The sequence below is a fragment of the Taudactylus pleione genome, unplaced genomic scaffold (assembly GCF_031769625.1).
Source record: "Taudactylus pleione unplaced genomic scaffold, aTauple2 ptg000017l, whole genome shotgun sequence".
NCBI lineage: Eukaryota > Metazoa > Chordata > Amphibia > Anura > Myobatrachidae > Taudactylus > Taudactylus pleione.
Window position 1 is genome coordinate 6,571,735 of NW_028284419.1, and position 144,179 is coordinate 6,715,913.

A 144,179-nucleotide genomic window follows, 5' to 3' on the forward strand; every position below is an offset into this window, starting at 1 on the left:
CCTAGTCACATCGCGACTTAGATGCATTTTCAGCATTAAAAGACAGAGAAAAAGGTTTCTGGGTGCCATAGGCAACATTTTGACCACCGCCCCTGCTTCCACAAATTCATAATATGCTACATATTAGTGACTCCAATTTATAATATGCCACACAGCAGTTTCAAAAATTCATAATATACTATATAGAAATGTCCCAAATAATATGCCACACCGCAGATTCCCCAAATCATACTGGGCCTCATAACACAGCCCCCAAATCATAATATACCACACATCTGTGCCACAAATCATTATATGCCACACAGCTGTATCCCCACTTCATAATTATGCTACACATCAATGGGCCACTGCTGCTATCTCTACCGTACAGCAAGTGAGAGTGCAGTTTTGGGGCTGGGGGAATTCCTACGTCAGCCTTGGTCATCAGTAGTTCCAGCAAGTACTGATAGAGACAACCTTCATTTTTTTTGTGGACTCGAAGGCTGGTGCTCCTCGGCAACTGCCTAAAGCTGCCTAACGGCCATGACGGCGCTGCAAGGGTCTCACAGGACCAGACACACCGAAAGGTGCTGTTTGGCATGACTGCAGCAAAGATGAGTGTGGACACATCTGTACTTGTACAACAGCATCTCCACAGTGGCGTAACTTCATCCCAGGTGCCCGGAGGCAAGATAAATGTTGGTGCCCCCCCAAATTAAAATGTACCACCCCCCAGCACCTATGCCAGCCCCAGCTGCTGCCCCCCTATGCAGTTCCCCCAGTAGTGGTCCCCCTGTGCAGTGCCAACTATGTAGTGCCCCCAGTAATGGTCCCCCTATGCAGTACCCCAAGAAATGGTCCCCCTATGCAGTACCTAGAGTAGTGGTCCCCCTTTGCAGTGCCTCAGTAGTAAGCCACCTGTAGTGCTCCCAGTAGTAAGCCCCCTGTAGTAAGCCCCCAGTAGTAAACTCCCTGTAGTGCCCCCAGTAGTAAGCCCCCAGTACTGCCCCCTGTAGAAATCCCCCAGTAATGCCCCCAGCTAGATCCCCTTCCGTAGATTGATCATAACGCCATCAGCAGTGTCCAACGCCATTCCCTACAGTCCAAGTGGGCATAGAGGGGGAATATAACCATGTGGCGAGCGTAGCGAGCCACCATGCCCGAAGCGTTGCGAGCGGTTAACTTTCTTTTTTTGGTGCACTGTGTGAGCAGGAAACTACACTTCCGCCCTCAGTGCACGCCACTTACAGATACAATAACTGAAGTGGAACTAGTGTTTACCCTTTCCATCCCCGGGGCCCGCTCCTCGGAACTATGGGAGTGATGTCATGACGTCACTCCTATAGGGCATTGCGGGACACGGAAGCGGAGCTCAGGAGTGAGCTCCGTTCCTCCAGCTACCACAGGGGGGAAAGCAGAAGCCGGGCGTCCGCTGGTAACACACTCAGTGGGCGCCCAGCAAATAATGGGTGCGATCGCACCCCCCGTATTGACACCGCTGGAGGTGGAGCGCCGATCAGAGGCGCTCCATCTCCATAGCAATGCCCGGAACGGCCCGGTAGACAATGGACCCAGGTGCCCCCTTAAGGGCTGGAGCCCAGCGGCAAATGACTCCATTGTCTCCGGAAGTTCCGCCACTGCATCTCCATCTTTGGCATGCACAGTATATCATTAGGTTTGAACTGAATTGTGTACACAGCATTACATGTTACTCAGTATTCAAAAGCTTATCAATAATGATATTGATTGAAGTAATGTAAGGCCTTGTGAGATAGGGAAGACTTTGGTGCAGCTGATCGTGTATTGCACCATATGGAACTAATTTATGTGCTTTCAAGATTAGCTGCATAGCTCAACATGTCTTATTACATATATTGCTAAAGGTTATTGCAAAAGGGATGGATTTGCTCCAGTCACAATAACGGCCCGTAATACTAAAATGTCAACTTGAACTGATTCAGTTACATTTTCTACACTACAAAATCCAAGCAGATATCTGAAATAAACAAAATCACCAATTTTATTTATATATCTTTATATTTTTCAGTTTATATATAAGATTTTACAGTAAAACCATACTATAAAATAAAATAGAGCATGTACATTTCTAGTTACATATCAGTAGATACATATTATAATGTAAGTTTGATAAACATGACAAAATACATTTGTAAAAATTAAAACCCTTCATTTTTCACAGTATTCCACAAATATATTTCTTGTCACATGGTCCTGCCAATGTGCCACGTGTCCAGTGCTAGGTATCACCCTGCCCAACTGCAGGGTATAAATAAAAAAAAAAAAAATAGGACGTCTTTTAGGGAAGGTGATGAGGAAGAGTTCCTGGCATAATCAGGAATGAACTAAAGGGCATTGGATCATATTTTAGCACTTGCAAGTCTACACAGTAATAAAAATTTGAAATTGCTTGGTTATAGTCCAGGACACAAAATTATACAAAGCTCCGTGTTTATGCACATACATTTACTGCAAGTAGGTATCAGTACGGTGTGAAATGCATACACAACTGATCTCCGCTACCAGATTACTGCACCAGGGATACAAAATGGTGCAATAAAGGTTGCCGACACAATTTAGCAATGGAGGTCAGAGCCAATTAATACCCTATGGGGTGCCCTAGGCAAGATACTAGTATACCCCCCATGCCAAAATTACTTTCCATGTCATTCTCTGGAGGCTTTATTTACATACAGCCACAATTTCCTCCTCATAGCCGACATTATGACTCATATACACCTATACACGTATAGTCCTCCAGACAGCCGGCACTGAGCACAATCATGTCTCTCCACATATACATAATCATACAACTCTGTTACTCTTAACAAACCCACACACACACACACACACACACACACAATTCCTCCCACAGACAAATCAGAAATGGCCCCATAATTAACATTCCGACATTAGATTTAAAAGGGGAAAACACCTTTCCCAGCATGCACTAGCAGCAGGAGAACTAGAAGCCCTGGAATACCAGGCATGCAGAAGATTGTAGTTTCACATCAAATGCAGGGAATCAGATTGCATAATACTGACAGACTACAAATTACTTTACTATGAATGGCAGGGAAGGAATGGATGCATGCAATGCCCCCTTCACAAGCAGTGCAGCATGAGGTGGGACATACCGCCTAACTGTTTTCAGACTGTCCTGCTCTCTACCACCTGTTCTTGCAGCTTTGACTACTGTACCTGTTGCTGCTGTGTCTTATGTTCAGTAGCTACTTATCTGGATCCTGGAATGTTTGGTCCCTGTTTGAAATGTGATAGGCACTATTCACCACTAGGGATCTAAGCAATGAGTTACCACTCTAGTCCATCCTCTTCCAAACCAGACTTGACATTTAACCAATCGCACCCACATTTAATAGTTATGTCTTTCCTCCTAACAAGAACAAGCCCTGACATTGTCAATGTAATAACCAGGCTCAGCCTCTATGTCATACTTGCCTATATTTGAAAAAGCTTTTCAGGGAGATTGTGAAAGCAACACCTACTGTAAGAGCGAGGTGGTAAAGTGGGCGTGTATTGCTACATCTGAGAGGCGTGCCATAATAATGACTTACATGCAAATGTAAATGAGCCCCGTTAGCAGTTAGTTAGATCTACTTGTTGGTAAAAATACACTGGTACTTTTCAGAAAATGCAAGTAGCCATAGGGATCATTGTGCCTTATAGTCAATGCAGGGAAATGATCCCATTTCAATGTATTTATCTCTATTTTTTTTATATAACAGCTTCATAATGGGGGTAAAGTGCAATAAGGGAGATTTGGCAAGTATGCTCTATGTCATGTAGTTCTTTCTATATAGCAAGACATAAATTAAGAACAAAATCAATTACGGGTCGAGTCTCCCATATCCAAAATGCTTGGGACCAAGGGTATTTTGGATATCGGAATATTCTGTATTTTGGAATATTTGCATATCATAATGAATGTTTTAGGAATATGGCCCAAATATAAACACAGAATGCATTTATGTTCTATATACACCTAATACACACAGCCTGCAGGTCATTTTATACAATATTTTCAGTAATGTTGTGGCTCAAACAAAGATTGTGTACATACATGAAATTTATTAGTTTCATATACACCTTATACATACAGCCTATAGGTCATTTTATACTTTATTTTTAATCATTTGAGCCTTAAATGTACATTGAACCATCAAAAATCAAAGGTTTCACTATCTCAGTCATGCTAAAAATATTCCGTATTTCGGAATATTTGGATATGGGAGACTCAACCTGTACCTGCAAAATAAAAAGGAAATCAGAAAAAAAAAAATACTATTTTCCCAAGGTGTATTAAAAAGTAGTACACACATACTGGGCAGTTTTATTTTTACTCTGCAATTTAGAGTAGGACTAACACATGTACTTCTCACTATTTTAACAATTTAATTCTGGGTACACACTAAATGATGTGTACCCAGCCCGACATCGACAGCAACGGGACTCAGCGGGGGAGCCGGCATCGGCAAGTGCATATGCAGGGAGCGACGGCGGGGGCCATTCTGCATGTAGGGCTGGCAGAGATTGTCGCTGATGACCCGAGTGAGCGCACATAGGCCCTGATACAGAGCCGCTCGCAAGCGGCCCGATGTTTCTGCACTACGCATGCGACACGTCCGGCGTGTGCGTGCCCCGCTGAGCAACTGAAGTTTAGTCGCTACGGGGCTCGCAACAATACGGGGTGGTTGTCGATGGTAAGTGACAGCTCGCCCCGTTTTGTGGACGGTCGGAGGGGTGGCTGGACAAATGCGGGCGTTCCCTTAGGAACGCCTGGCATTTGTAAGGATGTCAGTAGTAGACTACCTGCTCCATTAGAGCAGGTAGTCCACTCGGCCTTGCGGCAGCCTAGACCCTACTGTAAGGTCTCATCGCAAGGCCGATGGTCGCAATTATTGCGATGGTCTCCTTGGCCGCTCGCACAAGCTGTGGGTGGTCTCCCACAGCTTTGCGAGCAGCCGGAGACCAAAAAAAACCACCCACAATCCCTGCGAGCGGGCAGCGACAGCGAGCGGCTCTGAATCAGGGCCATAGTCAGTGACATAGTGGGTACACATTAGATGATCGGACGATATATTGTCTAGTGTGTACCCAGCCTTATTCTGTCTGCACAATTTCAATTTGCTTCTCCTGCAGCTCAACACGGTTTTCCCAAGGTGAAAAACTCCACCTTCTAGATGGATTTACTCACCTCTCTAACAGGACCCCAAATGTCCACATGTTGCTTTCCAGAAGAGATCTGCTAAAATAATTTAGGACCCCATGAACCGCACTATTAGAGGTCTTTTGTTCACCCTACATATTTTAGATGTCAACTGCATTGTAATAAACATATCACCCAGCTAGAATTATAATTAATAAAGTTGGACATTTTCTGTACTCTATCTCCCACCATAGTTGGTATTACCAGGGTTTTATTCGTGGCATGTTAGCATGTGGTGCATTTTGCACCACCACATTTATAAAAACCTATCAGTTTAGCGGGTAGAGAAAGAAAAAAAAGAGAACTCTCATCTTTGTGGGGGCACACTTACACACTTTAGTGAGATATAACTTTTATTAGTACATTAAAATAGTTTTAGAAAGATGGGTGTCTACCAGCGATATGTCTGTGAATGACGTCATTCACAGACATAACACGTCGGCTGTGCAGCACAGCCGATGGCCGAAGTATCTGCAGATATATCGGTACATTGTGCTGTGAGTACGGGCACTTTGCCGACCATCTGCACTCTTGCTACAGAGGCCGCCGGTGACTGACATCACAACTGTGTGGGCACATGTAAATACCTGCCCAGTTGTGACATTGGTAAGTGTGTATGCACTAACCAATCATCCTAGTGTGTACCCAGCTTAAGTATGAGGATTGGGAAATGGAAAAAGTGACCTGTCAATGGCTCTCAGAAATAAACTTTTCAAATTTTATACATAGCCTATTGTACAGTACTTCTGCATATCTTATTATTAACCTGATGTAAATGCCTTTTATTTCAGTGGTTGTGATTTAGTTACAGATTTTATACACATATTACGGTTCTGACCTAAACTCTTCTCATTTACCAGGCTGCACCTCTGACTCAAAAAAACAGCACAACCGGGTGCTCAGAGTGAAAAAACAAGTAAGAACAATGGATGTATGATATATATCTCACAGCTGCTACCCAATATTAGCCTGTAATTAAGCCAATAGGTTATATAGAAATGGATAAGGTGAATCAACATATGGTTCACCTATAGGGAGCGCTTAAATGTGGATTACAAAATCAGGCATATTCAATATCACAATTTATTAAGATCAATTAAGATACATATAAAAGCAATTATGAGGCTAAATAAATTGTCTCACACAATACATTACATTTGTGACATGTAATAAACATAGTAGTAAATCACTTCATTTGAATGTCAGCTCAGAGTGATATTGTATCCAGAAAAGGGGTTTAGAAACCTCAGAATCAGTATACCATTGCTGGCATAAATAAAGTCATAATAGCTCCTCTTGAGAATGAAGATAATAAATAAATGTTCCACTCCAGTGGTAGCAATTAGTACGAGCCACAGTCTATGCTGATGAACAATCAGTAGCAGCAAATAGAAAAGATGGTATTTATGTAGACAATAAATCCCGGTATAATTACCCAGCTCACTCTTGATTTAAAAGATGTTTAGAAGAGAAGTGCCGGTCCTGAAATAGAGTGGATCCCGCTCGTGGGATGTTACCTTATGAGCGTGTGTCATTCAGTGCAGTCTCACTGCGCGCTGAAGAAAGCTCTTGGTTAGAAGCTGGAAAGGTCTCACTGCTGCAGTGGTTCAACTTCAAAGCAGGAGGTGTAGCAATCAATAAGATAGTTGTGTAGACTGGATTCAAAGTATCAGTATTTCCTTGACGCGTTTCTCTGTCATGTGACAGTTTCCTCAAAAGGGCAGTATAACAGAGTCTCTGTTGTGGTGCCTTATATACCACTCCTTTCTGTTTAAGCCAATAATATTGCTAATCATTTAAATTAGAGCAGATGTGTCTTAAAGCCATATTTACCACATTTGTTTAACCAATTCAATCACATTTCATACATTTGTTAAAAGCAAAAAGTTTTCAATGAATTAAAAATATATTAAACATATAGCTGAATGTTCATTATAAAAATCTACATATAATCATACTTATCGTGACAGAGATGTGTCACCACCAAATTAGGTATATACACAATAAATCTATCAAATAATTCAATAGGAACATGTAAGAGCCCTGTGGTTCAACAGGTTAGGGCATCATGCAGACATCCTGGGTTCAAATCCCAGTCTGGTGTAAAAAGAAAACATGTTATTTTATTTTAGATTAATACAAAAAACAAAAACTCTTAATTCAGTATATCATATAGAGAGCATATGTACAGTGCTCACATATCCAGATATTATTTCAACAAATTTTCATATATTTATACCGCAATGGAACATACATATATGTATTATACAGAACAAATATAAAGGCCATTCAGTCATACGGTCGTGACACAATGCACCATCTATGAATGACCCAATATATGGACTGTTTATATACAAAAATAGCACAGATCTATAGATACTAAATTCAATTAGATGTTATTCATCTCAATATTTTCATTTAGACCTCCTGGTATAAGGGTCCCTAGAGCAAAGATCCAGAAGGCTTCTCTTATTGGTAGTTGGTTAAACCTATCCCCTCCCCTACGTGTGGATGGGATATGTTCTATCCCTTGTAATGAAAAAGAACATTAATGTTACCATCATGTTCATATACCACATGGCAAGGAACGCTATGTAATACATTTTTGTTCAGAACATTCCTTCTATGCTCTAAAAATCTGATATTCATTGTTCTAATGGTACAACCTACATATTGTTTGCCACATACACAGGAGATAAGGTAAACTATATAGGTGGATTGACAGTTTATAAAACTTTCAATTGTGAATTTAACCCTCAATAACAAGGAGCAAAATTCATTTCCTTTTTGCTTGACAAAGTTACAAGTTTTGCATGATGGTTTACCACATTTATAACAACCATCAGGTATTTTTGGTAGCCAACTCCCTATAATAGATTTTGTATTATCATTTTTATTCTCCTCTTTCTTTCTCTCAAAGAAGCTGGGAGATAGATGGTTTCTTACATTTTTAGCCTTTTTAAAAATAACCAAAGGATCTTTATCCAAATGTGGAGCTAATATCTTGTCCATTTTGAGTATGGAATAGTTTTTCTTTATAATTTTCCTTATTTTATTAGAACAGACATTAAAGTTAGAGACAAATGACAAACCGAACCGAAAATCTGAAACCCCCATTTTGTTTTTTGTATTTTTAGACAGAATATCTGATCTGTTTATAACTTCTACTGATCTGAAAGCATTATTTAATATATTTTCTGGATAGCCTTGCTCTCGTAAGGCTATAGTAAGATCCGTAGATTGCGCAGAAAAATCGAAATCGTCTGTACAGTTCCGTTTTCTTCTTAAATATTGTCCCCTAGGGATGTTGCTTTTCCATTTTAAATGATGACAACTGGAAAAATGTAAATCATTTTTGCAATCCACATCCTTTCTATATGTCTTAGTACAAATATGATTGTCCCTGATCGAGAGGGCAATGTCCAGGTAGTTGATATGTGAAGGGTGAGCACTATGTGTAAAAGAAAGCCCAAAAGTGTAAGAATTAAGAAAAGATACAAAAGATGATGCAGATTCTAAATCTCCATCCCAAATAATAAATAAATCATCTATATATCTACCATATAGCACCAAGTTCGCCCCGAATGGACCTCCCACACACATATTGCTCCTCAAAGAGCCCCATATATAAATTGGCAAAACTTAAGTATGAGGATTGGGAAATGGAAAAAGTGACCTGTCAATGGCTCTCAGAAATAAACTTTCCAAATTTTATACAGAGCCTATTATACAGTACTTCTGCATATCTTATTATTACTGATGTAAATGCCTTTTATTTCAGTGGTTGTGATTTAGTTACAGATTTTACACACATCACGGTTCTGACCTAAACTCTTCTCATTTGCCAGGCTGCACCTCTGACTCATTTAACTCCATGAGTGCAGATGATGAGTGGGATTCTTCCTCCAAAAATGGGGCCCCCTCATTTGATGTGGTAGGTTTTCTTTTTATTTTGTTTTGTATTCTTGTTGTGTTATCATATCATTCCTACACAATGGGGGTAAGTTACTAAACTGCGGGTTATTAGAAGTGGAGATGTTGCCTATTGCTATTTTACATTTACCTGGCACCTTCTAGAAGATAATAGTTAGAATCTGATTGATTGCTATGGGCAACATCTCCACATCTAAAAACCCACACTTTTATAAATATACCCCATTGTATGTGCTTATAGTTTAAGATGGCTAAAACTATCAAACAAATGTAAGTGATCATCAATTTCAAGTGCAGATTTTATGAACACATACATGTAGAATCCTGCTCTTTGCTGTTTTGGAAAGTAGATTAAGGTCAAAGCAACAACCACAAAGAATATTGCTGTGTGTTTAGTTTTTTATTTAAAAAACAAAAAAGATAAAAATTTTTTATATATATAGAAAATAAAATCTAAATAAAACAAAACGCTATTGCTAATTAACACTTTTGGCATAACAATCTTGCCACTAGATCAGTGTTGGCTAACCTTGACATTCCAGCTGTTGTGGAACTATATATCCCAGCATGCCCTGCCACAGTTTTAGCATGCCCTAATAGCAAAACTGTAGCAGTGCATGCTGGGTTAAATAGTTCCATAACAGCTGGAGTGTCAAGGTTAGCCAACACTGCACTAGATGGTAGGGCCCTGTGTAGTATATGGATGGAGCGATGATGACACAATGCAATTGGTGATGTCATAGTGCTGTATGACTAAGGAAAACAATCATCCATGTAGTGCTCAGTCACAGAAAGTTTATCGGCTGATAAGCAGTGACACAAAGCGATGGACAAATTTACTTTGTTTTCCAAAGCGTTCCCTCGGACTCCAAGGACTATCACCCCAAAGCAAGGAACTGGCGCTCTGCCTGTCGTGCCAGCACCCACTGACCAGCTCAAAGGTAAACTATGCAGCCATCCATTATATATATATATATATATATATATATACATAAATATATATATACATATAGATATATATATATATATATATATATATATATATATAGCGGTTATTTGCATCATTCTTCTCCCTGCATTTTCTAGCCAGCCGATAATCGATTTTGATTGATAATTCGGATTGTAGCCTCTTTTGGGCCACACTGCTATAAAATAAACTGCAATATTACAATAGGGGAAATGTAATGAAGAGTGATTTGTGAAAACCACAGATTTTCTGCGATTTTTGCTGTATGACTTAAAGCAGCAATGCTATAAGGTATTATTATTCTTAATATAAAACCAGATAAGCAAAACTGGAGATAGAACTGTAAATATATATCACTGTATGATTCAGGAAATGTTTACGATAAAGCAGAGAAAATAACCTACTATTTTCTTTGTTAGTTACAAAGGGGTCTATTTACTAAGCAGTGTTAGGAGTGAAATGAGATAAGGTGCCAGCCAATCAGCTCCTAACTGCCATGTCACAGGCTGTGTTTGAAAAATGACAGTTGGGAGCTGATTGACTGGTACCTTATCTCTTTTCTCTTTGTCTCCTAACACTGCTTAGTAAATAGACCACAAAGTTTGCTGCTTATGTTCTGTAAATCTGTGTATGTAATTATTGCCACTTTGATAAAGGAATAACGAAGCTGCAATGCAATTGCCAACCTGCATAATTTTTATTCTTTACCCTCTTACAGGTAGGCACGGTTCCAGCAATGGGAGACAGAATATTCCCTGGTGGCGTTACTTATGCTGTTGCCTTTCTTCAAGTCATTCCACCAAATCAGGCTCCAGCATAGAGACTCTGTCTAATAATACAAAGAACAAGAAGAGTTCTCGGTCTGACAGACAGTTAGTGATAAAAAGACTATTAGAGGAGGAAACATCCAAAAGGCAGCAAATGTTTGAGCAAAACATCACAACTGCTACAGACATGGTCACTCTCAGCACCTGGGACATCCTTAGGGTGTCTGCCTATATGGTGCCAAAGGGGAATGGATATGGCTGTGCTGCCTGCTGTCAGCAGTTCCCTACCCTCCCATCCCTAGTGCAGCACATCCACACTGGCCGTACACAGGGCTACAGCTGCAATCTATTCCACCGAAAGTTTAAGACCTTCTGGGAGAACTCTGAAGAGGTATCCAGCCATGGTACATCTAGGGCACTGGTCAGAGGAGAGAAGAAGCAGCGTGACACAGGAGAAAGCAAGACACCAATGCAGTATACAATACTGACCATAACCATTTATCTCAGTACAGTATACATGGGAAAATAAAATATAATTTACTGTATTTACACGATATTGATCTGGCAGGAGTGGTATATGTTTTACATTGTATATAGTAAAGGATATAGCATATTTTCACAGGTACATTTATATATAACTGGGTGTACAGCATGTATATACCAGCCATGTGAATGAGAGTAATAAATGTGACAGGTTCAGAAGGAATAAAGACAAATGGTCTTGTATATATTATAAAAGGGCACTGAGGCTTCAGATCATTGATACCATCTTTATGCTCTCAATCCATGTACATTATTATTACATATCACAGCTTGTACTCTGTCCATACACTGGTATATCTAGTCACTTGGCTTGAGAGCTGAACATAATCAGATTTTTTATTCACACATATACACAAAGTCATTTGGGTCCAGATGACAGAAAGGCTAGCGTGAAGTCTGTTTTTTAAACAGACAAATGCGCCCTGCCCTTATTTGGAGCGCCACACTGACCTCCGTACATAAGCCAAAATTGGAGGCGGTCATTTGTATACTGTCTTGAAGAACAGAGAACCAGATTATCTTATTAGAAATTCCAGGAAGGACGTCCGGTTGGCGAGGACAGGAACCATACTTTAATGTGCTGGCCCTGGATAGGGTGAGTGAATCCCCAATTGTATGAAAAGGGGAGAAAGTGCAGATTAAGAATTGGCATTAAAAGAGCAGTGATGAAGGAAACAAGTTAACAAGTTAAAATCTATCCACAACACAGATCTCAAGATAGCGCTGGAACCATTCCATTTCTTCTTAATACTAAAATGTCAACTTGAACTGATTCAGTTACATTTTCTACACTACAAAATCCAAGCAGTTATCTGAAATAAATAAACACAATCACCAAGTTTATTTATATATCTTTATATTTTTTAGTTTATATATGAAAGATTTTACAGTAAAGCCTTACTATAAAATAAAAATAGAGCATGTACATTTCTAGTTACATATCAGTAGATACATATTATAGTGTAAGTTTGATAAACATGACAAAATACATTTGTAAAAATTAAAACCGTTTATTTTTCACAGTATTCCACAAATATATTTCTTGTCACATGGTCCTGCCAATGTGCCACGTGTCCAGTGCTAGGTATCACCCTGCCCAACTGCAGGTTACAATTCTAAAATAAATAGGATGCCTTTTAGGTAAGGTGATGAGGAAGAGTTCCTGGCATAATCAAGAATGAACTAAAGGACATTGGATGATATTTTAGCACTTGCAAGTCTACACAGTAATAAAAAAGTGAAATTGCTTGGTTATGGTTCAGTACACAAAATGATATAAGCTCCATGTTTATGCACACACATTTACTGCAAGTAGGTATCAGTACGGTGTGAAATGCACACACAACTGATCTCCACCCAGTGGCGGGCAGGGCCGGGGGGCAGGGTGCCATGTGCCCCCCGGGCTGCAGCGTCATGCGGGCCGCGGGCTGTCTGTGTCATTGTGAGACAGACGGCACCGCGTGTGTAGCGCTGACTGGACGGAGTTCGGTCAGCGCTACACAAGTGACAATCTCACAGCCGCCAGCACCAGCAGCTGTGTGTTTGTGTTGATCAGCAGCCAATGAGAGTCTGACAGACTCTCATTAGCTGCTGCTGCACCCACTGCAGGAGCTGCTCCATCTTCTGGCTCCCGCAGTGGGCAATAGGAGAGGCGTCATGATGTCATGACACCTCTCCCATAAAGCAGAGTGGCCCGGCCTGGGCAGGATAGACGGCGTGAGCGGGGATTGAGGTAAGCATTTTTTTTTTTAATACTTGTGTCGACTGGGGGGGGCTGGCACTACAAGGGGGGAACCACTACTGGGGGCACTACAAGGGGGGGACTACTACTACTGGGGGTACTACAAAGGGGGAACCACTACTGGGGGCACTACAAGGGGGGAACTACTACTACTGGGGGCACTACAAGGGGGAACCACTACTGGAGGCAATACAAGGGGAAAACTACTACTACTGGGGGCAATACAAGGGGGGGACTCCTACTACTGGGGGCACTACAAGGGGGGGACTACTACTACTGGGGGCACTACAAGTGGGGGGACAACTACTACTGGAGGCACTACAAAGGGGGAACCACTAGGGGCACTAGAAGAGGGAGGGACTACTACTGGGGACACTACAAGAGGGAGACCACTACTGGGGGCACTACAAGGGGGAGATCACTACTGGGGGCACTACAAGGGGGAGAGCACAACTGGGGGCACTACAAGGGGGGACCACTACTGTGGATTGTTACTGGGGGTACTTCAAGAGGGGGACTACTACTGGGGGCTCTACAAGGGGGGACTACTACTGGGGGCACTACAAGGGACTATTACTACTAGGGGCACTACAAGCGGGGACTACTACTACTAGGGGCACTACAAGGGTAGGGGACAACTACTAGGGACACTACATATGGGGAGGGGACTACCACTGGGGGCACAGCATCAAGGGACCACTGCTGGGGGCTCTATAAAAAGGACAATACTGAGGGTACTGCATAGGGGGGAGACTACAACTGGGGCCACTATTTAAGGGGCACTGCATAAGGGTTACCACTATTGGGGCCACTGCATGAGGGGTGGACTGCTACTGGGGGCACTATATAAGGGGCACTGCATAGGGGGTACCACTACTGGGGGCACTATATAAGGGGCTTACTACTGGGGGCACAAGGGGCACTGCACAGGGGGGACCACTACTGGCGGCACTATTGGAGGCCTGCATAAGGGGGCACTGCTTATGGGCACGACGGGGCTGACCCTAATCTTTATTTTTACTTTACATTAATCCCATATGGACCTGCCTCCTCCCTGGAACATTGAGGGGGGGTGCCGTAGCACGCACATTCGGGCACCCTGGCTACACGCTACTCCTTTGCCAGGGCCGCCTGCATGCATTTGCCCCCCAGGCTAAAAGTTGCCAGCCAGCCCCTGTCTCCACCACCAGATTACTGCACCAGGGATAAAAAGGTCAGAGACGAGCAATACCCTATGGTGTGCCCTAAGCCAGATACTAGTATGCCCCCCCATGCCAAAATTACTTTCCATGGCATTCTCTTGAGGCTTTATTTACATACAGTCACATTTTCCTCCTCATAGCCAACATTATGACTCATATACACCTATACACGTATAGTCCTCCAGACAGCCAGCACTGCGCACAAGCATGTCTCTCCACATATACATAATCATACAACTCTGTTACTCTTAACAAGCCCACACACACACACACAATTCCTCCCACAGACAACTCAGAAATGGCCCCATAACTAACATTCCGACATTAGATATAAAGGGGAGAAACCCCTTCCCAGCATGCACTAGCAGCAGGAGAACTAGAAGCCCTGGAATACCAGGCATGCAGAAGCTTGTAGTTTCACATCAAATGGAGGGAATCAGATTTCATAATACTGACAGACTACAAATTGCTTCCTTATGAATGGCAGGGAAGGAATGGATGCATGCAATGCCCCCTTCACAAGCAGTGCAGCATGAGGTGGGACATACCGCCTAACTGCTTGCAGACTGTCCTGCTCTCTACCACCTGTTCTTACAGCTTTGACTACTGTACCTGTTGCTGCTGTGTCTTATGTTCAGTAGCTACTTATCTGGATCCTGGAATGTTGGGTCCCTGTTTGAAATGTGATAGGCACTATTCACCACCTGGGATCTAAGCAACGAGTTAACACTCTAGTCAGGGCTGGCGCTAGGGTTTGAAGCGCCCAGCGCCGTTCTGTGTTGCCGCCCCTTCCCTCCTCCACTCCCTCCCACTGTGTGTATATCATCAACCTAGCACCAACATAGTCCACTCGGCCTTGCGGGAGCCTAGACCCTACCGTAGGGTCTCGTTGCAAGGCTGATGGTCGCGATTATTGCAATGGTGTGTGGTCTCCCACAGCTTTGCGAGCGGCCGAATGCCAAAAAAAGACTGCCCACAATCCCTGCGAGTGGCTCTGAATCAGGGCCATAGTCAGTGACATAGTGGGTACACATTAGATGATCGGACGATATATTGTCTAGTGTGTACCCAGCCTTATTCTGTCTGCACAATTTCAATTTGCTTCTCTTGCAGCTCAACATGGTTTTCCCAAGGTGTAAAACTCCACCTTCTAGCTGGATTTACTCACCTCTCTAACAGGACCCCAAATGTCCACTTGTTGCTTTTCAGAAGAGAACTGCTAAAATAATTTAGGACCCCATGAACCGCACTTTTAGAGGTCTTGTTGTTCACCCTACATATTTTAGATGGCAACTGCATTGTAATAATCATATTACCCAGCTAGTATTACAAATAATAAAGTTGGACATTTTCTGTACTCTATCTCCCACCATAGTTGGTATTACCAGGGTTTTATTCGTGGCATGTTAGCATGTGGTGCATTTTGCACCGCCACATTTATAAAAACCTATCAGTTTAGAGGGTAGAGAAAGAAATAAAGGGAACTCTCATCTTTCTGGGGGCACAATTACACACGTTAGTGAGATATAACTTTTATTAGTACATTAAAATAGTTTTAGAAAGATTGGTGTCTACAACATCATTCACAGACATATCACGTCGGCTGTGCAGCACAGCCGATGGCCGAAGTATCTGCAGATATATCAGTACATTGTGCTGTGAGTACGGGCGCTTTGCCGACCACCTGTACTCTTACTACAGAGGCCGCCGGTGACTGGCATCACAACTGGGCAGGCACATGTAAATACCTGCCCAGGTGTGACATTGGTAAGTGTGTATGCACTTACCAATCATCCTAGTGTGTACCCAGCTTAAGTATGGGGTTTGGGAAACAGAAAAAGTGACCTGTCAATGGCTCTCTTAAGAAATAAACTTTCCAAATTTTAGACAGAGCCTATTATACAGTACTTCTGCATATCTTATTATTACTGATGTAAATGCCTTTTATTTCAGTGGTTGTTATTTAGTTACAGATTTTACACACATATCATGGTTCTGACCTAAACTCTTCTCATTTGCCAGGCTGCACCTCTGACTCATTTAACTCCTTTACTAAGTTTACTAAACTGCGGGTTATTAGAAGTGGAGATGTTGCCTATAACTACTTTACATTTACCTGTCACTTTTTAGAAGATAATAGTTAGAATCTAATTGGTTGCTATGGGCAACATCTCCACTTCTAAAAACCCACACTATTATAAATATACCCCATTGTATGTGTTTATAGTTTAACAGGGGTATTCAATATGGGAGCGATAAGTCAGTTTTTGCGTTAATATCGGAGGTATGACGTCATTATCGCAGGTTTGACTTTTACACTGTATTCAATATCAAAGACTTATCGCAGTTTTGAAAAGTCGAAGTTAAAAAATGGGGATAACTTTTCACCATTGAACAGATGTCGAAAAAAAGTGCAGAATTGGGGTTTAGGGGTGCAGGCTTAAAAAAAAATAGCCTGCACCCTTCAGAATAACCCCTTGAAACGATGTGTGTCAAAAAAAAAAAAATCGGGACACCCCAAAAAAATCACTTTGAATTTGGGGGCCAAAAAAAAAAAATGTTGGGGAACAAAGTTAAAAAGTAGCGAACTTGACTCTGGGGGGGTCCCCAAGTATGCCCCAGGTGTTTTTTTCATTGCAGCTCCTTGCGCAAGTGGGTTTTTCATGATTTTTTCAAGTCTGTTTAGCAACTTTAAAATATGCTGACCCCCATTTTCAAGTACCCCAAATTTGCTCGGCATAGTTATTTTTCCCCCAAAAAAATTCTAAATGCTCTTCTGCACCACTTTCTTCAAAGTCGCATTTATGCACTTGCCGCGGCTATTAGAAACCGCGACTTCCTTCAAGAGTTAAAAATGGGGGTACCCATAGTGATCCCCCATGTCTAGACATCTTTAGGGGGGTCCCTAGAATATTTCCCGAAAATTCCTGTTTTTGTTAACCTGTTAAAAAAATGTGTAAAAATTTAGAAAAAAAATGACATAAGGTCTCCCCCAAAAGCCAAACCAGCCCCAGGCTAGCCAGCCAGTGGTGGTTTCTAAAAATACGGGGAACAAAATGTGTAGGGTTCCACCGTATTTTAGAAACCAACACCAGGCTGCAGGGACTAGTGCTGGTTTTAAATATAGGGGGCAAAAACGACGTGGGGTACCCCCTATATTTAAGACCAGCACCAGACCCAACCGACCGGGGTGTAATGCCACAGCCCGGAGACCCAATCACCGGGGCTCCAGGTCCAAAGCATTACACCCCAAGTCGGTCAGCGCAAGCCCATGATCTCGGGGGAGTCGAGGACCCCCCAAAAAAGGGTCCCCCCTCTCCCGAGCACCACAGGCTTACGCTGAAGCCTGGGGCTCATCCCCATATGACGATTTCAAATTGAATACGGGGATACGCGGGAGCGCGCCCGATACTTTAACGCAGAAGAAAACACATAAACTTCGCCAGTGAAGTTAACGTTTCATATTGAATACCCCTCTAAGATGGCTAAAACTATCAAACAAATGTAAGTGATCATCAATTTCAAGTGCAGATTTTATGAACACCTACATGTAGAATCCTGCTCTTTGCTGTTTTGGAAAGTAGATTAAGGTCAAAGCAACAACCACAAAGAATATTGCTGTGTGTTTAGTTTTTTATTTTAAATAAAAAAAGACAAAAAATTATTGTATATAGAAAATAAAATCTAAATAAAACAATGTTATTGCTAATTAATACTTTTGTCATAACAATCTTCCCACTAGATGGTAGGGCCCTGTATAGTATGGATGGAGCGATGATGACACAATGCAATTGGTGATGTCATAGTGCTGTATGACTAAGGAAAACAACCATCCATGTAGTGCTCAGTCACAGAAAGTTTATCGGCTGATAAGCAGTGACACAAAGCGATGGACAAATTTACTTTGTTTTCCAAAGCGTTCCCTCGGACTCCGAGGACTATCACCCCAAAGCAAGGAACTGGCGCTCTGCCTGTGGTGCTACCACCCACTGACCAGCTCAAAGGTAAACTATGCAGCCATCCATAATTATTATATATATATATATATATATATTATATAATTATATATACACACACACACACATATATATACATACACACTTTATCTAAAATCTGTCTTCAAAAGGTTCGAAAAGATTAAGCAGAGGTTCCCAAACATGGTCCTCAAAGCTCCCCAACAGTTAATGTTTGACCACAGGTGACTTAATTAGTACCTCAGTTAATTTGATTTAGCCACCTGTGCTCAACCATGCACCTCTCTAAAACCTGAACTGTTGGGGAGCCTTGAGGACCACATTTGGGTACCTCTGGATTAAAGGATAAGGATGGGTCTTCTGTTGTTTTTGGCGAGAAAAAAACAAAAAAAAGAAAATCTGTTGATTTCTTAGGCATTGAGAGCAATACTGCACTTTATATTTAAAATAAAATATAATTTAATATAAAACATTCCCCCCCTCCCCATTCATACATTACATTGGTGAGCAATCAGTTTAAAATTACAGTTAAAAAAAATGAGCCAGTCTCCTAACAGCTTAGTAAATAGACCACAAAGTTTGCTGCTTATCTTCTGTAAATCTTTGTATGTAATTATTGCCACTTTGATAAAGGAATAACGAAGCTGCAATGCAATTGCCAACCTGCATAATTTTTATTCTCTACCCTCTCACAGGTAGGCACGGTTCCAGCAATGGGAGACAGAATATTCCCTGGTGGCGTTACTTATGCTGTTGTCTTTCTTCAAGTCATTCCACCAAATCAGGCTCCAGCATAGAGACTCTGTCTAATAATACAAAGAACAAGAAGAGTTCTCGGTCTGACAGACAGTTAGTGATAAAAAGACTATTAGAGGAGGAAACATCCAAAAGGCAGCAAATGTTAGAGCAAAACATCACAACTGCTACAGACATGGTCACTCTCAGCACCTGGGACATCCTTAGGGTGTCTGCCTATATGGTGCCAAAGGGGAATGGATATGGCTGTGCTGCCTGCTGTCAGCAGTTCCCTACCCTCCCATCCCTAGTGCAGCACATCCACACTGGCCGTACACAGGGCTACAGCTGCAATCTATTCCACCGAAAGTTTAAGACCTTCTGGGAGAACTCTGAAGAGGTATCCAGCCATGGTACAACTAGGGCACTGGTCAGAGGAGAGAAGAAGCAGCGTGACACAGGAGAAAGCAAGACACCAATGCAGTATACAATACTGACCATAACCATTTATCTCAGTACAGTATACATGGGAAAATAAAATAATTTACTGTATTTATACAATATTGATCTGGCAGGAGTGGTATATGTATTATACTGTATATAGTATAGGATATAGCATATTTTCACAGGTACATTTATATATAACTGAGTGTACGGTATGTATATACCATCCAAGTGAATGAAAGTAACAAATGTGACAGGTTCAGAAGGAGAGAAGACAAATGGTCTTGTATACATTATAAAAGGGCACTGAGGCTTCAGATCATTGATACCATCTTTATGCTCTCAAACCATGTACATTATTATTACATATCACAGCTTGTACACTGTCCATACACTGGTATATCTAGTCACTTGGCTTGAGAGCTGAACATAATCAGATTTTTTATTCACACATATACACAAAGTCATTTGGGCCCAGATGACAGAAAGGTTAGCGTGAAGTCTGTTTTAAGCAGGGAACTGCGCACTGCCCGTTTTTTAAACAGACAAATGTGCCCTGCCCTTATTTGGAGCACCACACTGACCTCCGGACCTAATCCAAAATTGGAGGCGGCCATTTGTATACTGTCTTGAAGAATAGAGAACCAGATTAACGTATTAGAAATTCCAGGAAGGACGTCCGGTTGGCGAGGAGAGAGACCATACTTTAATGTGCTGGCCCTGGATAGGGTGAGTGAATCCCCAATTGTATGAAAAGAGGAAAAAGCACAGATTAAGAACTGGCATTAATAGAGCAGTGATGAAGGTGTCCTCCTTCATAGGTTTATATAGTAAGTGGTGAAGCAGGCGGATATACCTTAAATAAAAAAACAAACTTATATGTATCAGAAACAGAAGGAAACAAAGTTGCTGTCACCTTGACATTATCTACGAATCTGTAAATGTAAATTAAGAATCTTGTGCAATGAAGCAAAGCAAAGATGGTGATGCTTTTAAACATTAGAATAGTTTTCTTATTATAAAGGAAAAGTACATATTTTAAGACGTTGCCATCCATCCAATAAATAACCACTGTTTTTAATAACACATAGGAAATCTGTATTTAAATATGAACTTATTATTATGGACAATATTAACAGCCAGATTAGCATATAAAGTCAGGACTGTATTATAAGAAATATATAGTAAATTGAAACCTCTTCACTTAGTATGTGCCATATTACATGTAAAGGGCAATATAAAAATTAAGATAAAAGTAAATAATATATTGAATGAGACTTAATATGGTAAAAAAAAATATACAATATTGTCTGGTGTACATAGAAAATTAGTTCTTGGAAAAAAGAAGCTGAGAATATTTTATCTAGAAATCTATATCTGAACACTAGAGAAAGCTATAATGACGTGGGCAGGTGGTACACCGTGTACCACCTGCACCCTGAGACCTCTACTGTGCATCGGGAACACAGGTAACATTCCACACAAATAAATGATCGATTATTAACATTCTATGTGATTTACAAGAAAGATGAACTAAATGATCTACATTTCAAAATTAACATAAAATACTTCATTAAGACTCTCTGGTTTTAACATCTGCAACTTGTGGATCCAAAAGGATGATCTCAGGCACGGTTTATTGTATCTATCGCCCCCCCCCCCGTTTGTTTTTAACAGTCCAGGTTTTAAGGATATCTATGCTTGACCACAGGTAACATAATTAGTGCCTCTGTAAATTTAATTTAATCATTTGTGCTCATCCATGGATATCTCTAAGACCTGAACTGTTGGGGAGCCTTGAGGACCACATTTGAGAACCTCTGTCTTAAGGGCATTTCTTAGATGTTCCAGAAACCTATATTTTAGTCTACAGTACGTGTGGTGTGACTAGTGTGTTGGACACCACACTTACATTCCAGTACAATATGCCTGGTGTGAGTGAGTTGCCAGGTCCTGTGCAAATCTGCTGGTGCCGGGCATTTTTTGCCTTATATGCATCTAAGTCTCAATGCGATGCGACTAGGATGCACCAGGAGACTGGATTAATTTGATATGTGACACTTGTATATCTGTGTGCAACTGAATCTGTAAACGTAATTAGGCGTGGAAAAAAGCTGTGGCTGCTGCATCATTGCACTGTGCATGCCGATTCCGAGACTCATCTACAAGTGTCACATAGCAAGGTAATCAACACATTCTCCTGGTGTATCCTAGTCATATCGCATTGCGACTTAGATTAATTTTCGACATTAAAAGACCCAGAAAAAGATGCCCACGCTAGAAGAGTCTCACAGAACCAGGAGCTGTGAAAGGGGCTGTTTGGCACGACTGCAGCAAAGTTGTGTGTGGACACATCTGTACTTGTACATCAGCATCTCCATCTTTGGCATGTACAGTATATCACTGTTTTTGAGCTGAATTATGTACACAGCAGTATACGTTACACTAACTCAATCAGAACCAGCCAACATCATTAGTGATAAGCTGTTGAATACTGAGTAAGGCCTGGTCAGATAGGGAAGAGTTTGGGGCAGCTTAACATGTATTGCCCCACATGGAACTAATATTTCCTGTTTTTATGTGCTTTCAAGATTAGCTGTATAGCCTAAAATGTCTTATTTAATGTATTGCTAAAGGTTATTGCAAAAGGGATAGATTTGCTCCCAGTCACAATAACGGCCCTTAATACTAAAATAGAGATGTGTATGACTAGCTCCAAATTCCCTGTAAGATCCAATAGATCAAGATGTGCAGCTGGGAACGTCAGGGACCTTTCAACAGTGCCCCCAGAGAGTAATTGTGAAGAAATGGAATGGTTCCAGCGCTATCTTGAGATCTGTGTTGTAGATAGATTTTAACTTGTTCCCGAAATATGTAAAAAAAAAAATATGAAACTAATATTGTGTGATATTGTTAAATGGAATATTTTATATTCAATGAAATTGAAAATGTACTCACCATTTGTAGGTGGTATATGAGCGTTGGACCAATTTCCACAGTGATCCTACAGTGGTTGCAAAATACAACGTTGATCAAATGTGTTCTTGGATCACTCAGGAACAGTGTCAGTCATTCGGAATAAATAAACCACCTGAGGAAGCAGACAGAGGCTCTGTGAAATGCGTTGCTAGGTAACCATTCATTGGTTCTCTTCACTCCGTCATTAATTCTTTTAGTATATTTTATTTCTTTTTTTTTTTTAATATAGAATTTTTCATCGTGTATCTTATATGTCCTTTTAGATTATTGATGTAAATTAGGTTACACCAATTATGGACCAATAAATGTATTTTTTATAAAAAGTACAGCAATTTGATTTTTCATAAATTAGTCTTTTGGATCCAAGGACCATAAATCTCATATAACCAACGGACATCGGTTGTTAAAAATAAATGTCCAAGACTTATATCATACACCACAGAAGGTGAATAGACTACAGAATTTTGTAGGACTTCTTTTGCGTTTACTGATTTGCACTATAGAGGCATGTTACGTTTTTTTTCTTCCTAATGACTGACACCGTTCCTGAGTGATCCAAGAACACATCGAATCAAAGTATATCGCAACTACCGTAGTACCACGGTGGAAATTGGTCCAACGCTCATATACCACCTACAAATGGTGAGTGCATTTTCAATTTCATTGAATACAAAATATTCCATTTAAAAATATCACACAATATTAATTTTATATTTTTTTACATATTTCGGAATACACCAGGAACAAGATAAAATCTATCCACAACACAGATCTCAAGATAGCGCTGGAACCATTCCATTTCTTCTTAATACTAAAATGTCAACTTGAACTGATTCAGTTACATTTTCTACAGTACAAAATCCAAGCAGATATCTGAAAAAAACACATCATCACCAAGTTTATTTATATATCTTTATATTTTTCAGTTTATATATGAAAGATTATACAGTAAAACCTTAATATAAAATAAAAATAGAGCATGTACAGTTCTAGTTACAAATCAGTAGATACATTTTATATTGTTTGATAAACATGACAAAATACATTTGTAAAAATTAAAACCCTTCATTTTTCACAGTATTCCACAAATATATTTCTTGTCACATGGTCCTGCCAATGTGCCACGTGTCCAGTGCTAGGTATCACCCTGCCCAACTGCAAGGTACAATTCTAAAAAAAATAGGACGTCTTTTAGGGAAGGTGATGAAGAGTTTCTGGCATAATCAGCAATGAACTAAAGGGCACTGGATCATATTTTAGCACTAGCAAGTCTACACAGTAATAAAAATGTGAAATTGCTTGGTTATAGTCCAGGACACAAAATGATACAAAGCACCGTGTTTATGCACACACATTTAATGCAAGTAGGTATCAGTATGGTGTGAAATGCATACACAACTGATCTCCGCCACCAGATTACTGCACCAGGGATACAAAATAGTGCAATAAAGGTTGCCGACACAATTTAGCAATGGAGGTCAGAGACTATTAATACCCTATGGGGCGCCCTAGGCAAGATACTATGCCCCCCCATGCCAAAATTACTTTCCATGGCATTCTCTGGAGGCTTTATTTACATACAGTCACATTTTCCTCCTCATAGCCAACATTATGACTCATATACACCTATACACGTATAGTGCTCCAGACAGCTGGCACTGAGCGCAATCATGTATCTCCATATATACATAATCATACAACTCTGTTACTTTTAACAGCACACACACACACACACAATTCCTCCCACAGACAAATTAGAAATGGCCCCATAACTAATATTCCGACATTAGATATAAAGGGGAGAACACCCTTCCCAGCATGCACTAGCAGCAGAAGAACTAGAAGCCCTGGAATACCAGACATGCAGAAGCTTGTAGTTTCACATCAAATTGAGGGAACCAGATTTCATAATACTGACAAACTACTAATTGTTTCCCTATGAATGGCAGGGAAGGAATGGATGCATGCAATGCCCCCTTCACAAGCAGTGCAGCTTGAGGTGTGACATACCGCCTAACTGTTTGCAGACTGTCCTGATCTCTACCACCTGTTCTTGCAGCTTTGACTACTGTACCTGTTGCTGCTGTGTCTTATGTTCAGTAGCTACTTATCTGGATCCTGGAATGTTGGGTCCCTGTTTGTAATGTGACAGACACTATTCACAATCTGGGATCTAAGCAACAAGCTACCACTCTAGTCCACCCTCTTCCAAACCAGACTTGACATTAAACCAATAGCACACACTTTTAATAATTATGTATGTTCTCCTAACAAGAACAAGCCTTGACATGGTCAATGTAATAACCAGGCTCAGCCTCTATGTCATGTAGTACTTCCGATATAGCAAGACACAAAGCAAGAACAAATCAATTACCTGCAAAATAAAAATGAAATCATGCACAAAATGTATTTTAAAACAAATAATCAATTAACATATAGCTAATGCGTACGTGTAAGGATCTACTAATCCACAAATAAAACAGATAAACCTGAGAAGAGAATACGATGGCTCTGGCTATATATGTTACCTTTAAGGAAAAAAAAAATACTCTTTTCCCAAAGAGTTTTAAAAATGAGTGCACACATACTGGGCTGTTTTATTTTTACACTGTAATTTAGAGCAGGATAAGCACATGCTCTCCTCCCAATTTTAGTCTGTCTGCACAATTTCAATTTGCTTCCCCTGCAACATAACAGTTTTTCCACCTTCCAGCTGGGATTTACTCACCTCTCTAAACAGGGCCCCAAATGCCCACTTGTTGTTTTTCTGCAGAGAACTGCAAGAACAAGACAATTTAGGACCCCTCACCAAATGACACTGTGCTAGGTTTTCTTTAGCGCTGCACTAATTCCTCTATTCCTGGCTGGCTGAATACAGAAAGGCCAACAGGAACCTATAAGTCAGGGTCATGTCACCCCAAGCATAGCAGGTGCAGCTTTCATATGCCTAAGCACTTAAGCATTTCCAGATTAAGGGGTCTATTTACTAAGCAGTGTTAGGAGACAGAGTGAAAAGTGATAAGGTGCCAGCCAATCAGCTCCTGTCATTTTTCAAACACAGCCTGTGAGATGGCAGTTAGAAGCTGATTGGCTGGTACCTTATCACTCTGTCTCCTAACACTACTTAATAAATAGACCCCTCAATCCTGTGACATCACCAAGGTCCCTCTTGTTTGCCAGTACTAATACAGGGGCTATGGCCCTGATGCAGAGTTGTGCACTATGTCGGTGTTTTCGCAGATGAGCAATTATCGTCCGCATAGGTCAAGGTACATTACCGTAGTCACTGGCAGTGAATATTTGCAGTGTGACTGACAGGGAGCAATTGGGGGAGATAACAGGGCGTGTCAGCTAAAATGTGGGTGTATTGTAACAGTCTCGCAGTAAACAAGGCTTGGGCGACTCAGTTCCCTCCGCCATTCTGCATGAACATAGAGTTACACAGGACGATAACATCAAATGATCTGCTGCGTCTTTGTTTGCAGATGCTTGGATTTGCAAAGATGCCAGTGGGCGTATCAATATATATCCTGGTGGCTGCGACATTGGCATATTTTCACACAGCAGCTGCGTACAGGATCTCAGCTGCGGTAGCAGTAGCGTACATCTCTGAATCAGGCCATATAACAAGTATGCACCACTCCTTTGGCACTGACCCACAAAAATACTCTGTAATAAAATAAAAGGACTAAAACCACTCTAAAAGCATTTTCTTAATTACACATATACAGACAATAATGGATTACATAAGTAATTCCCCTTTTACTTAAATAACCTAAATAAATTGAAGTGAAATTGGCTATCTCCAAAGCTGAAGTGGCATTCACTCATTTATAATTAAATGCTTTCAGATCATTTCACAATACATACACCTGTTTGTAAGAGGTCCCACAGTTGGCTAGTGCATTAAGAAACAAAAGCTTCATCATGAAGCTCAAAGAAAAAACGTTAAAAGGAAATCCAAGAGAAGAGATAATTGACAAAAAACGAAACTAGGGGAAGGATATAAAAACATTTCAGAGGCTTTGTATCCCTTGGAGAATGGCTAATGCCGCGCATCCACTACCCGACCCAGGCAAGACAGTACGATTACGACATCGTATATGTACAGTCGTTCCCTATCCTACACTGAACGATCAGTCGTTCAGTGTAGGCACCCTCCATCATCCCCGAACATGGTCAATCTGTCATTATCGGCAGACTGACCAGCATGTTCAGGCGATGATTGATGAGCACGCATCGCTGGTCGTTTACAACATTTGCATGCCCGATTAACGAGCGATTGAACGATAATGATGTCGTTATCGTTAAATCGCTCTGTTTAATCGGGTAGTGGAAACCCGCCTTAAGTCTATCATAAAGAAACAGACTATGGCATGACTGCAAATTTGAATGGGAGAAACTGTACAATGGTCAGCAAAACGGCCAAACACCTGACAAATCTGTGATATGTGCGACTGGTGCAAAGCAAAAAGCATTCATACTTCTTATATTGCCAAACTCATAGCTAGGAAATGTATTTGGTGCAAGCCTAACGCTGCAAATCACCCATGCATGATGCATTGTGGCAGGAGCATAATACTATGGGGACTCTTCGTCAATATAGAGAGCAAAATGGATGGAGCAAGATGAGGACAAATGTTGAGGGGAAAACCTGCTGCAGCCTGCATTGCATCTAAGCCTTGGGAGAAGACCTAAACCCCACAGGACAATAACTGGGACCATACAGCAAAATCCGCAGGAGTACCGTGCACACCCCATTGAGAATCTGTGGAAGAACAGCTAAAAGTGCTTTTAGCAAGTATTACAATAAAGGGCGCTAATAGAAGAAAAAGATTTAGAGCTTTGTTTTATATTCCAGGGTATTTTGTTTCATCATCGGTCAGAAGTCCAGAACAACTCCATTTGGATTCTATAATGTAAGTGAATAAAATGTGCAAATTGCCAAAGGGGATAAATACTTTTTTCTTACAGTCACATTAGGTCATATGAACTGAGTCTAACAGAAGCAGCTCTTTTAGATCCAGTTTACTCTGAATCAATTATACCCTTTTCAGACTTAAGATCTGGGTATTATACATTATATATATATATAAAAAATATATATCCAGTATCATGGCCAGCACTCCAAAACAATAGGCATACAGCCAGGGTGCACTTCCAGAGGCCCTCTGCAGACTCCTCTCCTCCAATGTATACAAAGGAATGGCAGCTCTCCGTGTTACCAGACGATGTGCTGTGATCTTTTCTAAGTCCACAGAGTGCTGCCATTCTTTTGTGTATATATAGTGCAGATAGGCTGGCACTCCACATCAATGCAGTAAATTGCTTGCCTTTTGCCCTCCTACATGTTTACTCGGAACATCCATACATATAGCACAGAAAAAGAGAGGCGGCACTCACAGGTCTTGTAGATAAAATAATCAGGGGTCTATGTACTAAGCAGTGATAAGTGACAGAGTGAAAAGTGATAAGTCTGTGATAAGGTGCCGGCCAATCAGCTCCCAACTGTAATTTTTCAAACACAGCTTGTGAGATGACAGTTGGGAGCTGATTGGCTGGCACTTATCACAGACATCACTTTTCACTGCTTAGTACATAGACCCGAGTCTGAAACGTTGAACAAGGCAGACAAAGTTGTCAGACTGATTCTTTCATCTACAAGACCTGTGAGTGCCGGCTCTCTTTTTCTGTGATTATATATAAACTACTCACAGCACTATCACTCCTTAATATAAAAAAAAGTACACATATTTAGCATTTCTGTAATCAGAAGCTAGCCAATCATATTTTGGAGGTCACATAGGGCCGAATTCAATTACCTGCTGTACTTAAAGCGGCTTGTAACTCATGGGTTGAGTGACCAAGGCTATTCAATTACAGCCTGTGGTAAATAGGACTTTCGGGTCTTAACGCGGCTGCTTGCGAGCCGTTAACCCACAATTCTTAGCACTTAACCAGGAATCTATGGGTTACCGCTCGAGAAAACAGGCTGCTGAATGAATAGCTCTGGGCTGCAACTGTGCAGCAAGTCCCGTGGCTAATTGGTAACTTACCCCTTAGAGATAACATGTACTAAGCCTTGGAAAGAGAAAAGGTAGAGAGAGAGAGATAAAGTACCAACCAATCAGCTCATGTCATTTCTCAAACACAGCCTGTAAACTGACAGTTAGGAGGTGATTGGTTGGTACTTGATTTCTCTACACTTAATATGACTCCAAGGCTTAGTACATCTACCCCATTTGTAATGATACTACTACAGTAATTGAATACAAATTTAGCAGAATTAGAATAAACACAAAAGTGCTATTTTTCTCTATTTATCCTCTTTACCGGACTTAGGGCCATATTCAATTCGAGGCGAAAAGTCAGAGGTCAGCCTTTTCGCCATCATCACCGTTTTAGGGCGTGTGCCCGCTTATCCCCGTATTCAATTAGGAATCAGCGAAAACGGGACCAGGTGGAAAGGTAAGTATCGAAAAGTCCTGTCAGTTTTTGGGGAAATCATGCTGTCACCCCCCAAAAGATGATCTGACATTGGGGATCACTATGGATACCCCCGATTTGGCCTGCTGAAGGTAGTCAGGGTTTTTAAATAGCCCAATGTAGAAAGAAATGAGGCCTTCAGCCTCACCAGAGAGCGCTGTTCGATTGATTGAGATTCAATTAATATTTTATTAAAAATAATTCATATATCCACATCCAAAAATTGCCGGCAATAATATATAAAAACAGTAAAAACAATATATATTATCATGCAGTTCAACTTCTCTTATTGGTTAGTGCGGTTAGTAAGCACTTATGAAGTAATATTAGTATTCAAGTTCATGCATGCTATAATAAGCAGCTATTTGCAATCTCATGCAGTTCACCATATGCCTGGTTAAAATCCCCTCCGATTTCACTTCACAGACAATATAACTGGTTATATCTCATGCTAACTAACCGCACTAACCAACAAGAGAATTTGAACTGCATGATACATAATTTTTTTGTGTTTGGACTATTTAAACCAATTAATTGTCTATATTTAAAAAGCCACTTGGTTATTCTGTGTTGTGGATACTAATCAGCTCCAAAAGGAATATTGTCAGCTGTTGGCTCTAACAAATCTTGCCTACTAAACTGCAGGCTATCTAGGCGCTTATTGGGATACTATTTGTTCCAGGTCGTTGTTAAAAAACTAAGGTTTCTGTAAACGTCTATTATTGGAATAGAGTATATTCAATCACACAGATCAATGTATGTTTTAAATGTGGGATAGATACCATATTGTTTTTACTGTTTTTATGTATTATTGCCGGCAATTTTTGGATGTGGATATATGAATTATTTTAATAAAATTTTATATATTAATTGAATATATTAATTGAATCTTAATCAATCGAAAAGCGCTCTCTGGTGAGGCTGAAGGCCTCATTTCTTTCTACATTGTGTTATTAAAGGGCACAACACCCTTTTGAGAGCGGAAGTTCTATTGTAGTTATACTGTCACCTAGTAGATTAGCGCCCTTAGTTCTCTTTTTTCTTTTTAAATAGCCGCGGCAGGTGCATAAATGCGCCTGTGAAGAAGTGGGGAAGAATAGCATTTATCTTTTTTTTTTTAAAATAACTAATCCACTCAAATTTGGGGTACATGAAAATGGGTGTAAGCATATTTTTAAGTCCCTTAATTGATTTTTTAAAAAATTCTTCAAAAATCGACCTGCCGCAACCACCCGCATTCTAGAAAACACCTTCCGCATACTTGGGGACCCCCACTGAGGCTATTTCACCAGTTTTTAAGTTTGTTCCCCAACATTTTTTTTTTTTTACCCCAAAATTAAAGTACCTTTTTTGGGGTGTCGTAATGAATTTTTTTAAAAACATTTTTACACAGATTACATTAAGGGGACATTCAAAGGCTGCAGGCTATTTTTTTTATTCTGCACCCCAAAACCCCAATTCTGCACTTTTTTTTGCCACCTAAACAGTGGTGAAAACTTATCCCCGTTTTTTTACAAAGACTTTTCGCAACTGTGAAAAGTCTTTGAAATTGAATATGGGGATAAGTGAAAATGGCGAAAATGACATTATCGCCGATAACACTCTTTTCGCTCCAAATTGAATATGGCCCTTAAATAGAAAACTAGGTGTTTCAATATGCCATGAATGGAAGCCATATTTGTTTCTTTGCCTCAATTGTGTTTTCAATTTACTAAAACAGGGTGGGGAATTGTTTCAGCTGGGGGTCCACTTAGTAGGTTGTGGTAATCTGTAAAGTGCTCCACAGGCGGTATTCTGCCCACCTCACTTTTAGTACCGGTTCTCACTGTCCAGCCAGATCTCTTCCACTTCCATGTAATTAACACTAATCTCTACAATTCAAGACCAAGCTGTATGCACTTAAATTCCTTTCACATCAGCCATTATCATGACAGGACAGTCGTTTCAACCCCTTTATCCCCCAACAGACACACACCAGTAATTGTCCCTTTATAACTGGACACTCAAATGTTCTCCCACATTGCTGTACAAGTCGCTGCACCCTTCAATCCCATTACCCCACTCATTTATGCACTAGTTACTGTGCTAACTCAGAAAAGCTCATCAAAATCCTAAAGCAGTAGGACAAAACACTACAAATATGGTCAACAGAACTAAGCTTATTGGCTCTATTGTACCTACAGTACGTTTTCCACATTGGGGGCTATTGCCAAGAACACACCACTATTACTTGATTCCTGTTTGGTGGATTGCATGGGTAGAAAAATGAGGAAAGAGAAGGAGCTTTCATTTATGCCACTTACAACTATTGCCAGAAGGGGATAAGAACTGAATGTATTTGATTGGTGCATTTCCCAGCTCATCTTCCCAAACTTGCCATTCCAGGCAGTGCATGGAGGAGGAGTCTGGAGCTCGCAGCTCAGTTGTGGTGGGGGAGTTCTGTGGTGGTGGAAGTCTTGGGCGGCCCTTTCCATCCAATTGGTGGGTGCCCCCCACTGTAGTAAAGCAATTTATTTCAAGGTTGTCAAACAAATACAACCCAAACCTGAAAATTGGCCAAATGAGGTAAGAAGGAAAGAAGATTTGAAGTAATGTTAACATGAATTACACTAGTGAAAGGGTAGTAGGTGCTTTGAATGTATGTAGAGTCACAGAAAATAATGTAAACATTTTTGACATAAGGCAATATTAAAAGGCAATTATAATAATCAAGAACATTAAATGGGCAAACCAAATGGGCCTGATAGTACGTCTATTTTTGAACTTCATTCCACTAAGAGTGGAAGCTGTATTACTGCTTGCAGTATCTAGATAAGATGAAATATCTGTAGATTAAAATGAAAAAAAAAAAGTGTCCTGCAACTAGGGATGTGCGCCGGACCTTTTTTGCCGGATTTGGATTTGGTTCTAATTCGTCGTCCGGCTTTGGATTTGGATTTGGATTTGCCAAACTGCGGTGACTGGCTTTGGATTTGGATTTGGATTTGGATTTTTTTACAAAAATTGACAAAAAAAGCTAAAATCACATAAATTGGTCTTTTTTTTCTTCCTAGAGTATTATTAACCTCAATAACATTAATTTCCAGTCAATTTAGACCATATCACAGCTTATAATATTGTTTTCAACATTATTGGCCAAAGGTTGCAGTGAGCTGACTGGTTACTAAGCGACAAAGCAGCGGCACAACGACACAGACACCACAGTATAAAGCACATCTATGACACATTGCCACACAGCAGTGGCAGAAATGAAAAGTAGTGCACCCACCCAGTGGGGTACGGCCAGCAGAGTCACAGTACTTGTTTACAAAGTGGGCTACGGCCCTAGGAGTCACAGTGCACAATCTTATTCGCATTACACCGCACATAGGGCCTGATTCACATTACACCATAAAGTAGTGTCTCTTATTTATGTTACGACACACAGTAGTGCCCCTTTTACACAATGCCCACAGTAGTCACCCTTTTACATAATGCCCACAGTAGCGGTGTCCCTTACACAATGTCCTCCAGCAGTGGTGCCCCCTATGCAGTCCCCTTAGTAGTAGGGTCCACTATGCAGTGCCCCCAGTAGAATGCCCCCCAGTAGTATGCCCCCCATTAGCAGGCCCCCCCAGTAGTATGCCCCCCATTAGCATGCCACCCAGTAGTATGCCCCCCATTAGCAGGCCCCCCCAGTAGTATGCCCCCCATTAGCATGCCACCCAGTAGTATGCCCCCCCAGTAGTATGGCCCCCCCAGTAGTAGGCTGCCCCAGTAGCAGCCCCCCCCAGTAGTAGCCCCCCCTGTAGTATGGGCCCCACCTGTAGTATGGCCCCCCTGTAGTAGGCTGCCCCAGTAGCAGCCCCCCCCAGTAGTAGTAAGCCCCCCCAGTAGTATGGCCCCCCCCAGTAGCAGGCCCCTCAGTAGTATGGCCCCCCCAGTAGCAGACCCCCCCAGTAGTATTGCCCCCCCAGTAACAGGCCCCTCTGTAGTATGGCCCCCCCAGTAGTATAGCCCCCCCCAGTAGCAGACCCCCCCAGTAGTGCAGACCCCCCCAGTAGTATGGCCCCCCCGCACCCCCAGTAGCGCCCCCGGCCCTTGCACAAATAAAAAAAATAAAAATAAAAACTTACCTGTATCCCCGCTCCCGCGCCGTCCGCTCTGTCACACGCTGAGGAGGGGGCCGGAAGATGGAGCTCATGTGTGAGCTCCTGCCGGCTCCCTCCGTGCAGCAGCCAATGAGAGTCTGTGTGACTCTCATTGGCTGCTGTAACAAAAACACAGCTGCCGCTGGCGGCTGTGTGTCTGTGTCTGTGTAGGGCAGAGCGCTATCACAGCGCTCTGCCCTACACGCGAGGAGACCTGATGTCGGATTCTCTAGTGAGAATCCGACATCAGGCGGCCGCCGTTCGGCCCCGAACGGGGATCCGAGTCAGGCGTGAACACCCGAACAGGGTTCGGGTGGACTCGGATCCCCAATGTTCGGAGCGGTTCGGATTCCACAGAATCCGAACCGCTCATCTCTACCTGTAACCAAGTTATTATAAAATGGCAGAATATTTGCTTAATGTAACCAAAAACAAACTTTTAAATAAAACACCTTTCAGTCATTCAGAATGTATAAATGCAGTGGAATATATACACATTAGACACATGAAAGTCCCCAAATGACTAACATTATATTCTGCATTTACTTTACTCTGTGTATAATATATACATGTTCTTGCATAGCTTGTTTCTTCATAAAGGACCATACAAAAAAATTATACAAGCTGATACAGCATGAAAAGGAGCAGAAGTCTATGTTTGAATCTATGATATGTAAAATTGTATGTGTCTGTAACATAGCAAAACATTGTTCTCGGTTACCCACCATGTTCGGCTCTAAAAGACCAGACTGTATATTTCATTAATGGCACTCAAACACTTGTTTGCCTTTGTGAAATATAAATAATAAAGGGATGAATGTATAAAGATGTTCTAACTACCGGACTGTACTGTATGGTGTGTTCTGCAACCTTGCTAGAGTCATCACAGAAATAACACAGAGGTTTTTCCACATAACCCCTCTATAATACACAAATTATACATGTGTAAGCAGTGAGTTCTGATGTCATTGCTTATAATTGGGGAGTTCTGATGTCATCACTACTACTCATGTTCACCAGGGAGGAAGAATGCATCCCATGTAATCTTGCGAGCAGGTCCCTCTTACCATTTTATCGGTCTGTCTTGTTATATTACAATGTTTGTCCCCAGTTGTAAAGAGCTACGGCGTATGCTAGTGCTATATAAATAAATAATCACCAGTGTAATATTAGAAATCACATTAAATGTCCTTGACATTTGTAAATACTCGGCCCACGAGTAGCTCTATGGTCATAGCATGCTAATCACAACTATGCCAAAGTGGGTGACATGACGGACAATCATTGTAGTAGAAAAATACAAATTTACTTAAACCGGTCAACTGTAGAAAGACACACTTAGTTTTTGGACCTGAAATGTTTGGTGTTTTACATCCTTTCCAACAATCTACATGTCCTATTTGTTCCTCTAAGAGATGGGAAACGATCATGGACAAAGGGTTGGCTGTGAGCGATGATTGAGGTGTTGCCCATCACTGCTGTAACACATGGATAGACTGATGTATTGCCCATCACTGTAACACATGGATAAGGGTAATACAATGCAAGGCTACAAGGAGATGCTAGTGATGTGCTTGAACAACATAACATACTGTATATAGCCCATGTTGACATAATTACTTACATTCTCTATACAACATTTTGGACTGCAGATCACACAGACCAGCTTTAATTACATGTTCCAGTGATGAGCCAATGTTTATTAGGTAGAGTTTTTTGGCCAAGAACTCCAGTCAGCATTATTAGCATCCCCTTCTATTAGGTCTTCCTGGCTGAGGCAGGCCCTCCCCACCCTTTTATCAGGATAGTGAGAAGGTTCTCTGAGGTTTGTGTCTGACATCTTCTTGTGGATAAGGTCAGGGACTGAGAGAGAAAGCTCAGAAAAGACCTCGGTTTGGTGCTCGGCATGTTCAGAAACGTGAGCCTCTGCTTTCCCATTGGGTAATGAATCTGCAGGATTTTGGAAAGTATTTTCTTCAACAGCAATTTCAGCAGCGGTATCGTTTGCCCGATCTAAGCCAGCTTCGGTGGAAATGGCTTGCTTTTCTGGACTACTCAATACAGGGTTGGGAGAGATCATCATATCTTGGGTGGTGGTAAGAGCTCGGGAGATGCGTTTTTTCACCACTGGTGGAGGAGGTTCAATACGGGGGAAGCTCTCAAACTTTGATCTACAATAAATAATACAAAATCACTTATTATATAGACTCGTAAAATTCCACTTAAATAGCCAACAATCAATCTGGTACTAAAGCATTCCCATTACAGTTACAATGTTTACCAACAGTTAGACCTCCCATGTAAAATAGTTTATTTGTCTTCCAGGCAATTTAAGAAAGCCAAGTCTGCTGAGCAGCTTGAGTATAATTGCTACTGGTTTCAACTAATATACTGATTTGATTTCATATGCTTGGCTCTAGTATGCTGCAGAAGGTTACAGGTCACTTAGCTATACTGGGCTTGTAACCCAGGAAACCAATGAGGATTTCAAAACAATAATTAGCTGATATATCTTTAAGATTTAGCAGTGAGTAGGGTGTAGCAGTGAGTAAGATGTAGCAATAATATATAGCAGTGAGTAAGGTGTAGCAGTAAGTAAGGTGTACTAGTTAGATATAGCAATGAGTAAGGTGTAGTAGTGAATAAGGTGTAGCAGTAAGTAAGATGTACTAGTAATGTGTAGCAGTTAGTAAAGTGTAGCAGTAAGATGTAGCTGTGAGTAAGGTAAAGCAGAAAGGTGTAGCAGTGAGTAAGGTGTAGCAGTAAGTAAGATGTACTAGTAATGTGTAGCAGTTAGTAAAGTGTAGCAGCAAGATGTAGTAGTGAGTAAGATGTAGCAGTGAGTAAGGTAAAGCAGAAAGGTGTAGTAGTGTGTAAGGTGTACTAGTAAGATATAGCAATGAGTAAGGGGTAGAAGTAAGATGTAGCAGTAATAAGGTGTAGCAGTAAGATACAGTAGTCAGTAAATAAACAGATAACACATGTTAAATGGTGTAACCAGATGCTATAAAGGCCTTCCACTCTGTTGAGTGGAATTATCTTTGGGAGATCCTGGTGAGATTTGGCATATTCATATAATTGCAAAAATGCAAAGAAGAAAAAAGGGGAATCAGTTTTAAATGGGTGCACTCATGTCCCCAATAGAGATTAATAATTATTTTAAAATCACTTTTTTATTATTAGGTATTCATTAAAATACAGATATCTTAAACCCCATGTTATAATGAAAATGCTGGTTATTGCTTAATATTCCAGATTTTGATATCAATGATTTCTATATACCCTTAAATTGGGTCAGATGTAGCGAAATATAAAAACAACGGATAGTAAGAAAATAAATAGTGATGAGGAGAAAGAAAATTGTGTCAAATAAAGAAATATAAAAACAAGGCTGTGCGCTGTCCCTCTTCTTTTAATGTATAATAAAACCATTCTGGGTGTGTGTTCGGTTTTAACTAAGTGTAACACCAGAGGTAGACTGGTACTAAACTTCTAAAGGGATATCACTTCTTCATCTTACTATACTGAGTATGGCGACCCGCAGCTTTTGCAAATACTGTACTACAGATGTGTCCTCAAACAATTGCGCCAAACAGCCTTTCTTGGCGCACCATGTCCTGTACAACATGGCTTGCGCCGGGCATCTTTTTCGCCCAAATGTGCATCTTAGTCACAAGATAATGCGACAGAACCGCTTCACAAGACTGCTCTGAGTAATCTGATATGCGACACTTGTTTATCTGTATGTGACGGAGTCTGAATCTGTATACGAAGTGCTACAATGCAGAGGCTGCGGCTTTTATTCATGCCAAGTTTCGCTGTACAGATACAGACTCGGGCACACAGATATACAAGTGTTGCTTATTAAATTAATCAGAACAGTTTTGTGATGTGGTTTTGTCAAATCACATCGCTACTAAAACGCACATTCGATTAAAAAAAAAAAAAGGCTACATTGCTCGGCGCAGCTCACTTGCGTCGCACAGCGTATTGAGGCTAGGAGTATGAGGACACATCTGTACTCTCTTTTTATAAAAACAAGTACCACATCCCTGGATGCATTCTGCAGCAAATCACAACAGTTGTACATGTCCTGGAGTCTCAAAAACAATTTGGGAAAAAACTCATTATCTTTAAAAACTTTCTGATGAAAGACTCACATTTCCTCCTCCCCATGACTGAATGTCTGCTCTTTACTGGATAGCACAGATGCTACAGTCTTGTTGACTTCTGTGAGACCAATGTCCCCTCGGTCAGTGTCTCTTCTACGTAAGAAATCGTTCACCTTGGCTCCAACAGCCTTTCCTAGGTTCTTCAAGTGCTGAGTGCTACCTGCCAAAATGCTGACCCCTGGCAGGTCTGCATTGCTCTGAGCAGGCTTTGTCAGCTGGGTGAGTGAACAGCTTAATTGTTGCTTTGGCATTTTTGCTACATTGGAGTTCTGGAACATGCTTTGGTCAACTACAAAATAAACAAAGTATTAAGGACAGAATAAGAACAGAGAGAACAAAACTGAAACACAGCTACACGTATGTTGGGATGTACATTAATGTGCCCGCTGCAGAATGGACGCAGGTATCAGAGGCTGACATCAACACTTGGCACAGGTCAAGATGCCATGACTTTACATGTTATACACGTCTTCCTTGTGACTATTCAGCTCACACAAAACGTAAGGCCTTTATCTACTAAGCCATGGTGCACAGTAATACGAGTGTAACCTACTGTGCAGTACTCATCCAACCTACTGTGCAGTACTCACCCGTCCTCTATCCCTCCAGATTTGTTACTAGTGAATGTCCTCTGATGAGTGACTTTCCATTGAGCATCAGAAGGCATCATTCTAACATGGGAGGTTATAGAGCAGGGGTGGGGAACCTTTTTTCTGCCGTGGGCCATCTTGATATATATAACATTATTTGCGGGCCCAGTGCAGGCCAGGCCCCTTCCGTGTGACATCACATAGGGGTCACAATGCCGGTGATTACAGCAATGCCCAGAGCATCCTGAGGATGCTCCAGGGAGCTGTAAGGGCAGCGGTGTGACCATCTGAAGCATTCTAAGAATACTCCAGGTGGCACTACTGCATAGATTATGGCTGCAGGGTGCCATTCTAGGAACCTTCAAGCCAGATGAGGCTAGCAGAAAAAAGCTCAGTGGGACAGACCAAATGATTCCGGGGGCCTTATACAGCACCCGGCCCTGAGGTTCCCCATCACTGTTACAGAGGAAGAGGAAATGTGCAATGTACTTTGTACAATCATTCATCCAAATATAAAAAGGGTTAGAGATCCCCAAGCTGGAAGAAGACCAGGACGTGTTGTATGGTGGATTTTTACTTACATGTAAATGATGTAAAATAAATGTTCGAAAATATAAACCCACTGCTTACTTCTACTGTATTTATGTCTCCAGTCTAGCCACCTGTCATAGCTGACAATTTACTTAGTGAATTAAAAGAAACCTGGGACAAGATTTACACATCATTTTGCTATCAAGCTGCTGTTTTTCAGTTATAAACCACATATCTGCCCGATTTCCACAAAGTCCCCTTTCTGGCCAGCACAAAGGAAAGATAACCACATCACGTCACTCATCACATGGCTATATCGGTTTCCAGTATAGCACAATGACACTCAGAGATGAAATGTGCATACACCAGAATCATTGTATGAATGAGACAATCACTAAAACGAGATGACATGTGAACAACGTCTGAGCCATAGAAGGGCTTTGTTTCACAAACACAAAAAAAAAAAAAAAATACAATTTGCCACAGCTGTTTAAAACCACCAGGGGGAGACATGAAAGTCTTACCTTACTGAGAAAACTCGGACAGCAAATGTTAAGAGGGAGACATAAAAAGCATTTGAAACCAAATGATTTATATATTAGGCATAATCTGCTATAACAGCATTCGGAGCACATGTGAGTAGCTGTGTCCCCAGTTTAGTGGACAGCCATCTCTAAATAATCAAATGCAAATTTTATTATACTTATCTATTCTATGCATATTAAATACTAAAACAAGTACCTATAATTTCCTGAATAAATAGTCTTATGGCAGTAACACATATCCTATATGTTTCTTAAAAAAAGAAGTACAAAACAAACAAAAAACACAATAATGGACCTCCCAGAGCTACAACTTCTTTTGTTCTTCAAGTGAACATTATAGTGAAAAATGTTTAGCATTATACAATGTATACGCCTTTATTTGGTGAATAACAGATCTTTATATAAAGGGGTTTTCTAAATAAGAACTGCTACATATTAATTTGACCTTCAGAAGCAGACTTTCATAAGCTAGGATGCCTGATTATTACATTCTCACCTGGCCTAGACCTTTCATATAGCTTCAGGGAGAGAAAGGATTTTCTTGACAAGTGGATTGTATGGAATTAAAGTATGATGGGAAACATAAATGCTGCCAGACCAGTACTTCTTCCACAGCTTTCCCCAGAGCAGAGCATATCAGAGTTCCATTAGCAATTCCATTAGTTATCACACTTTCTATGCGACTCCACAAAAACAGCAGAATGAAGCCATATATTATAATGAGAAAGTGATAACAGGGAGGATGTTACTCTCCTTACCTGAGGAAATACTTTCAGGCTGTACAGCTGAGTACTAGTCTGGTGACCCAGAGAAACACTGTAGTACACAGCCCACATTGGGGCTCTGAGATATCATTTAAATTGGTTTCCAACCAACAGATATTTTAGCTAAATACAATTTAGATCCAGATTTGACGACATAACCCACTGCACGCTGTATGAGACGTGAGGAACTTTATGTGGCCTATTAGAGGATCCAATCACACCCGTTGAAAAAAATGGTTAAAAACAGGCAGGTTGACCACACTTATACATCTGCATATCTTATTATTAACCTGATGTAAACGTCTTTTATTTCAGTGGTTGTGATTTAGTTTAGTGTCACATTGCTAATGGCGGGTCGCACCTGGGATCTGTGCACATATCGATCCTGGGTGCGACCCGCCCGAGACCCCCTTTCAGGCTGGCGGCACAACCCAGCACTAATGCCAGGTCAATGATGTCACCGCCATCACTTGGAGATTATCTCATCTCCAAGCGCAGACTCTCCCTATGAAGTGAACAGGATCGGGGTCGCCTCGACCTGGATTACCCATTACACAATGCAGTTGGTGATGTCATAGTGCTGTTTCACTAAAGGTGCATACACACGGGACAATATGCTGTATGAACGATATTGGTGAAAGATTTCCCTTGAACTTTCTGTAGCGCAGGACAAATGATATTGGGTGAATACACTTAACCAGCATGGCTACCACAGCATTCTGCAGCGCCATGCCATCCCATCTGGATTGCGCTTACTGGGACCATCATTTGTTTTTCAACAAGACAATGACCCCAAACACACCTCCAGGCAGTGACGGTTCTAGGTGAGGGCTAATAGAGCCGTCGCCGAGAGCGCCGACATCTAGAAGGCGCCACTGAGTCCCCCCCACCCGAAAAAAAGACCTAGAAGGAAAAAAAAATACGCTGGTCCCAAACCCCCTACCCCCCCTCCGCCGGGAGGCTGCATTTGCCGGGGGCCCGCTGATATTGGTTATCAGCAGGCACCCGGCTCCCTCACTGCAGCGGCAGCCGGAGCTCACTCCTGAGCTCCGGCTTCCGGCACTGAGAGTACTATGGGAGGGACGTCATGATGTCATGACGTTTCTCCCATAGATCCGAGGAGCTGCGGTCGGACCGGACCACAGCGGCAGCAGGGCTAAAGGTAAGTATTGTGTTTTTTTTTTTCAGTCGTAAGCACTGGGGGCGCGATTATAGGGGCATTACTACTGTGGGGCATTACTACAGGGGGACAACTATAGGGGGCATTACGACTAGTGGGCACAACTACAGGGGGGCATTATTTCTGGGGGCATTACTAATGGGGGCACTACCACTGGGGACATTACTACAGTGGGCACTACTATAGGGGGCATTACTAATGGGGGCACTACAATAGGGGACATTACTTATGGGGGGATTACTACTGGGGAGCATTACTAATTGGGGCTCTACTAATGGGGGCATTACTAATGGGGGCATTACTAATGGGGGAACTACTATAAGAGACATTACTACTGTGGGGACTACTAATGGGGGCATTACTACTGGGGAGCATTACTAATGGGGGCACTACTATAGGGGGCATACTAATTGGGGGATTACTACTGTGAAGCTTTTCTACTGGGGGAACTACTACAGGGAGCATTACTACTGGGGGCATTACCAGTGGGCTTACCACTAATGGGGGCACTACTACTGGGGCCATTGTGTAAGGTGCACCACTGCTGTGGGCATTGTATAAGGGGCACTACTACTGTGGGCCTTGTGTATAAGGTACACTCATTTTGGCATTATGTAAAAGGGGCACCACTTTGTGTCATAACATAAGGGACTACTGTGTGGTGTAATTTGAATTGGGGATAATGTATTATAAAGGTAATTACTGTGTGTTGCACAATGTATTATACAGGGCATTACTGCATGTGGCATAATGTATTATAAAGGGCATTACTGTGTGTCGCATAATGTGTTATAAAGGTCATTACTGAGTGTGACATAGTGTGTTATAAAGGGCATTACTGTATGTGGCATAGTGTGTTATAAAGGGCATTACTGCGTGTGGCATAGTGTGTTATAAAGGCCATTACTGCGTGTGGCATAATGTTTTTTTTTTGTTCGTTTTTTGGGGGGGGGGGGGCGCGCAACTGGGAACTTTCGCCCTGAGCTCCACAATGTCTAGAAGCGGCCCTGCCTCCAGGCTATGTAAGGGCTACTTGACCAAGAAGGAAAGTGATGGAGTGCTGCATCAGATGACCTGACCTCCACAATCACCCGACCTAAACCCAATTGAGCTGGTTTGGGATGAGTTGGACCGCAGAGTGAAGGAAAAGCAGCCAACAAGTGCTCAGCACCTCTGGGAACTCCTTCAATACTGTTGGAAAACCATTCCAGGAGATACCTCATGAAGCTGATTGAGAGAATGGAAAGAGTGTGCAAAGCTGTCATCCAAGCAAAAGGGGGCTACTTTGAGGAATCTAAAACATATTTTGATTTGTTTAACACATTTTTGTTTACAACATAATTACATGTGTGTTCTTTCATAGTTTTGAGGTCTTCAGTATTAATCTACTATGTTGAAAATAACTTTAAAAAAAAACAAAAAAACATTGAATGAGAAGGTGTGTCCAAACTTTTGACAGGTACTGTATGTATGTATGTATGTATATATGTGTATGTATGTATATATATGTGTATGTATGTATGTGTATATATATGTGTCGGTATGTTAACCCGTTCGGGATCCTGGCGTCGGGATTCCGACTGCCGGGAACCCATCCCCAACCCGGTAGGACGTAGTTAATGCTTCTTCAGGCGTGTCTGTTCAATGTTGGCTGTCCTAGATTCTGAAGTGGCTGCTCAGGTAAGTCCTGCTCAAGTTCTTTGGTGAGGACTAATGTCAGGTTCATTGAGAAATTAATTAATTTGGACATTTCTTTAAATTTTTCTGTCAGAGATGTGTCTGTCAGTGAGGCACTGATGTGTGAGGCACTAATGTGCTGCTGTTCTGTGAGCAGTGTCCATCTTAGGACGGAATTCAATTCTTTCCAGCCCCTATCGCGCCCGACGGAGCTATTCTATTCTTGCTCCTGTCGGGCGCGATCAGCTACCAAGTGCTACATTTCAGCTCGCAGCCCCTGTGGGATGAGAGCTGAAATGTGCGAAAAGTGACATGTTTGGGCGCGCAAACATCACTTTTCGCGATCGCGCCCAGCACTTTGGTCGGGTTTAGCTGCTTTATGCAGCTAAACCTGACCTCTATGGGCGCGATCAGCGTGAAAAGCTGGAACAATTGCATAGCGGCCCGTGATCTCCTGTCACTTTAGATGGGAGATGCGGGCCGCAAAATCAATTGAATTCCGCCCTTAGAGTCAATATTGTTTATACTTGTGGAGTGATACAGCTGTGGCTTCGTGATGAGGCTCAGATTACAGTTGGAAGTAGACCAAGCCTGAGGCGTGCGGTCGTTGGAAATAATGCATGGTCATGTGATCAAGTGTATGCAAATCATGTTGCTTTTATCTCCCTCAGTATACCACACCATTATATATATATATATATATATATATATATATATATATATAAAACAGTCACCCATTCATGCTTTGTATTGGTGAGCAGTATGGGAAAAATAAGCAATTAGTTCAAAATTACGGTTGAAAAAATGAGCCTGTCCTGGAAAATAAGAGACATATAGGAGCAGTAGATGAAAATAAGTACGTAAGAATAGAGATTTTCACCCTCTCTTAAAGGGGTTTAATATAAAATATCTTAAAGGAAGAGACAAATTTCTAGACAGACGTTAGACAGGCAATAGGTCGACAGGGACAAAAGGTCAACACAATAAAGGCTAACAGGATGAAACAGTCGACAAAAAATGGTTGACAATTTTTTTTTTAAATCCTAGCGATTTGTGAAAACCCCAGATTTTCTGCGATTTTTGCTGTATGATTTAAAGCAGCAATGTTAGAAGGTATTATTATTCTTAATATAAAACCAGGTCAGCAAAACTGGAGATAGAAAAGTAAATATATATTACTGTATGATTCAGGAAATGTTTACAATAAAGCAGAGAAAATAACCTACTATTTTCTGTTAGTTACAAAGTTTGCTGCTTATGTTCTGTAAATCAGTGTTTGTAGTTATTGCCAATTTAACAAAGGGATAGAGAAGCTGCAATGCAATTGCCAACCTGCATAAGTTTCATTCTCTACCCTCTTACAGGTAGGCACGGTTCCAGCAATGGGAGACAGAATATTCCCTGGTGGCGTTACTTATGCTGTTGCCTTTCTTCAAGTCATTCCACCAAATCAGGCTCCAGCATAGAGACTCTGTCTAATAATACAAAGAACAAGAAGAGTTCTCGGTCTGACAGACAGTTGGTGATAAAAAGACTATTAGAGGAGGAAACATCCAAAAGGCAGCAAATGTTTGAGCAAAACATCACAACTGCTACAGACATGGTCACTCTCAGCACCTGGGACATCCTTAGGGTGTCTGCCTATATGGTGCCAAAGGGGAATGGATATGGCTGTGCTGCCTGCTGTCAGCAATTCCCTACCCTCCCATCCCTAGTGCAGCACATCCACACTGGCCGTACACAGGGCTACAGCTGCAATCTATTCCACCGAAAGTTTAAGACCTTCTGGGAGAACTCTGAAGAGGTATCCAGCCATGGTACAACTAGGGCACTGGTCAGAGGAGAGAAGAAGCAGAGTGACACAGGAGAAAGCAAGACGCCAATGCAGTATACAATACTGACCATAACCATTTATCTCAGTACAGTATACATGGGAAAATAAAATAATTTACTGTATTTACACAATATTGATCTGGCAGGAGTGGTATATGTATTACACTGTATATAGTATATGATATAGCATATTTTCACAGGTACATTTATATATAACTGAGTGTACAGCATTTATATACCAGCCAAGTGAATGAAAGTAACAAATGTGACAGGTTCAGAAGGAATAAAGACAAATGGTCTTGTATACATTATAAAAGGGCACTGAGGCTTCAGATCATTGATACCATCTTTATGCTCTCAAACTATGTATAGTAAAGTACAGAACCAGTATGAATGACTGGCGGTTCAAGTCCCGACTGCCACAGCCCGATGGTTTAAAATACCAACTGCTAAGGTAAGTCTACTATCCCTACTCCACCCCCCCCTAACCCTCCCTTAGGGGTGCCTAACCCTAACCTACCCCCCCAGTGCTTAAATCTAGCCCCCCCCCGTGCACCCTAAACATAACCCTCTGGAGGGGGGTGCCTAACCCTAACCTCCTCCCCCTAGTGCCTAAACGTAACCCCCCCTTCCCCTAGCCTAACCCTAACCTTCCCCGTGGCGGGTGCCTAACCCTAACTCCTCCCGGGCGGTCCCTAAACCTAACCCCCCCCATCCCCGGCTAAGTGCACACACTTATACCGGCTGAGGACGATTAGTCTGGTGTCCTCTCGGGGTTCCGGTGTAGGGATTAACATAGGCATCGGTATTTGGACGTCTATGTTAAATCCCTTGCCAAGATTTTTGTGTCTGGATTGAGACCAATAACTATATCCCGTATAGTACATTATTATTATTACATGACACAACCCGTACGCTTTTCTTACACTGGTATATCTGGTCACTTGGCTTGAGAGCTGAACATAATCAGATTTTTTTATTCACAGAAGTCATGTGGGACAAGATGCCTTAGATTTCACGCTATTCTTTTTGAGCAGGGAGCTGCGCACTGCCTGTTTTTTAAACAGACAAATGCACCCTGCCCTTACTTGGAGCGCCACACTGACCTCTGGACAAAAGCCGGGATTGGAGGGAATGAGAAGAGCCGTCATAGGATAAGGTAACACCTTTTTTACTCTCTGGGGAGAGACAGGGGACAGGGTTTGCCTGTTTCCCAGGTTTTCTCCCTATGAATTGGGGGCACTGCTGATAGGCATATTATAGATTTATGGGGGCACTTTTGTGTGGCATATTATGAATTAGAGAAATGAATACAAATGGGTTTAAATAGCATGCAGTGGTTCCATGTACACATTTAAATGTGTATCGATAACTATATGTTTCAGTCTTGGCAATGTATCACGTCCCAAATTTTGCCCTTCAAAATTAATATGCGCCCTACTCGGTGGTCAGCACCTTGCACAAAATATACTAGCGTAAACACTGGGAACCTCACAGAAAATATTAAATTTTATATACAGATGTGTCCTCAATCGCATCGCAGACTCAGTGAAACACCACTCAGAGGACCTCATTCAGAGTCTGTCGCAAGCGCTGAGCGCTCGTAACCGACTCGATGTTTTGGTCCTGACGGAACGCTTGCCGTTTTGTGGGCGGCCGAACTGACATCAGCAGCGATGTCAGTGGGGAGTTTCCTGCTCGAGCAGAGCAGGAAGCTCCCTGGGGCTTGCGGGTGACGAGACCCAACCTTAGGGTCTCGTTGCAAGCCCCGATGGTCATGATGGTTTTGACCATCGCGATCATCACCCTGGTCGGGCGCTAAGCTGTGGGTGGTAACCCACAGCTTAGCTAGCGACCAGGAGGCCACACAAAAAAAAAAGCAGAGCCCGCCCTCATTCAGAGAGAGCGATCGCTTCTTGCGACTGCCTCTGAATGAGGGCCAGAGTGTACTAGACATGTCGAGCTGCAACTTGAACCGTACTGGAATTAGTTTCAAACACGCAACTTGGTGTGAGAAAAAAAACATGTCCGTCCGCATCAGAGCCTTTCGTTTCACACAGAAATACAAATGTTGCTCATCAAATTGATCAGTGCCAGCCAGCAATGCAGTTTTGTGTCTGCTCCTCCTAGTGCGAATAAGAAGCACGTTTTAAGGGTATTTGAGTGTATGAGGTCACATCTGTAGTCAAACACAGATGTTATTTGCGCTAACACAAATCATTACTATTCAGCATACATACTATACATTTTTAAATTGTAATAAAATCAATTTAACTAAGAAATGTAATCTATTTATGGAAAAGATGAACCTGGACTCATATTTTTGATGCAATGAAATTACTGTGATTAATTCCTTTCTAGTCACATCATTTCTATACTCAACTATTTACATATGTAGTACACATGGAAAATAGACAGAATAAAAGAAAATTAAAGTGTCGCCATATCACTAGCACAGATATGTCATAGCAAATAGCAGAATGATTGTATGCAGACAGACTGAACTGGTGGGGAATCTTACAAAGCACATAGGACAAACATTACACGCTTCTGACACCAGCAAAACACTGAACATGAATAGCCCTGCTACTTATTTAGCTAGTGGGAATGTTTCATTGCTTATGGTAGAGCAGGGGTTCCCAACCACGGTCCTCAAGGCACACTTAAGCTGGCCACACACTAGAACAACTTACATCCAACCAGCCAACTTGTTGATTGGTTGGAATGAAAATCTGGTAAGGAATGAGAGTAAATGATGATCAGAAATTTACTCCTAAATGCCGCAAAAAAGGGGAAAATGGTCGTCAGACAAGTTTGTTAAATGTTTGATTTAAACTGTTTGTTTATACAACAGTTTTGGTCCATTTTTCAGCGTCTGGGAGCAAGTTGCTGATTGTATTCCTTACCAGATTTTCATTCCAACCAATCTACTAGTTGGCTGGTTGGACAGATAATCTTTAGATGTGTGGCCAGCTTAACAGTCCAGGTTTTAGGGATAGCCATAGTTGAGCACAGGTGACTTAATTAGTACCTCAGTTATATTGATTTAACCATCTGTGCACAAGCATGGATATCACTAAAACCAGGACTGTTAGTGTGCCTTGAGGACCGAGGTTGGGAATCACTGTGGTAGAGGTTCCCAAAGGCGCCCCACCAGTTCAGGTTTTAGAGATATCCATGGTTGTGCACAGATGGTTAAATCAATATAACTGAGGTACTAATTAAGTCACCTGTGCTCAACTATGGCTATCCCTAAAACCTGCACTGTTAAGCTGGCCACACATCTAAAGATTATCTGTCCAACCAGCCAACTAGTAGATTGGTTGGAATGAAAATCTGGTAAGGAATACAATCAGCAACTTGCTCCCAGACGCTGAAAAATGGACCAAAACTGTTGTATAAACAAAATGTGCTCAGCCATTGGCTATGCCTTGAGGAATGTGTTTGGGAACCTCTGGTGTATGGTATAAAATATATGTTGTACGTGTCTGTATTACAGGAGTATGTAAAAGAGAATATTAAAGGGTTTAATTAACATGTCATAATAAACTGTAATTTATGAATACTTAGGGGCATGTGTATCAAAGCTTGATGTGAGATAAAATTGTGAGATATATATCACCAACCAATCAGCTTCTAACTTACGTTTTGCAGGCTGTATTTAAAATATGATAGTTTGGAGCTGATCAATTTTATCTCACATCAAGCTTTGATACATATGCCCCTATGTGTGCATGGATTCTACACATATAAAGAGCATGATTCAACAAAGTTATGATATGCATTTCATATACACCCAGATAACATGGATCCCAGATAACAAAAATATACTGGGTGCGGACCTCAACCTATGTTTGTGACCGTTAGTGAGGGTTTGATTAGTAACTGCCCCTCCCTTAAATGGTACCCCAAAACCGTTCTTGAAAATACAAGTGATGTCAACAAAAATTTGTATGTAAAGATCTGCACATGCTCAGTATATATCAGTAGTAATCAGTGATGTCATGCTCAGTATATATCAGTAGTAATTAGTGATGTCATGCTCAGTATATCAGTAGTAATTAGTGATGTCATGCTCAGTATATCAGTAGTAATTAGTGATGTCAGTAATCATTAGTAAGTCTTGGCCACAACGGTAATAATAAAACACCCTGGATAAACTCTCGGTTGTTAATTTTTTTGTTAGGATAATGGAAGAACATGGTAACTACAAAGCCAATTCCGAACACTAGGGTGTACATTACCAATATATGATCATGTACTCCTCTGCATGTTCTGCAGCACAAATATTTCTGCAGTAAGTCAAATATTACTATTTATATTCAGAGACACACATAAGGGGCCCAAATACTAAATAGGGTGGTCATACCAGGTATAAGCAGACCTCGACCTGCTTTAATACATAGACTAATATATACACAGTGATCATACTCCATTAAAGGTTTTTTCATGAAAATAAAAAACAGTTTGGATTTAAAGAGACAGAGAAAAAATAGAACAAAGAACAGAGGGAATGTTAGAAATATAAGGTTTATTATTATTAAACAAAGAAGATTATAAGTGCACTTGATACAGACAACAAATGTAATCTTTTCTCCAAGACTTTATCAGCAGATTCTACATTGCATCAGTCTCTTCACCACTAGAGAGTAGGGGTGTGCACCGGCCACTTTTCGTGTTTTGGTTTTGGATCTGGATCTTTCTTCGTGTTTTGGATCTGGATTGGTTTTGCCAAAACCACCCTTCCGTGTTTTGGCTTCTGGGTTTTGTGTTTTGGATCTGTATTTTTTTTAAAAAAAGCATAAAAACAGCTAAAATCACAGAATTTGTTGGTTTCTCTGCTCCTATGCTATTATTAACCTCAATAACCTTAATTTCCACTCATTTCCAGTCTATTCTGAACACCTCACACCTCACAATAGTGTTTTCATGTCCAAAAGGTTGCACCGAGGTAGCTGGATGACTATGCTAAGCGACACGAGTGGGCGGCACAAACACGTGACCCATCTAGGAGTGACACTGCAGTGGCAGACAGGATGGCAGTTAGAAAAACTAGGCCCCAAACTGTACATAATGCAAAGAAAAAAAAGAAGTGCAAGATGGAATTGTCCTTGGGCCCTCCCACCCACCCTTATGTTGTATAAACAGGACATGCACACTTTAACAAATCAATCATTTCAGCGCCAGGGTCTGCCACACAACTGTGGCTGAAATGATTGGTTCGTTTGGGCCCCCACAAAACAAGCTGGCAATTAATGTGTCCCTGCACAAACTGGCTCTACGGAGGCAAGATGTCATCCTCATCCTCCTCATCCACCGATTCCTCACCCTCTTCAGTGTGTACATCCTCATCCTCACAGAGTATTAATTCATCCCTGCTGGAACCACAGGTCCCTCTGTACGTTCTGGAGGCTGGTCTCCCTGGAAGAGTTGATAATTCATTTTATGAACATCATCTTCTCCACATTTTGTGGAAGCAACCTCCTACGCCTTTCGCTGACAAGGTTCCCGGCTGCACTAAACACTCTTTCGGAGTACACACTGGAGGGGGGGCAACTCAGGTAAAATAGAGCCAGTTTGTACAGGGACCTCCAAATTGCTTCTTTTTCCTGCCAGTACAGGTACGGACTGTCTGACATGCCTACTTGGATGCTGTCACCGATGTAATCCTTTAACAGACAGACGCACGCTTGTCGCTGCTGCTTTGAGGATTCAAGTGCGGCTACAGCCCACACAATTCACAAAGACAGAAAAAAAAAAAGAATATTTTTATTGTTTGTGGAGCACACTTTGAGGGTTACACCACCCTTTAACAGACAGACGCACGCTTGTCGCTGCTGCTTTGAGGATGCAAGTGCGGCTACAGCCCACACAATTCACAAAGACAGAAAAAAGAAGAAGAATATTTTAATTGTTTGTGTAGAACACTTTGAGGTGTCACCACCCTTTAACAGACAGACGCACGCTTGTCGCTGCTGCTTTAAGGATGCAGGTGCGGCTACAGCCCACACATTTCACAAAGACCGAAAAAAAAAAGAACAATATTTTAATTGTTTGTGTAGAACACTTTGAGGTGTCATCACCCTTTAACAGACAGACGCACGCTTGTCGCTGCTGCTTTAAGGATGCAGGTGCGGCTACAGCCCACACAATTCACATAGACAGAAAAAAAAAGAACAATATTTTAATTGTTTCTGTAGCACACTTTGAGGGTGTCACCACCCTTTAACAGACAGACGCACGCTTGTCGCTGCTGCTTTGAGGATGCAAGTGTGGCTACATCGCACACAAGTCACAAACACATTAAAAAAATAGTTTTTTATTTTTTGGAACACTTTGAGAGTTACACCACCCTTTAACAGACAGACGCACGCTTGTCGCTGCTGCTTTAAGGATGCAGGTGCGGCTACAGCCCACACATTTCACAAAGACCGAAAAAAAAAGAACAATATTTTAATTGTTTGTGTAGAACACTTTGAGGGTGTCACCACCCTTTAACAGACAGACACACGCTTGTTGCTGCTGCTTTAAGGATGCAGGTGCAGCTACAGCCCACACATTTCACAAAGACCCAAAAAAAAAGAACAATATTTTAATTGTTTGTGTAGCACACTTTGAGGGTGTCACCACCCTTTAACAGACAGACGCACGCTTGTCGCTGCTGCTTTAAGGATGCAGGTGCGGCTACAGCCCACACATTTCACAAAGACCAAAAAAAAAAGAACAATATTTTAATTGTTTGTGTAGCACACTTTGAGGGTGTCACCACCCTTTAACAGACAGACGCATGCTTGTCGCTGCTGCTTTAAGGATGCAGGTGCGGCTACAGCCCACACAATTCACAAAGACAGAAAAAAGAACAATATTTTAATTGTTTGTGTAGCACACTTTGAGGGTGTCACCACCCTTTAACAGACAGACGCACGCTTGTCGCTGCTGCTTTAAGGATGCAGGTGTGGCTACAGCCCACACATTTCACAAAGACCAAAAAAAAAAAGAACAATATTTTAATTGTTTGTGTAGCACACTTTGAGGGTGTCACCACCCTTTAACAGACAGACGCACGCTTGTCGCTGCTGCTTTGAGGATGCAAGTGTGGCTACATCGCACACAAGTCACAAACACATTAAAAAAATAGTTTTTTATTTTTTGGAACACTTTGAGAGTTACACCACCCTTTAACAGACAGACGCACGCTTGTCGCTGCTGCTTTAAGGATGCAGGTGAGGCTACAGCCCACACATTTCACAAAGACCGAAAAAAAAAGAACAATATTTTAATTGTTTGTGTAGAACACTTTGAGGGTGTCATCACCCTTTAACAGACAGACGCACGCTTGTCGCTGCTGCTTTGAGGATGCAGGTGGAATCTAGACGGGATTTGGAACCGAGGACACACTACCTCCATCAATTGTCTAAATCCCACTGCACTAATGTCGGATACCGGACGCACGTCTAACACCAACATAGCAGTCAAGGCCTCAGTTATACGTTTTGCTTCAGGATGACTGCTGTCGTACTTCATCCTCATCGCTAGGGACTGTTGGAGGGTCAATTGTTTAGTAAAAGTAGTGATGTTCCTACTTCCTCTCTGGGATGATGAACAACTCCCAGCAGCAGCAACAGCACTAGGAGGAAGAGGTTCTTGATCTTTCCCTATTTTATTTTTATCGGAGAAAGTTTGGTCCTCCATTTATGTTATATTGATATATATACGTGCGGCTAAAGCGCACACAAACACAGAAAATATTATTTTATTTTTGCTGGAGAGTAGTGCACTTTGTGGGTTACACCACCCTTTAAGAAATGAGCCAGCCGGCTCTTTACTTATGGGACACAGGCGCACGCTTGGCGCTGCTCCTTTGTTGATGCACGTGCAGCCACAGTGCACACAATTCACAAACACAGAAAATAATTTTTTTTTTGGTTTGGACTGGAGTGTACTTTCGGGGGTTACAGCACCCTTAACGGTCAAGCCAGCCGGCCCTTTACTTATGACACAGGCGCACGCTTGGCACTACTTTGTTGATGCACGTGCGGCTACTGCGCACACAATTCACAAACACAGAAAATAATTTTTTTTTAGGTTTGGACTGGAGTGTACTTTCGGGGGTTACAGCACCCTTAACGGTCAAGCCAGCCGGCCCTTTACTTATGACACAGGCGCACACTTGGCACTACTTTGTTGATGCACGTGCGGCTACTGCGCACACAATTCACAAACACAGAAAATAATTTTTTTTTGGTTTGGACTGGAGTGTACTTTCGGGGGTTACAGCACCCTTTAACGGTCAAGCCAGCCGGCCCTTTACTTATGACACAGGTGCACGCTTGGCACTACTTTGTTGATGCACGTGCGGCTACTGCGCACACAATTCACAAACACAGAAAATAATTTTTTTTTAGGTTTGGACTGGAGTGTACTTTCGGGGGTTACAGCACCCTTAACGGTCAAGCCAGCCGGCCCTTTACTTATGACACAGGCGCACGCTTGGCACTACTTTGTTGATGCACGTGCGGCTACTGCGCACACAATTCACAAACACAGAAAATAATTTTTTTTTGGTTTGGACTGGAGTGTACTTTCGGGGGTTACAGCACCCTTTAACGGTCAAGCCAGCCGGCCCTTTACTTATGACACAGGCGCACGCTTGGCACTACTTTGTTGATGCACGTGCGGCTACTGCGCACACAATTCACAAACACAGAAAATAATTTTTTTTTAGGTTTGGACTGGAGTGTACTTTCGGGGGTTACAGCACCCTTAACGGTCAAGCCAGCCGGCCCTTTACTTATGACACAGGCGCACGCTTGGCACTACTTTGTTGATGCACGTGCGGCTACTGCGCACACAATTCACAAACACAGAAAATAATTTTTTTTTGGTTTGGACTGGAGTGTACTTTCGGGGGTTACAGCACCCTTTAACGGTCAAGCCAGCCGGCCCTTTACTTATGACACAGGCGCACGCTTGGCACTACTTTGTTGATGCACGTGCGGCTACTGCGCACACAATTCACAAACACAGAAAATAATTTTTTTTTAGGTTTGGACTGGAGTGTACTTTCGGGGGTTACAGCACCCTTAACGGTCAAGCCAGCCGGCCCTTTACTTATGACACAGGCGCACGCTTGGCACTACTTTGTTGATGCACGTGCGGCTACTGCGCACACAATTCACAAACACAGAAAATAATTTTTTTTTTGTTTGGACTGGAGTGTACTTTCGGGGGTTACAGCACCCTTAACGGTCAAGCCAGCCGGCCCTTTACTTATGACACAGGCGCACGCTTGGCACTACTTTGTTGATGCACGTGCGGCTACTGCGCACACAATTCACAAACACAGAAAATAATTTTTTTTTTGGTTTGGACTGGAGTGTACTTTCGGGGGTTACAGCACCCTTAACGGTCAAGCCAGCCGGCCCTTTACTTATGACACAGGTGCACGCTTGGCACTACTTTGTTGATGCACGTGCGGCTACTGCGCACACAATTCACAAACACAGAAAATAATTTTTTTTTGGTTTGGTCTGGAGTGTACTTTTGGGGGTTACAGCACCCTTAACGGTCAAGCCAGCCGGCCCTTTACTTATGACACAGGCGCACGCTTGGCACTACTTTGTTGATGCACGTGCGGCTACTGCGCACACAATTCACAAACACAGAAAATATTTTTTTTTTTGGTTTGGACTGGAGTGTACTTTCGGGGGTTACAGCACCCTTAACGGTCAAGCCAGCCGGCCCTTTACTTATGACACAGGCGCACGCTTGGCACTACTTTGTTGATGCACGTGCGGCTACTGCGCACACAATTCACAAACACAGAAAATAATTTTTTTTTGGTTTGGACTGGAGTGTACTTTCGGGGGTTACAGCACCCTTTAACGGTCAAGCCAGCCGGCCCTTTACTTATGACACAGGCACACGCTTGGCACTACTTTGTTGATGCACGTGCGGCTACTGCGCACACAATTCACAAACACAGAAAATATATTATTTTTTTAGCACTTGGGGGGAGCACCCCTGATGGACAGAGCACCCCCTGGACAACACTACAGCACTCCTTTAGGACTGGGACACTGCACAGGACTTTGGAGTGGACACAGCCCCTATGGAGAACTGACTGCACAACACAGTCCAGCCAGCCCCTATGGACTTTGAAGTAGTGGACACAGCCCCTATTAACAACAGCAGCACAGCACAACACAGCCAGCCCCTATGGACTTTGAAGTAGTGGACAACAGCAGCACTACACTACACTACACTACACTACACAGCCCTAACTCCCACCCTCCCTCTTCACTGTCCACAGCCGAGTGAGAAAATGGCGCCGACGCGGGTACCTTATATAGGATCCAAAACCCGCGAGACTCGGAAGGCGGGATGATGACGTTTTGCCTCGATTTCAGATCCGAGTCAGGCGGGAAAAGTCGAGCCTGATTCGGATCGGACTCGGATCGGGGGGGCTCGGGGGGGTTCGGATTTCAGAAATCCGAACCCGCTCACCCCTACTAGAGAGCATTAAGGAGTAAACAACGGAGATTAGGGGCCATAAGGAATGGAAAGCTTATTGTGTAATGTCTGTGTGAGAAGCCACTTCTGTACAGCATTCTAAGGGGGAAGATTCATTTCTTTGCGATATGCATGAACAAGAATTACGGTAGAACAACAAGTTTCTGTACAGGTCTATGGGCTGAGAAGGAAAAGCTGTGATATTTGTTGCCGTGAGTTGCCAGGTAACCAGTCCAAACGCTGGCAACTCACAGCCATTGCAAACAATTAGGCAATACTACAACTTCCCAAAGAAAACTATGGGGCCGATTCATGAGATTTGTGGCCTGTGCTAATAGATTAGCACTACAAGCATTTCGCATTGCGTTTCCGATTCCCTTGCAATTCAATTAGAAACAGCAAGTCACAGATGTTGTGCGCTATTTCCGTAGTGTGCAACCTATGTAAAGGGCAGACTAGATGGGCCAAGTGGTTCTTATCTGCTGTCAAATTCTATGTTTCTATGTTACATGTCCCAGGGGTACTGCACTGTTCCAATATTTTTTCCTTAAAATAAGGATGTTTGTCTACTTAGAAGCTGCAACCCAAAACCTGTTAAAATTTATAATTGAATAGCAAAAAGCCACGTACATGGGTTTTAACCCGTGTTAAGCAATTTTTGGCCAACTTGTGACTAAGATTGAAATCGGCCTCTATGTCTTCTGATATCAGTTACAGAAGGAGCAGTTTGAAGTAAACAATTTAAAAACAAAAATAATATGAAAAAAAATAATAATATATATATATATATGAGAAAATAATACTGCGCACTGGGCTACTAAGCCTCTGTTGATGGTAAGCTGCTGCACAAGAGGGTGTTCTTCCCTCTTACTAATAACAATATAAAGTAAAAATATACAGCGCTCAACCTTCTATATAATGGTCTTGTGTTGAGTTATCCTAATGTCACAACCTTGCATATATACTATAAATTGCTGGTCTTAAGTTTGATGACAGTGATACAATCAGTGCAAAAATGCTTTACTGGGTATAAAAAGACATGTATAACAAACTTACATAATCAGTCAGATACACAAGTAACTGAAAACCATTCATAAAAAGGTACTGCTTGAAACTGGATTTATCTGTATATATGTTGTACAAGTGTTGCCCGCTGCAACTGAGTCCTTGCTGTGGATTTGCTAATGTCAATATCCTTAATGTTGGTATAAATAAGAATGATAGTAGCGGCGTCCCGCTGTCTCAAGATTGCATATGTAGCTCTTAATCTGGTATACTTATGTCCGGTGTATAAAAATTGTTAGCAGATGGTGCTGTATGCTGGCCGGAGTGTCTTCTGGTGCAGATGGAGGAGAACCACTCAGACTGGTACGCAGGATCTCCGGACTTGGGTTGCTCGGGATTGACTGTGGAGTATGTGATACGTCTATTGAAAGACTGTATCCTATACTTACACCTGTCAGCCTTTCACTTCCCTGTCTTGGGAGGGGAACCGCCGGACACGACCGTGTGCGATCTGATCCGGCTCCCCCCTCTGTATTCAGAGACTCACCTGTCTTCCTGTCGTCTCGTGTGGCCGGATCCCTCCTCCTTCTGTCAGCGCTCTGTACCTCTTGCTCCGCTGTTGTGGGTGCCCGTCTGCGATGTGCTGGTAATCTCTCCTTACTCGTCACTGGTGTTCCTCGATCACGTGTGTGTTACCGGTCATGTGGCGCGGCCGCGCTTCAGTTTCAGATTCCAGTGTGTATTCCCGGTCTCGTGTTATTGGTAGCGTTTGGTTTCTAATCGCAGTAACCTTCAGTGAATGTTCAGAACTGGGTCTCAATATTTAGGTATATTGAGACCCAGTTCTGAACATTCACTGAAGGTTACTGCGATTAGAAACCAAACGCTACCAATAACACGAGACCGGGAATACACACTGGAATCTGAAACTGAAGCGCGGCCGCGCCACATGACCGGTAACACACACGTGATCGAGGAACACCAGTGACGAGTAAGGAGAGATTACCAGCACATCGCAGACGGGCACCCACAACAGCGGAGCAAGAGGTACAGAGCGCTGACAGAAGGAGGAGGGATCCGGCCACACGAGACGACAGGAAGACAGGTGAGTCTCTGAATACAGAGGGGGGAGCCGGATCAGATCGCACACGGTCGCGTCCGGCGGTTCCCCTCCCAAGACAGGGAAGTGAAAGGCTGACAGGTGTAAGTATAGGATACAGTCTTTCAATAGACGTATCACATACTCCACAGTCAATCCCGAGCAACCCAAGTCCGGAGATCCTGCGTACCAGTCTGAGTGGTTCTCCTCCATCTGCACCAGAAGACACTCCGGCCAGCATACAGCACCATCTGCTAACAATTTTTATACACCGGACATAAGTATACCAGATTAAGAGCTACATATGCAATCTTGAGACAGCGGGACGCCGCTACTATCATTCTTATTTATACCAACATTAAGGATATTGACATTAGCAAATCCACAGCAAGGACTCAGTTGCAGCGGGCAACACTTGTACAACATATATACAGATAAATCCAGTTTCAAGCAGTACCTTTTTATGAATGGTTTTCAGTTACTTGTGTATCTGACTGATTATGTAAGTTTGTTATACATGTCTTTTTATACCCAGTAAAGCATTTTTGCACTGATTGTATCACTGTCATCAAACTTAAGACCAGCAATTTATAGTATATATGCAAGGTTGTGACATTAGGATAACTCAACACAAGACCATTATATAGAAGGTTGAGCGCTGTATATTTTTACTTTATATATATATATATATATATATATATATATAAAATCATGAGAAGAACAAAACTACATCTGACAAAAAAAGGAAAAGAGAAAAAAACAACAAGCAAAAGCTCCACAAATAAGGCAGAACATGTCATCCCATTTTCTATACTGCTCAACTTCTAAAACAGGAAACTAAAACCCTGTGTATATGACAATGACATTGTTGAAGCAACATCCAAAATAAAAATGGTATCCATATGACTAATTAAATATTCAGAAATTTAAGTAATGAGGTAAAAGGAAGCATTACTTCAGGTAAATTATTTCTGGCAGTGAAGGAGAGTCAAGTTAAATATAAAAAAATGGTAAAACAAAATTAATAAAAGGAGTCATCATATTAACAAACTACTGGCCACAATGTACCACACAGTAAATAATCTGTTCATTCACTTTCTGATTCTACATTATTATAAACATCCAGAGCAGCTAATGCTGCCCCCTGCTGGTGATATAGCTAAATTCCACCAGAAACACAGCACAAGGGTACACTCATCGCTTTTACTGATACATACTACAAAATCCTGGTACAGTCTAAATAAACACAAGTTACATTACTGACTGTATGCTGAGAGAGAAAACAGAGTGTTACAAATGAAACAATTTAAGAAGAAACATAGTAAGTGAGGAATGGGTGATTTAGCTGTTGCTCTCTTCCACACACCACAGACAGTGCCTAGATTACATGCTAGTAACCCTGGTGTTGTGTCCAAGAGCAAATATATCACGTACAGAATATACAACAAAACAGATGGTCTTCATATGAGACACAGGTGACCATTACCCAGCTGCATCCCATGCAATTACTTGTGTTTCAAGGCTTTGGTGTCAGCTATAGTAGTAGAGTTATGTAATATGGAGGTGTAACGTGTGTTAACATTATAGAACAAAACTTTCTGGAGACTGCAGCTCAGAAGTAATATATCCAAATGGTCCTCTGCTGTACTATGCAGCACGACAGCCTGAGTATTTGGAGAGATGTGGCTGGTAAGTACAAATAATGGGAGACAGCAATTTTGTAAGTAAAAACGGGTGGCCTCCAATGACTGACACGCAGAGGTGCACTGCACGGCATAATCACATAGCATATTATACACTGCATTTCCCCCGCTATTAAAACTCCATACATATCTCAAAGAATAACTGTCCTGAGGGAGATCGTAAATGTAATTACTTGCTCAATGGAACAATCCCACACCACCACACTCCACTCTCCGCTTGGCCTGTTTGAAAGATAGAAAATAAGAAGGTCCGAGTGCATGAAGGCACGGACACCTATAGAACTTATTTCACCCACAAGATAGCAAGGTAACGCAAGAGTGGAGAGCTGCATGGCACCTATAAACACATAAGTGACCCTGCAGATACAGTGAAAGGAGAGATGGAAGATTTACTGACAATACTGTAAATGAATAGGATTATATTACTGAAAAAAAACTGCCCTGTCTTCCCAGGTAATTTATACAATCCTCACTTTGTTCAACATGCAGAGAAAAACCTGGGTACATACTGGAGCAATAGGCATTTGTTCCGACAACAGAACAAATGCCCTTGAACAGGGATTGCCCATCCACACTTGAACGAGTTAATGAACAACAGAACGTTGACTGTTCCATCCTTCATTAACTTATTATAGGTCCCTAGTGATCTAGACAGGTTTGATGTGCAGCACATCAAACCTAGTGATCGTTATAGCGACCGTGGGAGTGCGCAATCGCCCGTACACACTGAGCGATGTAGGTGATTTGTCGTTAACACACAGTAAAATCGGCCCGACATGGCTCCACTGTGTACCCAGCTCTAGATCCTGTGGGATCAGCATAATACTCACATCACTACGTACTCAGTGCAGCTAATAGCAGACTTAAAGTTTATGTTTTGCATTTAAACCAACTCCCATGTTTATTTGTTGAGGTTCTTTTCCTCCATTTTGCACAGTTGTCATACTATGTAGTGCTCTATTAATATACTATAAGACTCTTAAAAAGTCACACTCCCCTAATGTAGTTTGCAATCCTGTTTACATATACAATATTAAAAAAAGAAAAAGGAAAAGAAAAAGGGTTAATATATGATCCATATATTGCTACTGGCAGGGTAGTATAATTTACTCACTTCAACCCTGTGATCTAAATGGTTATGAAAAAATAGCTAAACATTTAAGTACAGGTTGAGTCTTCCATATCCAAAATGCTTGGGACCAGGGGTATTTTGGATATCGGAATATTCCGTATTTTGGAATATTTGCATACCATATTGAAATGTGTTAGGAATAGGGCCCAAATCTAAACACAGTATGCATTTATGTGTTATAGAACCTTATACACTCAGCCTGAAGGTAAGTGTATACAATAATTTCAATAATTTTGTGGCTCAAGCAAAGTTTGTGTACATACATGAAATTAACTTATGTTTCATATACACCTTATACACACAGCCTATAGGTCATTTTATACTTTATTTTTCATAATTTTGTGCCTTAAACAAAGTTTGTGTACATTGAACCATCAAAAAGCAAAGGTTTCACTATCTCAGTCATGCTAAAAATATTCAGTATTTCGGAATATTTGGATATGGGAGACTCAACCTGTATTTAAATTGTGTTCACTTTCTGCGAAATACTGTACTTTTATGACATGTAAAAACAGGTTACGTTGCAAATTCCAGTGGTGTAATCCTTTCTAGATAACATCATGTACAGAAGGAGCAGTGTGGGAGTTTTACACGGAATGATTACATGGAAACCGGTGTGAAGAAGTGGATTCAATGTAGCTATTACAGTGGTTCCACATGTGTACAGTGGAGAGAAAACATAGCTCTCATGCTGGTGTACGCACAGTAGTCCCATGAGGTCTATGTGGAATGAAGGTTTATTAATTTTGTGTTACACAGTACAGACACAAAGTGCCCCAACTGTGTGCAGAAATGACTAACACAATCTATATTTTACTGTTACGTAACTTTGGTTTCTCTATTGGATGAAATTGTTCTAGTCGGCCACTTAGATGTGTGTGGTTTATTTAATGGATATTTAAACACCAGTGTATGCTACCGTATTTAGGCGATGTTATTTCAGTTTGTGCAATGTACAGTAGTGTTCCTTGGTTCTGTCATATATGATGGCATTAATGTGTGTGTGTGTGTGTGTGTGTGTGAGAGAGAGAGTGGGAGAGAGTGTGCGCGCATGGGAGGGGGTTCCCCAGTACCCTACAGTCACACCTGCTGGATTATATTTGTCAACTTTAAAGGTGAAATTTGTTTAATGTAAAGTTATTTTACAACTGCCATATTCCTTCCAGCAATACTGGCTACAATGGTTAGGGGTGGGCAATAAGAGGCCCCCCAGCTGTTGGAGAACTACACATTCCAGTATGCTTTGCCATAGTTTTGCCATGCTAAAACTGGTGCAAGGTATACTGGGATTTGTAGTAGAACAGTAGCTGAAGGGCCACTTATTGCCCACCCCTGCCGCTACATGGTGCCCTTCTAGGCACTCTGCTAGCCAAATCTTTTGTCTTGTATACAAAAGATATGTCTCCCTTTGTAGCTTTTCCCCCTATATAACACACCCAACCGCTCTACAATTGTTCCCTGGAAACACTCTATATTTCAGTATATGCAAGATTACCCGGGTTAATAATAAAATTTGTAACAGATTCAGGAGCATGCCCTGTATTGGGATGAAAAGTACAGCAATCTTTTCAATAAAAATATAGTTCCTTATTAACCTGTAGAAAATTATAATGCAAGTATCAAAATGAGTGCTTTATATCCTGTTGGTAGCAGGGAGAGTGACGAAATGGGCAGGGTTTGTGTTTTATCATGTAGATTATATAAGTATTTGTTTAGCAGAGTAAAGATTTCCATAAGCAGCGTGATCATCTAGACACCGGCTCTCTGTCAGTTTCGGCCATGTGTACATACAGGTGTGTCCAAAGTCTGTTCCTCTGGCACTACCCCCATCATACAGGGCACAGTTACCGGCCTCTGTTCTGCAGTAAACAATGTTAATCAGAAGTGGATGGAAATCAGCAATAACAGTTGGACCAAATATGCCGCAATCTGTGCCAAATGCAGACTAAAATCTAATACAGATAAAGTTGCAGTGTGTATGGTCACTTATAGGGGTGACAGGAATGACATTTCAGTCCTCATGTCAGCAGTGGAGTTAAACTTAAAATGTTATAGGCTAAGTGTCAAATCTAATTGCATTACATGACAAATTTACAGTCTACTGTATCTTCTGCCCATACAATACTATACAGACAATAGCCTAAACCAGAGATTTCCTACAGAACTGACACCATGTAGCGAAAACTTCTATCTGCCACAATATAATCAATATGTACAAATCCAGTTGCCCTGGTAAAACACACATGGCACAAAAGTATAACCAACAGTGCGGATATTACAAAACACAGCAGATACTCCGGATATCACAAATACATGATTTAGTCCACAAATTTCCAGGTGTTCCTATTCCCTCCCCATGTCTATGTTCACACAGCAATCTCATCCTCCAGGCTGTCCCCCAGCATGTCTCTATGCAAGACATGGGCCAGCCTGCCACCCTCATCCTGCCAGGACTCCCTCTCCTCGCTGTCATCAGTATTGGATTCATATTCGGATGCAATGCCAGATTCTCTAAACCTATAAAGCTCCAGGCTGCCCAGCAGTTCACCTGACCCTTCCCCATCGCCTGGAATAAAGCGATAACATTGCACCTTCACCAGGCAGTCTGTCCTACCTATAGGGCTGCCCAGCTGGAAGGAAGAGTCAGGTTCAGTCAATAAGGGTAGATCTTCTGGTTGTGGTGTTGAAGGGTCACAAAGCACTGGAAGGACACTGGAACGGAATGTGATTTCCAAGAGGCTGTCTTGAGATCCCACTACAAAGTTGCAGAAATATGTCAGTAAGAAATGCCCACAACACACACAGCCATTATGCCATGCAGTTTCTCAGGACCCATGAGCAGCACTCAAACAAGCATAAAGACGTAGTAGTAATAGGTCAAATATTGTACCGGTAATCATTATTGGTGTTTTAAACTTATAGGTCATCAGAAACTTCCCAACAAGAATCTTAGTAGAGAACACAAATATAAATCTTAACTGGATCCTGCCCAGCTCGCAATATAATCTTACTGGTGTTCTTTCCAGACAACTTGAATTCCAGCTCCTGCACCTGTTTGACCAGTAGGGAAATGTGCTGTAGTAAGTCCTTGTTCTGCAAGAGCAGCTGGTGGACTCTGGCTTGAGACTCTAGCCTGGCAGCAGCTTCTGCAGATAACTGGTCCTTAAGCAGATGGACCTGCGGTAAATGGGACATATATAATCAAGCAGGCTGATAAATACACAGGTCTAGTGGCAAGTAAGAGACACCAATACCCCTCCCTTACATTACCTGAGCCACAGCCACTTGTGTTTGCTGCTGTTGCTGCTGCAGTTGCTGTTGAAGGAGCTGTATTTGATGGTGAATGGATAGTGGTGTTACAGGGGATAACTGGCTACCAGAGGGGAGCAACATCTTGGGTGAGGCAGAAAGGACTTGTTCCTGGAGAAAAAAAACCCACTAAGTAGTGGTAGTACATACAGAAGGTACATAACCTGGAACACAAACTATTCATAAGAATAATGGGAGCGTTTACTGGATTGACATCTAGAGCTGAGGAGTGTGTGTGTTAAAATTTGATAGTGCAGCACAAAAGTATATCTTGTGTCTGTCTTTCAACTTCAAAGTGGCCACATCGCACATGAAGATGACAACCTAGAATTTGCTATACTTTGAGGGTCCATCTTTTACGTTTCTCCGACTGTGCGGAACTCGGAGTTCAAAAGGTCTCCACTCTAGAAACCTTGAAATAAACAGGGTGAATCCTTACATGCTTACTCAAGTATTTCACCAATGCCCCTTTGTTTTCTAGAAAAAAACAAATGCTTAGCTCTGTTAGTATTCAAGTGTACTTGTTTATTATGTGTTTATAAATCTGAAAATGTAAAGCTTTGAGACTTATTGGGAGGAAAACGCTATACAGGTTGAGTCTCCCATATCCAAATATGCCGAAATACGTAATATTTTTTGCTTGACTCAGATATTTAAACCTTTGATTTATAATAGTTCAATGTACACAAACTTTGTCTAAGGCACAAATTATTAAAAATATTGTATAAAATTACCTTCAGGCTGTGTGTATAAGGTGTATGTGAAACATAACTGAAATTTATGTATGTATACAAACTTTGTTTGAGCCACAAAATTATTGAAACTATTGTATAAGTTACCTGCAGGCTGTGTGTATAAGGGGTATATAACACATAAATGCATTCTGTGTGTATATTTGGGTCCCATTCCAAAGATATTTCATTATGATATGCAGTTATTCCAAAATACGGAATATTCCGTTATCCAAAATACCCCTAGTCCCAAGTATTTTGGATATCGGAGACTCATCCTGTATAAAGTATTATTATTAATAACAGAGTTTTAGACAAATAGGGAAACAAAGCAGAACACTACAAAACAAAATTAGTGGTTCTCTGGGGTGTGGTAAGTTTTGTTGACAATGTCGATATCCATTAGGTCAACATGTGATTGTCAATGTGGTCGTAGAGTCAACATTAACCATGTCAAAATGTTCCTAATGAGACATGCACCATATTTACAAATATAGATGGAAAGATGGCCGTGCCAACCGAGAGCACTTATAGTCGGTTCTGCTGCATACACACTGACTGCAGAGCTACGGCACAGGTATGGGGAGCTGCTGCATGCACACTGACCACAGGGCTACTGCACAGGAATGGGGAGCTGCTGCATGCACACTGACCGCAGGGCTACGGCACAGGTATGGGGAGCTGCTGCATGCACACTGACCGCAGGGCTACTGCACAGGTATGGGGAGCTGCTGCATGCACACTGACCGCAGGGCTACGGCACAGGTATGGGGAGCTGCTGCATGCACACTGACCGCAGGGCTACGGCACAGGTATGGGGAGCTGCTGCATGCACACTGACCGCAGGGCTATGGCACAGGTATGGGGAGCTGCTGCATGCACACTGACCGCAGGGCTACGGCACAGGTATGGGGAGCTGCTGCATGCACACTGACCGCAGGGCTACGGCACAGGTATGGGGGAGCTGCTGCATGCACACAGGGGCGCCGAGAAGGGGGGGAGCGGGTACAGTTTACCCGGGCCTGGGCTTCCAGAGGAGTCCGGCAGGGGCCCGGCGGGGGCCCGGGTCTGGCGCCGCCCCCCCCCTCACTTCCTCCCTCCCTCCCTCTGCAGCAGCCCAGCACACAGCATGTGCTGGACTGCAGCGGGAGATTGATGCGGCTGCTAAGTAGCAGCCACAGCAATCTCCTATGCCTGTAGGGGGGAGCGATCACACTGATCGCGCCCCCCACTGGCTTTGTGCCGGGCTGAGGGGCTCACAGCGCCTCCTCCCCAACGCGGCGCTGCAAAAATATTTTTTTTCTTTCAAGGGGGCGTGGCCACGCCTCCTGAAATTAGGCCATGCCCCCTCTTTACCGGGGCCCCGCGTGGCTCTCTACGCCCCTGCATGCACACTGACCGCAGGGCTACGGCATAGGTATGGGGGAGCTGCTGCATGCACACTGACCGCAATGCTGCGGCACAGGTATGAGGATCTGCTGCATGCACACTGACCGCAGGGCTACGGCAGAGGTATGAGGAGCTAGTGCATGCACACTGACCGCAGGGCTACGGCACAGGTATGGGGAGCTGCTGCATGCACACTGGCCGCAGGGCTACGGCACAGGTATGGGGAGCTGCTGCATGCACACTGACCGCAGGGATACTGCACAGGTATGGGGAGCTGCTGCATGCACACTGACCGCAGGGCTATGGCACAGGTATGGGGAGCTGCTGCATGCACACTGACCGCAGGGTTGTGGCAGAAGTATGGGGAGCTGCTGCATGCACACTGACCCCAGGTTACGCTACTAGTATGGGGAGCTGCTGCATGCACACTGACCGCAGGGCTACGGCACAGGTATGGTGAGCTGCTGCATGCACACTGACCGCAGGGCTACGGCACAGGTATGGGGAGCTGCTGCATGCACACTGACCGCAGGGCTACGGCACAGGTATGGGGAGCTGCTGCATGCACACTGGCCGCAGGGCTACGGCATAGGTATGGGGAGCTGCTGCATGCACACTGACCACAGGGCTATGGCACAGGTATGGGGAGCTGCTGCATGCACACTGACTGCAGGGTTACGGCACAGGTATGGGGAGCTGCTGCATGCACACTGACCGCAGGGCTACGGCACAGGTATGGGGAGCTGCTGCATGCACACTGACCGCAGGGCTACGGCATAGGTATGGGGGTTCTGCTGCATGCACACTGGCCGCAGGGTTATGGCAGAAGTATGGGGAGCTGCTACATGCACACTGACCGCAGGCTACGCCACTAGTATGGGGAGCTGCTGCATGATCTGCTAAAACACCCCTGAAAAGATTGACTTGTCCAACTCGGAGGTGCGCCACTCATTTTGTATTTTTTGAATGGAGAACTGTACACACCCTTAGCATTAAGAAAGTGTGCAGGGGTAATGTAGTTCATGGAGCCAAAGTCATGTGGTCGTAAACGACTACCGGATGCTTGAACAGAGAATGGGCACACTTGTTCTGTCCCACAGGCGGGCAGCAAATTACGGATATTCTGAATCTCGGACCAATTCAGATGGCCTCTCAATGAACAGTATGCCACACATTACTTTACATTGTATGGGCTACAGAAGTATAAGGTCTGTCCATTGCTATCTGAAACACCTCAAGTTTGCTCAGAAATGTAGGAATTGGACAGTAAATGATTGGAAAAAGGTCAAGTGGTTTGACGAATCAGGTTTTCAATTACACCATGCAGATGGCAGGATGAGGAGGACAATAACACGAAAGCATGAATCATGTGGACACATCTGTACACCTAGCCTCAATACACCATGTGGCGTGAGACGCCTGGTGCGAGTGAGCCACCAGGTCACTATTGGTGCAATTGTGCCACACAGCCTCCTCTCGGTGCACAAGTCACGTGCGTCTCAGCTTGCACTGAGCGACTTTTTCACCCGAAAATGCGTCTTTGTTGCAATGACATGTGACAAACCACTTTCCAAGTCTGCACTGATTAAATCGATATGTGACACTTGTATCTCGGTGTGCGCGAGTCTGTATATGAAGCACAACGAAATTTGGCGTGAAGAAAAGCCGCGGTCGCTGCATTGTAGCACTTCGCATACAGATTTAGGCTTTCGCATATCAAATTAATCAGTGCAGTCTCGGGAAGCGGTTTGTCACATCTCATTGCGACTCAGATGCATATTTGGGGCAAAAAAGAAGCTCGGTGCATGCAGAGTTGCACAGAACCCGGAGCGCCAAGATGGGGCTGTATGGCGCCACTACAGCAATAATGTATGAGGAAACATCTGTTTCGACAGTTATATTACATCGTGTTTAGGGTGAGTGACCAATTTATAACCCATCACATACCTGGGACACCAGAGTCATCATTGCTCTTCTCACTCTCAACATCCTCTCGCCCATCCCCACCCTGCTCCGTATGCTGCAAGCTCAGCTTGTGACACACCTCAAATGCTTGGCCCACAGTCCGCACCACACGCATGGCTTGGCTCTATGTTAAAGAATGAGAAAATATATACCTTACCATAATGCAGTTTACCACAATGAAACACAACCATTTTATGCATTCTGATAATTGAGGCTACACTTTGAACAAGTGCACAAGGAACCAGGTTTGTCATTTTCCTAAATATTGCCAAAACGTTAATTTGTTCTGAAAAGAGCGTAGCCAAACCAATGACACAGTTTGGGTATGCATTATCAGTTTGTGAGTGAGGTGATTAACATTTGTATGGATAAAGAAAATAAAGCATGCAAGCACCTCTGCAATACTGATCTGCTGCTGCTTGTAACTGAACTACTATTCATGAGCAAAACCAAACAAGGCTTTACATTCCAGGCAATTGCCTAAAACATGCATTTGTTTTAACCAAGAGCACTGGGCTTGACACAGGTAGGAAGAAAAGCAGAAAACATTGGGCCTGATTAAGACCCGCTCGCAAGCGGGTCGATGGCCGGGCAGTGTGCACGCAAGCCTCGGAGAAAGCGAGAAATCACTCGCTCCGGCGCTCGCATCCAATAGAGCCGGAAGCTCACTGGGGCTTGGGACAGACGAGACCTTACCACAAGGGTCTCCTTGCAAGCCCGATGGTCGCGACCATCACCTGGCCGCTCGCAAAAGCTGTGGGTGGTCACCCACAGCTGTGCGAGCGGCCAGGAGGCCGGTCAAATAAAAAAAAGCGGCCGCCCTGATTCAGAGCGAGCGCTCGCTTTCTGCGAGCGCCTCCGAATCAGGCCCTCTGTCCCTTGTGGCAAGTTTCTTTAAATAGCAGTCATTTATTTTTGTTTGCATTTATTTCATGTTTAGCCTATATTAAAAATTTAACTACTTTAAGAAGTCTGTAATAACCGCATTAATATTTTATAATGCTACACTGTCATAATTATGGCTTAAATCAATAGTTAAGAAAAATAATATAGGAATGTGGTCATGATTCTTATCAGAGATAGGAGTTATTTTAGATAACATAATATCATTGCGTGTAAGTAATTAAGTGGTTCATGTACGTCAGAGGCCTGGCTTTGGTCACCTAGCTTGGTCTAATAACTTGTATGAAGTGTAATAGATACAAAAAGTAGCCTTAGCAAGTAATTTATTGTTTATTGCACAGCCCATATATGCTTTGATGACAATGGAATAGATGTGGCCCCTCCAAAGATAAAACTATTCTTTATAGACAAAATACATCAAAACAATGCTTTTCATAACCCATGTTTGGAGAGACTTCTGTAAAATTGTGTAATCAATGATCACAGCCACAAGACACATAGATAAAAGTCATCCCATAATGAATCTATAGAAACAGATGTATCTTCCTTTAGAAATTCATGTTACCTATGCATGTGTGCATAAGAAAAAAATATAATGTACATGGCTTATTGGACTGCCAGCTGACACATACGGTCTCTGATAGCACCTCGTGACTATTATACTGGAGACAGCACACAGATCTGGGCAGGTCATTATATGCCAGAAGGTACCTTCTAAGTAATGTTTCCGATCTTATGAAGCAGGCTGTGACCCTCGAAAGAAGTCATTATGGAAACTATTGAATGATAGTTATGAAGTGTCACCCGCTTTTTTCTTAGAGAAATAAATGAAAAAATATAGATGAAAATATTCATCACACAACTGGAAAATATTTTTTGATATTTCCGGTCCACTTGTATGAGATACCACACGTCTGCTATTTCTACCCTAAAGGGGTACTGGGATTCCCCTCCATCTCACTGAGGTTGCAAACTTCACAGGTAACCTCTATGTTGATTAGTGACACGGATCCCACATGTTTACCTTTCTATTAAAAATCTATGCAATTTTTAGTCTTGTAGGGCTTAATAACATCACTGCTTCCCAAAGCTCAAAGTCGCCATCAAACCCCATCCCATCCATGATCGAACAAACAGCAATTTAAACAGGGAGACTTCTGAGCAAGATCCCCCATCACCAACCCATATGAACCCCTGCAGTGCTTAGGAAGAGTCCCCACTTATCTTTAGCACTGAAGGGGTTAATGAGCTTGTAAACAGCCTAGACTGTAAGATGTTCATATTTTCTGATGACGCAAAGTTGTTTAGGGATATAAAAACAAAATAGATTAACTTGCAACATAACTCTTTTGACAAAATAGTGAGCTGGGCCATAATTACATATTGCTAAGGGAAGTGTTACTTGCCTATATTGTGGTAACTATACTGCTTACACTGCAATAGAATACAATTGTGAATAACCAAGATGACAAAGGACTTCAGAATATTAGTTTACAGAAAACTGGATAGTGGAGTCTAGTGACAGACAGCAGCTGCAAATGTGAGTCAAATATGCAAATCGATAAAGTGGGTGTTATATTGTTATATGCATGTGATGCAAACATCGTATAACCTGGGGTAGAGAATTAGGCACCTCATTGTAGGAAAAAAATAGAAACGCTTGCTGGTGTTTAATGCAAGCAATCCAATAGTACAGGGAAGAGTTCAATTATAAAAGTGAGGGGAAAACAGGGAAGAGTTCAATTATAAAAGTGAGGGGAAAAAAAAGGAGGAGGTTTTCTCCTTACAGGAATATATTAGTTTTTGTACCAAGGCTCATCCAGAAGAAAGTATCACAATGCGCGCAGCAAGAGGTTCATGTATCCTCACATAGCGGGGACAAGGACTGATGTGATTTGTGTTATCATGGCCCCGCCCACTTCACAAGACAGAGAAACTGCACCTAAAAGTGTGGCTTAAGCTGCAAACACAGGGAACGATATTGTGAATGATATGAATGATAACGAGATCGTTATCATTCATACCGGTCAGTGTGCATGCAAGACATCGTTAACAATGTGCGCTCCCGCAGATAGTTAATGATATCTTTCATCGCCCGTACTTGCAGGCCAAGCTGATGATATCGTTAGATCCTGCAAGTTCAGGGATGCAGCCGGTGACCTCACTGAACGATATCGTTCAGTGTGTATGCTCAATGTTGGGAATGACATTGAGCCCAGAAGGTGAGGGGACAATACTGAACGATATCACTCATGGAGCATATTGTTCCGTGTGTACCCGGCTTTACTCTCCCCAAACTTCCAGACACACACACGAAGCAGTTTCTCAGACAATCCAGGAGAGTAGGCAACTTTGAGGGGTATTCAATATGGGAGCAAAAAGTCCAGCATCGGAGCTTTTCCTGGGATAAAGTTTCGGGCGCGCGCCCGCTTTATCCCCGTATTCAATTAAAAAGCTACGAAAATGGGAGCCGGCGATATAGGATCGGCAAAAAAAAAACAGGATTTACCTGGAATAAACTGTAGGACCACCCTAAAGCTGTCAAAACATGGGGGATCACTATGGGTACCCCCGTTTTAGCCTGCAAATGAAAGTCGGGGTTTTAAATAGCCGCAGCAGGTGTTTTTTTTGAGACATTGAAGAAGTGATGCAGAAGAGCACTTAGCTTTTTTTTCGTTTTTAAAAGTGGTCCCATCAAATTTGGGGTATATGAAAATGGGTACTAGCATATTTTATGTCCCTAAAGTAATTTTTAAAAAATTCTGCAAAAATGCACCTGCCGCTAATAGCCTATTCTAGAAAACACCTGTCGCATACTTGCAGAATAGCCCTGAACCTACAGTCAAGTGCATAAATATTGGGACATTGACAGAATTTTCATATTTTGGCCTCTTTTCACCATCACAATGGCTTTGGAATGAAACAAACAAGATGTGCTTTAACTGCAGACTTTCAGATTTAATTTGAGAGTAATTACATCCAAATCAGGTGAACGGTGTAGGAATTACAACGGTTTCTATATGTGCTTCCCACTTTTTAAGGGGCCAATGGGACAAACTAAACAATCCTAAATCTAACTTTCACTTTTTAATACTTTGTTGCAACTCCTTTGCAGGCAATTACAGCCTGTAGTCTGGAACGCATAGACATCACCAGACGCTGGTTTCATCCCTGGTGATGCTCTGCCAGGCCTCTACTGCAAATGTCTTCAGTTCCTGCATGTTCTTGGGGCATTTTCCCTTCAGTTTTGTCTTCATCAAGTGAAATGCATGCTCAATCGGATTCAGCTCAGGGGATTGACTTGGCCATTGCATAACATTCCACTTTTTAGCCTTAAAAAACTCTTTGGTTGCTTTTGCAGTATGCTTCGGGTCATTGTCCATCTGCACTGTGAAGCGCCGTCCAATGAGTTCTGAAGCATTTGACTGAATATGAGCATATAATATTGCCCAAAACACTTCAGAATTTATTCTGCTGCTTTTGTCAGCAGACACATCATCAATAAATACAAGGGAACCAGTTCCATTGGCAGCCATACATGCAAAATTCTGTCAATGTCCCAATATTTATGCACCTGACTGTATTTCCCTATTTTTACATTTTTTTTTTCCTTTTTCTTTTTTTTTTCACCCCAATTTTTAAATTCATTTTTTGGGGTGTCCCTATTTTTTTTGTAAACTTTTTTTTACACAGTTATTTTTAAAATGTCATTCCCAGGGGTGCTGGCTATTTTTTTTTAAGCCTGCACCCCTAAACCCCAATTTCTGCACTTTTTTTCGCCACCTATTCAGTGGTGAAAAGTTATCCCCGTTTTTTTTTCAAAGACTTTTCGAACCTGGGAAAAGCCTTTGAAATTGAATACGGGGATAATCGAAATCGGCGAAAATGACGTCTTCAGCGATAATTTATCGCCGATTTCGAAATTTTCGCTCCAAATTGAATACCCCTGTATGTCTTTAGCCCATGAGTGGTGAGAGCAAATCCTTTCACGGAAATTATAAATGGACTGGCTTCCATTCTAACTGAAGATGTTTGAAAATTTGTTTTTATTTTACAATAAATGGCATCTGTAGATATATTTAGTACAGGACATAATGGTGGTGATGCATAAATCCCCCAGATCAGATTGCCATTTTGATGTAAGAAAGCAATCCCATCATCCTGGTGTTTTTGTTTGGGCTTCTAGCCCGTCGCTAACGAGGTCGGTATACATACATTGTCAGGTGTGTACCGGCCTTAAGATCGGAGACAAGGCTTTCATCGTGGGGAAACATTTATCTTATACACATCACATATCCCTTGAGAAAGGCTGCTAAGTATCCTATAGTCACAAAGCAAGATCTAATATAATGGTAAATGTTTATCCATACATTAGGGGTGAGCGGGTTCGGATTTCTGAAATCCGAACCCCCCCGAGCCCCCCCGATCCGAGTCCGATCCGAGTCAGGCTCGACTTTTCCCGCCTGACTCGGATCTGAAATCGAGGCAAAACGTCATCATCCCGCCTTCCGAGTCTCGCGGGTTTTGGAACCTATATAAGGTACCCGCGTCGGCGCCATTTTCTCACTCGGCTGTGGACAGTGAAGAGGGAGGGTGGGAGTTAGGGCTGGCTGGGCTGTGTAGTGTAGTGTAGTGCTGCTGTTGTCCACTACTTCAAAGTCCATAGGGGCTGGCTGTGTTGTGCTGTGCTGCTGTTGTTAATAGGGGCTGTGTCCACTACTTCAAAGTCCATAGGGGCTGGCTGGACTGTGTTGTGCAGTCAGTTCTCCATAGGGGCTGTGTCCACTCCAAAGTCCTGTGCAGTGTCCCAGTCCTAAAGGGGTGCTGTAGTGTTGTCCAGGGGGTGCTCTGTCCATCAGGGGTGCTCCCCCCAAGTGCTAAAAAAATAATATATTTTCTGTGTTTGTGAAATGTGTGCGCAGTAGCCGCACGTGCATCAACAAAGTAGTGCCAAGCGTGCGCCTGTGTCATAAGTAAAGGGCCGGCTGGCTTGACCATTAAAGGGTGCTGTAACCCCCAAAGTACACTCCAGTCCAAACCAAAAAAAAAATTATTTTCTGTGTTTGTGAATTGTGTGCGCAGTAGCCGCACGTGCATCAACAAAGTAGTGCCAAGCGTGCGCCTGTGTCATAAGTAAAGGGCCGGCTGGCTTGACCGTTAAAGGGTGCTGTAACCCACAAAGTACACTCCAGTCCAAACCAAAAAAAAAATATTTTCTGTGTTTGTGAATTGTGTGCGCAGTAGCGGCACGTGCATCAACAAAGTAGTGCCAAGCGTGCGCCTGTGTCATAAGTAAAGGGCCGGCTGGCTTGACCGTTAAAGGGCGCTGTAACCCCCAAAGTACACTCCAGTCCAAACCAAAAAAAAAATTATTTTCTGTGTTTGTGAATTGTGTGCGCAGTAGCCGCACGTGCATCAACAAAGTAGTGCCAAGCGTGCACCTGTGTCATAAGTAAAGGGCCGGCTGTCTTGACCGTTAAAGGGTGCTGTAACCCCCAAAGTACACTCCAGTCAAAACCAAAAAAATAATTATTTTCTGTGTTTGTGAATTGTGTGCGCAGTAGCCGCACGTGCATCAACAAAGTAGTGCCAAGCGTGCGCCTGTGTCATAAGTAAAGGGCCGGCTGGCTTGACTGTTAAAGGGTGCTGTAACCCCCAAAGTACACTCCAGTCCAAACAAAATAAAAAAATATATATTTTCTGTGTTTGTGAATTGTGTGCGCAGTAGCCGCACGTGCATCAACAAAGTAGTGCCAAGCGTGCGCCTGTGTCATAAGTAAAGGGCCGGCTGGCTTGACCGTTAAAGGGTGCTGTAACCCCCAAAGTACACTCCAGTCCAAACCAAAAAAAAATATATTTTCTGTGTTTGTGAATTGTGTGCGCAGTAGCCGCACGTGCATCAACAAAGGAGCAGCGCCAAGCGTGCGCCTGTGTCCCATAAGTAAAGAGCCAGCTGGCTCATTTCTTAAAGGCTGGTGTAACCCACAAAGTGCACTACTCTCCAACAAAAATAAAAAAATATTTTCTGTGTTTAGCAGCACGTATATATCAAATCGACATAACATAAATGGAGGACCAAACTTTCTCCGATAAAAATAAAATAGAGAAAGATCAAGAACCACTTCCTCCTAGTGCTGAAGCTGCTGCCACTAGTCATGACATAGACGATAACATGCCATCAACGTCGTCTGCCAAGGCCGATGCCCAATGTCATAATAGAGGGCACATACAATCCCAAATGACAAAGTTCAGGAAAATGACCTTGAAAAAAACATTTAAATCAGCTGAAGAGAAACGTAAACTTGCCAATATGCCATTTACGATACGGAGTGGCAAGGAACAGCTAAGGTCGATCCCTAGTATGTTCATGACTAGTGGTTCAGCTTCACATGACGATGGAAGCCCTCCTCCCACTAAAAAAATCAAAAGAGTTAAGCTGGCAAAAGCACAGCGAAGAACTGTGCTTTCTAAGAAGATATCACAAATCCCCAAGGAGAGTCCAAGTGTGGTGGTGGTTGCGATGCCTGACCTTCCCAGCACTGGACGGGAAGAGGTGGCTCTTTCCACCATTTGCACGCCCCCTGCAAGTGCTGAAAGGAGCACCCACAGTCCACTTGCTGATATGCAAATTGAAGATGTCACTGTTGAAGTACAACAGGATGAGGATACTGGTGTAGCTGTTGCTGAAGAGGAAGTTGGCGAGGAGGATTCTGATGGTGATATGGTTTGTTTAAATCAGGCTCCGGGGGAGGCAGTTGTTGTCCGTGGGATGAAAAAGCCCATCACGGTAATGCCTGGGCAGAAGACCAAACATTCCACCTCTTTGGTCTGGCAATATTTCTATCCAAATCCGGACAACAACTGTCTTGCCATATGTACCTTATGTAAAGGTGGAATAAGTAGGGGTAGGGACGTTAACCACCTAGGAACATCCTCCCTTAAATGGCACCTGCAGCGCGTTCATAATAAGTTACTGTCAAGTTCAGAAACTTTGGCTAAGACCGTAAGCAGTCCAGGGACACCTAAATCCCGTTGTCCTGTTGTATCCAAGCGCCTGCAAACCACACTGTCAACTCCCTCCTCGTCAATTTCCTCCTTAGTTAGGATCGGAAGTAGTCCTGCAGGCCATGTCACTGGCATGACTGACTCTCCTATCCGGGATTCCTCCGGAGGATCCTGCATTGCTACGCCTCCTGCTGCCGCTGCTGCTGTTGCTGCTGCTGGGAGTCGTTCATCATCCCAGAGAGGAAGTAGGAACACCACTACTTTTACTAAACAATTGACCCTCCAACAGTCCTTAGCGAGGAGGATGAAGTACGACAGCAGTCATCCTGAAGCAAAACGTATAACTGAGGCCTTGACTGCTATGTTGGTGTTAGACGTGCGTCCAGTATCCGCCATTAGTGCAGTGGGATTTAGACAATTGCTGGAGGTAGTGTGTCCCCGGTTCCAAATCCCATCTAGATTCCACTTCACTAGGCAGGCGATACCGAGACTGTACAGAAACGTCAGAAAAAGTGTCCTCAGTGTCCTGAAAAATGCGGTTGTACCCAATGTCCACTTAACCACGGACATGTGGACAAGTGGAACAGGGAAAACTAAGGACTATATGACTGTGACAGCCCACTGGGTAGATGTATCACCTTACGCAGCAACAGCAGCAGCGTCACCAGTCGCAGCATCTCAGAAACGCCAGCTCGTTCCAAGGCAGGCTACGCTGTGTATCACCGGTTTCAGTAAGAGGCACACCGCCGACAACCTCTTAGAGAAACTGAGGGAAATCATCGCCCAGTGGCTTACCCCACTTAGACTCTCCTGGGGATTTGTGATATCTGACAACGCCACCAATATTGTGCGGGCATTACATCTGGGCAAATTCCAGCACGTCCCATGTTTTGCTCACACAATAAACTTGGTGGTGCAGAATTTTCTGAAAAGCGACAGGGGCGTGCAGGAGACGCTTTGGGTGGCCCGAAAAATTTCAGGCCACTTTTGCCATTCAGCGACTGCGTGCCGAAGACTGGAGTGCCAGCAAACACTCTTGAACCTGCCCCGCCATCACCTGAAGCAAGAGGTTGTGACGCGGTGGAACTCAACCCTCTATATGCTTCAGAGGATGGAGGAGCAGCAAAAGGCCATTCAAGCCTATACATCCACCTATGACATAGGCAAAGGAGGGGGTATGCACCTGACTCAAGCGCAGTGGAGAATGATTTCCGTGTTGTGCAAGGTTCTCCAGCCCTTCGAACTTGCCACACGTGAAGTCAGTTCAGACACTGCCAGCTTGAGTCAGGTCATTCCCCTCATCAGGCTTTTGCAGAAGCAGCTGGAGAAAGTGAAGGAGGAGCTAAGACAGAGCGATTCCGCTCCATGTGGGACTTGTGGATGAAGCCCTTCATTCGCTTTGCCAGGATTCCAGGGTGGTCAATCTGTTGAAATCAGACCACTACATTTTGGCCACCGCGCTCGATCCTAGGTTTAAAGCCTATGTGGTGTCTCTCTTTCCGGCCAACACAAGCCTGCAGAGGTGCAAAGACCTGCTGGTGAACACACTGTCAGCTGAAGCGGAACGTGACACGTCAACAGCTCCTTCTGGGGCTGCCAGGAAAAAACTTAGCTATCCTAAGCAACCCGCTGGCGGTGATGCAGGGCAGGCAGGACCAAGTTTGGACATCTGGTCCGGACTGAAGGACCTGGCAACAATTTCTGACATGTCTACTGTCACTGCATATGATACTGTCATCATTGACAGAATGGTGGAGGATTACATCGGTGACAGCATCCAAGTAGGCATGTCAGACAGTCCATACCTGTACTGGCAGGAAAAAGAGGCAATTTGGAGGCCCCTGTACAAACTGGCTCTATTTTACCTGAGTTGCCCCCCCTCCAGTGTGTACTCCGAAAGAGTGTTTAGTGCAGCCGGGAACCTTGTCAGCGAAAGGCGTAGGAGGTTGCTTCCACAGAATGTGGAGAAGATGATGTTCATCAAAATGAATTATCAGCTCTTTCAGGGAGACCAGCCTCCAGAACGTACAGAGGGACCTGTGGTGGTGGATTCAAGTGGGGACGAGTTAATACTTTGTGAGGATGAGGATGTACACACTGAAGAGGGTGAGGAATCGGTGGATGAGGAGGATGAGGATGACATCTTGCCTCCGTAGAGCCAGTTTGTGCAGGGACACATTAATTGCCAGCTTGTTTTGTGGGGGCCCAAACGAACCAATCATTTCAGCCACAGTTGTGTGGCAGACCCTGGCGCTGAAATGATTGGTTTGTTAAAGTGTACATGTCCTGTTTATACAACATAAGGGTGGGTTCGGAGGGCCCAAGGACAATTCCATCTTGCACCTCTTTTTTTTCTTTGCATTATGTACAGTTTGGGGCCTAGTTTTTCAAACTGCCATCCTGTCTGCCACTGCAGTATCACGCCTAGATGGGTCACGTGTTTGTGCCGCCCACTCGTGTCGCTTAGCATAGTCATCCAGCTACCTCGGTGCAACCTTTTGGACATAAAAACACTATTGTGAGGTGTGAGGTGTTCAGAATAGACTGGAAATGAGTGGAAATTAAGGTTATTGAGGTTAATAATAGCATAGGAGCAGAAAAACCTACAAATTCTGTGATTTTAGCTGTTTTTATGCTTTTTTTCAAAAAAATACAGATCCAAAACACAAAACCCAGAACCCAAAACACGGAAGGGTGGTTTTGGCAAAACCAATCCAGATCCAAAACTCGAAGAAAGATCCAGATCCAAAACCAAAACACAAAACACGAAAAGTGGCCGGTGCATACCCCTACTATACATACAGTGCCTTGCTATATAAAAAGTCACCTCATGAAAGGGCAAACTCATCTGGACAGGAGCACTCATATGGTAAGGTATGCCTGCTATGCTGATGTAATCGCTCATACTGTCTGACATTGCATGATGGTCGTGTAGAGTACTCACATACCAGAGGGAAACTGAAATCAAATAATACAATCAAAAATATATTTTCTATTTTACCACCTGACATTTTTTTTTACTGGCAAATGTGTCTGCCGGTCATCAAGTTTATGGCATTGGTTGTGCAAAGTAGGAATTCAAGTAAAACCACTGTGCCGTGTATTTCTTCCAGAATAATACAATGGAGATTCCAGACAATCCAACATGACCCGTTCAATTAGGTACAAAATGCTCTGCTCCTGGACTTCCCACCTAATTGACCTGTGTGAAACACCTGTCTCATCAATTAACTAGTTCAACATAGGTGACTGCTATCATACATTAGGTGGGAAGTCCAGGAGCAGAGCATTTTGTACTGGGTGGAAGGGGTCATGTTGGAGGGTAGGAGATTCCTTATAGAAAATGAACCACTGTCAAGCTGACTGCAATTACAATAGCAAACATGCAGGTGTACGGGGCAGACAGGTGCATTTGCACAAAATGATATACGGAAGACTCTTACTGTATGGATCAGAGATAGATTATATATATATATACATATATATATACACATACACATATACACACACACACACATTACACATGTACTGTATATGTGCAGGTTGCTTGCAGGTTGTAAGGAAACTAAGGGCCTGATTCAGACCCGCTCGCGAGCGCTGTGCGCTCGCAAACGGGTCGATGGTGGCCCAGTGCGCATAATGGAGCCGGCTCCGTCTAGCGCATGCGCGAGACTCGGATAGCGACCGGCAATCCGTCGCTCCGGGTCTCATACCAAAGGGGCGTGCTGTCGATGTTGAGTGACAGCACGCCCCCTTTGGTGGGCAGGCCTGGGGCGTGGCTGCCCAGATGGAGGCGTTCCCATGGGAACGCCTACCGTCTGGGGCCGGCCCCACTGACATCACAAGTGATGTCAGTGGGAGTGCTTTCGGCTCTGTCAGAGCGTCCGGCTCTGAATCAGGCCCTAAGTACATAACATACCATAATGAACAGAGTTGGCTTTTATTGCCATGTCAGTCACCAAGAACAATACAGTGCCAGAAATTTTCTTTTGCTATTTTATTACTAATACATGAACACTAGCGGCTACAGCCGAACACCTGCACACATAGGAAAGCATGAATCCGGCAATGTGAAAAACAAACTTCTTCGAACACAGATTTATTTTGGCTGCTTCCCTGGGGTCTTTAGATATTAATTCTCCATGGAAACAGACAATAAGGAAATAGAGGACCACAGTTTTCTCCTTTTAATAATCTGGCTCTCATAGATACAGTACTGTAAACATCAGGAAACCGTAGCGGAAAGCTATGGGTGAGTGGTTGGCAACTTTATAAAGTCAAAATGTTGAGGAGAACAGCTGGAGGCCAGTGCTTTGTATCAGTAGTCAGGGGAAGCAGAAACTATTGAGGTCATTAAAGTAAAGTTGGCTGTGGTATTAATGAGCCACTGAAGACCAAAGTAAGTAGTTTACATATACACCATAACCACAGATAATGCAGATGTATAGTAGTCTGTAGGGTAACAAAACAGCTAGGTACTAATTAATGTACTCCATTACTATTTTCAATATACAAATATATAATATAAATATATATATTTTAAATGCGTTTTTGCCATAGAAAAAGATTCAGGTAACACATACTTTTTTAATGTTTATAAACTTTACATATAAATCAACTTTACAGTTCATTCACCAGGAGAGAATGTAGCTTTGTACATTCACCCCCCCTCCCCCCCCCAGTTTATTCACACGCGCTGTGCAGACAATTGTGCCTGCAGCCTGGTCCAGACTGCAGCTAAATGTTCATTTTGAAGGTGAACCTCACCCAATCTGCTGGGAAGCCGGAAATACTTACAGGTTTATCGGGTACAGGTGAACATCATAAGTGTTCAACAACTTTTTAGCCTGGAGATATCGCTGATGCAATGGTTATATCGGTGTTTGATTCAGTGGGAACAGCTCCACAGCTGCTCCACCAAGGGAGTTAATTCTCAGTGCTGGGACTAGAGAAACATTGTTTTGAACGCTATTAAAAATGTTGTGAAATGTTTTAATGCATTTTAGCATGTTCTATATAAAGCGTTGTGTGTTTGTTTAAACATATGGACTGTGCACTTATAGAAATATATTTCTAAAGGTATTTGTTTTATAAGATAATACCAGTTTAAGAATAAGATTTGTTTGTGGAAAATATGGTAATTATCCTGGCCTTAGCTAATTTGACCATCAGCTTCTCTAGCTTGAATGCACACCATTGTGGAGAATGTAAAAGTGAGAACTGTATCATTAATAGACCACAGGGGAAGAGGAGGCTGCTGGGGTTTTATTTTTTTCATTTTTTAGAATTTCTAGTAGATTTCAGGAAGTGTGGTTTGGTGATTGTATTACTCTTTTAATGAGTTCCTGATCAGTATTCAAAGGATGAATGCAATTGACAAATTGGTGTCAATTTGTTTGAACTCCAGATTGGCAAGGCTTCATTTTCAGATCATAAATGTAAATATTTGTAAAAACATTTAGATTTGGGAAATAAACATACATTGGGCAGGGATACCCTGCTATATTCTGTGACAGAATTGCATAAAAATAGGGCTATGCAAGCTCAGAAATGTCTCCTGACCATATTGAGAGGAGTGTACTTCTGTATCATCTTGCAAACTATGGAGCAACTGTGTTTGTAAATACATATCCTTTGAGCAACAACATTTCCTTTTTTCATTTTTTTCAGGAAAATACCTTCTTGTGTTGTGACCACCAGAATAGCGCAAAATATTATTCTGATCCTCGACTGCTCTGGGTTGGGCTCAGTGTCTCCAAGCTCAATCCCTCTGCCAGCTACCCAGTGCAGGCTGGTCCATAGTGAGAGATCAGTGGGTTTGTCCAGGAGGTGTTTCAGCAATGTGACCACACATACCCAGAAGTATACGGTTTCAGGTGCTGGTAGTATGAACCCTGGAGAAGCGGTTACAGGTGCCGGTGTAGTAGCCTGGGTGGAACATGCGTCCATGATGCAGAGGGAGGAGTCATTAACAGGCATCACTGACAGTAAGCGTGAATCCATAGGAGTGGTAATGTAAGCCCACTTAAGTTGCTCAATGACGAGCAACCTCCTCTACATACAACAAACCTGCAAATGTCTGACACGTGAGATCATCCGGTTACAAGCTCTTAAAAACAGATGAACATCTTAAGGTCTGAACTAAATTGATAAAAATTCTCTATATATGCAATTCACATCGTACTATGGACCTGATTCAGACCTGCTCGATAGCAAGTGATCGCTCATTGCTGGCGATGTTCGCCATTGTGCGCATGCGTATAGTTCGCAGTGCACGTGCGCAAACTAGTATGAGCGATCGGGATGCGCTCACTCGCCTTGCAAAGACAGCCCAGTGGAATGAGTGACAGGAGAGGCCGTTTGTGGGTGGTAACAGGGGCAGGGCTGTAGTAACGGAGGAGTGGAGTTGCGGACGCAGACGTGTCAGTGTTTCAATGCCATTTCAGAGGCGTGCATAATTAACACGCAGCGTCATAGTATACGTCACCTGCTTGAATTGTACACTGAACTGCTCACAATGCTTGCGGTAGGGCACAGTCAACCGCAAGCGCTGCAGTCAGATTCGATGGAAGCTGATGTACCGATGGTTGTAGATATTTCCTGGAGATGATGTTCGCTAGTGGCCGGCTAAAGACAGGCTGGTGGGCGTCTGTAAACACAAACTGATCGCTCGCCAAGACATAGTGGGCATGCTAATGCCTTGCCATGCGAGCGTCTGCCTTGATGTCACTTAGCTGAATTTCCATACGCTGGGAGCGAGCGGCCGCATCTAGCAAGTGGGTCTGAATGAGCTGGATGTGGCCCTGGTAATGTGTACAGCGTACCCACTAGGCTTCTTTCGCAGGGCACTGCACCCCTTTTTTAAAAATTCAAAATGCGCCCTGCCGGGATAGCCAGCATGAAAGGCTGCAGAGCTGTCTCAGCTCAGTCCGGCTGTCATCTCATCCCGAGTGCTTGGTGCACCTGGTTAGTGAATAGATGAGGTGCGCAAGGCATCTATTCACAATGCGGGAGAGTTTGGGGCAGCCTAGCATTTTTGTGATTGCTGGGCACGTCCGCTACAGTGATGAAAAGGATCTCAAAGGCATGCCCCCTTTTTTGGACATGCGCACACAGCAAAATTCCCCTGAGAGCCGCCTGGCCCCCTAGCCACCCTAGAAGGAACACTATGTGCATATATTTAAAAAAGAGACACTTTACAGGAAAGCACAGTGTACAATATCCCACCAAAACACAACACAAGGATTTGTTGCAGACTTACCTTTTTCTTGGATTTGAAGACGTTGCAGCGGTAAACATTACTGGACCCGTCTCTGGCTATGTAGCTGAAGATCTTGAGATCTTGGGAGTCATGAGACACATAAAATATTCTTTATCCAGATACAAGAGATGGATAATGGGAGAGAAAGAGAAACACAACTTTAAGGAAAAAACAGATCAATGGAAGCAAGAAATGGGATAAATGTACTATAGGCAGAGCGTAAACGTCACATTGAATGCAGTGTATGGAGACTTGCATGCAGGATTGCTTTAAATAATTTTTCTACTTTCAAACACGTTGCTTTCATTAAAAGTATATGTATTTGGTAATGCAAGTGGAACCCGGGAGCTTCAGGTTAGAACATACAGCAACATCAGGAATAATGGTCAGTTAGGCTCCTCTGGACGAGAGACTCTTCTATGCAGCTTTACAGCTCTCACAAAACCATGAACAAGTCAATAAAATACACACTCAGGCTTATTCCCTATATGTATATTGATTCCTTTAAGTTTACCCCTTTCTTGAGTACCTTAAATAAAGTCACCTTTACAGATGTGTCTTCATACACCTATCCCTTTTGCACCATATAGGGTGAGACACATGGTACAACTTACCCGCTCCACCACGGGTATCTATTCCCACACTTTTTTCTGAATTTAGCCTCTCATTCGTGTAGTAACTGCCTCAAAAGTCGCTTATAGTATCCTAGGCACTTAGGATTAGTACTTTTGTCGCAAAAGAATTAGTATGAATTTGCAGATTAAGCACAACCATGTGTGGTGCAACGCATTGCAAGAATCACTTGTGTCGGTCCTCAGTCTTTTACTTTTTAACCCAGGTTAGCATCTGCATGAAAGGCCAGTGTCCAGGGCACCCATGCACTGTACTTTTGTTGCATTAGTGATGTGACTTAGACACATATTTTGAACATAGTGTTTGGTGCGACTTATTCACAATGTCTGTGGCACGCCAAATGGGGCTATTTAGTGTGATTTAAGGAAAGGTGTTTGTGGACACTGAAACAGAAGTAGAATGCTCTGCACTGACACACATCTCTCTAATAAGGGAAACACTGCTATCTCAGCATGGGACGTGGATAATTTCCCAAAAGACACGAGGAGGAGATCAGTAAAACAGTGCGGAACGCATATGTTTCACTACAAATAAAATACACTTAACTTGAACCAAATTTCATCAAAAATGTATTCTTTACTAGGAATCATCCTCCTGGTACTTAGGAGGTACAGCTGCTAATACTGAGGGCTGTGCCACAGAAAGTTCTAAATATAGAACCATCGGAAGAATGCGAGATCAAGAACTCCCTTAGTACACAATAATCAACATGATACTATATTGTGCAAAATTGCTATTCAAGTCTATGAACTATACTCATTATTTATATAGAATTTGAGACATAAAACTTACATTGAATGAGACATTTATTCTAATTTCCTGGTGATTATCAGACTATAGTGCACTTACATATTATATCCCATTACAATTTGCTTGCATTAAGATAACCTGGTTGTTACTGCATCCCATGTTTTTTTATATAACTTTGTGTTGTTTACATGGTTTCTAGGTTGACAAATCTGGGCATTTATTTCATATAAAGCAACATTTGATACCACAATATTTCTGCACCAGGGTGACAGGGGACCTACATCACTACTCCGTGCTGTTCAAGGACCCTGTTCCTTCCATTATCTAATGCTCAATTGAAACTTCAGTAAAGTCTGAGGCCCCATGCAATGCGGATGGCACTCATCCCGACAATTAAGGGAGAGCTGCCTTTGCTTATTTCTTTTGACACCTCGTAAAGCCGTAAGCAAAATTAAGTGAAGAAACCATTTTTTAAGTCCCAGCCTTGGACTGCACAGATGTGAAATGAATGGCTTTTGGCACTTAAGCCACATTTAGTACACAAGCTAATTGAATCGGCCCCTCTGAGGTTTCTGGCTTGCCACTATTCCTTTACCCATGTCTTGATACTGTCACAGACAGTTCAGCCCCATAACATGAGCACATGAGTAATCAATGTGCTAATGTGGGAATGCTGATAATCTGATTGACTTTGGTCTATTCCCACTTCAAAATATAGGTGTATACAGACAGGAAATGAAATAAATGAAAAGAAGCGATACTTTGACCCTCGTTAAATGCATCTAAAAGCAAATCTCTCATTATCGGCCAAGGGTTACAGCACCTAATTGCACTTAACATTTGAAACGTTTTCATAAATGTCCCCAAATGTGTTATAATACATTATTAAAAGTAAAATAAGGTACAAGAGTAATATAACATTCATGAACAGCATTCTAGCAATATAATTATCTACCAGCTAAGAAAATGCCTCTCTTCCCACTAGGCCAAAACATTGTTTATTCATTGGGTTATTTGGAATACATTTTCATTTTGGATTACAGTAGCTTGAAAAATCTAATGCAGTCACAGTATGAATCACAATAATTACAGACTTTAGTAACAAACCCAGCTGGTTGCAATTATACTTTCCTGCTTTCTTCCAGGACCAAATTACCAAGTATAACTAAGTAGTGACAGTTTGTAATAACAGAATGTATGTATGGACACTAACCTGTAAATAGGATCTTGCATGATAAGCATCTTGCTCTGATCCCAGGCCCACTCCTTTTTCTGCAACAAGAAGATTTAAACATTTATGCACAGCCCACTTTCTTTCTTACTAGGGATCACCAAACAAAATATCATTTGTTTAGAAAATTATAATTTATACAGTAATTTAAAAATATCAGACGTTCAACTTGGTCACACCATTATACATGAATTCTAATAACATCCCAGAATGATGTTTGCAAATACAATTAAATTATACTACCAACCTTTGTAACCAATTGTACAGCTGCATGAAGGGCTGCTCAGATATCAGGCCCTGATGCTAGGGAGTGGCGCTATGCCCCATCAGATTAATTCTGCAGACCTCCCAGCTGTCCTACTTTTCGGGCATTGACCTGCAGTGTCCAGTGAAGGGGGGGGGGACGACAAGGTTGGGAGTTCTAGTTCTCCCATCCCATCTATGGCATAGCATAGAAGAGGTGAATGGATGCCGTACACATGCACGATGCATCCAAACACTAAATAGTGGGACTGGGAGCAGCCCAGCAGCTCGGAAAGCGCTGGGCATTCCCCCAACATTACAAAAAAGGGGGTGTGATGCACGGCCAAGCCCCATACCACAGAGCCAATCACCTTTTAATGCTTGCGCAGAAAGCATGCGCACAATGTCCCGCACCCCTCCACCCTAATATTGGGAAGTATGGTTTCTGTATGCTCAATTCATGGCATCTTGGGAGGCGTGGTTACACCTCTTCTTCAAGCAAAGTCCCAGAGTGGCCCGAGTACTTTGAAAACAGTGTATATCAAAGTATATGGTGGTGCAATTAATAGAGTTCCAAGGGCATCTATATCTGCGGTGGCCAACTCGCGACCCCTAGGGGAGCACTTACTGTAGATGGGTTTGAAACTTTCCAGGTTAGGATACAATGGTCTTGATAAAGGTCCATTGAGAAACCAAAATGTCAACATTTTGCACAAGATAATGCTCTGTTTTGGTGAATAAAGATTTATACCTGCGATATGTTGAGAAGTCTGGTGAGTGCTCTCTATAAATACACTTGGCTCTATAGGAAGGCAGCAGGTCAACTTAATTACCTTCTGACAACACACCCCAGCGACATTCCCAAATGAAATTATGTTTGTGCAGATCTTTTCTGGTTTATATTATATTATATCTCTCTCTCTATATATATAATATATATATATAGACACACAAATTATATCACCCCAAAAAATTATAATTTTGTTATTTGTTTTACAGATATTTTTTATATTATAAAAATACTTTTGTTGATACCACTTCAATATGCACTCCGATATTTTTGTCACAACTGAATCTCCTGTAGTTTTACATTTTAGTGAAGTTTCAGGTTATTAATCCAAGATGGCATGTAACATACATATACATTACTTTTAATAACTCCAGAAATTATAACAGAAAAAGGATCCAACTAGTCTTATGACCCAAATAGAGAGATTAATGTGATCAAAAAGGAGAACGTGTCAGTCACCTTCTTTTTCTTCTTTAGGACGACTTTCACTCCATCAGACACGAAGAGGTTCATTTTCTTCTTCTTGATGTTCTTTGCTTTGAATTCATACTGTTGAAAAGAGATTTAGGTTTATTACAAGGGCTAGAGACATTCAGATGGTCAGAAATGGGTCACAACAATATACATTTGTAAAGAGGGACCTAGTGAAAAGGGGGCAATAAATTCAACTAGGGCCAGGCTGGAGATATATATTACAAAGTGACATATAGGCAGAAATTACGATCCTACAAAAGAGACAAAGGGCCGAATTCAATGAGCAGCGATAACCCATTATTGCATGTTAAATAGCAAAACATGTGTTAAAAAATAATTTACCCATTTCAATAAGCGTCCAGTTAATGAGTGTTAATTCTTTAGTGGCGTTTTCGTGCCTTTTTTAACAGGACCCCTTGAGCAGGTGGCAAGTTTTGCAGAACCACTAGGACACGCTCCTTAATAAATACTTATTCAAAATTAATTTTAACAGACATCTATATTGTAAGCCAATATTGTTTGTCCTTTTGGGGTACAGGCGAATTACCCCTTTTTAATCTGTACTTAACGCCTGTCATCCCTGCAAGAATTAACGGGTGAATGCCAGCAGACCACTTATCGAATTGAATTGCTGATAAACGGGAGCACGCATACAGGCAATAAGTGTATTTAATGCGCAGTAAGCTCATTTAGTCAACACCCGTTAACTTTACGATTTATTGCCTGCAATTGAATTACCCCCCAAGTGTCACTTATAAATGAGATCATCATTAGATTGAGTACAACTGGAATTTAATAAAATATAAAAACTTTTAGTACACATTTAAAATGTTTTTTGTCTTGTTTTCAGAATTCTCCAGAATTCCGTATCTGTATTAGACATCAAATAGAAAACGGACAGCTTTGGACAAATGCTCTTTCCATTCTGACAACATAGAAACATGCTCCATCTCCCATATAACTAGCAAGCATTGGGTTTCTATAATTTCCATATGTTAGCTACAAAATAGACTTCTGCCGAAACCATGTCAACCACCACCCAAACACTGCAACCAACAAATAGTGCCTGTAGTTTAAAGCAAACACAATCGTGGTCATATTATACGGATAAACTTAGCTTTTAGCAAAAAAGAAAAAAAAATCTACTGATGGGTACCAAGACCCCTCAGTTCTAAGTGCTCATTACATGCATGAATCCCACCGAAAACGGTAATGTGAAAATGTGCTCATCAAAAGTGAAAGCACCAATGTGCTAGATAAAATAGAGGTGAAACGAAGGTGCCAATTGCAGGAGCCTCTCGCATGCAATTGCTACTGACCTGGTTATTGTCCACAGCATTAATATTCCAAAAATGAGAGCTCAGAGAAAAGGAATAAGGCGGACATAAATCAACACTTTACAATGTTCAGTAGATTTCTCCTAAATACCAATATTAAACATAACTTTTGTTGCTTGTATCCAGGAGATCGATATCATCCTGTATGAGGACAGGCCGTTTAATGGATTCCCTAAAATTGAGTTGAGCAAATGTAGCTCACCATAAACCATAAAGCATCTACATCCAAATTGGTGTCCAATTATTCATATTCAAGTTTGTAAAATGCTTTGTTGTGTAAAGAGCTGTTCTAACTATAGTTACATATGTCTTACTGGAAAAGCACTGCCTCACAAAACCCAAATATAATGGATTAAACCCTAACTGAAGTAATTGGTTTTGTAAATTATAGTACCTCTCACAAGTCCTACACCAGAAAAGCCACTGTCCCATGCCATCCACTGTAAAAAAGCTACTAGAAAACAACCATATACCAAGTGGCAATAGGGCTCTGCATCTACGTGAAAGAACAAAAATAATTCCAGCGCATCACTTATATAATGGGTATAAAATGTAAACTTCCAAACCGATGAATATAGTGTTATTCAAGATAATTAAAACAACAATCTTAGCAGCCTATATAATCTTAAGCGGAAGGTAAATTATCTCCTGGCCACATGTGACATCAAGTCACTATACACTGGCATAGAAGACCAAGAAGGTTGTGAATATGTGAAGAAAAATATAGAAGAAGAATCAGGTCTGCAAGGAGCACACATAGATTTCCTTATGGAAGGAATATATTTTATACTCATTCATAATTATTTATATTTCAAAGACAGTTTTTATATACAAAGCACAGCGACTGCAATGGGGACTAAATTTGCACCATCATATGCCCTGTTTAAAGCCCAGTGGGAAAAAGAGAAAATATAGACCAATAACAAATATTATGTAAGGGTCATTACATGCCAAATCATCAAATAAAAAAAGTAACTTTTCAAGCCGACCATCTCGATTTTTGTTAAATTTGGTAGGATGATGGATGGCATAAAGTAACTTTCATATGTAAAATTGTAGCCCTCAGTGATACACGGTGTTCATGCTACAGGATTGCAAACATGACAACAAAAATGTAAAATTTATGCTTGCAAGGTCAACTAAAACGAATCATAACTTTGCTTCGAATTGTGGTAGAACTTTCATGTTGGTCTTGTTTTGAAGCTAAGGGATCAGAATTTTAATAAAAAAATATTTTTAAACTCAAATATTGACGTTTACATTTCAAGGTCACATGATGTAACCTTTGACCTTGAATATCTAAAAAAGTGTATGTTTAATTTTTTTGCACATAGAGTATGCTATACACTTAAATACAATATCTTATTTGTATAAATTTAATTTTCGGAAGCCTTTGGGAGTAAAAAATAAGTACGGCAGTTGAACCCTTCTTGCACTAACCATGCAACTGGCCAGTTCAGATTTGTCTTGTAGTTCCTCTCTCTGTGTTTTAGGGATAACAATCGGTAGGTTTCCATCGATGGTCACCATCAATGGTGCCATTGGTGATAACCATCAATGGTACAATAACAATCTATGGTGAACCATCGATTGTTTGCACCACTAAGTCTGGCTGCAGCTTCTGCATTGAGAACTAGAGATACAAGACATGCTTGCACTAGAATCAATGAACATCTCATCAACATCAAAAACATGAAAGAAAACCATTGTATTAAAGTCCATTTTAAAGAAACCCATTCTAGTGTCCCGTCATCCATACAGCTCATTGGGCTCAAATGTGTCAAGAAATTGTGGAGAGGAGGCAATTATGAAGAAGTGCTATCAAGAGAGGAGTCAAAATTAATATAAGAATTTGAAACCCTAAATCCCAAAGGACTAAATATAGATTTTGAAAGCTGATCTGTCCCCTCCTGAACTATAACAGAGGTATGTCTGTATGTATAGATTTATGTACTCTTCAGGGTACTTTACCATTTCTCTACTTACATTCCCTTTTTCTTTGGCACTTGGCACTTTTCTTACCAATACTTTTTATACATTTTTATATATTTTTTTAATAATGTTTTTTTCAATTTTCTTTTTATAAGATCTTAGATCTTATAAGAACCGAGTAAAACCGAGTAAAACCGAACCCGCTCACCCCTAATATCTATATGTCATCTACACTTTATTCAAAATTACATAGGTCCATTTTTAGAACAGTAATCACCGATACAATACAACTACTCATATATTAAGATTGCATTAAAACCTCATCCCTCAGCCAGAAGAATATAAATAGGTCTATAAGAAGACTCCGCAATTGTGGAGACCGGAAATGTCATACTAAGGGCGGAAGTATGTGAACCACCAAGAAGGACGGAAGATACAAGGATAAAGCCTAGGATGGAAGTTATGTGGACCGAGATGACGCGGGAACTCCGGAAGTGGGAGTCCTGGAGGTGACGTGACACAAGCCCAGAATATTATTCTCAGGGGCAGAATTATCTATGATTGGAAGGGCCATGACACAGGAGCCCGGACAAACTACTACTTTTTATAATACATTTAATGTGTTATTGTAATTTGGCTATGTTACGCAAAGAAAAGTTTTAAGAATTCTAGCGCAGTGGTCCCCAAACAGGGTGCCATGGCACCCCTGCAAGAGCCCCAAGACCATGGTTTAACATTTATGTGATTGGCAGTCACCAGCACTGGTTTTGCCTATACTAAAATATGTGGACAAACAGAAGCGAAACACTGTATACCAGCACATAACGGAGCCTAAGGATGACAGATAAACACACTTTACTTACATTTAATGATTGCAGACTTTCTTAAAAAAAATCCTGTTATCCTATGTGTGCCATATAAAAAAAGGCTGAGAAAGTTTGGGAACCACTGGTCTAGCGGCCCACTGGCATTAGAAAAAGCTAGATACACTGCATGGCAAATTCAACACTGTTTGGCAAGACATAATAACCAGCTCTTGTAGTCAAGGGGCCAGTAGAGTACTCGCCACTGAACCTCTTGAGTTTACTCATAGAATGAGAGTAAATAGAGAAGGCATTGCTACCACTGTTCCTGACCACAGGCATAAGTAAAAATGTGTATGGGGTCACTGAAACCAAGAGGTTCCATCATAATACTAGTTTGTACACTGAAGTGCCAAAAGTCATGGGACAGCAGTATGTAAAGATAATGGTAGGTGGTGCCAGTGTACTGTTACATCTTGGAAATGCCCAGACCTGAAATCAGTTGTAATCTGACATCTTGTGAGTCAATATGAACAACGGCTAGGCTGTTCATGGCAAAGCAATGTGCGTTATCAGAGTTCCAACAGGGCATGACATTCCATTTCTGAAGTTGTGCAGACATTCAACATTCCTCGATCTATGGTGTCACATGTGTACCGGAATGCCTAATGGAAGGCATTATTACCCGCCATGGACAGTGCAGAGGCCGACAATAGGTGCTTTATAATCGTGACCAACGGCATCTGGCCAGAATTGTCTGTGGTAGAAGACAAGCGACACTGGCTCAAATCACATCCAAAGCAGGAGGCACTAGACGCATATCCAGCAGGAGCAGAGGACCCACCAAAGTGACCCTGTTAGCATGATGACACCAGACCCAGCATCACACAAGGGTTTGAGCCGATGAGTTACGATCCAGTTGTTTCGGCTGATGGTAGGGGTTCGAGTGTGGCGCAGACCCAGTGAGGCCATTGACCCCAGTTATCAACAGGGCACTGTGTAGGCTGGTGGTGGTTCCATAATGGTGTGGGGTGTGTTCACATGGCATGGATTGGGTTCGCTGGTTCACCTGAACACGTCATTTACTGGTAACTGCTACATTGCATTATTTGACGACCATTTGCAGCCCATCATGGACTTTATGTACCCCCATGATGGAATATTCCAGCAGTATAATGCACCAGGTCATCGGTCCCAAGTTGTCCAGAACTAGTTCGAGGAGCATTCTGGGGAGTTCTGACAAATATTGTGGCCACACCGTTCGTCTGACATAAACCCAATGGGGCATTTATGGGACATGGTGAAGAGGTCCATTCGCACCCAAGATACTGCACCTTCAAATATCAGGGAGCTGTGGGAAGCTACCCAGATGGCATAGGTCAATCTCTCAAGGAGGTCTTCCATCCACTTGTGGAATCGATGCCTCATCGAGTTGCTGAACTTTGCCAGCCTAGAGGCATGATACAAGACACCTATCCCATGACTTTTGGCACTTCAGTGTATGATTTTACTAGTCTTGATGCCTCTATTTCATCTGTGTTTTCAATTGCAAGCTATAGTATAGAAGCAAGCAGTACAAAATGATCAATGCCTGGTTAACAATAAAAGCATTCTAGTAGTAATGCTATAGCTTTGTAGGATGTAGTCAAGTTACCGGCGTCCGGAATGCCGGGCACCAGAATCCCAACGGGGAAAGCCCAATTCGAGATTAAAGATAGGCGTCGAAATACTGACGCCTATTTCTAGCCAGACGCCGAGATCCCGAAAACCGGCATCCCAAACAAAGGTAAGCGTAGACAGGTTAGGGTTAGCTGTGGGGAGAGAGAGGGTTAGGTTTAGGGACCCCCAGGGGGAGATTAGGCTTATGCACCGCCCAGGAGGGCTAAATTTAGGGTACAGGACAGGAGAGGGGGGATTTATGGACCACCGGGGGGCAGGTTAGGATTAGGCACCGCTAAGGGAGGGTTAGGGGGGGCGGACAGAGAAGGGTTAGGCTACTTTCCAGCCCCAGTCGGGATGGAGAGCCTTCAGTCTTTTGGTGACGGTATTTGATCTGGCAGCTCATCCGCCGGCATTACATACCGATTGCATTATGTTATGTAAAATGCTTTTCAAGTCAAAGTAAAATGTTTTATTATACGGATTCTGTAGGAAAATTTACATATACAAAATATTGCTATTGAACTTACTAATCTTTATACTCACAACACCTGTCATAATACCTGCAGCTAAAAGTTTATATACTGTATGAACTATGAAGGTGAAATATATTCACTGTAGCTTTGTTAAAATGTAAACTCAATAAAATATGTAAATTAATAGGATGACAATTAGGTAAGAGTTTGGGTGAACCAGTCCTATTTATGAAACAAACCAGAGTCTTCACTAGCAAAATCTGGTCTTCACACAGGTTATCCAGGGTAATGAGAAAGGATCTGCAGACCTCTATTACACTGCCTAAGGTCATTGTTTAAGACTCCATCAGGGAAACACTGAACAAGAATAGTGTGGGAGGACAGCAAAGAGAAACCCAATGCTCTCCAAGAAGTACATTTATGCCCATTTATAGTTTGTTAAAGAGAAGGTGGATGAGCCAGAAAACTATTGGAAGAATGTTATGTGGATGGACGAGTCTAAACCAGAATACAAAAATGGTAGGGACAGCAAAAAAAATATGAGATATGGTAAGAACTTACCTTTGTTATCCCTATTTCTACGAAGTCCATAGGGTTCCACAGGATACCTTGGGGTATAGGTGATGATGTCAGGCATCGGGCACCATAGAGTTAAGTTTTCAGCCTCCCAGGATGCACTAGGGTCCCCCTCCTATACCCAGTCCCCGAGCCAAGGCATCTCAGTTACGTACCAAGCCATAGGCCGGAGGAGGAGAAGGAAGAGAGAGAAAAAAGATCTGGATACACACAAGAATCACATTCTCACCAGAGGGAGACGGAAAAACCGGTGACCAAAGCAAAGCCCATCTGCAGCACAGGTGAGACAGGGCGGGTGTCCTGTGGAACCCTATGGATTTCGTAGAAATAGAGATAACAAAGGTAAATTCTTACCATATCTCATATTTTCTACTTCAGGGTCCATAGGGTATCCACAGGATACCTTGGGGATGTCCCAAAGCAGTATCCTTCAAGGGTGGGGACGCTCCTGTGCTGAAAGGAGAATCCGCCACCCGAATGAAGCATCCTGAGAGGCAAAGGTGTCAAACGCATAATACCTCACAAAGGTATGGACAGAGGACCACGTGGCAGCCTTGCAGATCTGGACTGCAGAATCCCCACGTCGAGCTGCCCACGAAGGACCCACAGACCTAGTGGAATGAGCCCTCACAGAGGATGGAACCGGCAGGCGTTCATGAAGATAAGCTTCTGAAATTGCCATACAGATCCAACCTGCCAAAGTTTGCTTTGAAGCAGGCCAACCCTTTTTACGGAAGCCATAGAGGACAAACAAGGCGTCCGACTTCCTAAACGAAGAAGTGCGGTCAACATAAATCCTTTAGGCCCGCACAACGTCCAAAGTGGCCTCACCCACTGAAAGGTCAGGTGAGTTAAAAGCCGGCACAACGATTTCCTCGTTGATATGCAAACGGGAAACAACTTTGGGAAGAAATTCAGGACCAGTGTGCAGCACCGCCCTGTTCCCAAGAAAAATCAAGAAAGGGGGTCTACAAGAGAGAGCCCCTAAATCAGAAACATGTCTGGCCGAAGCGATGGCCAGAAGGAAAATTGTTTTAGCTGTCAGCCATTTAAGATCCACTGAGCCCAGTGGTTCAAACGGTGGTCCCTGGAAAGCCCTCAGGACCACAGCCAAATACCAAGGCGCCACCGGTGGAACAAATGGCGGCTGATTTCGAAGAACACCTTGCATAAAGGTGCGCACATCAGGGATTGTAGCAATCCTACGATGGAACCAGACAGACAGGGCAGAAACCTGCACCTTCAAAGAAGTAAGGTGAAGCCCATGGTCTAGTCCCGCCTGTAGGAAGGCTAGCACTCTAGACAGACGGAACTCCCGAGGTGCATAACCTCTCGGTCGACACCACTGGAAGAATGTATGCCACACACGATGGTATACTTTTGCAGAAGACGGTTTCCGAGCTCTTAGCATAGTTCATACTACAGAGCTGGAAAACCCCCTGGACCTTAACATGGCCGTCTCAACAGCCACGATGTCAAAGACAGCCGAGTCAGGTCCGGGTGAAGACAAGGACCCTGTGACAGTAGGTCCAGTCATAGCGGCAACCGCAGAGGAATGTCCACGGACAGACCCTGAAGGTCTGAGAACCAGTGCCGTTGGGGCCACGCAGGAGCTATCAACAGGAGCGTCCCTCCTTCCTGTTTGAATTTCCGGATTACCCGTGGAAGAAGGGAAAACGGAGGAAAGAGATAAGCAAACCGGAACATCCACTGGACGGACAGAGCATCCACCAGAGACGCCTTTTCGTCTCTTGTGCGAGACCCGTACACCGGCAACTTGTTGTTGTGCCGTGACGCCATGAGGTTGAGATCTCTGGAAGACCCCACCTGTCCACCAGAAGTTGAAAGACGTCCTGGTGCAGAGACCATTCTCCCGGATGAACTTCCTGGCGACTGAGAAAGTCGGCCTCCCAGTTGAGGACTCCCGGGATGAATACCGCTGATATGGCCGGGAGATTGCGCTCCGCCCAGACCAGGATGCGGGACCCCTCTACGAGTGCCACCCGACTTCGGGTTCCTCCTTGCTGATTTATGTAGGCCACGGTGGTGGCGTTGTCTGACTGGACCTGCACGGGATGACCTTGGAGGACCCGATGGGCCTGCTGGAGAGCATTGAAAATGGTGCGGAGTTCCAAGATGTTTATCGGAAGCTCCTTTTCCACCTGAGTCCATCTGCCCTGGAACAGATGTGGACCCGTGACCGCTCCCCACCCCCAAAGACTGGCATCTGTTGTCAACAAGGCCCATTTCGCCACCCAAAACGGACGACCACTGTTGAGATGGGTCGTCTGCAACCACAAGGCAAGGGACAGGCGAACCTCCAGAGTGAGCACCATCATCTGGGATTTGAGACTCTGAGGCAGTCCATTCCATTTCGACAGGATCAATTGCTGTAGAGGTCTGGAGTGAAACTGGGCATATTCCACCATGTCGAATACGGACACCATGGAGCCCAGTAACCTCATTGCCGAGTGAAGAGACACACGGCGACTCCGCAGACAACTGTGCACCCTCAACTGCAAGGCAGAGATCTTTTCCCCCATCACAGTGATCCTCTGCTGACTGGAGTCCAACAAGGCTCCGAGGTGCAGAATCCTTTGAGACGGGATCAGGGTGGACTTTTGCCAGTTTATCAACCATCCGTGCCATTGCAGTACTGCAAACGTCAGATCCAAATGGTGTAGAAGGAGCTCCGGAGAGCCTGCTACCAACAGAAGGTCGTCTAGGTGCAGCAACATGCGGATTCCCTGCAGCCGCAGGGAAGCCGCCATGACCGCCATAACCTTGGTGAACACATGTGGTGCTGTCGCCAGGCCAAAAGGTAACGCACGGAACTGGAAGTGATCGTTGCGGATTGCAAACCTGAGGAACTTTATGATGGCACGAAAGAATAGGGACATGCAGTTAAGCGTCCTGTATGTCCAACGACACCATGTAATCCCCAGGTTCCAGCGCCAGAATGATGGACCGTAGGGTCTCCATCCGAAACCTCGGCACCCGCAAGGACTTGTTGAGTGCTTTGAGGCTGAGGATCGGACGGTACGACCCATTGGGTTTCTGCACCAAAAACAGATTGGAATAGAAACCCAGGCCCCTCTGGGAGAAAGGAACAGGCACTATAACTCCAGCCTGGAGCATAGTGTGCAAAACCTTCCGCAGTTCCGTGGCTTTGTTCCGGTCTGATGGAAGACTCGTGGTGAAGAATCGGGATGGGGGCCCATGCCGAAAGGAGAGGGCATACCCGTGAGAAACCACCTCCTGAACCCAACTGTTTTTCGTGGTTACCGACCAACACTGGGCGAACCATAGCAGGCGGCCTCCCACTTTGGGATTCCCCAAAGGGAGGCCCGGACCGTCAGGCTGCAGGTTTGTCATCGGACTTAGGGGCCAGACGTCTGGTACTCCAGGCCTGCTTCCAGGGCTTGCCCGATTTCTTGGGGCCAGCCTGTCGGGGAAAGGACTGTGCTTTAGGCCTACCCTGGGCCCTGTAAGGCCGAAAGGATGGCGTACCTGAACTGGAAGGAACTGCAGCAGATGGGAGACATGACGATTTGGCTGCCGCCAGTGTGGCTACAATTTTGTCCAGATCCGGACCAAATAGGACTTCTCTATTAAAAGGCAAAGCATCCAAGCCCTTTTTGGAATCAGCGTCCGCCTTCCAAGATTGCAACCATAAGGTGCGACGAGCCGCCACAGCTGCCGAAGAAATCCGAGAAGTCAGGGTACTGATATCTAAAGCCGCTTCATTAATGTAAGTGGCCGAATCCCGGAGATTGCCTATCAACTTGGACTGTTCAGCCGAACAGTCGGAATCGAAAGACGCCTCTAAACTATCTGCCCAGCGCTCCATAGCTCTGGCTACCCAACAAATGGCCATAGCCAGCCTGGCTGCCCCCCCAGCGACGGAATAAACGGGCTTTAGGCAGATTTCCACCTTACGGTCCATGGCATCCTTTAAAGAGGACATGGGCAACGTGGCACTTCGGACCAGGCGTATCACATGGGAATCCACCTGTGGCGGGGATTCCCACGTAGCAAAATAATTGTCCGTAAACGGATAAGCCACTGCTAAACATCTTTGAGGCTGATACCATTTGCCAGGATGTTTCCACGCCTCCTCTAAGTGGTCCACCAATTGACCGGAAAGAGGAAACACTGTGGCGTCACCCTTAACATCTTTGAAAAAGGCATATTTGGATTTTGATACCGGAGGTTCATCATCCTCAATAACTAAAGCTGTGCGGACTGCACGAATAAGGCCAGGTATATAAACCTTAGACTTAGCGTCCGACTCTTTAGTACGGAGAGGTTCTTGGTCCAAAAGATCCAGAATCTCCCCATCATCGGTCGTTCCCTCGTCATCCTCATAAGGAGTGGACAGAGACGCCACCGGCCGCTTATGAGGCCGCAATGCAGACTCCCCTTGTAACACTTCTGACAAATTCTGCACAGAACTTGTCAGAGAATTAACCCACGCAGGCTCCTGAGAGACCTGAGGAGGGGAAATGGGGAGACTGTGGGGTACCATCAGTTGTCTCGGGAACCCCTGCATGGGTGATGACACCTCTGACTGCTGGGACAATCCCATCTGAGTGAACGCAGGTTGTGGAGCTAACTGGCCCACTAGGGTTGTAAGCGCTTTAGCGAAACAAGCCCAGGGCGGCTCCTGAACCGGAGCCGTGACAGTAATTGGCCGCGTCAATAAAAAACACTGCCGACATAACCCCTCCGCGCTACCCTCCCCCTCCGCTATAGGTACCTTACCCGTAGTACACAGAAGCTTGAGAGGAAAATCACTCTCAGACATGATGGCAAGTATGTGACCCCTCTCACTGATACGCGTTAGTATAGTGGGAGAACCGCCCTGCAATCACCGCTCCGCAAGGGCTTAGCAGAAGAAGAGCAGGGACAGTGAAAAGGCTGACAGTAGAAAGTGAAAGTACAGGCAGCAGATGCTAGCAGCAGTCACATACCATGCAAAGAAATCAATCCCTGCACTATCAGCGCTGATCCTCAACTACGCAGACACAGAGTCTGGTAGGACACAGCGCTGCATACACAGACCTGTTCCAACGGAGGAGAGGTATGCCGGGGGACCCAGACAATGATGTCACCGATCATCAGCGTCCAGCAGCGCTCACCATGCTTCAGCAAAGATGGCCACCGAGGAGCAGAGAGGAGGCCGGCCTGGGGGAGGAGCGCTGCCACAGGGCCAGTCAGCAGATGCAGAGAGGGCTGTGTGCAGCGGGGGAGGTGCTGGCTGTGTACAGGGAAGTCGCACTCCCCTGGCTTGCAATTAACCCCTGGGACGCCGCAGCGCTACCGCTCAGCTGCGGTCCGCTGTCCCAGGGGGGTAGTGGAAGCAGAGGTCAGTAACCTGGCTCCACGCTGCAGCCAGTCCCCAGGGAGCCCCCTGCCTGGGGACTCCGGACCATGTTCCAGCGGGGACCCACTGCGGGACCCCGTTGCTTACCTGCAGTCCCCGGATTTTTTCAGGCACTCAGTGCCTTCCACAAGCTGCATTTAATGTGTTTTTTTATTTTTTTATTTATTGGGCATGCACAGCAGCAGTTGCTGCTGCACAAGCCCGGCCGACACAAGCCAGTGTGTGAAAGAAAACATTGGTTTCCTATACACCACTGGCTTGCAGGGATGGCACGGGCACGGCAGCCGTCATGCACAGTGAATACTTCCGGCTGTTACACGGCAAGCGTGCCGTGCCCGATAAAGAAGTTAAAAGTTAGGTCGGTTGGATAAATAAATGAATGACCGTAAATCCTTGCATGTTTCTTTACATGCTTTTATAACTTAGAGCAGTGGTTCCCAAACTGTGCGCCGCAGCACCCTGGGGTGCCTCGGGACACCTGCATGGGTGCTTCAGGTTTGTGATCCAGCACCAAATCAAATTATTTATGGTCAATGTAATGTAAATATATGGAAAAACAGAAGCACAAACCTGTCCACCACCACATAACTGAACCTAAAGATGACAGGTAAGCACAAATTACTTCACTTTACTACATTGTTTTCTGAATTTCTCAATAACAAACTTTTGGCTTAGGGGTGCCGTGAAAACAATTTGGATGCGCTAGGGCGCCACGATTCAAAAAGTTTGGGAACCACTGACTTAGAAGAAGATCTGAACACATTTAAGGTTGTATATATATGCAGAAATGTTGAACATTCTAAAAGGATTTACAAACTTTCTAGCAACACTGTTTTAATGTCAAATGGTGGCTTTAAAGGCCCCTACGCTCTAGACGATTTGGTTAACGATTTGGCCGATTCCAACACATCAGAAGGACAAATCGTCCAGTGTGTATACACTACATCATGCAGTGAGCGCTCCCGTGCTGTCATCAGTCGCATCGCCTGATCTTTTGAACATGCATTCCAATCAGGTGATGTGGCTGACGATCCCATGCAACGCTATGCGGCGGGGGCCAGCATATCGGGCACCGGATCACCCAGTGTGTACGGACCGCCCGATATGTCGGCCCATTGGCAGGGGGGCCTTGTGTTGCATCGCTGGGTACACACGTTGTTTAGTGTGTAACCAGCTTTATAGTTCCTTAAGAACAAGTAAATCTACATTGTTAATATATGCCAAAGTCTCTATATTCTTGAGTTTCCAAAAGTTGGTCAATGTAGTTTATATTCTTATACAAATTCAGTTTAGATACAGATCATTGTATGGCAGTGGCATTAATTAATGGCAGTTATTAAAGATACTTCTGAAGATCTGAACTGTTTGACTACCTCCACATAGAGCTGTATGAGGGATCATTTACTCTCTCTCTCCTGTTTTCTGTTTTTTCAGAGTTAAAGCAGAGAGACTAAAATTCTTTGTGTATGATACTTAGGAGATAAGTCACACTGGTTTTTCAGCATCCATTATTATTCCATCATCTTTAAAGACACCTTTTATTCTCAACTGATCCAAATGTCATTTTAAATAAAAGGTTCCAACTAAATAATGTGATACAAGGATTTCCATAATAACTTACAGTATATATTAAGAATACAAATCTTAAACACTCCAAAGTGAAAATGACTTCATGCACGCTGCCAGCATACTGAGTTGTGTTAGCTGAATACAGTAGTAGGTATCACATAATAGGGCTTTAATGGCTTTATGAAAATGCTACAAAAAAGGAAAGCTGGGTTTTCTGTAAGCAGCTCTGGACCACTAAGCAATCTGCACCAAGCAGTGACTCATTAAAATAATTAAACCTGTATAAAGAAAGACAGGGAGACTTGTCAAGTAGAGGTAACCCAGTTTCCATCTTTTGTGCAGAAAATAGGAGTTTTACCTCTTCTCATTATTTAACAAAAGGCATTCTGTGGGGAAATTAAAGACTTCTCCAGAAATGTCTAAGAAATTTTGTAATATCACCACTGCCATAGTCGACTATGAAGGAGAACTACTTTATCAACTTAACAAGTGATGAAAAGCTGAGCTACCAGAGAGACACTGGAACACACTGCAAGAGCACTACCCGGACGGCCGCCCAAGCCCGCTATTACAACTGACCACAGGGGATCTGCAGAAGGACACTGGAGTTTGGGACAGTTATTTTTTCTTAGCACTATGCACTTTTGTGAGGTCACCTATTTATTCATCAAAAGAGCTATAAACAATTCTAATGTGTTGTCTATGTCCAGATGCCATTGTTTTATAGGTAATCTGGGTCCCAACAGATCATATAGAACACATGCTTTTTTTATATAAAGAAGTGCCGTCATGGATTACCTTTGAATCATGAATTATAAATTGAAATTGAGCTATTCACTTACAGAGGAAGAGCGTAGTGATTTATAAATAAGAAAAGTCTAACTTTAATTAGTCTTGTTATTCAGCAGCTGAGCTACTCACACTGCCGATTTATGTATAGTACATTCTTTTATATTATACATTTTAGGGGGCGATTCAATTGTTTTAAACGTGGGTATTTCTTTTGGGCGACCGATGGAACAATTGAATTGTTGCTCCGTTCGGGCGCCAATCGGCGCGGTTGTACTGTACACATTTCTGCTCACAGCCTCCTGAGGTGGCGATCAGAAATGTGCGGTAAGTCGGCACTTTGGGTACTTTAGACGGGTTTAGACTCTTTGCGTGGCTAAACCCGATGCTTCTGTCTGGAGCGGAACCTGAATCACAGATGCTGTGATAGATTCTGAAGCTTCGGGAATTGGAAGGCTTGCAAACTAATATGCCGGGATTGTGTAATATGTGTAATGCTCTGTTGGTTCTTATTTTATGTAGTGTATGTAGATCAGCTTAAAACATAGGAGATATGTGAACCAAAATGAATTGCCAAAAAAAACTGATATAGCTAGTTTAAAATATAGACAATTTATGAAGAGTAAAATGGACTGGACTGGTTACAAATGATAGAGATATATATATATATATATATATATATGTATATACATACACACACACACATATATATATATACACACACACCCATACACACACCATCCAAAAATTAAAAAGTGGATAAAAACAGAGCAATTCTTTATCTTTCAAAACATGAGGTCAATAACAAAGTCACATGTGCAAACATTCCATTGTATTTAGAACTGTCTCCTTTGACGACAATGAAACAAAGGCACTTGCAGTCCCAGAACAGAGGCACTGATATTTGGGTTACCAACTGAGAAAAAGTTGAGCACCCACTGAACTAGAAGCTATCACCATAAACTTGAGAATGATGCCCAGATAAGATAGCACAGTCTAAAGCTGCCCATCCACTTAACGATGCGGGAGACGACGGCACGATTATGATGCCGTCGTCTCCTGCGGGGTGAACTGCGTACACTGAACGGTCAGACATATGCAGATCAATCATCTCCGAACATGGCAACCTGACGGCGGTCATCAGGATAAAAGTCATGTTCGGGCGATGATTGATGTTAAAAACGACCAGCAGGCGCACGCATCGCTGGTCGTTTTTAACCTTTTGCTGCCCGATTTGCGGGCTATTACCAAGCAATGAAGCAATAGTGATGGTCATTATCGCTACATCGCTAGCTTTAATCGCCCAGTGGATGGGCAGCATTAGTCTTGATAAGCAGGGATTACTTCTCACCGTACTTTTCTATCTCTCCATGAGTCCCTTGCCACAAATGCACCCTCTCATACAGAGCTGTAGCTGCCTCATCTCCTTATACCTTTAAGGGTTTCCAGGTGATAAAGCAAACATGTCAAACGAACATAACAGAGGCCCAAACCTGCTACATAGAACTGAACAATGGTTGCATTTGTTCTAGAAAAAAAATAAAATACCAGTATAAATTCCTGAAAATAGATGTAATATTATTTTACCCACAAAAAGCTTGTTATACTCCTTAGAGTCACTACAATGTTATGTTACATTGAAAGAAACTATATGTCTCTTGATAACCTCCTAGTTTAACAGCTACATGTCCACACTTTAGGTGAGTGCACAGCTAAATATAGAAACTCAATAAAACAACAGACAGACAGGACTGCGCTCTAGATACCCAAATTGTGAGATGACAGAAATACTATATAGCAGTCAGGATTTACCAAAAAACTTTGGTTTTAATCACATGTGAAAAGTCACAGCAATATACATATTAATAAAACAATGAAAATACATAGCTAATTTAATGATAAACTGCTAATTGATAGGTATCTGGATATCAATCCAGGCTATCATTCAAATAATCTATATAAAATATTGTCCCGCAAGAATATATCATACTAATGAAAGTGTATAGTGGATCTCCTTAGGATACATATAAGTTCATTGATTGCTGTTAAAAACTTTCAATTGAAGAAATGGAAGAATCCGTGATAGATGGTGTGCACACAGATTTAATATCTCATTGAGTAATGTCCGTCTCAACAGGATAAGAGACTGATGTTTTGATTAAGTGAAGTCTCCTGCAGTGTCACGGCAGACAGCCGCGTTATAAGTACCTGATCAGCTGAATGGTTCCAAGTAGCAGCACGAGTCAGGTAGCCCTGCACTGGCAGTATCAATTGGCTCCCGCAGTTTCCCGATGGTCCGGCTGTATAATGTGACCAAGACTGACAGTGCGCATGGCTGTGTGCGGCGTAAGAGCTTGCCGCGTCTCCTCCGTATTGCGAATAGATGAACTGAAATGACACACCAGTGTCTAAAGCACGGATTTTTGGTGCTTGTTATCCAGAAGTCCACTGATGCGTTTCGCCCTTGCATATGAGGGCTTTATGAAAGAGTAATGATGGTTTGACTTCTTCCTTCTTATATACCCACACCAGGGCAAAAATAATTAAAACAGATGATCACAATTGATTAATTGCCTCTGGTGCAATCCACCTGTTGTGCTTAATTGTTCTAAGATTCCATACATGGAACAATACCATTTAAAATCATTAGCACTATACTGATGCTTATTGATGCATATATCCATATATGTGTGTGCATCCTCCGTCAGAATGGAATAAATACTTATTGAATAGCACACATACATAAACATATGAACCTGTATTAAAAAACAATCCGACTGCTATAATCAAAATGATTAAATGAGTAACCTTTGAATACAAAAAATAAATAAATAAATAAATATATATATATATATATATATGTGAATACACTCTTAAATCACCTATCTGGGAACCGAACCCCTGACCTTATGCACACCGAACAGTCAGCTTTATCCCTGCTCTACAGAGGTTTCTGTTATTCCTATGTATCACCATATAGCATATATTTAATTAATGTATTTAGACACATCTAGGTCAAAAGTACTTGCTAGAATCAAAGATGTGACTCAACATTCATCGCAATCGAAAATAGATAGATGTTTCATTTAGATATAGAGATCTGATAAAACTTTTGAACAAAATAGGGAATGTATTATTTTATTGTCTTATCATTTAACTATAATATGCCGTGTTTCCCCGAGAGTATCTTAATGTCTTATTTTTTTTTTTTGGTACAAAAAAATCCATATGGCTTATTTTCGGGGTAGGGCTTATTTTAATTAACACTGACAGCATCATGCCCTCAGTCCTGCTTTTATCCCCATCATGGTCTCAGTCCTGCTTTTATCCCCATCATGCCCTCAGTCCTGCTTTTATCCCCATCATGCCCTCAGTCCTGCTTTACAATTCTTTACTTACCTTCATTTTTTTTTCTCTTTTTCTCTACTCTCCTCCGCGGCGCTGCTGTAAATGATGCTGCCACGCATGCCAGCTGCTGTGCGCTCACTGTGAGAGTGAGACGCTACAGCTGTGATTGGATGCCACTGTTAAATCTTTAACAGCGGCATCCATTTCATGCGGGGGACGGAGCTGGAGGCATTTTAGTGTAGCGCAGGGACTGGACAAAATTGGGATTTTGTTAGGTCTTATTTTTGGGGTAGGGCTTATTTTGGACCGTTTTTTCAAAAGTAAGGGTAGGGCTTATTTTCGGGGTAAGTCTTATTATCGGGGAAATACGGTAGATATTGATAAACCTATACCCTCCATCAATATACAATCTAATTCCTGCAACCCTAACTTAAACATAATACAATCAACTTATCTCTAGAGCACATCTCCATAATGCACTAGTATATATGTAACCACTCCTTTCCCATATGTATATATATATTAAGCGTTCTTTGCTTAACATAACTAAGTGCGGAGGGCTCAAATAATCCAACAGATTCAGACTTGTACTACATGCCCCATGCTATAAATTGTAACAAGACTACATATACCATGGCCAATTTGGAATTAAACATGACTGGTTTCATATAATTCTCTTCATGAAAAAGATTCAAAATCGATATTTTCATTGAGGCCAGCAGGATACAAAGAATGTAACCGAAAGATCCAGAATGCTTCTTGAGAACATAGCATTCTGTATCTATCTCCACCTCTAAGTGTTTTCTTAATGATCCTGACCCCAGTGATGTCAGACCCTCTGGGTGCCCATTGTGATAGCTAGAAAGGGGTCTAGACATGCTACGATGTTGTAATTTCTTAATGATGTTTAAACGATGTTCTCTGAATCTCGTTTTGAGGGTCCATGTTGTTCTGCCAACGTACTGCAGGCCACAAGGGCACTGCAGAATGTAAATACAATAATTGGACTCGCAGTTAATGAAATCTGTTATGGGAAACAACTCCTTACAATGGTTAGATGTCACTTGATCTACTCTATTGGCCATAAATTTGCAGGTGAGATATCTATTCCTACCACATTTGAAACAACCTTTGATGATATTGGTGTTGTTGAGCCAGGTACCTCGTCCCAAACCAGAGTGTGGAACCTCTCTCAATCCACTTAGGGCCAAGTTCGACTTGAGATTTCTGTTCTTCCTAAACACTATGAACCTCATTCAGAGGCGGTCATACGGAGCGATTGGACGTAGCGAGCGATGTTTTTTTCAACTGCGCATGCATGCACCTGGAAGTGCGCATGTGCAAGCGTGTCTTCCCGACCGCAATCCTCTTGCTCGCTTGTCACTACGAGGTCATAGCTGTGATTGACATTTCATGCCATTTGTGGGTGGTTACAGGGGAAGGTGCTTGTGAACGGGGGTGTGGTGGTGCGCACGCAGGCGTGGATGACCTTAAAAAGGGCGTTTTAAGGGCGTGCATATATTACTGAGCGAGTCATCACACACATCATCTCGTTGCAATAACGATGCTATTGGTCGCAGAGCTAAGGGTAGCCCAGGGTCTACCTTAAGCATTTCGAGTGCTGGCGATGGTTACTGCCTCAACCGATGTTTGTAGGCAATTAACAATGTAACAGGTGTTAATCGTGCTGATGTAGGTTGCCGCCTGCGACCACCTCTGAATTAGGCCGTAGAGATAGGAGGTGTGCTTTCATTGTTGTGGGTGTTTCCGCTCTTACGATGTGCTTTGCGACTGAGTGCTCCTTTTGCATATTCTCGGTCACTTTGGGTGTGACCGATCGCTCCCGAGCGACAGCCTCTGAATGAGGGCCTATGTTAGGTTCAGTCTTTATTATATCATTCAAAATAACATCTTGTTTCAAGATATTCAAATTGTTGACAAGGGTTTTTCTAATTTGAGAAGATTTGTTTTTATATTTGGTAATGAAGCAAATCTTGGCTTCTGAAAGATGTTCACTAATATTAACAGTATTATCTTTTTTCGGAACGAAGATCATTCCATTCTCTAGGCTGTTATTGAATGCCTTCTCTACTACTAGTAAAAGGATAACCCCTAGTCACAAAGTCATTATGCATAATTTCCGCTCGTTCCTTAAAGTTTGCAATAGAGTAACAATTGCATCGAATTCTATTGAAATGACTTTGAGGTATATTCCTAACCCATGGCTTGTAATGGCCACTTGAATAGTGCAGAAAATTATTTGTATCTACAGTCTTTTTTCAATTTTTAGTGGAAATTTTAGAGCCCTCCGAGAAGATAGTCAGATTCAAGAAGTCTACAGATGTATGATTAATATGTTAAAATATTAAGTTATAAGTATTATTAAGACTACAACAAATTCTAGTGCTTTGTGCTCCTCCCCAGTCCAAATGATAAATAGATAGTCTATATAACGGCCATAGAACACTAGGTTCGCTCCGAACGGGATCATTCCAGATGAATGCTTCTTCAAGCTTCCTCATATATAAATTGGCAAAGCTCGGAGCGAACCTGGTGCCCATGGCCGTACCCACCACCTGTAACTAAAACACCTCCTCAAAAATAAAATAATTGTGTTTCAAAATAAATGTGATAGTCTACAATAAATTGTCTTAAAATCTGAGAGATTTCTACATCTATCTCTAAAAAAGCTGACGCCTGTACACACAAATCATGCGGGATGTGTGTACAGGGCTTGTACATGCAATGTGAAAAATAAATACTCTTTCTTGCAACATATATCCTTAATAATATTCAAAATATGCATGGTACCCCGTATATGTGATTTAAGGGCTGTGACATATTTCTGTAGAAAAAAAATCAATAAACTGTGATCAATTAGACGTGAGGGACCCAATTCCAGAAATAATAGGCCTACCAGGGGGTGCTGTGAGTGACGTGAATTTTGGAAATGTGATAGAAAATAGGTATAACAGGATATTCGTTAAAAAGAATATTCATCCTTGAATATTATATCTTCTCGGTGGGCTCCCATAAGTATCATTATAAATTCTGTTTGAAAAGTCAAAGTGGGATCTCCCAATAATATATGATAAAAGGATGGGTTGTTTAATTGATTTAATGCGTCTTTAACAAAGTAGTCTCTTGTCATCAGAACTACCCCCCCACCCTAATCTGCTTTATGTATAACCAAAGAAAGGTCTCTTTCTAGAAATTCTTTCAGCTTTTGTAAGATTAGACCAATGTGTTTTTTTAGAGCAGATCTGTTTAAACTAAGTCACTCAAAGTTTTTTTGTAGAAAAAAAAACAGTATTGTACTAGATTTATAGTTCTGTGGAAAAATGTTTTACTTATTTCTAAACTTGATCCTTCTCTATTCATTAAAATTGTTTATTGATATCAAAAATAAGTTCATTAGGGGTCAATGTTGAATCATCTGCAGTACTTTCTTCTCTTAATTCCTCTAGCATGTCTATCATGGCTCTATTATCCATATCTAGTAGAATCAGGGACTCATAAAGTCTCACTCTGTCCATTATTTTGGAGGCAAAATACCTTTTTCGATAGAGTATTCTTACAAATTGATTTAGATCTACAAATAATTCAAATAGATTAGGGACTTTACTTGGGGCATAGTTTAATCCCTTTTTTAAAAGTTTAATCTGAGTCTCATTAAGGGTTTTACCCGTTAAATTAAAGATTCCTTGTGATGTAGTCAGTTCTATTTGAACAGAGGTCTTCTTGTGTAGTTTTCTCCCCACACCATTTCCTCTTCTTCTCTGGATCTTTTGGGGGTATTTTGCATAAGAGGAGCATTCGGATTGGGGTGGGTAAATCTCCGTGCTCTTGGACTTGGGTCTAAAAATAAAAATCATTCTCTGAGATGTTTCTCTGTCTAAATTTTGATTGCCATCTCCCATCATGACACACTGAATGGTGAATGGATTTCTTATTAGACCAATTCAATTAATTAGCTCTAAGGGATTTAGGGCCTGATTCAGAGCCTGACGCTCTGACCAGAGCGCTCGCTCTGAATGAGGGCCCTCCTCCATGAAAATGGAGCGGCCTCCTGGCCGCTCGTATAGCTGTGAGTGACCACCCACAGCATATGCGAGCGGCCAAAAAGATGGTCGCGATGGTCTTGACCATCGCGACCATCGGACTTGCAACGGAGACCCTGCAGTAGGGTCTCCCTGCCTCAAGCCCTGGAGTGATTTTGGCTCTATCAGAGCCAAAATCACTCCCACTGACATCACTAGTGATGTCAGTGGGGCCGGCTTCAGATGGTAGGCATTCCCATGGGAACGCCTCCGTCTGGCAGGCACGCCCCCTGCACGCCCACCAAAGGGGGCATGCTGTCAATCAGCATCGACAGCACGCCCCCTTTGGTGCGAGACCCAGAGCGATGGAAAGCCCGTCGCTCCCCGGGTCTGGCGCATGCGCACGAAGGAGCTACCTCCGTCGTGCGCATGCGCAGTGGGGAACATCCACCCACTTGCGAGTGTACTGCTGCTCACGAGCGGGTCTGAATGACCCCCATAGTTTTACTGAAATGATTCATCTGGTTAAAATTGTGAGCGTCTCTTTTAGGAACAGTGGGCCTGATTCAGAGCCGCTCGTAAGCGGCCGCTCGTTCGTTCCGAGCGATGTTTGCAGAACTGTGCATGCATACAGATCGTAATACGCATGCGCGAACCAGTCAGTGCGGCTTAAAATCGTTTGTTCGCTAAATAGCGAATGCCTGCTATTTTGAGTGATAGGAGGAGGCGTATGTGGGAGGTAACAGGGGAAGGTGCTTGAAAACGGGGAGTGGAGATCAGAAAGCAGGCGTGCTTAAAGGTCAAAATGTGCGTTTTATGGGTGTGCATAATTAATACAGCAGCGTCATTGACCACGTCACTGGGTTATTTTATAGTCAGAACTGCTCTCATGATTGTGGTAGGAAAAACCAACCACAAGAATAGCGAGCAGTTCATACGCTGTTCGATGTACTCGATTAATCTAATAAATAGCGGACATGACGTAGGATGCGAGCGGCCAGGGGGCGTAGTTTTCCAAAAAACGACCGCAAGTTTTGTTCGCTCGTTCAGACCTAGAGGCGTGAACAGACCGCAAAGAGCGAACTGTTCATTTGAATAGCCACCTCTTTTTTCTGAATGAGCAAGTGCAAATAGCATCCGGCTCTGAATCAGGCCCAGTGGCCAGTGGCCCTGATTCAGAGGCGGACGCTCTGACAGAGCGCTCGCTCTGAATCAGGGCGTCTTTTTTTTTTATGGAGCGGCCTCCTGGCCGCTCGCATTGCTGTGGTTTGCCACCCACAGCTAATGCGAGCGGCAAGGATGATGGTCGCGATGGTCAAGACCATCGCGACCATCGGGCTTGCGACGAGACCCTTGTGGCAGGGTCTCATGGCTGCAAGCCCCAGAGAGCTTTCGGCTCAAACAGAGCTGAAAGCTCTCCCACTGACATCACTTGTGATGTCAGTGGGGCTGCCCCCAGACGGTAGGCGTTCTCAAATGGGAAACCCTCCATCTGGGCAGCCACCCCCTGGCCCACCCACCAAAGGGGGCGTTCTGTCACTCAACATCGACAGCATGCCCCCTTTGGTGCGAGACCCGGAGCGACGGATTGCCCATCGCTATCTGGGTCTTGCGCATGCGCACGACGGAGCTGGCTCCGACGTGCGCATGCGCACTGGGCCTCCATCGACACGCTTGTGGGCGGGTCTGAATCAGGCCCACAGTGTCTATGCAGACCCATTGTAGAGTGATTGACAGGAAATATCGTGGGATGGTGGTCGGGTGAACACAGGCGTGCAAGGGTATTTGAAAACCGTTGCAGGAGTGTGCATAAATTAGCCACTGCGATGCCGTATGCAGATTGAGGACTCATAATGTGCAATGAATTTAGTAATTGCTGAGTAAGATCAGAGCTTGTGCAAGTGTGCGTGAGGCTGTGATGGTACTCGACTGTACTGATGGATTCACAGTCTTGCTAAAGGTTACGGATATGTGTATGGTAAAGTGGGCGTCCTTATGTTCTGCTGCGATGGCATAGAGATCGCATGTGGACACAGTCTCTAGAAATTGTACAACAATTAAACTTTAGCATCTATTATATAGACAATCCTCAGTGTGGGATAGATCCCTGTGTGATGATCTTTCTCCCGGCCCTAGTCAATAGATGTCCGAAGCCCGGCTTAGTACAAATAAGGTAAGAAATGTGCAACGTGCATTTCTGCATTCACAAAACTCAGCCAGCAGCACCTGTTCAATCTAAGTGGTTGCACAGATCAACGGCTGTAGCACAGGGAGAAGGTCAGAGCTGCCTCTACACTATGAGTATCGCCGTTGTTGGATTTATGGGTGGATGAGTGGGGAACGAAGCAGTGTTGGTGCCACTGTAACGGCATACTGGCCAGGTGAGCGGGGACATGGAGATATCAAGCCGGGTAAAGTACTCATTTACCGGCACGCTAATCCACCTATACGCACATTGCACTTTTCTTACCTTATTTGTACTAAACTAGGCTTCGGACACCTATTGATTAGGGCCGGGAGAAAGATCGTCACACAGAGATCTATCCCACCCTGAGGCTTGTCTATATAACAGATGCTAAAGTTTCATAGATGTACAATTTAGAGAGACTGTGGGCCTGATTCAAAACGGATCGCAATTCTGCTTATGCGCGGCAGAGCAGAGCCGGGAGTTGGGCCCCAACAGAGCAGAGCTGGGCTGTGTGGTCTAAATAAACCACAAGCTGATCACGGCAAAAAAAAAAAAAAAAATTGTTAAAAAAAATATTAAAACCTTGCCTACATCCAGGAACCGGAGATCTGTGCTCCGATGATGTCCTCTGGGGCTCCGGTCACCTGGTCTCCCGGCTCCTGCACTGTGACCCTGGTCCGCTGTTTTAAGCAACAGTGCAGGAGCCGGTAGACCAGCTGACCAGAGTCCCAGAGGACATCACCGGAGCGCCAATCATCGGAGGTAAGTGTAAGCTAAGCAGGGGGGGAAGAGGTTGCGGTATTTTTTCTGAAAAATATAGGGAGAAGTGTAAATAGGGCCCTTAATCAGACTTGAGTTGGCATTGTTTGGCTGTTGCTCTGCACTACTTCCATTCTACATTGCTGTTTCACCGATCTTTGTTTTGCCATACTGTACCTCCGCTTGTAATGGAACCTGTCATATCAAAGTTGGATAATTCCCTGTCTTGCAGACTTGAGTTCTTGGATTCCAGCTGTCTTACATGTTCTCAACTGCAATTAGAGAACATATAATTACATCCCTGAAAAGTCTTGGCTACTTCTCTGTGCAGATACCCATGCTCTCAATAGTCAACCTGCATATAGATCAGTTAGTGCAGATTACCTCCATCACAAACTCCAGTCCCTTGATTGTAGAATACACAACTCCTCCCACATCAGTGACACATTCCCATGCCTCTGGTGGTGGTATAGTATTATCAAATGTAATAGGATCTCTGTATACATACAAGACCCTTTATTAAGTTTGAGTAACTTAAACATAACCAGTGTCTAAATTCCTAAGAGTAAGTGCTGTGTGAAAGCAGACTAGCATTAAAAATATAATTGAAGACTAATAATAAACTCACTCCATACCTAGACACTTAAGACACTAAGCTCCAGAGGTATCCAGTAATCCAAACCACAACTTCACTCCCAACACCAGCTTTCTCCACCCTAAAAGTCAGACAAATGACTGCATGATTACAATGTGGTAATCGTGCAGTCTTTCTACTTCAGGATACCTTGGGGTATAGGTGATGATGTCAGGCATTGGGCACCACAGAGTTAAAGTTTTCAGCCTCCCAGGATGCACTGGGGTCCCTCTCCTATACCCTGCTCCCGTGCCTCAGGACTAAGTTTTCGTCGGTGCGTGTGAGTCAGATGCACCTGTACAGAGGGGGGTCTGTTAAGGCCCCTGAAGTTGTTTCTGGCAGCTGTGGCTGCACATTTGAGTGTACAACATGGACTGTTGTACTGACGTCCATGTTGTAACTCCTCCACCCCGCTGGTACCAGAACGCTGGTACCAATCCGGGGATTCTGGTAGGTAACTGGGGTCACAGCTAGCGGTGACCCCGGTTACCTGGACTGTGGCCGGATATACTGGGAACAGAAGGTAAGCAGCGGGGTCCCGCGGAGCGTCCCTGCTGGGAACACAGACCTAAGTCTCCAGGCAGGGGGCTCCCTGGGGACTGGCTGCAGCGTGGAGCCAGGTACTAACCTGCGCTTCCACTACCCCCTGGGACAGCTGGCCACGGCGGTGTGGACACCCCCGGCGTCCAGGGGGTTAAATGCAGGCCAGGAGAGCACGCCTTCCCTGCATAGCAACCGGCGCTTCCCCCGCTGCGCCTCTCCACAGCGGTCTGAGCCATGTGTGTAGCCGCTCCGGACCCGCCTCCTCTCTGCTCCTCGGCGGCCATCTTTTTTCAAGTGTGGCAAGCGCTGCTGGATGCTGAAAATGCTGGCATCTTGGTACGGGTCCCCCTTGCATACCTCTCCTCCTGTGCAAGGTCAGAGTATGCGGCACTGTTTCCTACCAGATTCTGTGTCTGAGTAGTTGAGCCGCTGCTGCCTGTACTTTATTTCTGACTGTGAGCCATTTTACCTATCCCTGTTCTTCTCCGCTAAAGCCCTTGCGGTGCGGTGTTGCAGGGTGTTTATTACCTCAGTATACAAGTATTGTCTGTGAGGTGTGTCACATACAGTTCCGTGTCATTCATCATGTCTGACAGTGAATGTGAGTTTCCACTACATCCAAAATGTACCATATGTCATGTACTGTTGGTGGAGGGTGATGGGCACTCTGAGGGGTTATGTAAGGCGTGTTTTCTACTCTCATGTCCTATTGCTGTCTCTGCACCTGTGCAGCAACCTCCCTGGGCTTCTTTTGCGAAGGCACTTACAACCCTGGTGGGCCAGCTAGCGACACCCCCTGCGTTTCCCCAGATGGGGTTTTCACAGCAGTCATTGGTGTTGTCTCCCATACAGGGGTTCCCGAGACAGTTAGTGGTACCTCAGAGTCTCCCTCTGTCACCCCCTCAGGTCGCACAAGAGCCTGCGTGGGTTAGTTCCCTGTCCACTACAGTGCAACACCTATCGGACGTGTTACAGGGGGAGTCATCTTTGCGGCCGCATAAGCGACCTTTGCAGTCTCAGACTGATCAGTATGATGTGTCGTCTGATGATGGTGAAATGTTTGACCTTTCCATACAAAAGAGAAGGAGTCTAAGTCTAAGGTCTATATACCGGGCCTTATACGGTATTGGTTATTGAGGATGACGATCCCCCCGTAGCCGTGTGCTGGGTGGCCAGGGCCATGGAGTGCTGGGCTGATAGTTTGAGGAGTCTCTGGACACTGACTCATCACCTGACCAGGTGGAGTTAGTGGGTAATCTCAGAGAGAATGAGGCAGCCTTGGATATAGGTCTCCTTGCTTCCAGGATCTTCTCGGCAGCAGTGGCAGCTCGCCGCACCTTGTGGTTGCATTCTTGGAAAGCGGATGGGAATTCCAAGAAGGGTTTGGAAGGTTTGCCCTTTAATGGACAAGTCCTCTTTGGCCATGATCTGGACAAAATTGTGGCTACTCTGACAGCAGCTAAGTCTGCGTGTCTGCCATCGGCTACAGTCCCATCAGGGTCGGATTCTTCGTCCTTTCGGCCCTAAAGAACTCAGGGTACATCCAGGGTACAGTCCTTTCCGAGATGGGCAGGTGCCAAGAAACCTACAAAGCCGAAGATGCAGGCCTGGAGTACCAGACTCCTGCTCCCAAGTCTGATGACAAGCCTTCAGCCTGACGGGACGGGCCTCTCTTTGGGGGACCCCAAAGTGGGAGGCCGACTTATTCAATTCACCCAGTGTTGGCGTCTGACCACCTCAGACACTTGGGTAAAAGAAGTAGTTTCTCAGGGGTACGCCATCTCCTTCCGGCGGAGGCCTCCCAGCCGGTTTTTCACCACGGGTCTTCAGTCCAGTCAGGACAAGGCCCTGGAATTCAAAAAGGTATTGCACTCTATGCTCCAGGCTGGGGTCATAGTGCCGGTTCCTTTGTCTCAGAGAGGATTGGGGTTTTACTCCAATCTTTTTCTGGTACAAAAACCCAATGGGTCCTACCGCCCAATAGTCAATCTCAAATCCCTCAACAAATTTTTGAGAGTTCCTCGGTTCAGGATGGAGACCCTGCATACCATCATTTCAGCAATGGAGCCTGGGGATTTCATGGTGTCGCTGGATATTCAGCATGTTTACATGCATATCCCTATTGTATCAGCGCACCAGCATTTCCTCAGGTTTGCAGTGGTCAACGACCACTTCCAATTTCAGGCACTGCCCTTTTGTCTGGACACAGAGCCTCGAGTGTTTATCAAAGTTAGTTCAGTTATGGCAGCTCACCTGCGGATGCATCCTGTTGTGACAGAGTCTCCAGAGAAACTTCAGCACCATCTGCAACTGACAGTCTCTGTGTTACAGAATCACGGTTGGCTGATAAATTGGAAGAAGTCCTCCCTGGTGCCATCACAGAGGATGATCCATCTAGGAGCTCTGTTGGACTCCCATCATCAGAGGATCTTTGTGACAGAGGAAAAGATCTCTGCGTTACAGGCAAAGGTTCGCATTTGCCTGCAGAGTCGCCGGGTGTCTATTCACTTGGCAATGAGGTTCCTGGGTTCCATGGTGTCGATGTTCGACATGGTGGAATTCGCCCAGTTCCACTCCAGACCTCTGCAGAAGTTGATCCTCTACAGATGGAATGGGTTGCCCCAGCGGATAAAGACACAGACTATGGTGCTTTCCCCGGAGGTACATCGGTCTCTGACCTGTGGGCTACAGTCTGCTCACCTGAACAGGGGGCGCCCATTTTGGATTGCTGACTGGGTCCTTCTCACAATGGACGCCAGTTTCCGAGGCTGGGGAGCAGTGACGGGTCCACACTTCTTCCAGGGAAGGTGGACGCCAGCGGAATCAGCTCTTCCAATAAATATCTTGGAACTTCGGGCAGTTTTCAAAGCTCTCCAACAAGCAAGACATGTCCTGCATGGAAGACCTGTGCAGGTACAGTCAGACAACGCCACTACAGTGGCTTACATAAACCGCCAAGGAGGGACACGCAGTCAGGTGGCTCTGACAGAGGTGTCTCGCATTCTAGCTTGGGCGGACGGCAATCTCCCCGCCATATCGGCAGTGTTCATACCAGGAGTCCTCAACTGGGAAGCAGACTTTCTCAGCCGTCAAGACGTGCATCCAGGAGAGTGGTCTCTTCACCAGGAGGTATTTCAGCTACTGGTGAACAAGTGGGGCCTCCCAGAGATAGACCTCATGGCCTCTCGACACAACAACAAACTGCCTGTGTACGGGTCAAGAACAAGAGACACAGAGGCACTTCTGGTGGACGTGCTGTTGGTCAGGTGGACCTTCCAGTTTGCATACCTCTTCCCTCCATTCTCCCTTCTTCCTCGACTAATACGCAAATTCATGCAAGAAGGCGGCAAACTCCTGCTGATAGTTCCAGTGTGGCCCAGACGGCAGTGGTACTCGGACCTTCGGAGTCTCTCTGTGGACGCTCTGATGCTGTTGCCTCAACGTCCAGACCTGTTGTCTCAAGGTGCTTGCCATCACCCGGACCTGGGTCGTCTGTCTTTGACGGCGTGGCTGTTGAGACTGCCCTCTTAAGGTCCAGGGGTTTTTCCAGCTCTGTGGTAAACACCATGCTAAGAGCTCGAAAGCCTTCATCTGCAATAATTTACCACCGAGTGTGGCATACTTTCTTTCAATGGTGTCGCCCTAGAGGCTATGCTCCTTGGATTTTCCGGATATCCAGAGTGTTGGCTTTCCTACAGGCGGGCTTAGATAATGGTCATCGCCTTGCTTCACTGAAGGTGCAGGTTTCTGCCCTGTCAGTTTGGTTCCATCGTAGGATTGCTCTTCCTGATGTCCGCACCTTTATGCAAGGTGTACTCCATATTTAGCCTCCCTTTGTTCCACCGGTGGCTCCATGGGATCTGGCTGTGGTCCATAGGGCTCTCCAAGGACCGCCATTTGAACCACTGGGCTCAGTGGATTTGAAATGGCTTACATTTAAGACTGTGGGCCTGATTCAGAGCCGGATGCTATTTGCGAACGGTCGTTCAGAAAAAGGGCCCGGCTATTTAAATTGAGCGCTTGCTCTTTGCGGTCTGTTGACGCCTCTATGTCTGAGCGAGCGAACGAAATATGCGCTCGCTATTTTGTTAAGACGCCCCCCGGCCGATCGCATCCTACGTCATCTCCGCTATTTATTTGATTAATCGAGTACATCAAAAGGCGTCTGAACTGCTCGCATTGCTTGTGGTAGGATTTTCCTACCGCAATCATGCAAACAGTTCAGGCTAAGAAACAACCAAGTGACGTGGTCGATGACGCTGCTTTGTTAATTATGCACACCCTTAAAACGCCCGTTTTGACCTTTTGGCACGCCTGCGTTCGGATCTCCACTCCCTGTTTTCAAGCACCTTCCCCTGTTACCACCCACAAACGCCTCATTCTGTCACTCAAATTAGCAGGCATTCGCTATTTTGCGAGCACACAATTTCCGACCGCAATGACTAGTTCGCGCATGCGTATTACAACCTTTACGCATGCGCAGTTGTGCGAACATCGCTTACGAGCGGCTCTGAATCAGGCCCTGTATTCCTTCTGGCCATTGCTTCAGCCAGTAGGGTCTCAGAATTGGGGGCTCTCTCATGTCGGCCTCCATTTCTCATTTTTCATAGAAACAGGGCTGTGCTTTGCACTCGTTCTGGGTTTCTTACAAAGGTGGTATCTAGTTTCCACATTCAACGAGGAAATTATTGTGCCGGCATTTAATTCACCGGACCTCTCAGTTGGTTGGGCCACTTTGGATGTGGTGCGGGCCTTAAAAATTTATGTTGACAGCACCGCTTCTTTTAGGAAGTCGGACTCTTTGTTTGTACTTTATGGCTTCTGGAAGAAGGGTTGGCCTGCCACTAAGCATGATATAAGCAGGATGGATTTGCATGGTTATTTTTGAAGCTTACGTTCATGAAGGCCTTCCTGTTCCATCTTCAGTTAGGGCTCATTCCACTAGGTCTATGGGTCCTTCGTGGGCAGCTCGATGTGGTGCCTCAGCGGTTCAGCTGTGTAAGGCAGCCAGGTGGTCATCTGTCCATACTTTCGTAAGGTATTATGCATTTGATGCCTTCGCCTCTCAGGATGCTTCCTTCGGGCGGCGGATTTTCCTTTCAGCACAGGAGCATCCCCACTCTTAAAGGATACTGCTTTGGGACATCCCCAAGTTATACTGTGGATACCCTATGGACCCTGAAGTAGAAAATTGAACCTTGAAAGAAGTGTTTCCCAAAAGCCTATGGTATGTATGTTAAGGCACACATCCACTAGAACGACAGGCAAAAATATGAGATATGGTAAGAACTTACCCTTGTTATCCTTATTTCTACGAAGTCCATAGGGTTCCACAGGACTCCCGCCCTGTCGCACCTGTACTGCAGATGGGCTTGGCTCTGGTCACCGGTTTTTCCATCTCCTTCTGGTGAGAATGTGATTTCTTGTGTGTTCTAGACTTCTCTCTCTTTTCTCCTCCTCCGGCCTAAGGCTTGTCACGTAACTGAGTGCCTGAGGCTCGGGGGCTGGGTATAGGAGAGGGACCCCAGTGCATCCTGGGAGGCTAAAAACTTTAACTCTGTGGTGCCCGATGCCTGACGTCATCACCTATACCCCAAGGTATCCTGTGGAACCCTATGGACTTCGTAGAAATAGAGATAACAAGGGTAAGTTCTTACCATATCTCATATTTTTGCCTGTCGTTCTAGTGGATGTGTGCCTTAACATACATACCATAGGTTTTTCGGAAACACTTCTTTCAAGGTTCACTTCCTAGCTATCCAACCACTCCTTTAGCATCTCACTACCTCTGGTAGATACTCCTCTTCCCCTCGCACTCTATGATGATCTCACAGGCTCTGTATTTAGCCCTTTTCTTTCTTACTATACACCTCTCCTCTTGGTGAACTAATTCGACCTATTACATTGCATTGATGTTCCGCGTACAGGAAAAGCGGATGGGATCGAATACGGAGATATGTTTCCACCTGGCGAAAAGTCGCAATCGGCGATGCTTTTTAGCGCATCTCGGCTTTTCACTTCTAATTGAATACGGCTCACAGCCTGTAAAATGACAGTTAAGCTGGGTACACACTTAAGTAGTCGATTAGTAAGCTATACTCACCAATCGTCTGCTCGATATTTCAGGCCAAACATCGCAACTGAGCAGGCATTTAAATTTGCCTGCCCAGTTGTGATATCAGTTCATCGGTTCCTAAGACCAGTGTACGGGTAATCAGCGGGTTGCCCATACACACAGGCAGATGTGCCGATATATCCGCATCGGCTGTGCTGCAGGGCCAGCCTGATATGTCTGTGTATTATGTCATTCACACACCCTCAGATGCACTATATAATATGTGTACACTTCAAGGTAGCCCCCAAATGGATTCAGAGAAACGGGTTTATAAGTGAGTGCCAAAACTGCAATTATGTCCATTAGGATGTCTAAATACTCATCATCTCACTAAGGGCCTGATTCAGCTTCAGACGGAATTTCAAAGCTGCTCGCAATCGGCTTTGCAATTCAGTCTGTGCTGATCTGATATTGCAGCAGGAGGCATCACGTCTCCTGCTGCATTACGTGTCCGAGCTGCGTTGTCCAATGCTGCATTGGATACTTTGCGGGACATCAGCCGGCTAAGGTGATCCACAGGGTCACGCAGCCGGCCGCTGCAGTTGAGATGAAGAAGCCAGGAAAACTCAGTCAGCCAATGGAGATCTTGGCTTCTTCCCTTCCCCCCAACAGCGGCGAGACGCCTCGGTTTTGGGGAACGGAGGGCATCGCTGCCCCCTCCCTGCCCACAAATGGCAGCAGACTGTCAATCACTGCTGCACTGCTGAATCAGGCCCTAAGTCCTTTCACTTCTGCCTTAAAAATAGTCTAGAATATACCATTGTCTTAGCTAGTATGGAACCAAAACTCTTCTCAATTCTCTCCTGTTATCTGGCAATCCACTCACCCACCTAACCCCACTCTAATCTAAATACTGCACTACGCACCTCCCTACACTGGCTGCCCATATACTCCTCTTCACCTACAAAGCATCTCACATACCTTCATACATTTCAAAATACACTTCTTCATGCCCACTTATATCTGCCTCTGACTTGTGCCTCAGTTCTGATAATCACCTCTCACTATAAGACTTCTCCCTTGCTGCTACCTATTTATGGTATTCCCCATCACATTCAAATCTTTAAGTGCTCACTGCAAGCCCACCTATATATACTAGAGCTTACCCTTCTGCCACACATGGTAATCACACTAGCATGCACTCACAACTCTGCCAATCTCCACTCTCACTGACAGTAATGTTATTACAGGAGTAGGGAAGCCCAGCCTTATATTGATCAGAACTGTGCCATACACAAATACTGTATTACTCTGGAGGTAGTGAACAAACTACTGTAGCATCTGTACACATTACACTAACATAATGAGAAACATGTGTTCTATAATAGAAATGTAGGGTAAAGGTTTCCTTTCAAATGAGGCCGAGGGGAGGAATTGTTGGCATATGTCTGGTTATGTAGGAAGAGGTATTATATTACTTTGTATTTTATATAATGCAGTCAGATTGTCAACATTGCATTTTTGCTTCAATTAACGAATGATACTTATGCCCCTATGTGTTCAGTAGGGTGTGTTGCACATATTGTACATTAACTTTGTAAATATCTATTAGTATTATTGATATTATTATTATTAAAATTCACTTACATAACGCCACCTTATGCTGCTGTGCTGTACAATTGGGATCTATCACTATCACTTGTAAGAGTATTAGTTCTAGTCTCCATTTATTCCTGTGTATTGGAACTTTATCGATTGAATGCTGTACTTAATATCCAATGTTTAAATGGCATGATTCTACCCTAAAATGTATTTTCTTTATACTGTGTATATGGTATTTGCTTGTCATGTCAGCAAGTTAGACTTTATAATATCTTACATAATTAGGACTTGAATTCCAATCAGCAATTTATTGTACAGGTATTTGGCCATTAAAGATCATTGTTGCTGTTTTTGTACAAATACAGTTGTGGTACTCTAGCTGTAACTCTATTACAAGCTAGACACCCCAACAGTTCTTTTTCCATCTATTACAATCATTAGGGCGGGTATTGTCCCTACTGTTATTAGTCACGGAGCCTTACCCTATATAGAATAAAGGCCCTCATTCAGAGCCGTACGCTCTGAGCAGACCGCACGCTCTGAATGAGGGCCGGGCTCCATGAAAATGGAGCGTCCTCCGGGACGCTCGTATAGCTGTGGGTCACCACCCACAGGCTATACGAGCGTGCATTTTGATGGCTGCGATGGTCGTGACCATCGCGACCATCGAAATTGCGAGCCGGAGCCTGCGGTTGAGGTTTTCAACCGCAAGCTCCGGAGTGATTTTGGCTCTATCAGAGCCAAAATCACTCCCACTGACATCACTAGTGATGTCAGTGGGCCGGCTTTTGACAGGAGGCGTTCCCGTGGGAACGCCCCCGTCAGGGAGGCACGCCCCCGGAACGCCTACCAAAGGGGGGCGTGCTGTCAATCAACATTGACAGCACGCCCCCTTTGATCGGACACAACGAGCGAAGGACTTTCCTTCGCTCGTCGCGTCTGGCGCATGCGCACGACGGAGCTCCCTCCGTCGTGTGCATGCTCAGTCCATAACATCGACCCACTTGCGAGCGGACAGCCGCTCGCGAGTGGGTCTGAATCAGGCCCAAAATACATTAAGGTCTCTTTTACTATTGATATTTTCATGCAGTGCCTTTCTGGCTGCACAGTAATAGTCTGGTGACCAGAGACACACTGTAGTACACAGCCCACATTTTATCATTTAAGTTGGTTTCCAACCAACAGATATTTTAGCTAAATACAATTTTGGTCCAGGGCCTGATTCAGCAAGGAACGCAGTTGTTTATACGCACTCAATTGGTTGTTTGCTGCGTACTGCACATGCATCGGAGTGTGCAAACTAGCTACCGCGTTCGGGACTGTGATCGCAGAAGCTACGGAGACCCATGGCAGAGTGATTGACAGGAAGTGCCATTTGTGGGTGTTGATGGGGGCGGTGGTCGTGCAAACACAGACGCACCAGTGTGTTGGGATGGCGTTACAGGGGCGTGCATTAATTATACACTGCGATACCTGAAGGCGCTTGAGACCTCATAGCGTGCTCTGAAGTCAGCAATTACTGAGTAAGGTCTGGACTTCAGTAACTGTCTGATGTTACTCTATGTTACCGATTGTTTCTCTATGTTGACCAAGTATACGGATGTGAGTATGGGGAAGTGGGCGTCCTTATGTCAGGCTGCGATCGCAATGCAAATGCAAACATTTAAATATCACTGCTGATATTAGCAACTGCGTTGCATGCGTATAAGCAGAATAGCGATCCATAGTGAATCAGTCTTATAATCCACTGCACGTTGTATGAGGCGTGAGGAACTTTAGGTGACCTATTAGAGGATCCAATCACACTCATTGAAAAAACTTGTTAAAAACCAGCAGGCTGACCAAACTGATGGGGTCTATGTACTAAGCCTTGGAGAGACACACAGCCTGTGAAGTGACAGTTAGGAGCTGATTGGTTGGTACTTTATATCTGTCCACTTTATCTCTCTCCAAGGCTTAGTACATAGACCACTTAGTTTGATTAACAGGAAGATAAACTATAAATAGTTAAAAAGGCACTGTCAAGAGTTGTCTCTCCAAGCAGCTGCTGGGAAGGAGATAGTCAGTCTCCTAGATAAGGTAAATGATATAGCAAAAGCAGCACTGAATTTGGTAGGTAAAATAATATAACATTTAATAACATAAACTGAACATAAAAACAATGAGACTAAAGAAATATATATAGGCACATATAGCAATCAGATCTAGAATAAATTCATACATGCATGTAAGTAGTAATCATCAGATAAAATGAACTAAAAAACCCTGTAGGCACTAATGTAGGTAATTGATATGCACTAGACAAAGGCCCTGATTCAGAGCCGGACGCTCTGACAGAGTGCTCGCTCTGAATCAGGGCCGTCCCTCTTAATTTTTAGAGCGGCCTCCTGGCCGCTCGTATAGCTATGGGTGACCACCCACAGCTATAGCGAACGGCCAGGAAGACGGTCGCGATGGTCAAGACCATCGCGACCATCGGGCTTGCGACAAGACCCTTGTGGTAGGGTCTCGTTGCCACAAGCCCTGGAGTGCTTTCGGCTCTATCAGAGCCGAGAGCACTCCCACTGATATCACTTGTGATGTCAGGGGGGCCGACCCCCAGACGGTAGGCGTTCCCAATGCCTCTGTCTGGGCAGCCATGCCCCCGGCACGCCCACTAAAGGGGGCATGCTGTCACTCACTATCAACAGCACGCCCCCTTTGTAGCGAGACCCGGAGCGACGGCTTGCCTGTCGCTATCCAGGTCTCGTGCATGCACACGACGGAACTGCCTCTGTCGTGCGCATGCGCACTGGGCCAACATCGATCCACTTGCGAGCGCTCAGCTCTCGCGAGTGGGTCTCAATCAGGCCCAAAGTCCTTTTGGGTAGCAGTAGTCCAGCTATATATAGGTTTTACCGGCTTGAAATATGGTCCAGCAGTATTCTTAATTAGCGATGGTCTCAAAGCAGATTGTCCCAAACGCAAATGGATGAACCCTGTAAGGCGCTGTTACCGGTATCAACGCTGCAAAGTCCCAGTTCTAGACGATGTTCCAATAAGTAATAAGATGCTTCCTCTTTAAAGTGCCAAGAGTCAGGGTGTAGCCTCAACACATTTCGCTGCTAGTATGCAGCGTTTTCAAGGTGTCTAAGCGCCCCAAGAGTGTCTCTTAAATAGTGCCAATCGTTAATGCTAAAACATCCTCAGATGTGCCTAATAATGAGTACATCACAGTCATATATAAATAGCCCGTATTTTTAATATTAGTATAAAATAGGAGGCAAACCAATAAATAACCAATACTCAGAATTGATTAGAGTTTAAATTCGAAACACTTTAAAGTAATTCCACGGATAGTGGGAATATGCATCCCCATCTTTATTTACATCTGCCTAACTCTCATCGACTGAATAATGTAACATGTTTAGGTGAGGGCAATCCGATGGAGGCTATGGAACTAGGGGTGAGCGGGTTCAGATTTCTGAAATCCGAACCCCCCCGAGCCCCTCCCGATCCGAGGCTGATCCGAGTCAGGCTCGACTTTTCCTGCCTGACTCGGATCTGAAATCGAGGCAAAACGTCATCATCCCACCTTCCGGGGCTCGCGGGTTTTGGATCCTATATAAGGTATCCGCGTCGGCCATTTTCTCACTCGGCTGTGGACAGTGAAGAGGGAGGGTGGGAGTTAGGGCTGGCTGGGCTGTGTAGTGTAGTGTAGTGTAGTGTTGTAGTGTAGTGTAGTGTAGTGCAGTGTAGTGTTGTGCTGTGCTGTGCTGCGCTGTGCTGCTGTTGTCCATAGGGACTGTGTCCACTACTTCAAAGTCCATAGGGGCTGGCTGGACTGTGTTGTGCAGTCAGTTGTCCATAGGGGGTCCTGTGCAGTGTCCCAGTCCTAAAGGGGTGCTGTAGTGTTGTCCAGGGGGTGCTCTGTCCGTCAGGGGTGCTCCCCCCAAGTGCTAAAAAAAAAAATTTTTTTTCTGTGTTTGTGAATTGTGTGCACTGTGGCTGCACGTGAATCAACAAGGGAGCAGCGCCAAGCGTGTGTCTGTGTCCCATAAGTAAAAGGACGGCTGGTTTGTCCGTCAAAGGGTCCTGTAACCCCCAAAGGGCACTCCAAACAAAATAAAAAAATATATTTTTTTGTGTTTGTAAATTGTGTGCGCAGTAGCCGCACGTGCATCAACAAAGTAGTGCCAAGCATGCGCCTGTGTCCCATACATAAAGGGCCGGCTGGATTGACCGCTAAAGGGTGCTGTAACCCCCAAAGGGCACTCCAAACAAAATAAAAATATATATTTTTTTGTGTTTGTGAATTGTGTGCGCAGTAGCCGCACATGCATCAACAAAGTAGTGCCAAGCGTGCGCCTGTGTCCCATAAAAAAGGGCCGTCTGGATTGACCGCTAAAGGGTGCTGTAACCCCCAAAGGGCACTCCAAACAAAATAAAAAAAAAATTTCTGTGTTTGTGAATTGTGTGCGCAGTAGCCGCACGTGCATCAACAAAGTAGTGCCAAGCGTGCGCCTGTGTCCCATAAATAAAGGGCCGGCTGGCTTGTCCATTAAAGGGTGCTGTAACCCCCAAAGGGCACTCCAAACAAAACAAAATTTTTATTTCTATGTTTGTGAATTGTGTGCACTGTGGCTGCACGTGCATCAACAAAGGAGCAGCGCCAAGCGTGTGCCTGTGTCCCATAAGTAAAGGGCCGGCTGGCTCATTTCTTAAAGGGTGGTGTAACCCACAAAGTGCACCACTCTCCAACAAAAATAAAAAATTATTTTCTGTGTTTGTTTGCGCCTTAGCAGCAGGTATATATCAATATAACATAAATGGAGGACCAAACTTTCTCTGATAAAAATAAAATAGGGAAAGATCAAGAACCACTTCCTCCTAGTGCTGTTGCTGCTGCTGGTAGTTGTTCATCATCCCAGAAAGGAAGTAGGAACACCACTACTTTTAAACAATTGACCCTCCAACAGTCCTTAGCGAGGAGGATGAAGTACGACAGCAGTCATCCTGAAGCAAAACGTATAACTGAGGCCTTGACTGCTATGTTGGTGTTAGACGTGCATCCGGTATCCGCCATTAGTGCAGTGGGATTTAGACAATTGATGGAGGTAGTGTGTCCCTGGTTCCAAATCCCATCTAGATTCCACTTCATTAGGCAGGCGATACCGAGACTGTACAGAAACGTCAGAAAAAGTGTCCTCAGTGTCCTGAAAAATGCGGTTGTACCCAATGTCCATTTAACCACGGACATGTGGACAAGTGGAACAGGGCAGACTAAGGACTATATGACTGTGACAGCCCACTGGGTTAATGTATCACCTTATGCAGCAACAACAGCAGCGTCACCAGTAGCAGCATCTCAGAAACGCCAGCTCGTTCCAAGGCAGGCTACACTGTGTATCACCAATTTCAGTAAGAGGTACACCGCCGACAACCTCTTAGAGAAACTGAGGGAAATCATCGCCCAGTGGCTTACCCCACTTAGACTCTCCTGGGGATTTGTGATATCTGACAACACCACCAATATTGTGCGGGCATTACATCTGGGCAAATTGCAGCACGTCCCATGTTTTGCTCACACAATAAACTTGGTGGTACAGAATTTTCTGTAAAACGACAGGGGCATGCAGGAGACGCTTTGGGTGGCACGAAAAATTTCTGGCCACTTTTGCCATTCAGCGACTGCGTGCGCCTGTGTCATAAGTAAAGGGCCAGCTGGCTTGTCCGTTATGGGGTGCTGTAACCCCCAAAGTGCACTCCAAACAAAATAAAACATTCTTTTTTTTTCTGTCTTTGTGAATTGTGTGGGCTGTAGCCGCACCTGCATCCTCAAAGCAGCAGCGACAAGCGTGCATCTGTCTGTTAAAGGGTGGTGTAACCCTCAAAGTGTGCCCCACAAACAATAAAAAAATTATTCTTTTTTTTTCTGTCTTTGTGAATTGTGTGGGCTGTAGCTGCACCTGCATCCTCTTCACAGCAGCGACAAGTGTGCGTCTGTCTGTTAAAGGATTACATCGGTGACAAGTAGGTATGTCAGACAGTCCGTACCTGTACTGGCAGGAAAAAGAGGCAATTTGGAGGCCCCTGTACAAACTGGCTTTATTTTACCTGAGTTGCCCCCCTCCAGTGTGTACTCCGAAAGAGTGTTTAGTGCAGCCGGGAACCTTGTCAGCGAAAGGCGTAGAAGGTTGCTTCCACAAAATGTGGAGAAGATGATGTTCATAAAAATTTAATTATCAACTCTTCCAGGGAGACCAGCCTCCAGAACGTACAGAGGGACCTGTGGTGGAGGATTCCAGCGGGGACGAATTAATACTCTGTGAGGATGAGGATGTACACAACACTGAAGAGGGTGAGGAATCGGTGGATGAGGAGGATGAGGACGACATCTTGCCTCCGTAGAGCCAGTTTGTGCAGGGACAGATTAATTGCCAGCTTGTTTTGTGGGGGCCCAAACGAACCAATCATTTCAGCCACAGTCTGTGGCAGACCCTGGTGCTGAATTTATTGGTTTGTTAAAGTGTGCTTGTCCTGTTTATACAACATAAGGGAGGGTGGGAGGGCCCAAGGACAATTCCATTCTTGCACCTCTTTTTTTTCTTTGCATTATGTACTGTTTGGGGCCTAGTTTTTCAAACTGCCATCCTGTCTGCCACTGCAGTGTCACTCCTAGATGGGCCACGTGTTTCTGCCGGCCACTCGTGTCGCTTAGCATAGTCATCCAGCTACCTCGGTGCAACCTTTTGGACATAAAAACACTATTGTGAGGTGTGAGGTGTTCAGAATAGACTGGAAATGAGTGGAAATTAAGGTTATTGAGGTTAATAATAGCATAGGAGCAGAAAAACCCACAAATTCTGTGATTTTAGCTGTTTTTATGCTTTTTAAAAAAAAAAAAATACAGATTCAAAACACAAAACCCAGAACCCAAAATACCGAGGGGTGGTTTTGGCAAAACCAATCCAGATCCAAAACACGAAGAAAGATCCAGATCCAAAACCAAAACACAAAACACGAAAAGTGTCCGGTGCACACCCCTATATGGAACGCAGAGTCACTCGGCATCGCGTTCCAAGCCTCTATTTCAATATACAACTCCGTCTCACAAAAGAATATAGGTTCGGAGATAGTACCGGGAATATTACGTGATGGACCACATCACGTGTCTCGATCTCCATAAGCTAAGCAATTACATGATGGAAAGCATTTGATTAGCACTGTGTTGCTTAGCAACTAATATACATATAAAGCCTAACTCAATAGCCAGAAATAATAATTCATGTTTCAACAAGCAATAATCCATTTTGTAACCTAATTAAAAAGTATACATATAAAGATTATGAGTATAGAATTAGGGATTCCTCATTCTGCCCAATAGTGGCCACATGTGATCGAAAGCATAACTCTACGGTACATCTCCTACTCAATCTAATAGGGTTCTAGACTATATATTTGAAATCCTTTATACTGTAAAAAATGTAGAAACAAACTTAGTAATATCCATAATAACAGTTATACCAATAATCGTACAATATGATACTAATGTTTTTTAGGAGAGTTGATAAAAATCCAGGGCTTTAGAGGACTAACATCTATTAAGTTCAACTTTCATCATCTATTTAAAAACATACTAAACTACCCTTATATAGAGAGAATATAATAAGTAGATCATATATTGAGAGAAACCTTTTTCCTCTTTACTATATATGTCAAGGAATGAACTACCTAAATGTATTTATTAAGCATCAATATAAATCTATGATAAAACAATGAAAAAGGAATAATAACTTATAGCGATCCTCTAGTGAAGAACATTGAAATAGAGACTGGTAGAACGTATAATTATCCCTAGAAAAGGAATAGGAAGGACACGTATTTGGCTACCTAATAGGATGTAATCCCAATGCTTCGTTCAATCCACTAGGGAATTCAGTTGAAATGTCCAATATATCTCTTGTTGGCACAATTTCCTGAATCTGTCCCTCCACGTGGTGTTGGGGGATAAATTCTAGGCCAGTCACCATCAGAGAGCTAGGGTCACCTATATGATCTTCTATGAAATGTTTAGGCATACTATGATTATGGACCTTGTTCAAGATATTTCTATGGTGCTCCATGAACCGCACTTTTAGAGGTCTTGTTGTTCACCCTACATATTTTAGATGGCAACTGCATTGTAATAATCATATTACCCAGCTAGTATTACAAATAATAAAGTTGGACATTTTCTGTACTCTATCTCCCACCATAGTTGGTATTACCAGGGTTTTATTCGTGGCATGTTTGCATGTGGTGCATTTTGCACCGCCACATTTATAAAAACCTATCAGTTTAGAGGGTAGAGAAAGAAAAAAAGTGAACTCTCATCTATCTGGGGGCACACTTACACACGTTAGTGAGATATAACTTTTATTAGTACATTAAAATAGTTTTATAAAGATGGATGTGTACTAGTGATATGTCTGTGAACGACGTAATTCGCAGACATATCGCGTCGGCTGTGCAGCACAGCCGATGGCCGAAGTATCTGCAGCAATATCGGTACATTGTGCTGTGAGTACGGGCGCTTTGCCGACCACCTGTACTCTTGCTACAGAGGCCGCCAGTGACTGACATCACAACTGGGTGGGCACATGTAAATTAGGGGTGTGCACCGGCCCCTTTTCGTGTTTTGTGTTTTGCTTTTGGATCTGGATCTTTCTTCGTGTTTTGGATCTGGATTGGTTTTGCCAAAACCACCCTTCCGTGTTTTGGGTTCTGGGTTTTGTGTTTTGGATCTGTATTTATTTTAAAAAAAGCATAAAAACAGCTAAAATCACAGAATGTGTTGGTTTTTCTGCTCCTATGCTATTATTAACCTCAATAACCTTAATTTCCACTAATTTCCAGTCTATTCTGAACACCTCACACCTCACAATAGTGTTTTTATGTCCAAAAGGTTGCACCGAGGTAGATGGATGACTATGCTAAGCGACACGAGTGGGCGGCACAAACACGTGACCCATCTAGGAGTGACACTGCAGTGACAGACAGGATGGCAGTTTGAAAAACTAGGCCCCAAACAGTACATAATGCAAAGAAAAAAAAGAGGTGCAAGATGGAATTGTCCTTGGGCCCTCCCACCCACCCTTATGTTGTATAAACAGGACATGCACACTTTAACAAACCAATCATTTCAGCACCAGGGTCTGCCACACGACTGTGGCTGAAATGATTGGTTCATTTGGGCCCCCTCAAAACAAGCTGGCAATTAATCTGTCCCTGCACAAACTGGCTCTACGGAGGCAAGATGTCATCCTCATCCTCCTCATCCACCGATTCCTCACCCTCTTCAGTGTGTACATCCTCATCCTCACAAAGTATTAACTCGTCCCCACTTGAATCCACCACCACAGGTCCCTCTGTACCTTCTGGAGGCTGGTCTCCCTGGAAGAGCTGATAATTCATTTTGATGAACATCATCTTCTCCACATTCTGTGGAAGCAACCTCCTACGCCTTTCGCTGACAAGGTTCCTGGCTGCACTAAACACTCTTTCAGAGTACACACTGGAGGGGGGGGCAACTCAGGTAAAATAGAGCCAGTTTGTACAGGGGCCTCCAAATTGCCTCTTTTTCCTGCCAGTACAGGTATGGACTGTCTGACATGCCTACTTGGATGCTGTCACAGATGTAATCCTCCACCATTCTGTCAATGGTGACAGTATCATATGCAGTGACAGTAGACATGTCAGAAATTGTTGCCAGGTCCTTCAGTCCGGACCAGATGTCCAAACTTGGTCCTGCCTGCCCTGCATCACTGCCAGCGGGTTGCTTAGGATACCTAAGTTTTTTCCTGGCAGCCCCAGTTGCGGGAGAAAATGAAGAAGGAGCTGTTGACATGGCACGTTCCGCTTCAGCTGACAGTGTGTTCACCAGCAGGTCTTTGCACCTCTGCAGGCTTGTGTCGGCCGGAAAGAGAGACACCACATAGGGTTTAAACCTAGGATCGAGCACGGTGGCCAAAATGTAGTGGTCTGATTTCAACAGATTGACCACCCTGGAATCCTGGCAAAGCGAATGAAGGGTTCATCCACAAGTCCCACATGCCGAGCGGAATCGCTCCTTCTTAGCTCCTCCTTCACTTTCTCCAGCTGCTTCTGCAAAAGCCTGATGAGGGGAATGACCTGACTCAAGCTGGCAGTGTCTGAACTGACTTCATGTGTGGCAAGTTCGAAGGGCTGGAGAACCTTGCACAACACGGAAATCATTCTCCACTGCGCTTGAGTCAGGTGCATACCCCCTCCTTTGCCTATGTCATAGGTGGATGTATAGGCTTGAATGGCCTTTTGCTGCTCCTCCATCCTCTGAAGCATATAGAGGGTTGAGTTCCACCGCGTCACAACCTCTTGCTTCAGGTGATGGCGGGGCAGGTTCAAGAGTGTTTGCTGGCGCTCCAGTCTTCGGCACGCAGTCGCTGAATGGCGAAAGTGGGCAGAAATTTTTCGGGCCACCCAAAGCGTCTCCTGCACGCCCCTGTCGCTTTTCAGAAAATTCTGCACCACCAAGTTTATTGTGTGAGCAAAACATGGGACGTGCTGGAATTTGCCCAGATGTAATGCCCGCACAATATTGGTGGCGTTGTCAGATATCACAAATCCCCAGGAGAGTCTAAGTGGGGTAAGCCACTGGGCGATGATTTCCCTCAGTTTCTCTAAGAGGTTGTCGGCGGTGTGCCTCTTACTGAAACCGGTGATACACAGCGTAGCCTGCCTTGTAACGAGCTGGCGTTTCTGAGATGCTGCTACTGGTGACGCTGCTGCTGTTGCTGCGTAAGGTGATACATCTACCCAGTGGGCTGTCACAGTCATATAGTCCTTAGTCTGCCCTGTTCCACTTGTCCACATGTCCGTGGTTAAGTGGACATTGTGTACAACGGCATTTTTCAGGACACTGAGGACACTTTTTCTGACGTTTCTGTACAGTCTCGGTATCGCCTGCCTAGTGAAGTGGAATCTAGACGGGATTTGGAAACGGGGACACACTACCTCCATCAATTGTCTAAATCCCACTGCACTAATGGCGGATACCGGACGCACGTCTAACACCAACATAGCAGTCAAGGCCTCAGTTATACGTTTTGCTTCAGGATGACTGCTGTCGTACTTCATCCTCCTCGCTAAGGACTGTTGGAGGGTCAATTGTTTAGTAAAAGTAGTGGTGTTCCTACTTCCTCTCTGGGATGATGAACGACTCCCAGCAGCAGCAACAGCAGCAGCGGCAGCAGTAGGCGTAGCAATGCAGGATCCTCCAGAGGAATCCCGGATAGGAGAGTCAGTCATGCCAGTGACATGGCCTGCAGGACTACTTCCGATCCTGACTAAGGAGGAAATTGACGAGGAGGGAGTTGACGGTGTGGTTTGCAGGCGCTTGGATACAACAGGACAACGTGATTTAGGTGTCCCTGGACTGCTTACGGTCTTAGCCAAAGTTTCTGAACTTGACAGTAACTTTTTATGAACGCGCTGCAGGTGCCGTATAAGGGAGGATGTTCCTAGCTGGTTGACGTCCCTACCCCTACTTATTTCACCTTTACATATGGTACATATGGCAAGACAGTTGTTGTCCGGATTTGGATAGAAATATTGCCAGACCAAAGAGGTGGAATGTTTGGTCTTCTGCCCAGGCATGACCGTGATGGGCTTTTTCATCCCACGGACAACAACTGTCTCCCCTGGAGCCTGATTTAAACAAACCACATCACCATCAGAATCCTCCTCGCCAACTTCCTCCTCAGCGCCAGCTACACCAGTATCCTCATCCTGTTGTACTTCAACAGTGACATCTTCAATTTGCATATCAGCAAGTGGACTGTGGGTGCTCCTTTCAGCACTTGCAGGGGGCGTGCAAATGGTGGAAAGAGCCACCTCTTCCCGTCCAGTGCTGGGAAGGTCAGGCATCGCAACCACCACCACACTTGGACTCTCCTTGGGGATTTGTGATATCTTCTTAGAAAGCACAGTTCTTCGCTGTGCTTTTGCCAGCTTAACTCTTTTGATTTTTTTAGTGGGAGGAGGGCTTCCATCGTCATGTGAAGCTGAACCACTAGTCATGAACATACTAGGGATCGACCTTAGCCGTTCCTTGCCACTCCGTGTCGTAAATGGCATATTGGCAAGTTTACGTTTCTCTTCAGCTGATTTAAATGTCTTTTTCAAGGTCATTTTCCTGAACTTTGCCATTTGGGATTGTATGTGCCCTCTACTATGACATTGGGCATCGGCCTTGGCAGACGACGTTGATGGCATGTTATCGTCTATGTCATGACTAGTGGCAGCAGCTTCAGCACTAGGAGGCAGTGGTTCTTGATCTTTCTCTATTTTATTTTTATCGGAGAAAGTTTTGTCCTCCATTTATGTTATATCGATTTGATATATACGTGCGGCTAAACACAGAAAATAATTTTTTTTTTGGTTTGGACTGGAGTGTATTTTGGGGGTTACAGCACCCTTTAACGGTCAAGCCAGCCGGCCCTTTACTTATGACACAGGCGCACTCTTGGCACTACTTTGTTGATGCACGTGCGGCTACTGCGCACACAATTCACAAACACAGAAAATAATTTTTTTTTTGGTTTGGACTGGAGTGTACTTTCGGGGGTTACAGCACCCTTAACGGTCAAGCCAGCCGGCCCTTTACTTATGACACAGGCGCACGCTTGGCACTACTTTGTTGATGCACGTGCGGCTACTGCGCACACAATTCACAAACACAGAAAATAATTTTTTTTTTGGTTTGGACTGGAGTGTACTCTCGGGGGTTACAGCACCCTTAACGGTCAAGCCAGCCGGCCCTTTACTTATGACACAGGCGCACGCTTGGCACTACTTTGTTGATGCACGTGCGGCTACTGCGCACACAATTCACAAACACAGAAAATAATTTTTTTTTGGTTTGGACTGGAGTGTACTTTCGGGGGTTACAGCACCCTTTAACGGTCAAGCCAGCCGGCCCTTTACTTATGACACAGGCGCACGCTTGGCACTACTTTGTTGATGCACGTGCGGCTACTGCGCACACAATTCACAAACACAGAAAATAATTTTTTTTTTGGTTTGGACTGGAGTGTACTTTGGGGGTTACAGCACCCTTTAACGGTCAAGCCAGCCGGCCCTTTACTTATGACACAGGCGCACGCTTGGCACTACTTTGTTGATGCACGTGCGGCTACGGCGCACACAATTCACAAACACAGAAAATAATTTTTTTTTGGTTTGGACTGGAGTGTACTTTCGGGGGTTACAGCACCCTTTAACGGTCAAGCCAGCCGGCCCTTTACTTATGACACAGGCGCACGCTTGGCACTACTTTGTTGATGCACGTGCGGCTACTGCGCACACAATTCACAAACACAGAAAATATATTTTTTTGGGGTTTGGACTGGAGTGTACTTTGGGAGTTACAGCACCCTTTATCGGTCAAGCCAGCCGGCCCTTTACTTATGACACAGGCGCACGCTTGGCACTACTTTGTTGATGCACGTGCGGCTACTGCGCACACAATTCACAAACACAGAAAATATTTTTTTGGGGGGTTTGGACTGGAGTGTACTTTGGGGGTTACAGCACCCTTTAACGGTCAAGCCAGCCGGCCCTTTACTTATGACACAGGCGCACGCTTGGCACTACTTTGTTGATGCACATGCGGCTACTGCGCACACAATTCACAAACACAGAAAATATATTATTTTTTTAGCACTTGGGGGGAGCACCCCTGATGGACAGAGCACCCCCTGGACAACACTACAGCACCCCTTTAGGACTGGGACACTGCACAGGACTTTGGAGTGGACACAGCCCCTATGGAGAACTGACTGCACAGCACAGTCCAGCCAGCCCCTATGGACTTTGAAATAGTGGATACAGCCCCTATTAACAACAGCAGCACAGCGCAGCACAGCCAGCCCCTATGGACTTTGAAGTAGTGGACAACAGCAGCACAGCGCAGCACAGCACAACACTACTCTGCACTACACTACACAGCCCAGCCAGACCTAACTCCCACCCTCCCTCTTCACTGTCCACAGCCGAGTGAGAAAATGGTGCCGACGCGGGTACCTTATATAGGATCCAAAACCCGCGAGACCCGGAAGGCGGGATGATGATGTTTTGCCTCGATTTCAGTTCCGAGTCTGGCGGGAAAAGTCGAGCCTGACTCGGATCTGACTCGGATTGGGTGGGCTCGGTGGGGTTCGGATTTCAGAAATCCGAACCCGCTCACCCCTAATACAGACACACACACACACACACTGACACAGATACACACTAACACAGATACACACACGCTGACACAGATACACACATGCTGACACAGATACACACATGCTGACCAGATAATACATGCTGACAGTAACACATATACACACATGCTGACACAGATACATACATGCTGACACAGATACACACATGCTGACACAGATACATACATGCTGACACAGATACACACATGCTGACAGTAACACATATACACACATGCTGACACAGATACATACATGCTGACACATATATACACACGCTGCTGCATATACACACATGCTTACACATATATACACACGCTGATGCACATGCTGACACATATATACACACGCTGATGCATATACACACATGCTTACACATATATACACACGCTGATGCAGATACATACATGCTGACAGTAACACAGATACACACATGCTGACAGATACATGTATGCTGACACATATATACACACATGCTGACACATATACATGCATGCTGACACAGATACACACATGCTGACAGTAACAGATACACACATGCTGACAGTAACAGATACACACATGCTGACACAGATACATACATGTTGACACAGATACACACACGCTGATGCATATACACACATGCTTACACATATATACACACGCTGATGCATATACACACATGCTTACACAGATACATACATGCTGACAGTAACACAGATACACACATGCTGACACAGATACATATATGCTGACATATATACACACATGCTGACACATATACATGCATGCTGACACAGATACACACATGCTGATGCATATACACACATGCTTACACATATATACACACGATGATGCATATACACTCATGCTTACACAGATACATACATGCTGACAGTAACACAGATACACACATGCTGACACAGATACATATATGCTGACACATATATACACACATGCTGACACATATACATGCATGCTGACACAGATACACACATGCTGATGCATATACACACATGCTTACACATAGATACATATATGCTGACACATGTATACACACATGCTGACACATATACATACATGCTGATGCTGACACATACATACATGCTGACACAGATACATACATGCTGACAGTAACACATATACACACATGCTGACACAGATACATACATGCTGACACAGATACACACATGCTGACACAGATACATACATGCTGACACAGATACACACATGCTGACACAGATACATACATGCTGACACAGATACACACATGCACATGCTGAAACAGATACACACGCTGACACATATATACACACGCTGATGCATATATATATATATATTAGGGGTGTGCACCGGCCACTTTTCGTGTTTTGTGTTTTGGTTTTGGATCTGGATCTTTCTTCGTGTTTTGGATCTGGATTGGTTTTGCCAAAACCACCCTTCCGTGTTTTGGGTTCTGGGTTTTGTGTTTTGGATCTGTATTTTTTTTAAAAAAAGCATAAAAACAGCTAAAATCACAGAATTTGTTGGTTTCTCTGCTCCTATGCTATTATTAACCTCAATAACCTTAATTTCGACTCATTTCCAGTCTATTCTGAACACCTCACAATAGTGTATTCATGTCAAAAAGGTTGCACCGAGGTAGCTGGATGACTATGCTAAGCGACACGAGTGGGCGGCACAAACACGTGACCCATCTAGGAGTGACACTGCAGTGGCAGACAGGATGGCAGTTAGAAAAACTAGGCCCCAAACAGTACATAATGCAAAGAAAAAAAAGAAGTGCAAGATGGAATTGTCCTTGGGCCCTCCCACCCACCCTTATGTTGTATAAACAGGACATGCACACTTTAACAAATCAATCATTTCAGCGCCAGGGTCTGCCACACAACTGTGGCTGAAATGATTGGTTCGTTTGGGCCCCCACAAAACAAGCTGGCAATTAATGTGTCCCTGCACAAACTGGCTCTACGGAGGCAAGATGTCATCCTCATCCTCCTCATCCACCGATTCCTCACCCTCTTCAGTGTGTACATCCTCTTCCTCACAAAGTATTAACTCGTCCCCACTTGAATCCACCACCAAAGGTCCCTCTGTACCTTCTGGAGGCTGGTCTCCCTGGAAGAGCTGATAATTCATTTTGATGAACATCATCTTCTCCACATTCTGTGGAAGCAACCTCCTACGCCTTTCGCTGACAAGGTTCCCGGCTGCACTAAACACTCTTTCGGAGTACACACTGGAGGGGGGGGCAACTCAGGTAAAATAGAGCCAGCTTGTACAGGGGCCTCCAAATTGCCTCTTTTTCCTGCCAGTACAGGTATGGACTGTCTGACATGCCTACTTGGATGCTGTCACCGATGTAATCCTCCACCATTCTGTCAATGGTGACAGTATCATATGCAGTGACAGTAGACATGTCAGAAATTGTTGCCAGGTCCTTCAGTCCGGACCAGATGTCCAAACTTGGTCCTGCCTGCCCTGCATCACCGCCAGCGGGTTGCTTAGGATACCTAAGTTTTTTCCTGGCAGCCCCAGTTGCGGGAGAAAATGAAGAAGGAGCCGTTGACGTGTCACGTTCCGCTTCAGCTGACAGTGTGTTCACCAGCAGGTCTTTGCACCTCTGCAGGCTTGTGTCGGCCGGAAAGAGAGACACCACATAGGCTTTAAACCTAGGATCAAGCACGGTGGCCAAAATGTAGTGGTCTGATTTCAACAGATTGACCACCCTGGAATCCTGGCAAAGCGAATGAAGGGCTTCATCCACAAGTCCCACATGCCGAGCTGAATCGCTCCGTCTTAGCTCCTCCTTCACTTTCTCCAGCTGCTTCTGCAAAAGCCTGATGAGGGGAATGACCTGACTCAAGCTGGCTGTGTCTGAACTGACTTCACGTGTGGCAAGTTCGAAGGGCTGGAGAACCTTGCACAACATGGAAATCATTCTCCACTGCGCTTGAGTCAGGTGCATACCCCCTCCTTTGCCTATGTCATAGGTGGATGTATAGGCTTGAATGGCCTTTTGCTGCTCCTCCATCCTCTGAAGCATATAGAGGGTTGAGTTCCACCGCGTCACAACCTCTTGCTTCAGGTGATGGCGGGGCAGGTTCAAGAGTGTTTGCTGGCGCTCCAGTCTTCGGCACGCAGTCGCTGAATGGCGAAAGTGGGCAGAAATTTTTCGGGCCACCCAAAGCGTCTCCTGCACGCCCCTGTCGCTTTTCAGAAAATTCTGCACCACCAAGTTTATTGTGTGAGCAAAACATGGGACGTGCTGGAATTTGCCCAGATGTAATGCCCGCACAATATTGGTGGCATTGTCAGATATCACAAATCCCCAGGAGAGTCTAAGTGGGGTAAGCCACTGGGCGATGATTTCCCTCAGTTTCTCTAAGAGGTTGTCGGCGGTGTGCCTCTTACTGAAACCGTTGATACACAGCGTAGCCTGCCTTGTAACGAGCTGGCGTTTCTGAGATGCTGCTACTGGTGACGCTGCTGCTGTTGCTGCGTAAGGTGATACATCTACCCAGTGGGCTGTCACAGTCATATAGTCCTTAGTCTGCCCTGTTCCACTTGTCCACATGTCCGTGGTTAAGTGGACATTGTGTACAACGGCATTTTTCAGGACACTGAGGACACTTTTTCTGACGTTTCTGTACAGTCTCGGTATCGCCTGCCTAGTGAAGTGGAATCTAGATGGGATTTGGAAACGGGGACACACTACCTCCATCAATTGTCTAAATCCCACTGCACTAATGGCGGATACCGGACGCACGTCTAACTCCAACATAGCAGTCAAGGCCTCAGTTATACGTTTTGCTTCAGGATGACTGCTGTCGTACTTCATCCTCCTCGCTAAGGACTGTTGGAGGGTCAATTGTTTAGTAAAAGTAGTGGTGTTCCTACTTCCTCTCTGGGATGATGAACGACTCCCAGCAGCAGCAACAGCAGCAGCGGCAGCAGTAGGCGTAGCAATGCAGGATCCTCCAGAGGAATCCCGGATAGGAGAGTCAGTCATGCCAGTGACATGGCCTGCAGGACTACTTCCGATCCTGACTAAGGAGGAAATTGACGAGGAGGGAGTTGACGGTGTGGTTTGCAGGCGCTTGGATACAACAGGACAACGTGATTTAGGTGTCCCTGGACTGCTTACGGTCTTAGCCAAAGTTTCTGAACTTGACAGTAACTTTTTATGAACGCGCTGCAGGTGCCGTATAAGGGAGGATGTTCCTAGGTGGTTGACGTCCCTACCCCTACTTATTTCACCTTTACATATGGTACATATGGCAAGACAGTTGTTGTCCGGATTTGGATAGAAATATTGCCAGACCAAAGAGGTGGAATGTTTGGTCTTCTGCCCAGGCATGACCGTGATGGGCTTTTTCATCCCACGGACAACAACTGTCTCCCCCGGAGCCTGATTTAAACAAACCACATCACCATCAGAATCCTCCTCGCCAACTTCCTCCTCAGCGCCAGCTACACCAGTATCCTCATCCTGTTGTACTTCAACAGTGACATCTTCAATTTGCATATCAGCAAGTGGACTGTGGGTGCTCCTTTCAGCACTTGCAGGGGGCGTGCAAATGGTGGAAAGAGCCACCTCTTCCCGTCCAGTGCTGGGAAGGTCAGGCATCGCAACCACCACCACACTTGGACTCTCCTTGGGGATTTGTGATATCTTCTTAGAAAGCACAGTTCTTCGCTGTGCTTTTGCCAGCTTAACTCTTTTGATTTTTTTAGTGGGAGGAGGGCTTCCATCGTCATGTGAAGCTGAACCACTAGTCATGAACATACTAGGGATCGACCTTAGCCGTTCCTTGCCACTCCGTGTCGTAAATGGCATATTGGCAAGTTTACGTTTCTCTTCAGCTGATTCAAATGTCTTTTTCAAGGTCATTTTCCTGAACTTTGCCATTTGGGATTGTATGTGCCCTCTACTATGACATTGGGCATCGGCCTTGGCAGACGACGTTGATGGCATGTTATCGTCTATGTCATGACTAGTGGCAGCAGCTTCAGCACTAGGAGGAAGTGGTTCTTGATCTTTCTTTATTTTATTTTTATCGGAGAAAGTTTGGTCCTCCATTTATGTTATATCGATTTGATATATACGTGCGGCTAAACACAGAAAATAATTTTTTTTTTGGTTTGGACTGGAGTGTACTTTGGGGGTTACAGCACCCTTTAACGGTCAAGCCAGCCGGCCCTTTACTTATGACACAGGCGCACTCTTGGCACTACTTTGTTGATGCACGTGCGGCTACTGCGCACACAATTCACAAACACAGAAAATAATTTTTTTTTTGGTTTGGACTGGAGTGTACTTTCGGGGGTTACAGCACCCTTAACGGTCAAGCCAGCCGGCCCTTTACTTATGACACAGGCGCACGCTTGGCACTACTTTGTTGATGCACGTGCGGCTACTGCGCACACAATTCACAAACACAGAAAATAATTTTTTTTTTGGTTTGGCCTGGAGTGTACTCTCGGGGGTTACAGCACCCTTAACGGTCAAGCCAGCCGGCCCTTTACTTATGACACAGGCGCACGCTTGGCACTACTTTGTTGATGCACGTGCGGCTACTGCGCACACAATTCACAAACACAGAAAATAATTTTTTTTTGGTTTGGACTGGAGTGTACTTTTGGGGGTTACAGCACCCTTTAACGGTCAAGCCAGCCGGCCCTTTACTTATGACACAGGCGCACGCTTGGCACTACTTTGTTGATGCACGTGCGGCTACTGCGCACACAATTCACAAACACAGAAAATAATTTTTTTTTTGGTTTGGACTGGAGTGCACTTTGGGGGTTACAGCACCCTTTAACGGTCAAGCCAGCCGGCCCTTTACTTATGACACAGGCGCACGCTTGGCACTACTTTGTTGATGCACGTGCGGCTACTGCGCACACAATTCACAAACACAGAAAATAATTTTTTTTTGGTTTGGACTGGAGTGTACTTTCGGGGGTTACAGCACCCTTTAACGGTCAAGCCAGCCGGCCCTTTACTTATGACACAGGCGCACGCTTGGCACTACTTTGTTGATGCACGTGCGGCTACTGCGCACACAATTCACAAACACAGAAAATAATTATTTTTTTGGTTTGGACTGGAGTGTACTTTCGGGGGTTACAGCACCCTTAACGGTCAAGCCAGCCGGCCCTTTACTTATGACACAGGCGAACGCTTGGCACTACTTTGTTGATGCACGTGCGGCTACTGCGCACACAATTCACAAACACAGAAAATAATTTTTTTTTGGGTTTGGACTGGAGTGTACTCTCGGGGGTTACAGCACCCTTAACGGTCAAGCCAGCCGGCCCTTTACTTATGACACAGGCGCACGCTTGGCACTACTTTGTTGATGCACGTGCGGCTACTGCGCACACAATTCACAAACACAGAAAATAATTTTTTTTTGGTTTGGACTGGAGTGTACTTTCGGGGGTTACAGCACCCTTTAACGGTCAAGCCAGCCGGCCCTTTACTTATGACACAGGCGCACGCTTGGCACTACTTTGTTGATGCACGTGCGGCTACTGCGCACACAATTCACAAACACAGAAAATAATTTTTTTTTTGGTTTGGACTGGAGTGTACTTTCGGGGGTTACAGCACCCTTAACGGTCAAGCCAGCCGGCCCTTTACTTATGACACAGGCGCACGCTTGGCACTACTTTGTTGATGCACGTGCGGCTACTGCGCACACAATTCACAAACACAGAAAATAATTTTTTTTTTGGTTTGGACTGGAGTGTACTCTCGGGGGTTACAGCACCCTTAACGGTCAAGCCAGCCGGCCCTTTACTTATGACACAGGCGCACGCTTGGCACTACTTTGTTGATGCACGTGCGGCTACTGCGCACACAATTCACAAACACAGAAAATAATTTTTTTTTGGTTTGGACTGGAGTGTACTTTCGGGGGTTACAGCACCCTTTAACGGTCAAGCCTGCCGGCCCTTTACTTATGACACAGGCGCACGCTTGGCACTACTTTGTTGATGCACGTGCGGCTACTGCGCACACAATTCACAAACACAGAAAATAATTTTTTTTTTGGTTTGGACTGGAGTGTACTTTGGGGGTTACAGCACCCTTTAACGGTCAAGCCAGCCGGCCCTTTACTTATGACACAGGCGCACGCTTGGCACTACTTTGTTGATGCACGTGCGGCTACTGCGCACACAATTCACAAACACAGAAAATAATTTTTTTTTGGTTTGGACTGGAGTGTACTTTCGGGGGTTACAGCACCCTTTAACGGTCAAGCCAGCCGGCCCTTTACTTATGACACAGGCGCACGCTTGGCACTACTTTGTTGATGCACGTGCGGCTACTGCGCACACAATTCACAAACACAGAAAATAATTTTTTTTTTGGTTTGGACTGGAGTGTACTTTGGGGGTTACAGCACCCTTTAACGGTCAAGCCAGCCGGCCCTTTACTTATGACACAGGCGCACGCTTGGCACTACTTTGTTGATGCACGTGCGGCTACTGCGCACACAATTCACAAACACAGAAAATAATTATTTTTTTGGTTTGGACTGGAGTGTACTTTCGGGGGTTACAGCACCCTTAACGGTCAAGCCAGCCGGCCCTTTACTTATGACACAGGTGCACGCTTGGCACTACTTTGTTGATGCACGTGCGGCTACTGCGCACACAATTCACAAACACAGAAAATAATTTTTTTTTTGGTTTGGACTGGAGTGTACTTTGGGGGTTACAGCACCCTTTAACGGTCAAGCCAGCCGGCCCTTTACTTATGACACAGGCGCACGCTTGGCACTACTTTGTTGATGCACGTGCGGCTACTGCGCACACAATTCACAAACACAGAAAATAATTTTTTTTTTGGTTTGGACTGGAGTGTACTTTCGGGGGTTACAGCACCCTTAACTGTCAAGCCAGCCGGCCCTTTACTTATGACACAGGCGCACGCTTGGCACTACTTTGTTGATGCACGTGCGGCTACTGCGCACACAATTCACAAACACAGAAAATAATTTTTTTTTTGGTTTGGACTGGAGTGTACTTTCGGGGGTTACAGCACCCTTAACGGTCAAGCCAGCCGGCCCTTTACTTATGACACAGGCGCACGCTTGGCACTACTTTGTTGATGCACGTGCGGCTACTGCGCACACAATTCACAAACACTGACATATACAGTACTCTGACACATATAGACATGCACGCTGATATATAAAGTACACTGTCACAAATAGATATACACACTGACACATATAGATATACACACTGACATCCAGTACACTGACACATATAGACATGCACACTGACATATACAGAACACTGACACATATAAACATGCACACTGATATATACAGTACACTGACACATATATATTCACACTGACATATACAGTACACTGACACACTGACACATACAGACATGCACACTGACATATACACTACACTGACACACTGACACATATACAGTACACTGACACATATAGATATGCACACTGACATATACAGTACACTGACACATATGCACATGCACATGCATAATGACATATACAGTACACTGACACATATATATTAGGGGTGTGCACCGGCCACTTTTCGTGTTTTGTGTTTTGGTTTTGGATCTGGATCTTTCTTCGTGTTTTGGATCTGGATTGGTTTTGCCAAAACCACCCTTCCGTGTTTTGGGTTCTGGGTTTTGTGTTTTGGATCTGTATTTTTTTGAAAAAAAGCATAAAAACAGCTAAAATCACAGAATTTGTAGGTTTTTCTGCTCCTATGCTATTATTAACCTCAATAACCTTAATTTCCATTCATTTCCAGTCTATTCTGAACACCACAATAGTGTTTTTATGTCCAAAAGGTTGCACCGAGGTAGCTGGATGACTATGCTAAGCGACACGAGTGGGCGGCACAAACACGTGACCCATCTAGGCATGAAACTGCAGTGGCAGACAGGATGGCAGTTTGAAAAACTAGGCCCCAAACTGTACATAATGCAAAGAAAAAAAAGAGGTGCAAGATGGAATTGTCCTTGGGCACTCCCACCCACCCTTATGTTGTATAAACAGGACATGCACACTTTAACAAACCAATCATTTCAGCGCCAGGGTCTGCCACACAACTGTGGCTGAAATGATTGGTTCGTTTGGGCCCCCACAAAACAAGCTGGCAATTAATCTGTCCCTGCACAAACTGGCTCTACGGAGGCAAGATGTCATCCTCATCCTCCTCATCCACCAATTCCTCTTCAGTGTGTACATCCTCATCCTCACAGAGTATTAATTCGTCCCCGCTGGAACCACAGGTCCCTCTGTACATTCTGGAGGCTGGTCTCCCTGGAAGAGTTGATAATTCATTTTATGAACATCATCTTCTCCACATTTTGTGGAAGCAACCTCTTACGCCTTTCGCTGACAAGGTTCCCGGCTGCACTAAACACTCTTTCGGAGTACACACTGGAGGGGGGGCAACTCAGGTAAAATAGAGCCAGTTTGTACAGGGACCTCCAAATTGCTTCTTTTTCCTGCCAGTACAGGTACGGACTGTCTGACATGCCTACTTGGATGCTGTCACCGATGTAATCCTTTAACAGACAGACGCACGCTTGTCGCTGCTGCTTTGAGGATGCAAGTGCGGCTACAGCCCACACAATTCACAAAGAAAGAAAAAAAAAAGAATATTTTTATTGTTTGTGGAGC

The 144,179-nt window shown here is 43.8% G+C and overlaps 1 protein-coding gene across 1 annotated transcript; it reads right to left on the reverse strand.

The window, feature by feature from the left end:
* Window positions 1-34,827: 34,827 nt before the first annotated feature.
* On the reverse strand, window positions 34,828-89,419 carry LOC148540771 (carboxyl-terminal PDZ ligand of neuronal nitric oxide synthase protein-like). The gene is made up of 11 exons (XM_088481966.1): window positions 89,330-89,419; window positions 86,538-86,627; window positions 85,028-85,086; window positions 82,432-82,540; window positions 67,245-67,386; window positions 63,617-63,654; window positions 63,139-63,288; window positions 62,880-63,045; window positions 62,483-62,623; window positions 37,286-37,586; window positions 34,828-35,296 (listed from the first exon to the last, which is right to left on the reverse strand). The coding sequence occupies exons 1-11, from the start codon at window positions 89,417-89,419 to the stop codon at window positions 34,828-34,830; spliced, it is 1,755 nt and encodes a 584-aa protein (XP_088338092.1).
* Window positions 89,420-144,179: the final 54,760 nt, after the last annotated feature.

Coding starts and splice junctions, on each gene's coding strand:
- LOC148540771 (XM_088481966.1), bottom strand. CDS start 89,419: ATGGTGACCATCGATGGAAACCTACCGATTGTTATCCCTAAAACACAG. Junction 63,289..63,616: donor TGAAATACTTGAGTAAGCAT/GTAAGGATTCAC, acceptor TTTTTTCTCCAG/GAACAAGTCCTTTCTGCCTC. Junction 37,587..62,482: donor CCAGCTGGGCAGCCCTATAG/GTAGGACAGACT, acceptor TTTATTTTGTAG/TTGACCAAAGCATGTTCCAG.